The sequence below is a fragment of the Nicotiana attenuata genome, chromosome 9, assembly GCF_001879085.1.
Source record: "Nicotiana attenuata strain UT chromosome 9, NIATTr2, whole genome shotgun sequence".
Lineage (NCBI taxonomy): Eukaryota > Viridiplantae > Streptophyta > Magnoliopsida > Solanales > Solanaceae > Nicotiana > Nicotiana attenuata.
In genome coordinates, this window is record NC_031997.1 from 38807111 (window position 1) to 38951289 (window position 144179).

The 144179-nt window shown below is 41.8% G+C and overlaps 1 protein-coding gene across 1 annotated transcript in view; it reads left to right on the top strand.

The window, feature by feature from the left end:
* Positions 142622 to 144179, top strand: part of LOC109232279 (endoplasmin homolog) — a 5693-nt gene continuing 4135 nt past the window's right edge. Inside the window, exons 1-7 of the mRNA XM_019397986.1 lie at positions 142622 to 142759; positions 143061 to 143181; positions 143279 to 143432; positions 143515 to 143595; positions 143687 to 143798; positions 143877 to 144003; positions 144088 to 144179. The exon at positions 144088 to 144179 is cut by the window's right edge and continues 47 nt beyond it. Coding sequence (XP_019253531.1) covers positions 142693 to 142759; positions 143061 to 143181; positions 143279 to 143432; positions 143515 to 143595; positions 143687 to 143798; positions 143877 to 144003; positions 144088 to 144179 — 754 coding nt within the window. The 5' untranslated portion in view covers positions 142622 to 142692. The remainder of the gene's footprint in view (positions 142760 to 143060; positions 143182 to 143278; positions 143433 to 143514; positions 143596 to 143686; positions 143799 to 143876; positions 144004 to 144087) is intronic.

Genomic DNA, 144179 nt, shown 5'->3' on the forward strand with positions numbered 1-144179 from the left:
TCTCGAAGCTTTCTCTGATTTTTGACATGTTCTACTGTGTTTCCTTATGTCGTTCTTTTACTGGAGTTTGTATGTCAAAAGCCTTAATTTCTTTTGAAGTTTTTGAATTTATTTTTGTTAATATTTGTTTTATTTATTTGTTTTTCATCCCTAGACTCGATTGGTGTTGAAAAACTTAAGTTTGGGCTCATACGAGTTTCTGAGACTATTTGTTGTGTGATTTACTTGTTCGTCATCTTTGAGTTCGATTGGTTACAAAAACCCTAATTTCTTTGGGGACTATTCGAGCTTCCGGAGCTGCTTGTGCAACTCATCTTTTTGAAGTTGCTCGACTGGATTTGAAATCTTTTTGTTTCAGCATTTGTTTCTTTATGTGATTTTGACTTCCTGCTATTATTGAAACTCGACTATATTTTTTCAGAAGGGCCTTTTTACTTGACCCTTTGCATGCTTCTGATACTCTCTCTTTTCTCTATTACTAAGTTAATGAAGTTGACCTATGTGACTACCATGCTTTGATAGTTCACTATCTACAAACTATGTGATTGTTATTGCATGCTGCTTCTCTTTGCCATAGTTTGGCCTCGCATGCCTAATGTTTATGCACTCTATTTATATGCTGAATTCCCCTGTTAAATGACCTTCAATTTCGGACTGATTTCAAACAATCACTTGTGAAATTCTGATTGCACTCGTATGTTAAGTAATTGATTCTTTCCTTGTTTCGCCTTACTGATTTCCCTGTTTCTTGGTCTAATTTGAACACTTTCCTTTGAACCTTCGACCCCTACTTTTCTACTCAATTTGATTAATTCCCTTACCTTGGTTACATTGGTATTTGATTCTTACCGACATTTCCTTGATTAGAATATGATGAACCTAGTCTCTATTACATATTGTGTACTTGTACTATGCTGAAAATATTTCCTTATTTGTTATATTCAGCCTTATGTGATTTCTTTCCTTATTTAGTATTTGCATGTTACCGTTTAAATTTAACTCCTTATTTAGTATTTGCATGTTACCGTTTAATTTTACCTTTGAAACTTCGAATAAGCCTAATACCCCTCCCTTTTAGGATTAGTAGTCCTAAAATTGCTCCGGGACTGATAGGAATGGGACGGGTAATAGCATGCAATAAGTAATCGAGATCAATATGCGCTTTAATACCTTAACAGACATTGTGTGCGGTGATCCATATTTTTAATAAACCTAGGACCCCCCCTTTCCTTTACTCTTTATTCTTTTTCAGCATTGTAACTCCTTATTTAAAAAAAATCAGCTCTTTGATTGTTCTTTCAAATTTGTTTACTTTCAAACCATTATGTATTGAAATCCCCTCTTACTTGAGCCTTATCTGCTTACATGATAATTGTACCCCCAAATTCATAATAACTGTCTGGCCGGGAACCACACTAGTGGATCTTGAGGGGTGCCTAACACCTTCCCCTTAGGATAATTTCAAGCCCTTACCCAATCTCTGGTTATTCAAGCAAGCTTAGAGTTGAATCTCTATTGGTGTTCTAATGCACCTTAATCATTAGGTGGCGACTCTTCAAATGCAAACCCAGTTCCCAAAAGGAACGAGTTGTCCCTCCAAATGTCATTAACCTGATTTTGCGAGAAAAAGGGGGCACGACTGCATGGAGACTCCACTGGGCATTTTTAGGCTTTTACCATTTCAGACTGTTATTGTGAATTTATATATCTCTATGTGCAATGACTTGTTTAATTCCATTAAGCATTCAATCCCCTTTTCATGGCAAAACTAACTTGTCTCTTTTGTTTCCTTCCTTTATTACTGCTTTAAATTATGAAACTGTTTTATTTACTGCTTTCTTAACGTGCAAATACATGTCAACATGCTTTTTATTGCATAATCATGCTCAACATCATATTCCACTCGTGCCAAACAAATACCATAACAACGCTTATAATGAGTGGTTGCGCTCTTCCTATATTATTACCCCCTAAATTCGGAAAGGCATATTTGCGGTAAAACCAGTCGATCAACAGTGTAGTCGACGGTTCCGTGCCTTCCCCCTTGAGTTGTTCGCTTAAGGGTACCAGTCTAAAACCCCATAGAAACCTTATTGTGTTTAAACTATGCATGCATCATGGTCAAGCCTAACCGAGTAAGTTATGTTATCCGCATAATGGCTCTTTAAGATAGCCTTGTCCAAAGTCCACTGGGTTTCCCTAAACCCAAACGGACACCACCACATTCTGTGCGTTTACTTGGAGAACTAAATGCTTCATGCTAATTATGGTATTAAATAGCCGAGTCCCGTGGGGGTAAGGGCCTAACCTTATTTGTCTTGCAGAAATATGAGGCACGAAGTCCCTAGATTCGGCATGGTCACCAACATCCTCCCAAAACTGCTAAGCTGGTGGAAAGATCTTCACTCTAGTGATCAAATTCTTGTCCGGAAGTATTTGGGAAACCTACCTTCTCTCCTAGAAATCCAACCGAACAACAAGATCATAGAAGCTGCTACTTTGTTCTGGGATTGTGAGAGGGCTGTATTCCGCTTCGGAGACATTGAAATGACACCCTTGCAAGAGGAGATAGGAGGATTGGCCGGTATAGTGTGGTAAACTCTGGGTTTGTTGATGCCTGAGAACCGCAAGGGCAGGGGCTTCCTCAAAATGATGGGTCTGAAGAAGAATACAGAACTGACATGTCTGAAAGAATCCTATATCCCCTTTGACTATTTGTCTGAGAGGTACGGTCACAGCAAATCCTACCGTACGTATCCTAACGAGTTTTCCATCACATCATTAGGGCATATTCACCGAAGGGTCTTTGAATTCATGTTTTGTTTCCTGGGGTTGATCGTGTTTCCAATGAAGAAAGCAAGAACCCATACCAGACTGGCTATGGTAACCAAGACCTTAATGGAAGGAATTGGCAGGCAACCATTCAGCATTGTGCCCATGATCATTTCGGAAATATATCGAGTCCTAGAGAAGTGTCAACAGGGATCCAAACACTTCAAAGGCTGCAATTGTCTACTTCAACTTTGGCTCATGGAGCATCTCCAAAAAGGTGAATACCGACAAGAGATTTAGCGAAGGGACTGGGATGATCATATCGCTTTCCATCATCCGAAGTGAATGAATTACATGCCCAATATGTTCGCCCAACCAGAGAATGCTAAAGAATGGGTCGAACTCTTCGAAAATCTGACTGAGGACTAGGTACAATGGATGTTCGAGTGGTTTCCGATTGAGGAGTTCATCGCTCGATCCAGAGATGCACCTTTCATGATATTGATCGGCCTGAGAGGAACATACCCTTACGACCCTCTCCGGGTTATGAGGCAAGCTGGTAGGAAGCAGGTTGTACCCAGGGTCGACAAGATGAGTCACTTCTAGGCTAACTTCTAGGATGATGATAGCCCTTACAAGTGCCAAGCTCAGCATATGTGGCACTGCAAGATTGTCATGGGGAGGGATGCCATCGAGCCAGATAGATACCACGCTGGTTGTGATCCCTACTATTCAAGCTGGTTGGAGGATAATTATGATGGTCTAGGCTAGCCTAGGTTTGTTCGAGGTCACAGGATCATAGATGAAAAGGCTGAGGCACAGGTCAAATACAACCAACCGCGCAACAGGATTCGGGAGTGCGAAAGTGAGCACCGTGAGATACAAGAAGCCAATCAGAAGTTAATTGAGGAGTGGAAGGATATGGCTGTCAGTGCTAACAAGCGACTGGGATATTTGTAGTGAGGCATAGTGGAGTTGGAGAAGAAATTTCTCAAGAGGGTCGAAGACTGCCAAAATACTAAAGGAAACGAAGGCAGACACCTAGCCAGAGCCTACCTAATGTTGGGACTTCGCGAGTTGGTAAAGCTGTTCGATGGAGCCAGGGATGCAGAATCTGGGACCAAATAGATAGGAGTTTTCTTCTTTTTATGAAATGTAATAAGGCCAATGGCCACTAGCAACTTTTATTTTTTGTCATTTAGTGTCGATTTGGGATTCGTCTACTTTTTATCAATAAAATGAGGCATTTAGCATTCCAAGTTCTCCAAATCAATCTTGTCACTAGGCCCACCTCGGGCACAATGAGGTTCCCAAAATTAGGACACGCTTTATATTCCTGCACTATGTGTTTAAATATTGCAACATTTTTATATAATCCTCACTAACTTGTTACCTTTTTGTTTTTGACTTTTGTTTATTTCCCCTCCCCAAAGGTTAGTTCATGCACTCTGGCAACATTATCTTATTCCACGAGATCTAGGGGCCCTCCACCCACTCCTCCTCTTAGTCCTGTCAAAAACAAGAACAAAGGGGAAGATGGAAGATTTGAACAACGCCAGAAAGGAAAACTCAACTGAGCGGGTAGAGATCACTCATGGTCATGTTACTCAGGTTTCCAAAGAAAATGCATCCCAACTCGAACAAAAGCTGTTGAAATTCCAAGAAGAACTTGATCGGGTTCGAAATCTGGCAAATCTGTCATTTTCCCTCACTACTCCAGATATCAATTTCCCAAATGCTCAGAAACCTACACCTCCATAGAGCATCCCAAAGCAACCGAGCCATCCTGCTCCTCACCACCACTGCAACACCTGCCATACCTCGAACAACACCCCGCTGCTCATCCCAGAACTCCAGAACTCCACAAATGACCACTGCCACACCCACCATAATACCCCCATCTACGTGGAGATTATGCCACACTCCACCCAACCCATCTCAAGCACACCCGAGTCTAATGATAAAGACTTGCTCATCAAAAACCTGGCCGAAGAACTTAAGAAATTGACAAGCTGAATTCAAGGCGTTGAGGGAAGTAAGGGAATTGAAGGGCTGAACTACGAAGATCTTTGCATACAACCCAATGTCGAACTGCCCGAGGGGTACAAACCTCCAAAGTTCGAGATGTTTGATGGTACAGGGGATCCAAGGGTCCATTTGAGAACGTACTGTGACAAGCTGGTTGGAGTAGGAAAAGACGAGAAAATCCGCATGAAGCTTTTCGTGAGGAGCTTGAAAGGAGATGCTTTATCCTGGTAAATTAGCCAAGATCCGAAGAAGTGGTCGAACTGGGTAAGCATGGCGTCCGACTTTATGGACAGGTTCAGGTTCAACACGGCGCCTGACGTGTTCTACATTCAAAATCTTATGAAGAGGCCCACAGAAACATTTCGCGAGTATGCTACTCGCTGGAGGTCCGAAGCTTCTAAGGTCAGGCCTGCCTTAGAGGAAGAACAAATGACCAAATTCTTTGTCTGTGCTCAAGACCCACAGTATTATGAAAGGCTGATGATGATCAAGGGCCACAAATTTTCTAACATTATCAAGCTGGGAGAAAGGATAGAAGAGGTCATCAAAAGCGGTATGGTTACAAACTTCGAGGCCTTGCAAGCTACAAATAAGGCCTTGCAGTCAGGAGGTGTGTCCAAGAAAAGGGACGTAGGAGCCGTAATGGTGGCACAAAGAACCAAACCTCCCGTCAAATACCAAACCTACCCAATGCCTCCACTCACATATCAGCCAAACCCTCACCCTCTTACCAAACTCCACCTCCCACTTATCAATCACATCCACCTCCCACATATCAGCCTACTTCACCCAAATATTCCCAACCCGCACATGTTTAACAAGCCTACAATGCCCAACCCTCCACTATCAATCCCCTCCTACACGCCAAAACTTCCCTAGACCTCGACCAAACTTTGACCGAAGGCCTCCGAAACAATATACAGCTATTGCTAAACCTATTGACCAGTTGTACGAAAGACTCAAAGCTGCTGGTTATGTCACCCCTATCCCTGCTGCAACTCTCGAGAACCCTTCTCAGTGGGTTAATCCAAACAAATCCTGTGCATACCATTCTGGCATGAAAGGACACACCATTGACGAATGCCGTTCTCTGAAAGATAAGATCCAGAATTTAATTGATAACAAGATTATTGTGGCAAAGGAGCCTGCTCCAAATGTCCGCAATAACCCTCTACCGGACCACAAGGGTGGAGGCATTCACATAATCGAGATAGAGGATGATTGGGATCCCGAGGGATCGATCGGTTTGATCACAGAAGGTGACGACCCAATGAAAACAATAGTCACCCTTAATCCGATCGTAGTCCAGATTCAGCCCTCTAGGGACGCCGAGGTAAATATGTCTGTGCCACTTGAGTTTGAAGCAACATCCTCTGCAAAGACACCAGCGCCAATTGAGGTCAAATTCGTGTCTCCAGCGAATGCACCTACACCATTCGAAGTTGCAGTTTTACCGCCCAAGGTACATGCTCCTTTTGGAGTTAAGATAGCCACGTCGATCACAGTGGCGATGTCGACCATGACACCATTCCATACAAAGGCTATACAATGGGACTATATAGCTGAAGCAAGAAGGAAAGCCAAGGTTAGGTTCGGAGAGGCTATTGCGGCACAGGGTATGACGAGAACTGGTAGAGTTTATACCCCGGAACATCTGGCTGAGTCGAGCAAGCAGGCCTCTAACCAGCCGCCCATTACCGAGACCTGGCCGGATGATCTCTGGAGAAAGATACAGGCCAAGGAATACTTGGTCATCGACCAGCTGAACAAAACACCGGCAAAAATTTCCATCCTTGTTTTGCTACAAAATTCTGAGGCACACAAGAATGCCCTGTTGAGGGTGCTGAGCGAAGCATATGTGCCAAGCAACATCACCGGCGGAGAAATGGCTAACATGGTAGGACAGGTATTGGAAAGTCACAAGATCACTTTTCATGAAGATAAGCTGCCACTTGAAGGGTTGGATCACAACAAGGCATTGCACATCATCGTGCAATGCGAGGACTATTTCATCACCAGAATCCCGATTGATGGAGGGTCCAACCTCAATATTTGCCCGCTGGTAACACTCAGGATGTTGGGTAAGGGATTGCACGAGATAAAGGATGTAGCCATCAATGTGAAAGCTTTCGACGGCTCCCAAAGGTCCACCATTGGGGAGATTAGCCTGTGTTTGTAAATGGGGCCTACTTGGTTCGATGGTGATTTTCAAGTGATAGACGTGCCGACATCTTACAATCTGCTGTTGGGACGACCATGGATTCATGCTGCTGGGGCCGTAGAATCGACACTACGATCAGGAAGTGAAGTTTGAGTGGAATCACCAGGAGGTGATCATTCACGGCGACGGTAGCAATCCTATATACAGTCACCAGACCATTCCGACAATCGGAGGCAGAAGAAAGTTAGGTGGGGAGACCTATCACCACATCGAGCGAGTCAATGCTGTTAATAAAGACAAATGGTTGGACAACAACATCGAGAGTATATTGAACTGGAGTGGGTACGAACCTGGAAAGGGGCTTGGCAAGAGCCTCCAAGGAATCACTAAACCCATAAAGCTCAAGAAGCACGACACCACTTTCGGTCTAGGATATGAGTATACATGGGAAGAATTCAACAATTGGTCGCCACCATGGCGCGGTCCTTGCTACCCACTGGAGCAACCAATACCGCCTTTGGAGCAGACTTTCCAACAGGCTGACATTGTTTATGGGACAGACGAGGAGGAGGCACTTGCTGCAGTGAAGAAGTTGTTCTTAGAAGACGATGACATGGATTGTTGTGTTGTGTTCGATGAGGAGGGGGAGGAAGGTCCTTCCATACAAGCCGTAAGTAGAGGGGAATACCTCAACAACTGGACCATCAGAACAACCAGAGCCCGGCAAGCCTCGGGGTAGCAAGGCTGAACAAGCATCATGCACTATGTTTTATTTTTACTAGTTAATTTTTCCTTTCGCATTTTTGATTTCCGCAATAGGATCTTCAATGTCCAAAATAGTTATGGAATTTATCAAAGCTTTTCGATTTTTCTTATAAATCAACACTCTTATTATTTTCTCTCATTACTTTACTTATGCAGCATTGCTATTACTTATCTTGATGAACCAATGACTGTGACATGCAATGAGACAACGCAACAAACAGACATAGATTCAGAGGAAGATGGCATACCGGAGGAGATTATTAAGGAAGTTGAGAATTTTGAAAACAGACCGAAGTCCAACCTGGACGAGACTGAGGTTGTTAACCTGGGAGATGCAGAAAACGTCAAGGAAACACGAATCACCGTCCACTTATCCCATCAGAAAAGAAGGAATACACAGAATTTCTAAAGGAATATGAGGACATATTCGCTGGACGTACGACGACATGACTGGTCAGAGTACATCTATTGTGGCTCACAAACTGCCAACCGATCAAACATGTTCGCCGGTAAAGCAACAACTCAAAAAGTTCAAGCCTGATATGAGTTTGAAAATCAAGGATGAAGTCACCAAGCAGGTCAAAGCCAAGGTTCTCAGGGTAGTAGAATACCCGACATGGTTAGCCAACATTGTGCCAGTGCCAAAGAAGGAGGGGAAGGTCAGAGTCAGTGTCGAATACCGGAATCTCAACCGGGCCAGTCCGAAAGATGACTTTCCTTTACCGAACATACACATCCTGATCGACAATTGCGCCAAGCATGAGTTGCAATCGTTTGTGGACTGTTTCGCTGGTTATCACCAGATCTGGATGGATGAAGAAGATGCTGAGAAAACGGCTTTCATTATGCCGTGGGGAATGTACTGCTACAAGATGATGCCGTTTGGCCTTAAGAATGCAGGGGCCACCTTCATGAGGGCCATGACACCATTTTTCATGATATGATACACAAGGAGATTGAGGTGTACGTGGATGATGTTATCATCAAGTCTAAGAAGGCCACTAATCACATGGAAGACTTGAGGAAGTTTTTCAATAGATTGCGAAGGTACAACCTGAAATTGAATCCCGCGAAGTGTGCATTTGGGGTTCCTGCCGGAAAATTACTTGGGTTTATTGTGAGTCGCCGAGGAATAGAATTGGATCCATCAAAGGTCAAGGCCATTCAGGAACTTCCACCGCCAAAGAACAAGAAGGACGTGATGAGTTTCTTGGGAAGACTTAACTACATCAGCCGGTTTATAGCACAATCTACAGTTATCTGTGAGCCAATCTTTAAAATGTTAAAGAAGGACGCTGCCACCAAATGGACTGATGACTGCCAGAAAGCTTTCGACCAAATCAAGGAATACCTATCAACGCCACCAGTCTTGGTCCTGCCCGAGCCAGGTAGACCCCTACTACTCTACATCACAGTACTAGATGGTGCCTTTGGTTGCGTCTTGGGGCAGCATGACGAAACAGGGAAAAAGGAACATGCCATTTACTACCTCAGCAAAAAGTTCACTCTGTAAGAGGCCTGGTATTATCTGTTGGAGCGCACCTATTGTGCTTTGACTTGGGTAGCCCAGAAGCTGAGACATTACTTCTGTGCCTATACTACATATCTCATATAGAGGATGGATCCTTTGAAGTACATCTTTCAGAAGCCCATGCCCACTGACAAGCTGGCCAAGTGGCAAATCCTGTTGAGTGAATTCGACATTGTCTATGTAACTCAGGAGGCAATCAAGGGACAAGCACTAGTAGATCACCTTGTGGAAAATCCCGTAGATGGAGAATACTAACCCTTGAAAACGCACTTTCCTGACGAAGAGGTATCATTCATAGGAGAAGACATTGTGGAATCCTATGATGGTTGGAGAATGTTTTTCGATGGAGCAGTAAATTTCAAGGGAGTTGGCGTAGGAGCAGTTCTAGTGTTAGAACATGGCCGAGTATGAAGCCTGGATCCTAGGGCTCAAGATGGCCATTGACATGAACATACAAGAGTTGCAAGTATTTGGAGATTTAGACTTACTCATACATCAGGTCCGAGAAGAATGGGCAACCAAGAACTCTAAGATACTCCCGTATATGCACCATGTGTAGGAGTTGAGAAAGAGATTCACAAAGACAGAACGACATGTTCCCAGAATCCAGAATGAATTCGCCGATGCATTGGCTACCCTGTCATCCATGATATAGCATCCCAACAAAAACTTCATTGATCCCATTCCAGTAAAGATCCATGATCAACCAGCTTATTGTGCCCATGTTGAAGAAGAAACAGACAGAAAGCCTTGGTTTCATGATATTAGGGAATATTTGGCAAAAGGAGAATACCCAGGACTTGCAAATCCTACTCAAAAGCGCACACTTCGGAGGTTGTCCAACAATTTCTTTCACAGCGGAGGAATCCTGTATAGGAGGACTCCTGATTTGGGATTACTAAGGTGTGTCTACGCAAAGGAAGCTTCCAGACTACTAGAGGAGATTCACGCTGGGACCTGCGGTCCACATATGAACGGTTCTGTCTTAGTCAAGAAGATACTCCGAGCTGGTTACTTTTGGATGACTATGGAGACAGACTGCATCCAGTATGTTCGGAAATGCCACCGCTGCCAAATACATGCAGACATGATAAAGGTGCCACCAAATGAGCTTAATGCAACAAGCTCGCCATGGCCTTTCGCCGCCTGGGGAATGGATGTTATTGGGCCAATCAAACCTGCTGCTTCCAACGGGCACAGGTTTATCCTCGCAGCAATCGACTATTTCACCAAATGGGTCGAAGCAGCATCTTACAGAGCAGTGACTAAGAATGTTATTGCAGACTTCGTCCGCGACCGCATCGTTTGTCAATTCGGGATTCCAGAATCAATCATTACTGATAATGGCTCCAACCTCAACAGTGACTTGATGAAAGCTATGTGTGAAACTTTCAAGATCAGACACAAGAACTCTACAACCTACAGACCTCAGATGAATGGGGCCGTAGAAGCCGCCAATAAGAATATCAAGAAGATACTAAGGAAAATGATAGAGAAGCATAAGTAGTGGCACGAGAAGCTATCATTTGCTTTATTGGGATATCACACCACAGTCCGCACATCAATTGGGGAAACCCCCTACATGCTGGTTTATGGTACAGAAGCCGTCATTCCCGCCGAGGTGGAAATTCCTTCCCTAAGAATCATACATGAAGCAGAGCTTGACGATGCAGAATGGGTGAAGAGTCGCTACGGGCAGCTAGCTCTTATAGATGGAAAGAGGATGAATGCAGTTTGCCATGGTCAGCTTTATCAGAACAGAATGTCCACGGCCTTCAACGAAAGAGTCAAGCCGGGACAATTCACACCGGGACAGTTGGTGTTAAAGAAAGTTTTTCCGCATCAAGATGAAGCCAAGGGGAACCTCTCTCCCAACTGGCAAGGTCCGTACATGGTTCAACGGGTTCTGACAGGAGGAGCCCTCATACTTGCAGAAATGGACGGAGAAGTTTGGCCAAAACCAATTAATTCAGATGCAGTCAAGCGCTACTATGTGTAATCTTTATGTTTTCCTATATGATGTATATTGAATTACGGCTGACCTGATTCCCGTTTAAGAGGGGATACGTAGGCAGCCCTATGGGTTTGGTCACAATTCAATAAAGTTTCCATTTCCCCCCATAATTGGAAACTTGGGCAGAATTTTGAGGAGGACCCTCAAAATTCCGAAGTGGTTTCAGCCAGTCGTCGCAAGCAACGGTCAGAAGCATCAACACATTAAACTAGGGCAGAATTTTGAGGAGGACCCTCAAAATTCTGAAGCAAGAGAGGTCGCAATGTCTTGAGCCACGTCACAGTCGTCGGTTCATCTGAAAGATATTTTTAGTTATGTACTTATGTCATATTTTTCCTAAACCATGCATGATTATTGCTGAAAACTGCTTGTTTAGCAGTGCTACCCCAATGATACATACAGTATCACCAGAGCAAAGCCAAGCAGGTCAAGCAGAGCCAGCAGAGGTACGAACGAACCTCCCCCTTTACAAAACTCACGATTTTTCTTCGGATGCAGGCACTTGGATAGCGAAAACATCTGACATACTATACACTAACGAGACAAACATTATTCAAGAATACAACTCTCAGAACTGTTACACTTACCAACATTTGCTATCCACACGCAGCAGTGGTATTTCGTATGTCACGATGTCCCCACCAGTCACGATATCGCAATCTGCTATCAGCTAAGAAAACTCTATTACCATTTCCCCTTTTATTTCTTCTATAAGGCTACCATTCTGCCTTCCGAGACTAAAAGTTGTCTCCATCTGCATTTTTCATTGCATATGGCTACCATTCTGCCTTCCGAGACTAAACACTGTCTCCGTCTGCATTTTGCATTGCATAAGGCTACCATTCTGCCTTCCAAGACTAAACTCTATCTCCATCTGCATTTCGCAGTGCATAAGGCTACCATTCTGCCTTTCGAGGTTAAGCTCTACGTCCATCTACATTTGCATGGCTGAAAGACCGCCACCTAATCTACATTTGCATGGCTGAAAGATTGCCACCTTAGTTACATTTGCATGGCTGAAAGATCACCACCTTGGTTACATTTCCATGGCTGAATGATCGCAGCCTTACTTACATTTTCACGGCTGAAAGATCGCCGCCTTACTTACATTTGCATGACTGAAAGATCGCCGCCTTATCTATATTTGCACGGCTGAAAGATCGCCACCTTATTTACATTTGCATGGCTGAAAAGTCGCCACCTTATTTACATTTGCATGGCTGAAAGATCGCCACTTTATTTTACATTTGCATGGCTGGAAGATCACCACTTTATTTTACATTTGCATGGCTGAAAGATGACTACCTTATTTCCATTTGCATGGCTGAAAGATCGCCACTTTATTATACATTTGCATGGCTGAAAGATCGCAACCTTATTTATATTTGCATGGCTGAAAGATCGCCGCCTTATTTACATTTGCATGGCTGAAAGATCACCGCCTTATTTACATTTGCATGGCTGAAAGATCGCCGCCTTATTTACATTCTGCATGGCTGAAAGACTGCCATCTACTGCATCTCATGGGCTGAAAGATCGCCAAATTATCCAAAGGCATCATTGTTTGAAGGCATCATCTTCATAGCCCGAGAACACCATGTCATGGCCTGAGGATCCCTTTTAATCTTTTGCATATCATTATTCAAAGGCGTCATGGATCGGAGGCATCATCCTCATAGCCCGAGAGCATCATTTCATGGCCTGTGAATCCTTTATAATACGCTTCATGGCCCAGGACATCATGGTCTAAGGACGTCATTCTAACCGTCCAAAGACAACCTTCATGGTCCAACATGAGTTTGCAGCATGTTTAAATTTACGCACCATATATGCTTGTATTGCTTATTTGCAGGTAATCCGGTGAGCAACGACCATCTCGGCAAGAGCGATCCCGCTCCAGTTTACGCAGCCCTATCAAACCTTAACCATTCCCCCGTCCTGAATATTGCGTCCGTTCTTGAAAGTCTCTATCGGCATACTCCGCCGACGGATCCCGAAATACATACGGCCTGATTCCTGTACGACCAGGGATATGTAGGCAGCTCAGAAGCTAGGGCACGACCTAAGTCTCCTCGAACCATTTCGTTCGGTCAAAATTGGCCATCATATCTTTACCTGGCAACTCTTTCATCCTTCCCGGGTAAAGAGGGGCAGCTGTTGATACCCAATTTTTCCTATATATTTTTAATTTGCAAAAAACTTTCAAAATAGCATGTGCATGCGTATATAAGTATGTCCAAATGTTTTACTATTTTTCCTCAATTTTTAAAGATTCTTTTAATCAATTTATTGCCCTATTTTATCCAGAAAAACACAATAATTATTCCCAAAATTATCATTTTGGTAATTCATTTATTGGATTCTCATATTTATGCTAAAATATAGCTAAGATAATTTTTACAAATTTATTTAGTATTTTTAAAGCTAAATTGCATATAATTGCAATATTAGCCTCTTTTAGATTTATTTACGTTTATATCTATAAAAATTAAGTCCACTATTTTAAATTTGATAAATATGTACTATTAGTCATTTTAGTACCTTTAATTTATTTCCACAAATTATTTTACTATTTTAATAAATCAAATAGGGAAAAGTGGCTATTTAAATGTTATCCCATTTTAATTTCAATTTTAGCCTGATTTGGCACCCCAATTAAACCCAATCTGAGACCCAATTACCCTGACCCAATCCCCGTTTAATCCGACCCAAACCCGTCTTCATAACCCACCCACTCGCCCGCTTTAATCCAGGCCGTTGATCATTCAGATCAACGGCCAACAACAATCCTTACCTTTTTTAATTCAAACGACCCCTAACCCTAACCCCATTTCATACACTCCGCCGCCTCTGAATCCCCTTCTCTTTCAAACCCCTCTTAAACCCTAGCCGCCGCCCTCAACAACAACCCTAAAATCTCTCAAATCAATGGCTTCCAAGGTCATCGGAGGCATTTATCCACCTCCTATGGCTTCTACATGTCCGGTTATCATGGTTTCAAGGCTAGATCCTGGAAAAGTTTGGTCCAGACCTTGGTCGTTTTTAGTTTATGACTGTTCTCCGGTCGTCTCTAACCTTTCTCCGGCCAACCATGGCTATTCGAGTCTGACTCTTGACTCTCCTGCTTAGATCGATGGTTTTCAAAGCCTTTCTCACCATTTGGGGTTCTTCTGAAACCCTAACCTTTAAGGTTCTTCCGATTTCTTTTAGATCTGTGTTTGCTCTAAACTTCTAAACATTTTTCTCAAAGTTTCTTCTAAAACTCTACCTTCAAAACCCCTTATCTTTTTCGATTAGGGTTTTTGCTAAGTTATCTCGAAGCTTTCTCTGATTTTTGACATGTTCTACTGTGTTTCCTTATGTCGTTCTTCTACTTGAGTTTGCATGTTAAAAGACTTAATTTCTTTTGAGGTTTCTGAATCAATTTTTGTTAATATTTGTTTGATTTATTTGTTTTTCATCCCTAGACTCGATTGGTGTTGAAAACCCTAAGTTTGGGCTCATTCGAGTTGCTGAGACTATTTGTTGTGTGATTTACTTGTTCGTCATCTTTAAGTTTGATTGGTTTCAAGAACCCTAATTTCTTTGGGGCCTATTCGAGCTACTGAAGCTGCTTGGGCAACTCATCTGTTTGAAGTTGCTCGACTGGATTTGAAATCTTTTTGTTTCATCATTTGTTTCTTTATGTGATTTTGACTTCCTGCTATCACTGAAACTCGACTATACTTTTTCAAAAGGGCCTTTTTACTTGACCCTTTGCATGTTTCTGATACTCTCTCTTTTCACTATTAGTAAGTTAATGTAGTTGACCTATGTGACTACTATGTTTCGATAGTTCACTATCTATAGACTATGTGATTGTTATTGCATGCTGCTTCTCTTTGCCATAGTCTGGCCTCACATGCCTAATGTTTATGCACTCTATTTATATGCTGAATTCCCCTGTTAAATGACCTTCAATTTCGGACTGATTTCAAACCACCCTTGTGAAATTTCGATTGCACTCGTATGTTAAGTAATTGATTCTTTCCTTGTTTCGCCTTACTGATTTCCCTGTTTCTTGGTCTAATTCGAACACTTTCCTTTGAACCTTCGACCCCTACTTTTCTACTCATTTTGATTAATTCCCTTACCTTGGTTACATTGGTCTTTGATTCTTACCTACATTTCCTTGATTAAAATCTGATGAACCTAGTCTCTATTACATATTGTGTACTTGTACTATGCTGAAAATATTTCTTTATTTGTTATATTCAGCCTTGTGTGATTTCTTTCCTTATTTAGTATTTACATGTTACTGTTTGATTTAACTCCTTAATTAAAGGAACTACTTATACAGATTTGATTTTAATTAGCGCATAATTCCATAATTACTGCTAAACTATGATTCTTACCTTATTTTCTACCTATTTTTCAAACTATAATTACCTTGCTCTCTCATTAACACAAGGACACGAACACTCATAATTCTGAACTCACACTTACACTCAAACGCTCTCTCTTGCTTTACTACTTGTATTGTGGCCTGTATAGCTGGCCGAAATCCCAAGCTATATTTCAAGTCCTGCTACCTTTACTGCATTTTGCTTCTTTGAACTGGTATGTTCTAATTAAGTTTACAGCATCAACAACAACATGGTTACTTAATGTTCTTGCATTCTTGTCTGCCTACTGCTTCTATCTATTTCAGTACCTTTATGTAGCATCCTGTAATTTCTTTTCTCCTGTTCTGAATTAATTTTTTTGTGAACCTTAAATCTCTATCCCCAGTGTGTTTGGTATCTATGTTTGGTATGGGGCATGGAGGTATTGAACATTGTTGTCCATGACTCAAACTTGATCCCCCTAGGATCATAACCTCTATGTTTTCTCTAGTGTTGTGTGTTCTGGTGGGCAAATAGGCATGCCAGCATCTTCTATTGTTGTGCATGCCCAAAGCTGACCCTTGCCTAAGTACATAGTCTCTTTGCAATTCCCAACCCCTGAACCCCTTTTGTATGAAGTTATCAACTCTTTAAATGTTTCCCTACCACCCTTTACCCCCCCCCCCCTCCTTTATTCCCTCAACTCTTAGAACTCTGTCTCTTCACTTGCACTATCTTCTTAGACTTATGTTCTGCCCCCCTCGTGTGAGCCTTGCCTTGGGACCCATGAGCTCCCTCTGAACTTGGACATATGAGGGTTGGCACTTCCACACTGCACTTGTCCCTATTCTGGTTATGAAACTTGGGTGTGAGCACCGCCCGAGGTCCTATTGAGGCCCTTAGGGAACTCTGACACACTCAAGTCTGAGAAAGGCTTTGGATCAGTGGTCTTTGAGTTGGTTTATCTCATAACTCAGAGAGGAAGTCAAGAATCAGGCTTCCTCTGGTTGTAATGTTTCTTTGTACTTTTCTGATGTAATTTATTATTCCTGGTTTGTAATAATTTGTAATGAACATTTGGGGCTGGCTAGTGAAAAAGGGGTGGGTAATTATGCATGCAAGGATAGAGAAATATGTCTATAGGACTTCTTTTGATTCTGCACTTTCAAACTTCATTAGAAAATATGCCTATAGGACTTATTTTAATTCTGCACTTTCAAACTGCATTAGAAATATGCCTATAGGACTTCTTTTTAATTCTGCACTTTCAAACTGTATTAGAAAATATGCCTATAGGACTTCTTTTAATTCTGCACTTTCAAACTGTATTAGAAAATATGCCTATTGGACTTCTTTTAATTCTGCACTTTCAAACTACATTAGAAATGCGTCTCTAGGACTTTTACTAAATCCTGGTTGTTCAGTTTTACACCTAGATAACCTGCCTATAGGTCGTATTCGAATTTTGCATGCCACTTAGGTATCACGCTTTGGGTTCTAAACAGCTATAAATAAGTATCACATTTGTAATTTTAAAATAAGTAACATATAGAAATCATGCCTCCATGGATTCTTAAATAAAATCAGACTCGTTTCATTTCCATTCAATATTAGATATCCTGTTCATAGGGATTAAAAATCAGTAATAGTAGATACTATCACCTGCAGAACCTGTAACTATTCTAATTTCATTTTGTCCCTTCAGAACTTCTTTTCATAATCTAATCCCCTTACTTATCAAGGTTTAGCAAGCATGCCTATAGGATTTCAAATAACTCGTTCAAGTTCTACTGTCTTGCTACCTTCTGAACTAAGTAGACATCATGCCTATAGGACTCCGTCTAAGCACTCAGGCAAGCTTTAGGATAATAGTTGTATAACTAAATCCACTTTGTTAATTGCCACAACCAGCAGGCAGGCCTGATTCGGGCTTCTTATCTGAGCTATGTAATAAACAAAGCTGCCTCAACAATTAACTTCCCTCGTTTTTATGTGCTTTAAATCAGACCTAAAAAGTATGTGCAAGTCATGCTATTTATGTTCTTTGTTTGAGGAGGTATACTTGAGCCGTATATGCTTATATGTTTCCCCTTTTAATGTGCAGTCTTTATATGTTTTGCATGTCGCCTTAGAATTTTTACCTTTGAAACTTCGAATAAGCCTAATACCCCTCCCTTTTAGGATTAGTAGTCCTAAAATGCCTCCGGGACTGATAGGAATGGGACGAGTAATAGCATGTAATAAGTAATCGAGGCCAATACGCGCTTTAATACCTTAACGGGGTGGGAAGGGTAGATATGGATATGATGACCACGCGATAATGTCACGTGTAGCCCCTCATTGAGGAGTGATTACCGGACATTGTGTGGGGTGATCCATATTTTTAATAAACCTAGGACCCCCCCTTTCCTTTACTCTTTATTCTTTTTTCAGCATTGTAACTCCTTATTTAAAAAAAACCAGCTCTTTGATTGTTCTTTCACATTTGTTTACTTTCGAACCATTATGTATTGAAATCCTCTCTTACTTGAGGCTTATCTGCTTACATGATAATTATACCCCCAAATTTACAATAAATGTCTGGCCGGGAACCACACTAGTAGATCCTGAGAGGTGCCTAACACCTTCCCCTTAGAATAATTTCAAGCCCTTACCAAATCTCTTGTTATTCAAGCAAGCTTAGAGTTGAATCTCTATTTGTGTCCTAATGCACCTTAATCATTAGGTGGCGACTCTTCAAATGCAAACCCAGTTCCCAAAAGGAACGAGTTATCCCTCCAAATGTCATAAACCCGATTTCGCAAGAAAAAGGGGGCACGACAGTGGTCCCATATGAAGTTGATGACTTCCTTTTGTCTTATTTTTTCGAAGGCCTGCGCTTCCACCCATTTTGAGAAGTAGTCAGTCATAAATAAAATGAATCTACCTTTACGTGGTGCCGTCGGCAAAGGGCCAACGATATCCATTCCCCATTTCATGAATGGTCATGGTGATAAGACCGAATGTAGTTTCTCGCCGGGCTGGTGAATTATGGGAGCGAATCTCTAGCATTTATCGCACTTTCGCACGAATTCTTTGGTGTCTTTTTCCATGCTGTCCCAATAGTAGCATGCTCTGATCACCTTCCGAACTAAGGAGTCGGCGCCGGAATAATTTCCCCAAGTACCCTCATAAATTTCTCGGAGCACATAATCTATGTCACCCGGCCCTAGGCATACCGCCAAGAGCCGTTGAAAGTTCTCCTGTATAGAGTCTCATTTTCGTCGAGCGAAAATCGGGATGCTTTTGTTCACAGGGCCCTCGATCTTTTAGATCTGCGGGCAACTTCCCGTCCTTCAAATAATCATTATATTTGTTCCTCCAATCCCATGTTAGGCTGGTGGAATTAACCTCAGCGTGGCCTTCCTTGATCACTGATTTAGATTACTGAACAACGGCCCCGGGGAGTAGGTCTTCTTCTTCAATGGATGATCCCAGGTTTGAAAGGGCATCGGCCTCACTGTTATGTTCTTGAGGTACATGGACTAAGGTCCACTCTTTGAAGCGACGTAGCGTGACTTGGATTTTGTCCAAATATCTCTGCATCTTGTCTTCCCGGGCTTCGTAGCTCCCATTCACCTGGCTTACTACCAGGAGTGAGTCATATCTTGCCTCGATGGTGTCGGCTCCCAAACTTTTGGCCAGTTTTAAACCTACAATCATGACCTCGTACTCGGCCTCATTGTTATTCAATTTTGCAGTCTTTATAGATTGTCGGATTACACCGCCAACGGGTAGCTTTAGGACTATACCGAGCCCGGATCCTCTTATGTTCGTGGTGTCGTCTATGAATAGGGTCCATACCCCGGAAGATGTGCCTGATTTTAATAAAAGTTCCTTCTCCACTTTGGGTACGAGGGAGGGGGAGAAATCGACCACGAGGTCCGCCAGAATTTGGGACTTGATGGTCGTTCGAGGTTGATATTCGATATCATACCTCCCGAGTTCGATGGCCCATTTGGCAAATCGGCCCGATAGCTCGAGTTTGTGCAATATGCTCTGAAGGGGGTACGACGACAGAACGCAGATACGGTGACATTAAAAATAGGGTTTCAATTTTCGTGAGGCGCTGATTAGTGCGAGAGCCAATTTTTCTAGATGGAGATACCTGGTTTCGTCGTCCCCTAGAGTCCGACTTAATTAATAAATAGGAAATTGCGTACCTTGCTCTTCTCGAACCAGTACGCCGTTTACCGCTATTTTAGACACAGCCAAGTATAGATATAGTGTTTCACCCTCCTTTGGTGTATGGAGCAAAGGCGGACTGGTCAGATATCGTTTCAGCTCCTCTTAGGCATGTTTGCATTCCGGAGTCCATTCTAAGTTGTTCTTTCTTTTAAGTAAAGAGAAGAAATGATGGCTCTTATCTGACGACCTTGATATGAATCTGCCCAGGGCTGTTATCCGTCCTGTTAGCGGTTGCACGGCCTTTACATTGTTTACCACCGTGATTTCTTCGATGGCCTTAATCTTGTCGGGGTTAATCTCGATCCCCCTGTTCGATACCATGAAGCCCGAGAATTTACCCGAACCCACTCCGAAGGCACACTTCTCGGGGTTGAGCTTCATGTTGTAACTTCTGAGGATGTCGAAAGTTTCCTGCAAATGAGTTAAATGGTCCTCTGCGCGTAGGGACTTAACTAGCATATCATGAATATATACTTCCATCGATCTACCTACTTGATGTTTGAACATTTTATTAACTAGGCGCTGGTACGTTGCCCCTGTGTTTTGTAGCCCGAAGGGCATCACATTGTAGCAATAAGTACCATACTTTGTGATGAACAAAGTTTTCTCCCTGTCCTCGGGGTTCTTTTATTTGGATTTGATTATACCCTGAGTAGGCATCGAGAAAGGTGAGGGTTTCGTGGTCGGCCGTAGCGTCGATCAGACGATCGATGTTAGGAAATGGGAATGAATCTTTGGGGCACACCTTATTTAAGACTTTACAATCTACGCACATTCTTACTTTATTTCCCTTTTTAGGTACCACTACTACATTGGCCAGCCATTCGGGGTATTTTACCTCTCTAATGGATCCTATTTAAGAGGTTTCGCTACCTCTTCTTTGATGAAGGCATGTTTTACCTCGGACTGTGGTCTTCTCTTCTACTCTATGGGTTTAAACATGAAATCGACGCTCTGTTTGTGGGTAGTTATTTCTGGCGAAATTTCTATCATATCTAAGTGGGACCAAGCAAAACAGTCAATATTGTTAAGAAGGAATTGAAAGAATCCTTGCCTGAGTTCGGGGGTTAGCCTCGTTCCCCGGTATACCTTATGGTCCGGGAGGTGTTCGACCAAAACGGTCTTCTCCAGTTCATCGACTGTTGACTTAGTTGTGTCCGATTCTTCGGGGGCGACGAAGGAGGGAGGAGGAAATCTTCCTCGTCGTCCTTGTGGGTCTGACTGTTACTAGGTTCATCCGAGATCGAGTGCGTGGGGATCGTCACCTCATGGTGAACATCGAACATTTCTTTGGCCGCCCACTGTTCTCCATATATGGCCATTACACCGTCCTTTGTGGGGAATCTTATCACCTAGTGCAGGGTTGACGGTACCGCTCTCATGTTGTGTATCCAAGGCCTGCCGAGCAATGCATTGTACCTCATGTCTCCATTGATGACTTGGAACTTGATGTTCTGAATCGCACCGGACGTGTCGATCAAGAGGGTGATATCTCATTTCGTTACTTTGCCGGTCATGTTGAAGTCGTGGAGGAGTCGAGAGATGGGAGTGACTCAATCCAGCAGCCCCAGTTATCCTACCACCTCTGATCTGATTATGTTGGCTGAGCTGCCTGGATCCACGAGCACACATTTTATCCTAGTATTGTTTAAAAGAAACGAGATTACTAGTGCGTCGTTGTGCGGTTCTGTCATGGCCTCGGGCTCGGGCTCGAGCTACCGGGGAAGGGCAAACATTTAGGATAAAATTAAATGAGGCTCTTTATGGCCAATGACAAGAAATAAATGAAGAACAAGTATGAAATAAGTAAATAGGATCAATAGTATCGACATAATATGTTAGAGAGAAAAGACAGAGAGAGAGAGAGAGAGTTATTATTTCGGGTAGAATAGTTAGAGTGACAATAGGTGTTTTACAAAATGGTAAGAATCCCTATATATAGAAGGGGAATCTCGACGTAGTACAAAAAGCATTAATTACAAATGTAAAGGGATGGGACAGCTAGGTAGCATTAGGCTCTGTGAATATCAGCTGCGTGCCTTTGGAACTCCCCTCTTTCCTATCATGGCCGTTGGTATGCGCACCCCCCCCTTGGGGTCGTAGCCCGACGGCTCCCAATGGTGGGTGCTGATACCCAATTTTTCCCTAGTAATTTTATACTCAAAATACTTCCAAAATAGCATATATGTGCATATATAAGCACACCCAAGAGTTCTGGCATTTTTAATGATTTTTAAACCAATTCATTGCCTATTTTAATACAACAAAATCCAATAATTATTCCCAAAATTATCATTTTGGCGAATAAATCATTTTTATTCACACATTTGCACCAAAATATAATTAAGGTAATTTTTGCATATTTATACAAATTTATTTGGTATTTTTAATTCCAAACGACCCCTAAACCCTACCCCATTCTTTCAGAAGCGCCGCCTCTAACTCCTCTCTTCTCTCAAATGCTCTTGAGCTCTCTCGAAACCCTAATCGCTCTCTGCCACCTCCAACCCCAAATCCACTGGAATCTATGGCTGCTCTAACCATGGACGACCTATTCTCACCCCCTACTGCTCTCACGTGCTTGATACCTGAAGGTTCGAGGCCAGACCTTGAAGGTCCTCGCTCAGACCTTCACCGATTCGAAGTTTCCAGCCATCTCCGGCCTTGCTCCGCCGTGTCTTAGCCTCCTGAGCCTGATTCCGACCTTATCGACTCCGGATCTGATCTTGTCTCTTCCAAGCCTTTCTCGTTTCTAGGGTTCTCAGAAACCCTAGCCTATTCGAGGTTCTTTTTTGTTTATTTGTTCGGATCTGTGCTCGATCTGTGCTATATGTGATGTTTTAAACTTTTTTCCCCGATTTTCTGAGTCTGTTTGTTAATATTTTGTTCGATTCATTTGTTTATCATCTCTAAGTTTGACTGGTGTTGAAAACCTAATTTTTGGAGATTTGTTTGAGTTTCTGAGTCTATCTGTTTGATTTACTTTGTTTGCACCTGATTAGTGTCGAAAACCCTAATTTTAGGGGTTTATTCGAGCTTCCGAGACTGTTTGTTTTTTTACTTGTTTATCGCCTCTAAACTCGATTGATTTCGAAAAACCCTAATTTCTTCGGGGTTTACTTAAGTTCCTGAAGTTTACTTGTGCGATTCTCCTATTTGAAATTATTCTACTTTATTTGAAGGTTTCAGCATCTCTTTGTGTGATTCTTTTGATTCTGCTTTCTTACTATCTGTCAAACTCGATTATGTTTTCAGAAAGGTTTTCACCTAACCTTTTGCATGCTTCTGATCTTTTCTCTCTTACTAAGCCAACGAAATTTGACCTACATGACTATCATGCTATTACTGTATGCTACCTCTCCTTGCCATAGCTTGGCCTCACGTGTCTATTACTTGTGCACCTCATTTATATACTGAGTCCCTTTTGTGATTGATTTTCAAATTCGTGATTGATTTTCAGAACTTTTCCTTGGGCAGTTCTGATTTTTTACTCGCCCGTTAAGGGTTAATTGATTCTCCTTCTTTGTTTGGCCTTACCAGATCCTTTCCAAAATAAGTACACTCCTGTATTTAGACTTAATCCCCTACTATATGGTTTTATTGCTCCTTTTATGGCAACAATCATTCTGCTTACAAATTGATTTTCTTTCCTTATATTAATCCTGTTAAGTGCCCGTTGAGCAGTAATCGCTTGATTAAAGGAAAAACCTGTGTTAATTGATTTTGAATGTGATTATTTCCATGTTTGTGTTGAAACTATATTTGTTACCTTGTTTTCTACTCGTTTTCAATAAATACCTGTACTTCTTCCCTTTCAAGGGAGTGGGAACATGAACAAGTCATCACTTCTTCTCTCAAAATACACTCAGATTTTCTTTAAAAAATATTCTAGTTCTCTGTACTCCTAAGCTTAAGGTTCTTTTGATTGTGGCTTTTTTTGAAAGTATCATGCTTCTCGTTGCTTGCTTCTTCTGCAACTGGTATGTTACCATTGTTTAATTTATGCCACTCCCCTATGTGTTTATTCTCCAGTTCATTCTTTATTGGGTTTACTGCTTCGATAATGTAAATTTTGCAAGTTGGTTTGTCTCTTTGCTATGCTCCTACATGAATCCCTATCCCCCAATCCCTTTTGTATTTTGAGTTATGGTTCAGAAACATGACAACACTTGACATTGTTGTTCATGTATATGGACTAGACTCCCTGAGTCCTAAACTCTTTCAATTCCCATTCCCCTTTCCCCTTTATATGTATCTTGAGCTTAAGACCTTGGTCTGGCAGTGTCCTAATCACTGTCTAGACCATAGTCTGACCTTCAATAGGTATGTGCTCTTATTTGCTGGCTGAACAGGCTTGGTCAGGGGTGTGCCAGCCTACCTCATGGTTAGGTATGACCACCAGCCTGCCTTGGCATCCCCCCCCCCTCTATTGCACTTGCACTCATTCTTAGAATTTAAGTTCTGCCCCTCTCTTGTGAGCCTTGCTTTGGGACCCCTGAGCTCCCTCTGAACTTGGACACCTGAGGGTTGGCTCTTCCACACTGCACTATAACTCATTCTGATTAATATCTTGGGTGTAAGCACTGCCTGGGGTTCCCGAAACTCCTTGGATCTCTGAAACACCCTAGATAAGAGAAGACTTTGGAAATCTTGATCTCGGAAGTGGTTCAATCTCATATTATTAGACACTAAGTTTGAATTAGGCCCCTCGGATGCAGCTGATAATTTCTGATGTACTTTTAATTTCAGTCTTGTTCTACTGGTCTGTAATAAATTGTACAAACTCATGGGGATTTAGTGAAAAAGGGAGGGGTTACTTTTATGCACAAAGGGTAGAAAATATGCCTATAGGATTTTGTCTCTAATTTGTGCAATTTCATACGTAGAAAGCATATCTATAGGATTTAACTTCTGAATTTTGCAACTACGCATGTAGATACCATGCCTATAGGGGTTTGCATCTGTGCATATAATAGCATCATTAGGCAAACATATAGGTTTAATAATAAAATGGCATATGTAGATATCTTGGTTTACAAGGCTTCCATTAGTATTTAAAAAGGTATCACGTATAGAAACCCACCCTCTCATGAGCTGTTACAAATCTTGATCCTTAACTGTACTTATAGACTCAGATTCATTAGGCACCACACATTATCCCTTTGAACCTACTAGAGACCGTTGCTGAGAGCCTCCCGCTCTGACTTGGTCCCGTATATAATCAACTCCATGAACCTTCTAGCACATTAATACCCTCTAAACGAAGCATCTGGCAGAATTACTACCCTTCTGATAATTTGACTTGTGGTGTAGCATTTGAGAAATATGAAATAATTCATGGGATTTGAGACAGCATGGTCTCGTGGTTCAAGGTCCCTTGGGATAAGTGCAGATGGAGTAGGTTATGTGTTGGATGGAGGTGGTATTATCTCCAAGGCAATCAAGGATCAATTGGAAGAAGGTAGATTGATTAACCATAGTTAAATTGGAAGACTGGTGTCAGTGATCAGTTCCTTCAGCGTGATCAAGTTGCGCAAGTGATTTGTGATGGTACGTGTGAGGCTTATCGGCCGCCGTAATTGATATTATTCAGAAGCATTCTTCTATTATGGCATGTTATGTGTAAGAAGATCCCGGAAGGGATATGGTGGCTTGGACCACTACTCAGAGATTTGTATATTCTACAGTCATGAGAATTCGCCTGTGTGTTACTATGTTCCTCCTGAAGTGTGTTCAGTGAAAGCTTTTATCTGACGAAGTGTTAACCTATTAGTGGTTTCGAGTTATGATGAAGAGCGTGTTCTATCGTATATTGGCATGTCGGGTGCAGTGAGTAGTATGAAATTTGAAGTGAGAATCAAGGTCGCAGTTCGGTGTTGACAAGGATGTCACGGGCTCGGATGAGCAAGGAAAAGGTTTAATGATTAAGTGAATTGGTATTGTCTTCAGCGTACGCCTGAGATCGATGTTTTGTGAAGAGGGCTTTGCATCCTGGTAAGGATTCTTGATCACTTTTCGGTGTTAGTGCAGCCGGTGATTCAGGTGTGCGGACCCGTTGTTTATTTCGAGAGGTTGTGGGAGCATGTCCCATGGGAAGATTGCATGAGTATGACATGTAGTCACTCGATTGAGTAAAGATTTAAACCGAGTATGAGGATTGTGGTAATGTCACTAAATTTGAGAATTTTTTCTGGAGGGCACTTTGTTTATTGGGTTATGAACTGAGGAGGTTGCTCCGGTTACGATGGTTGTTCTTACGTGTTATGAGGCAAAGGGGAGTTACTATGGACCTTTGAAAGATTATTAGCCAAGCTGGTGCAATCATAAATCGGCTTGGGATCAGTGGATTGATTTATATGTAAACAGGGCTTTATATCATGCCAGTTGTGTATGTTTCAGCGAGCGTTCCTTATGGAGGGACAGTCGGGGTGTTATTTTGTCATCAGCTATCCCAGGTAATGATGTATGGCGCCGTATGAGTGGTGAGACGGCTTGGTAAATTCTTATGTGTTAAGGTTCCGCGTGGCGACAATGTTATGTGAGCGGAATGGCTCTCGAGATTTAGATCTTGTATCGCACCTCAGTTGTGCTTGCGTTTGGTAGCTTATGGCGCTATGTGTTCCCCAGCGAATGGTACTATACACTTAGAGTGCTTGAGACCGAGATTCGGTAATTCATTATAATGAGCAATTTAGCTCGATGTGTATCTCCTTATGTGACTTCTACGTTTGGATCGGGTGGACGCCGCCATGGTTATATTGTGAGGATCGGGTGGCACGCCACCATGGTTATGCTGTGTGGATCGGGTTGCACGCCGTAACATAGTGATATAAGTGTAGTTTCCTATATGCTATTTTTGTGTGTTTCTCTTCCTATTTTCTAAGGAAAGTCCGTAATAGTGCGGGAGTTAAGTTCCTCCCAGAGTTCGTTTTCCTTTTGCAATGCATTCGAATTGGTGGCCTATTGGCACATGGTAGCATCATATGAGATTTTAACAATTTTTGGGGTGGCTTATTACCTGAGCGGTTGTATCGGATGAGACGAGATCCCTTGATCTAGGATTCTGTGCAATCCAGCTATATAAGGTATGTTATGGAGATAAGACCATTATTGGGTTCAGAATGAGGTGAAGGCCTTGTTAGGAGTATAGACCTAATGTTTTGTTGACTCGGCAATTGATTATGAATGTTAGTACATCTCTTCCATCATGGCTGTATGGTAAAGGTTAGAGTAAGACCTGTATGTGTCATGGGGTGCAATGGGAGCATCAGATTAGTAGGATTTTGACTAAGTTGATAAAAAAAATGGGTTATTGTGGCCCTACGAGTGGGTAATGCAAAGTGTGAATTCAACAAAGTTATGAAATCGTGTTTAAGTACTGCGTGTGGTGATTGATATGGTGATCTTATGTTGGAAACAGGCCTGGCATAGGATTCCAGATTTTGGAATCGGGCTCTAAGGCTTAATTGCTTGAATAAAAGGGAATATCTTCAGAATTTATTGATCTAGCGTGCTCAGCTAAGTTGTGGTAGCACGGGAATGTGCATGAGGTGCTAAACAGTGATTTCAGACTACTTCAGTATGGTTCTCAGCACGTTCGAGGACGAACGTATGTTTAAGTGGGAGAGAATGTAACGACCCGACCGGTCGTTTCGAGTGCTAGCGCTCCGTTCAGCTGTCGGAGGCCATGAACAACTTCATTTCTGGTATTATGACTTGTACTTGTGGTCGGAATTGAATTTCGGGAAGTTCGGAGTTGATTTGGGAAGAGAATCCTCATTTTGGAAGCTTAAAGTTGAAAGAATGAACTAGGATTGGAATTTTGAGTAAACGACTTGGGAATCGGGATTTGAAGGTTCCAGCAGGTTCGTATGATGATTTCGAACTTGGGCGTATGCCCGTATCGAGTTTGATTTTAGCATTGTTTGATATGACTTGAAGCCTCGAGCAAGTCCGTAATGTGTTTTGGGACTGGTTGGTGTGATTGGTTGGGGTCCCGGGGGGCCTCGGGTGGATTCCGGGTGGTTAACGGATCGAAATGGATTTTGGAAACAGCTGAGTTGCTGGTTGCTGGTGTTTACGCTTCTGCGGAGATGGGACCGCAGAAGCGGCCCCGCAGAAGCGGGAAAGAAGCCACAGAAGCGGTCGAGCGTGAGGGCAGCCGGGACCGCAGAAGCGGCCCTTGATCCGCTGATGCGGAACCGCAGAAGTTGTAGGCTGACCGCAAGAGCGAAAATGGCTGGAGCCCCCTTGTCCGCAAAAGCGGAGTTTTGTCCGCAAAAGCGTGACCGCGGAAGCGGTAATAGTTCCGCAGAAGCGGAAATAGCTGGGGGTAGAAGCATTGTTTTTAAATCGGATGTTTGGCCATTTCTCTCATTTTCTTCACTTCATTGGGTGTTTCTTGGAGAGCTTCAAGAAGAGATTTCATCATCAATGTTAAGGTAGGCTACTCCTACCTATTTCCAAGTTAAATACAAGACTATACCATGGAATTAGACATGAAAATTAGTATAAAAATTGGGGGTTTTGGTGAAAAAACCTAGAAAATCATATTCTTGGAATTTAGCCACGATTTTGGGTATGGAATTTAGAGAAACATTATATATTTGAGTTCCTAAGGTCATGGGTAACCTTTATCTTCGAGAAATTTTGGATTCCGGGCACGTGGGCCCGAGGGCATTTTGGTCATTTCACTAAGAGGAGTTGGGAATTTGTATAATCTAAATTTTTTACAGGTATTTGAGCATGTTCTCATTAGTTTGTCGTTAATTGGCTAGTTTTGGTGCATTGTGCGTCGGTTCAAGCCTTCGGAAGAATGTAGAATACCGGCTATGAGTCTTCGGAGCGAGGTGAGTCTCCTTTCTAATCTTGTGAGGGGGAAGTTACCCCATAGGTGAGTTAGATTGGTTATGTGCTCCTATTTTTGGGGGCTACGTATGCACTAGGTGACGAGAGTCCGTGCGTAGCTACTATTATGCTATTGTCCGGGTAGTCTAGGACCCAAAAGCATGCTATACTTGGGATATTTGAAATCTTATTGACATTTGAATTGTTAAAAATCGAGTTGAACTAGTAAATGAACTTCAAAAGGATTAAACTTCATTTTCTTGAATTGTTAAAAGAGGATTTGGTTTTTATTTGATAAAGTAGCTCCGATAAATTCTTATTTGACTACTTGAGCATGTATTTTATATGCACCTGTGTCGCATGCATGATTCGCGAGCAGGGTATGTGTTTATTTATGGAACGGACCGAACGCCTCGGCAGATTAAATAGATGCTTCTATTGGTTCGGGCCGCTCGACCCTCGGCAGTGCACAGTTTACATTCCTGTTGGAGCGGGCCGTCGCCTCGGTGTGATTTGCGCATGTTTATCTGTTGCTTAAGAATTTTAAATGTGGGATTGGCCCTTCGTGGCTGGATATAAACTGATAAGATAATAAAGAATAAACCTTGGAAGCCCTTGATTTATTATTGAAGGTGTTTACCCGTTTCCTGGCCTCACAATTAGAAATTTCTATATATAAATCCATGATTATCCTCGCACTTATAGAATATTATTAATTGACCTCTAGTGAGTGTCGAAGTTGGCCATCTCGTCTCTACCCCTTCGGGATTAGGCGGGATACTCACTGAGTACACGTTGATTATGTACTCATACTACACTTCTGTGCATTTTTGTTGCACAGGTATATGTTACTTTAGCGGCCTACTGGGCATAGCAGCACGGACGATTCGGGGACTAGGTGAGTTGCAGTATGAAAGGCGGCCCGCAGCTTTTAAAGCCCCTTTCTAGTAAATTGTATTTCCTTTCTGTCCATTGTATTCCGGACGGATGTTGTATTGTATTTTATATCCTTATCAGTAGATGCTCATGCACTTGTGACACCGGGTTCTGGGGATAATTTTCGAAAGATGTGTACTAATTGTTATTATTTAAATTTGAATTCAAGTATTGATCTTTTATTTATGAAAAATGGGAGGAAAAACCTGAGATTTTCAAAAGTATTAAAAGAGGATTTAATTGATAATTTAGTTAGGCTGGCCTGACAGAGGTGTCCGGCGCCACCACGACCCTTAGTGGATTTTGGGTCGTGACAATATTCTTAAAGGAGTAGAATATATCCATTTGATATGACACTTATAAGATGATAAACATAAGCAAGGTAGATGATTTTTCTTCTTTATATTTGTCTATTATAAGACAACTTAATATCATTTTCACTAGATTACCTTAACATAAAAAAGTTTACTATTTTAAAGACTAATGGAAACAAAAATACAACATGGGCTTTTTCATCATTTCAAAAAATAAAATTTACAGAAACTTAAGAGAGTTACTTTCTTCGATCTTATATATATATCAACTGAGCAGATAAAATGCAAACAAATCGCTTACAACCAAGATTCTAGTTAATTTAAAATTATATATAATTTTTATATAGGTAAGTACTAACCAATATAAAACTAAATCTCATATAGTTAAAAGAGGACAAAAAGAATGAATACCATTTGATAAAAAATTATAGACAACCGGGAGAAAAATTGCAATCTTTACCTTCTCTGAAGAAAAGATGGATGAACATAGATATACCGCTGAGTAGAACTAGAACAATGACTAGAATAGTTCGTGCATCCAGCATAGTAGTATCAATAGAAATATTATAATTAGCGTTCTCCATAATAACGTTATTAGCTTGTTATTTATCAAGTAAAACTCTTTATGAGTTGTGATAAGGTTAACTCCTTAACCTGAAAATTTCACGATACAAGTTCACCCTCCGTGAACAGTCGTGACGGCACCTAGTCTCTACGACTAGGTAAGCCTAACAAATGCGGAAAAGAAATAATTGCAGAAAAGAAACTAATAAAAACCGATATAACAAAGTATAACAGTGTTTAAGATGCCGCCCGGCATATAACAATACAAGATTTCCATCTGAACAGTCCCAAAATCTGGTATCCCATGAATCACAAGCTAAGAGTACAAAAAAAGGCTCTAACTCCAGAATGTCTATCAATAAGGAAGATACGGAAGGACTACACTAGTACAAAGAATAGAAAAGGACTCCTCAGTCTGCGGACGCGGCAGATATACCTCGAAGTCTCTACAGAAGCGCCTCGCCTCAAGGATGATAAGACTGAGTAGAAGTACCTGGATCTGTACACGCAAAGACATGTGCATGAACGAGCATGAGTACACCACAACAGTACCCAGTAAGTGCCAAGCCTAACCTCGGTCGAGTAGTGACGAGGATGGTCATGGCCCTACCGGTCATATACAATAATATATAAGGAAGATGAGCAATAGTAAAGAAATACAGACAATGAGAGAAACAACAACTACAACCAAGGCAAATAATGAAGGTATACAACTCAGCTTAGAGATAACAACCGGGGGTCTACAAGGATCCCATCCTTTAGCCCCAAAATTAAATAATCAGTGGATCTCCCGGGTGCTATCCCGTATTCCATATCACTGTACAGGGGGGATCTACCGGAATACCACATCCGTAGTCCCAAAAGTAAATAATCAGTAGATCTCCCGGGTACCGTCCCGTAGTCCATATCACTGTGCAGGGAAATTTATCGGAATACCACATCCGTAGTCCCAAATAAACAGACAAGGGGGATCTACCGGGAACCACCCGTAGTCCCAATGTAAACACACAGCAACAACACAAGAATAATCAACTCAATTCAATTTCATATCAAAATAGACAGGTAATTCTAATCTAGCATGCTGCACAGAGTTCAGATAAGGAAGTTTGAGCAAGTAGGCAATTTAGTCATTTAGTCATGCTTTCCTAAGCTAACAGTAAGCTCAAAGTTCAAGTAGTGTAAACAGTGAAGTAAAATACGAAATATGGATACTTAAATGGAAAACAGGATTTTCAACAATCAGCACAAGTACGCGCTCGTCACCTCACATACAAGGCATTTCAGATATCACAGTACCAAATCCTAAGGGGAGTTCCCCCACACAAGGTTAGACAAACAACTTACCTCGAACCAGCTCAATCAATTCTATACCACGTTTTTGCCACAAGTATCCGACTCCAAATGGCCAAATCTATTCAAAGTAATTGCATAATGTAAATAACACTACAAGTAACTAATTTAACTAATAAATTCTGAGCTAATACGTGAAATTAGAAAAAATAACCAAAATGCCCCCGGGCCCACGTCTCGAAATCGGGTAAAATTTACATCAATGGAATCCTTATCCTCCCACGAGTTCATGCATATCAAATTTACCGAAATCCAACCACAAATGACCCCTCAAACCCCTAACTTTTGGTCTCCAATTACAAGCCCTAGCTCTTCAATTTCAACCACTAATTTTCCATCAATTACGAGCCTAATCCGTGAAATAAAACCATAGGAATCGAGTTTTATGTTCAAAAATCTTACCTCAATAAAGTTCCCTTGAATTGTCTCTTCAAAATCTCCCAAAAAGCTCCAAAGCCGTCTTAAAATGGTGAAATAACCAAAGATTCGCGAAGGAAACCTTTTATATTTTCTGACCCAGGGTTTTCGCACCTGAGCTCCCTACAATGCACCTGCGATACCGCATCTGCGGCCCAAGCACCGCATCTGCGGCCCAAGCACCGCATCTGTGGTTTTCACTTAAAACCAGAATTCCGTACTTGAACCTCACCTTCCGGACCTGCAGTTCCGCAGGTGCGACCAATCATCTGCACCTGCGCTTCAGCCTTTCACGCCAACTTCCGCATCTGTGGCTAGCCTTCCGCTTCGGCAGGCCCGCACCTGCGGTCCCCTAGCCGCAGGTGCGATTATGACAGCAACAAAACTCTTTCAGCTGCCAAACTCAACCCTAAATCACCCGTTAACCACCTGAAATCACCCCGAGGCCCCCAGGACCTCAACCAAACGTGCCAACCAATCCTAAAACATCATACGAACTTATTCCAACCTTCGAATCATATCAAAAAACGCTAAAACCACAAATTACTCTCCAATCCAAGCCTAAGGATTTCCATAACTTCAAATTTCTGCTTTCGATCAAAAAGTCTATCAAACCTAGCCCGAATGACCTGAAATTTTGCACACACGTCCCAAAAGACACAACGGACCTACTCCAACTTACGGAGTTCCATTCCGACCCCGATATCAAGATCTCACTATCGAACCGGAAACTTCAAAAATTCAACTTTTGGAATTTCAAGCCTAATTAAGCTGCGAACTTCCAAAACACAATCCGAACACGCCCCTAAGCCCGAAATCACCCAACTGAGCTACGAAATCGATGAAATTCCATTCCGAGGCCGTCTTCACACTGCTCCGACTACGGTCCAAATCCTAAAGCTTAAACTCTCATTTAGGGACTAAGTGTCCTAATACTCTCGGAAACTCCAAATAAATCCTCCCGGCAACTCACAATAGCAAAAACAAACACGGGGAAAGCAGTTAATAGGGGAACGGGGCGTTAATTCTTAAAATGACCGGCCGGGTCGTTACATCCTCACATACTTAATCATTCGTTCGTCCTCGAACGAGCATAGAGACATACCTGAAGTAGTCAAAAGATGAGGGTAACGGCTGTGCATATCCTGCTCGGTCTCCCAAGTCGCCTCCTCGACTGGTTGACCCCGCCACTGAACCTTCACTAATGAAATGTTCTTTGACCTCAGCTTTCGAACCTACCTGTCCAATATAGCCACTGGCTCCTCAACATAAGATAGATCCTTGTCCAACTGGATTGAACTGAAATCCAACATATGCGACGAATCACCGTGATACCTCCGGAGCATCGAAACATGAAACACCGAATGAAATCCTGCCAAGCTGGGAGGTAAGGCAAGCTCATAAGCAACCTCCCCAACACACCGCAATATCTCAAAAGGGCTAATAAACCTCGGACTCGATTTCACTTTCTTCCCAAATCTCACAACGCCCTTCATAGGAGAAACCCGCAGCAAAACCCGCTCTCCAACCATATAGGAAACATCACGAACCTTCCGGTCCGCATAACTCTTCTGTCTGGACTAGGCTGTACGGAGTCTATCCTGAATTACCTTGACTTTCTCCAAAGCATCCTGTACCAAGTTTGTGCCCAATAATCTAGCCTCGCCCGACTCGAAACAACCCACCGGGGATCTACACCGCCTACCATACAAGGCCTCATACGGTGCCATCTGAATGCTGGACTGATAGTTGTTGTTGTAAGTAAACTCCGCCAGTGGTAAGAAATGATCCCAAGAACTTCCAAACTCCATCACACACGCACTGAGCATATCCTTAAGAATCTGAATAGTGCGCTCGGACTGTCCATCCGTCTGGGGGTAAAATGTTGTGCTCAACTCCACCCGAGTGTCCAACTCATACTGTACGGCCCTCCAAAACCATGATGTGAACTGGATAGCTCTATCTAAAATAATAGAAACTGGAATACCATGCAGACGGACAATCTCCAGGAAATAAATCTCCGCCAACCGCTCCGAAGAATAGGTGGTACACACAGGAATGAAGTGCGCGGACTTGGTCAGCCGATCCGCAATCACCCAATGGCATCGAACTTCCTCGAAGTCCGTGGGAGCCCAACTATGAAGTCCATGGTGATCCGCTCCCACTTCCACTCTGGAATCTCTATCTGCTGAAGCAATCCACCTGGTCTCTAGTGCTCATACTTTACCTGCTGACAATTGAAGCATCGAGCTACAAACCCAACTATATCCTTCATCCGCCTCCACCAATAGTGCTTCCTCAAACCCTGATACATCTTCGCTGCACCCGGATGGATGGAGTTCCGTGCACTATGGGCCTCCTCTAGAATTAAGTCCCGAAGCCCATCAACATTGGGTACACAAACCCGACCCTGCATCCTCAATACCCCATCATCACCAATGGTCACCTCTCTGGCATCACCTCGCAGAACCTTGTCCTTGAGGAAAAGCAAATGAGGGTCATCAAACTGGCGCTCCCGGATACGATCAAACAAGGAAGACCGAGAAACCACACAAGCAAGGACCCGACTGGGCTCTGAAAGATCCAATCTCACAACCTGGCTGGCTAAGGCCTGAACATCCATCGCCATCGGCCTCTCCGCTGCTGGTAAATAAGCCAAACTCCCCAAACTCTCCGCCCGACGACTCAAGGCATCGGACACTACATTGGCCTTGCCCGGGTGATACAAAATAGTGATATCATAGTCCTTCAGCAGCTCTAACCACCTCCTTTGGCGCAAATTAAGGTCTTTTGCTTGAACAAATGCTGCAAACTCCGACGATCAGTATAAATCTCACAAGGCACACCGTACAAATAATGACGCCAGATCTTCAAGGCGTGAACAGTAGCAGCTAACCCAAGATCGTGGACAGGATAACTCTTCTCATGAACCTTCAACTGTCTAGACGCCTAGGCAATCACCCTACCGTCCTGCATCAATACCGCTCCAAGGCCAATCCTCGAGGCATTATAATAGCCAGTATAAGACCCCGAACTGGTAGGCAATATAAAAACTAGGGCTGTAGTCAAAGCTGTCTTGAGCTTCTGAAAGCTCTCCTCACACTCTTCCATCCACTGGAACAGAGCACCCTTCTGGGTCAGCCTGGTCATAGGTGCTTCAATAGATGAAAATCCCTGAACAAATCGACGATAATAACCCGCCAAGCCAAGAAAACTGCGGATCTCTGTAGCTGAGGATGGTCTGGGCCAACTCTTCACTACTTCCACTTTCTTCGTATCCACCTTTATTCCCTCATTAGATACCACGTGACCCAAGAATGCCACGGAATCCAACCAAAACTCACATTTCGAGAACTTGGCATATAACTTCTTTTCCCTCAAAGTCTGAAGCACGGTCCTCAGGTGCCACTAATGATCTTCCTAACTCCGGGTATATACCAGAATGTCATCAATAAAGACAATGACGAATGAGTCAAGATATGGCTGGAATACAATGTGCATCAAATGCATAAAGGCTGCTGGAGCATTGGTCAGCCCAAATGACATAACAAGGAACTCGTAACGACCATACCGAGTCCTGAAGGAAGTCTTTGGGACATCTGTCTCCTGAATCTTCAACTGATGATAGCCTGAACGCAAGTCAATCTTAGAAAACACACAAGAACCCTGTAACTGATCAAACAGGTCATCAATACGAGGCAAAGGATAATGGTTCTTCAGTGTAACCTTTTTCAACTAGCGATAATCAATACACATACGCATAGAACCTTCCTTCTTCTTCACAAATAAGATAGGAGCACCCCAAGGTGATACACTTGGCCGAATGAAAACCTTATCAAGCAATTCCTATAATTGCTCCTTCAACTCCTTCAAATGAGGAGGAGCCATACGGTACAGAGGAATAGAAATGGGCTGAGTGCCCGGCAACAGATCAATGCCAAAATAAATGTCTCTATTGGGTGGCATGCCCCGAAAATCAGCTGGAAACACATCAGAGAAATCTCGTACTACTGGAAATGAATCAACTGTAGGGGTATCAATATAGACATCTCTCACATAAGCTAGATACGCATCACACCCCTTCTCAACCATACGCTGAGCCTTAAGAAATGAAACAACTCTACCAGAAGTGTGATCTAAGGTACCCCTCCACTCTACTCGTGGCACACCTGGCATAGCCAGCATCACATTTTCGCGTGACAATCAAGAATAACATAATGGGGCGACAACCAGTCCATGCCCAGAATAATATCAAAGTCTACTATGCTGAGCAATAATAGATCGGCTCTGGTCTCAAAACCACTAAGAGAAATCAAACACGACCAATAAACGCGGTCCACAACAAGAGAATCTCCGACAGGAGTAGAAACATAAACAGGAGAACTCAAGGAATCCCGAGATACGCTCAAATGCTGGGCAAAATAAGTGGACACACAAGAATAAGTAGAGCCTGGATCGAATAAAATCGATGCATCTCTATGAAAAACCAGGATAATACCTGTGATGACAGAACAGAGGCGACAGCCTCAGTACGGGCAGGAAGGGCATAGTATCTGGCCTGGCCTCCTCCTCGAGGGCGACATCTACCTCCCCGACCTCCACCTCTAGCTGGCTCAGCAGGTGGGGTAGCAACTGGTGCTGTGATCATAGCCTGAGAACTCTATGGAGCGCGCTGTGGCTGAGAAGTCTGTGAAGGTGCACCCCTCCCGAGTCTAGGGCAATCCCTCACCCTATGGCGTGTGTCACCAATCTCAAAACAAGCTCTGGGAGGACATGGCGGCTGTGACTGGCTCAGGCCAGGTCTGCTGGACTGACCATTGGAAGCACCTCGTGCAGGAGGCACACTGGATACTGGAGGTGCATAATAAGGCTCTTGAGGTCTAGGAGGAGCTGGAATACCACTGGCTGCTGGAAGAGCTGAATGAACGAGGCGACTTATATAACCCTACCATGACGAGCTGAATCTGGGGCACGGGCACCAGAATAATGGCCCGAATCTCGAGACCTCTTGGCCTCCCTCTCCTTTTTATCCCGAGCATGCATACCCTCTACTCTCCTAGCAATGCTCACCACCTGCTGATAAAAAATATCCATCTCCAACTCCCGAGCCATACTAGACCTGATGCTGGGAATGAGCCCCTCAATAAACCGGTGAACCTTCTCGCGAACAGTAGAAACCAAAGCTGGCGCACGTCTAGCAAAATCAGTGAAACAAACAGCATACTCCAAGACATAGTATCCTGGCGCAAATGCTCAAACTCTGCGCGCCACACGTCCCTGAGGCTCTGAGGAACATACTCCCTCAGGAACATATCTGAAAACTAAGTCCAAGTCAGGGAGGCTACCTCATCCGGACTGTCTAACTCATAAGCACGCCACCGCTGATAGGCGGTCCTCGAAGCTGGAAGGTAGTGAAGGAAACCCTGCTCGATCCTGATATACCCATGGTACAGAGGATACGGTAGCACTCCTCTAGAAATCCCAGAGCATCATCTGATGCTAGTCCACTGAATATAGGAGGCTAATACTTCTTGAACCTCTCAAGCCTCTTCTTCTCCTCCTCTGAAGCTACTGTCCTCTCCTCGGGTTGAGCTGGGGCTTAGGATGTGCCGGTATAATCTCTGGGACCTACTCAATATGCACTCGCTGCTCAGGAGTGCGGGCGGCGGGAGTCTGTGCTCCTCCCCTGGCCTGCGATGTGGCTGCAACAAGGGAAAGCAACCCTGCCTGAGCTAGAGTGGTGTACATACTCATATACTGAGTAAGAGTCTCCTGTAGTGCTGGAGTAGTAGTAGTTGTGGGCGTATCGGGCGCCAAGGCTCCAGCTGGAACTGCTGGTGGCTCCTCAGTAGCAGCTCGCGCGGGTGCTCTGGCAGCACCGCGTACATGTCCTCGACCCCTACCCCGGCCCCGACCTCTGACGGCTCTTGCAGGGGGCGCGGTTGTCTGGTCACCTCCAGTAGCACGTGTCCTCACCATCTGTGAGAGAATAGAAGATAGAAGTTTAGAATTTTGATACCAAAATCTCGCACGACAAGGAATTTAAATGAAGTGAAACTTTCTTAACAGTTACATAGCCTTTCGTGGATAAGTACAGACGTCTCCGTATCGATCCGCAAGATTCTAATAAATCTGCCTGTGATTCATGACTCCTATGAACCTAGAGCTCTGAAACCAACTTTTCACGACCCAAGTTCGCCCTCCGTGAACAGTCGTGACGGCACCTAGTCTCTACGACTAGGTAAGCCAAACAAATGCGGAAAAGAAATAATTGCAGAAAAGAAACTAATAAAAACCGAGATAACAAAGTATAACAGTGTTTAAGATGCCGCCCGACATATAACAATACAAGATGTCCAACTGAACACTCCCAAAATCCGGAATCCCATGAATCACAAGCTAAGAGTACAAAAAAAGGCTCTAAACTCCAGAATGTCTATCAACAAGGAAGATACGGAAGGACTACACTAGCACACAGAATAGAAAGGGACTCCTCGGTCTGCAAACGCGGCAGATATACCTCGAAGTCTCTACAGAAGCGCCTCGCCTCAATGATGATAAGACTAAGTAGAAGTACCTGGATTTGCACACACAAAAACATGTGCAGGAAAAGGCATGAGTACACCACAGCGGTACCCAGTAAGTGCCAAGCCTATCCTTGGTCGAGTAGTGACGAGGAAGGTCAGGCCCTACCGGTCATATACAATAGTATATAAGGAAAATGAGCAGTAGTAAAGAAATACATATAATGAGAGAAATAACAACTACAACCAAGGCAAATAATCACAGAAGGTATACAACTCAACTTAGAGATAACAACCGGGGGTCTACCAGGATCCCGTCCTGTAGCCCCAAAAGTAAATAATCAGTGGATCTCCCGGGTGCTGTCCCATAGTCCATATCCCTGTACAAGGGGATCTACCGAAATACCACATCCATAGTCCCAAAAGTAAATAATCAGTGGATCTCCCAGGTGCTGTCCCATAGTCCATATCACTGTGCAGGGGGATCTACCGGAATACCACATCGTCCCAAATAAACAGACAAGGGGGTTCTACCGGGAACCGACTGTAGTCCCAATGGAAACACGTAGCAACAACACAAGAATAATCAACTCAATTCAATTTCATATCAAAATAGACAGGTAATTCTAACCTAGCATGCCGCAAAGAGTTCAGATAAGGTAGTTTGAGCAAGTAGGCAATTTAGTCATTTAGGCATGCTTTCCTAAGCTAATAGTAAGCTCAAAGTTCAAGTAGTGTAAACAATGAAGCAAAATACGAAATATAGATACTTAAATGGAAAACAGGATTTTCAACAATCAACACAAGTACACGCTCGTCACCTCACGTACAAGGCATTTTAGATATCACAGTACCAAATCCTAAGAGGAGTTCCCCTACATAAGGTTAGACAAACCACTTACCTCGAACCAGCTCAATCAATTCTATACCACGTTCTTGCCACGAGTATCCGACTCCAAATGGCCCAAATCTATTCAAAGTAATTGCTTAATGTAAATAACACTTCAAGTAACTAATTCAACTAATATATTCTAAGCTAATACGCGAAATTAGGAAAAATGACCAAAACGCCCCCCAGGCCCACGTCTCGGAATCGGGTAAAATTTATATCAACGGAATCCTTATCCTCCCACGATTTCGTGCATATCAAATTTACCGAATTCCAACCATAAATGACCCCTCAAACCCCTAATTTTTTGTCTCCAATTACAAACCCTAGTTCTTCAATTTCAACCACTAATTTTCCATTAATTACGAGCCTAATACGTGAAATAACACCATAGGAATCGAGTTTTATGTTCAGAAATCTTACCTCAATGAAGTTCCCTTGAATTCTCTCTTCAAAATCTCCCAAAAAGCTCCAAAGCCGTCTTAATAATGGTGAAATAACCAAAGATTTGCGAAGGAAACCTTTTATATTTTCTGACCTAGGCTTTTCGCACCTGCGGTCCCTACAACGTACCTGCGATTCCGCATCTGCGGCCCAAGCACCGCATCTGTGGTTTTCACATAAAACCGGAATTCCGCACTTGCGCCTCACCTTCCGCGCCTGCGGTTTTGCAGGTGCGACCAATCATCCGCACTTGCGCTTCAGCCCTTCATGCCAACTTCCGCATCTGCGGCTAGCCTTCCGCTTCGGTAGGCCCGCACTTGCGGTCCCCTAGCCGCAGGTGCGATTATGAGAACAACAGAACTCCTTCAACTCCCAAACTCAACTCAATATCACTCGTTAACGCCCGAAATCACCCCGAGGCCCCCGGGACCCCCAACCAAACCTGCCAACCAATCCTAAAACATCACACGAACGTATTCCAACCTTCGAATCACATCAAGTAACGCTAAAACCACAAATCACTCTCCAATCCAAGCCTAAGGATTTCCAAAACCTCAAATTTCCGCTTTCGATCAAAAAGTCTATCAAACCTAGCCCGAATGACCTAAAATTTTGCACACACGTCTCAAAAGACACAACGGACCTACTCCAACTTCCGCAGTTCCATTCCGACCCCGATAGCAAAATCTCACTATCGAACCGGAAACTTCAAAAATTTAACTTTCGGCATTTCAAGCCTAATTAAGCTACGAACCTCCAAAACACAATCCGAACATGCCCCTAAGCCCGCAATCACCCAACGGAGCCAACGAAACCGACAAAATTCCATTCCGAGGCCATCTTCACATTGCTCCGACTACGGTCCAAATCCTAAAGCTTAAACTCTCATTTAGGGACTAAGTGTCCCAAAACTCTCCGAAACTCCAAATAAATCCTCCCGACAACTCACAATAGCAAAAACAAACATGGGGAAAGCAGTTATAGGGGAACGGGGCATTAATTCTTAAAACGACCGGCCGGGTCGTTATAGAAAATTTTCGAAAATGTGGGGGATAGTGGTGTCGAGCGTTATATAGCCTGATCCTAAGAAGGAAAAAGGTGAGAAAACTTATTTATTAATGTTATAATAATGCCTTTCTTGAGATTTTTTGTGGCAAAAATTTATATTGGAAGATCAAAATATATGTTGTATTTCTGGATCTAAAAAATTATTTTGCTTTGGGTCTTTTAGTCGTTTGGATGAAAAAATTATTGAATTATGACTCATTTCCTACTAATTTGAGATATTTTTATAGAAGTTAAAATTGCTTCTATATTTAGAAAATTTTACTTTGGTACTTAACTATGGAAGATTCAGAAAGATAATAAATTCTTATGTGTTGAAAGATGTTTCAAAAGGCACTTGTACAGAAGTCAAGTTCCATTTCATTTGAGATGATTTTATGTCTTACTTGAGAAATACTATGAGTTAGTATTCTATGTGTGGATTTTTTACTGTATTAGAAGAATACAGTGATGATATTGAATCTTCGATTCAAATGTGAAAAACTCACTAGTGATAGTGTGATCACCTTTTGATGGGGTGTTATGATATTGGAATTGTCTGGCGATGATGTTGATTAAGCAACCTCTTGGTGAATATTCCACTAGGAATTAAACCAACAATATTTGTGTCGATGAATTGTGATTGCCAAGGCGCAATAACCATTGTAAGAAAATAAATCTTTCAATGGGAAGAGTTTACACATTCTCTTCAGACATAATGTGATAAAGCAATTGCTTAGAGAGAAATTTATATACATATTATGTGTAGTCAAAAGAGGATTTGGCCGATCATTTGATTTATAAGTGAAACATCGAGGGGAATGGTACTATTGCCAATTTGAGTTATATCAACAATGATAGTAACCCAACCTATGTGATTGGAGATCCCATGAAGTAGGTTCATATGGGTAATAACAAGTCATTAGTTGATCAAATATGCACTATTAAATTATGTCCCTTCCTATGGTGTGTGTGTGTGTGTATGGTGCAAGACTGCAAGGAATGTGAGGTTGAGTTATTAAACTCTTAATCCAATAATCCATTGCCTTTTGTAGGTGGTGTATTGCACTGCAGAATACACTTGATGGATGGACCTATATGAGTGTGGAGTGGGGCCGCTCCTATGAAATTTATGGCAAAAATTTCTAGAGCACTCATGAAAACCAGGCGCGCGCATGACCTATTAGCGCAAAACCGCGATAAACAACAAAGTGTGTGGGGGTATAATGTGATAGATAAGACACTAAACTTACAAAAGAATTCTTGGTTCATAGAAGTTTTGAACTTCACCAATTGTTCTGTAAGTTTATTCTTATTTTATCTAGGTCTGGTTCATAGTCCAAGAAACACCAGATTCGACGCATTATGATCATTCGTGAAACCCAGCGATTTTTTTTATTTTATTATAATATTATTTTTGAGTTTTGTGGGGGGAATTGTTAGCAATATAATTTTAATAAATCAACAAGAAATATTCAAATTGATGTCTAGGTTTATTCATATAATATTATTTTAATGAGTGTTTATTATACCAATAAATTAAATATATTTTAATGTCTATAACTGAATGTTAGAATAACTTTGAATATAATATTTTATTAACATTGAATGGGTGTCAAAATCAGTTAGTTTTTATAACTCTGAATTTGACCAAAGTTGGTCTTGTATGACCGTTTACTTAACATTAAATTTAATAACCATTTGCTTAACTTTTGTAACTAACGTTTCTATTGGTCTTAAATGATTTAACGTTTTGACATTTGAAGCCTTAATGGATTTTAATGATTTTTATTACCTATCAGATGTCCATATCCCTTTTGGACTAAATATAAATATGTCTTTTGTGTTCATTTGGAGTAGAGGGAAAAGAGTGAAAAACTTTTATTCTAATTTTCTTCTATTATGCTGGGTTATCTTTGTCAATCTTTGTTATTTCTGCTCTTAGTTTATACTAGAAGAGCTTGTTGAATCCTGGGGTATACGCCTAATTTTATTTATCACGGTGTAGGCGAAATATCCTTAAGGACAGTGTCCTTGACACGCCTCAAGCTAAATCTTATTCTCCATAATCCAATATTTTTCCAACAGAGACTAACTCCGACGATGCTAAGACAAGACACATACTATAAACTTGTGCAATTATATATCAAAAGTAAAAAAATAGCAAGTAAAGAATTAAAAGTAACAATGGAACACGGACATATGAATGGAGCAACCATTGGGAACATAAAGTAAGTATCATGGAATAACCCTCTTTCAAAAGTAATAAACGGAACCACAAAGCCAAGTACACATTCCAAATATAAAATAAAACTAATGAAATTAACAAATTGCACGTCATCACGGTGCTTTTAGTCTCATCCTCACAATATAATATAAAAGCTAGTGCACGATATCACCCTTCGTGCTTTGACTCTAATCCTCACATAATAATAATAAAGCAAGTGTACGACATCACCCTTCGTGCTTTTACTCTCATCCTCAAAAATAAAATAAGAAAACAAATACACGATATCACCCTTCGTACTTTATCCTCAAGTTCACTCAAGCATAATATCAATATATAAATAAGGCACGGCAACACCCTTCGTACTTTACACTCTTCCTCACCAAGCAATCACAACAATACAATACCAAGCAAGGCGAGAAGTAAATTCTACTTCAACAATAGTATTTGAACATAGCTCATCACATAAGAATCTTTCAACAATTAGTTCCAATAACCAATCAACAAATTTCACGATCTCAACATCTAATATCAACAATCTCAACATATGAAATAGCATGAAAGCGAGTAATCAAAGAATTAACAATCTATCTAAAGCACTGAAGACATAATGCAGATAATAACATAGTACAAGTAAGGCTAATCCGACCCGCATGCTTATCCCAAGGACAACGCATATACACTCGTCACCTTGCATATATGCCTCCCCTAACACATAATTCACATAGCAAATAAACTCGATTCTGCCTTATTTCCCTCAAATCAAGGTTAACCAAGACAGTACTTACCTTTTTTCGGAACACCATAAACAATCTAACACGGCTTTTCCTCTAGAACAATGTGACGACCTGACCCGTCGTCTCATGAGTTACCGCTCAATTTACCCCATTTTATGCTTCTTCATGTTTCGTTATCGGTATTTGGTGTGTTAGAGTAGATTTGGATTAGTTTTGATAAGAAATGAGATACTTTGTCTCTTTAAGGAAGGCTTAAGTTGGAAAAAGTCAACCAGACGTTGACTTATGAGTTAGAGGGATCGGAGGTGATTTCCGGTGATNCTCTCCCATCTATCTTTATCCTTTTATTCGCATTTTCTTTCCTAGACAGATTTGTGATTAGGTGAATATTCTGCTTCTAGAGGCTCATGTTCGTGACACCAGATTGTGTGGGCTGACTAGTATTTTAGAACTGTACTAAATTTGATAGTTTATCAATTGGTTGAGGGTAAACTGAAACAAGAAACCTGCAAAAAAGTAAACAAAGTTACTGGAAATTTTGGCATTTCTGCCCCTGTTTCCATTGCTTCTGTTTCTTTGTGATTTCTGATTGGTTGCCTTCAAGGTGTTGTTGTTGCTAATTTCAGGCTTTTCGATTGACATGAAGCGGTGGTTAATTTAAAAGGGGGCAGAACAGTCTGCTGTTTACTGAGACATTGTCTGATGCTGACTGATTTTTTGGACAAATTTGTAGGGCTCCCTTTCTGAATCTATATTAGCCATAACCATGGGAATAGGTATTAGGAGAATGGGAATGGTTTTGGAGTTGGTTTGTCAGTGTGACGACCCGACCCGTCGTCTCATGAGTTACCGCTCTGTTTCCCCCATTTTATGCTTCTTCATGTTTCGTTATCGGTATTTGGTGTGTTAGAGTTGATTTGGGTTGGTTTTGATAAGAAATGAGACACTTAGTCTCTTTAAGGAAGGCTTAAGTTGGAAAAAGTCAACCGGACGTTGACTTATGAGTTAGAGGGATCGGAGGTGATTTCCGGTGATTCGGTTAGCTTCGGGAGGTGACTTGTGACATAGGAGTGTGATCGAAATTGATTTTGGAGGTCCGGTGTAGAATTGGGCTTGAATTGGCGAAGTTAGTATTTTGGTGAATTCCGGTTGATAGGTGAGATTTTGATCCGAGGGTCGGAATGGAACTCCGAGAGTTACTGTAGCTTCGTTATGTCATTTTGGACTTGTCTGCAAAATTTCATGTCATTCGGACGTGGTTTGGTTGGGTTTTTTATCAAAAATGGAATTTGGAAGTTCTTGAAATTGTTAGGCTTGAATCCAATGCAATTTTGGTGTTTTAATGATTTTTTGAGCATTCCGAAGGTTGGAACAAGTTTGAATAATGATATGGGATATGTTGGCGTGTTTGGTTGAGGTCCCGAGGGCCTCGGGTGTGTTTCGGGGTGGTTTCGGATCATTTTGGGCTGTTTTGCAATGGCTGAAGCTGGTATCTAGTATTGCTCTTCATGTTCGCGAGGGTCCCCTCGCGTTTGCGAAGAAGGATTTGGCTTCTGGGGTTTTGTTCTTCGCGTTTACGAAGAGAGCCTCGCGTTCGCGAAGAAGAGGCAATTCTGTTGCGCAGGTCTTACTGTGGAGGCTCGTATCTCTCAATCTACAATGAATTTGGAGATGATTCAAAAACGAAAGTTGTAGCTCTTTTAATCTAGTTTCCAGAAACATATTATAATAGTCATTTGGAGTTGTGTGTAAAACGTTATGACCATTACACTAGAGGCTGTCCGAGCAGAGTTTGGAAAATGAATTTTTGGAACTTTGTTCTTCGCGAACGCGAGAGGAGGACCGCGAACGCGAAGAACAAATCCCTGGGCAGCAGAATAAAGTCCAAAACTTCGTCCCATTTGCCATTTTTGACGATTTGGAGCTCGGATAAGGGGATTTTTCGGGAGATTTTTGGAGAGAACAACGGGGTAAGTATTCTTAACTCAATTTTGGTTGTATAACTTGAATCTATCACTAGTTTTGGTGTTTAATCCGCGAATTTTGTTGGAAAGTATAGGAAACCCTCTTGGATAGAATCATGGATTTGAGGGTCGAAATGTTATGGGAATTGGATAATTTTTGTATGGTTAGACTCGTGGCGAGATAAGGAATCCGATGATGTGAATTTTGTAATTTTTCGAGAAGTGGGCCCGGGGCTCGGGTTTTGCTAGTTTCGAGATCTTTGCTATTTTTCGATTGTTTTCGAATGGGTATTGTTCCCTTAGCATATTGAGATGTATTCGCTCTGATTTTGGTTAGATTCGACGCGCGTGGAGGTCGATTTGAGCGGCAAAGGCGTCGCGAGCTAGAGATTTCACCGAAGGTGAGTAATGATTGTAAATGATATCCTGAGGGTTTGAAACCCCGGATTTGCACATCATAGTGCTGCATTGAGGTGACTTGCACGCCGGATAGCGAGCGTGAGGTAGAGCACCATTGGGGATTATGACTTGGTCCGTCCCGATTGATGAAATCACTACGTATTTGACTGAAACTACTTGTTATCATCATAATTTGGGTTGATTGCCATGTTTTGGCTTCGTGCCAACTATGTGAATCCTTCAGGGATTGATATCACTGTTTTCGCATTACTTTGCATATTATTTGATCTCGGTCCAAGGTTTTAATACTCTTTTGCAAACTCAGCCGTTTTTCTAAGATTTGAAAACTGAAACAATATTTTATTGACGTTTTGAGCTGAAAACTACCATGTTGTATGGCCCAAGTGGCTTATGGGCATTTCTGGACTGAGCATGGATCGGGCTGCGCACCGCAGCAGTGTTACATGTGCATTTCTGGACTATGGATGGCTCGGGCTGCACGCCGCAGCGGTGTTACATTGATTTTGAGGCCGAGGGCCTGGTTGATGCCACGAGATGGCTTGATATTGCGCTTGGGCTGTAGGAGCCCCTCCGGAGTCTGTACACACCCCGAGTGAGCGCCGTCGACGTTAAATATGGATGGCTCGGGCTGCACGCCGCAGCGGTCATATGCATTGCATTGCACTCATGCATTGGTTCCTATTTGTATTACGTGTCATGACATTCAGCACTCGCATTTCATTGGCTTCTATGCTACTTCTTGCATTGCTTACCTGATACCCTGGTGTTATTTGTTGATGGAGTGCTGTGCCCGATGGGCTGACTTATGTGCTGACTTGCACTATCTGTTTCGCATTCATTTGCTTAACTGTTGAAAAAGACATTTTCAAAAGAGGTTTTAACTGAGCCCAGATAGATTTTCTAAAGGATTTCACGGTTTTACTGTTTTCTCAAAGGGTAGCACTGTTCTATATAGCATGATGGAGTGCCTTTCGTGATTTCTTGTTGCTCAGTTATTATTTACCTTTATTACTCACTGAGTTGGAGTACTCACTTTACTCCCTGCACCTCGTGTGCAGATGCAGGTATTGGTTACCCGGTAGCGGGTTTGAGCTGGTTGAGGATTTGCTATCGTAGCTGAGCAAGGTGACCGCCGGCGTTCGCGGCACCGGACTTCGTCTTTTGATTCTAAACTTTATTCTGTATATTATTGACCCTGTGGTCGTGTTCAGACTTCCTTAGATGCTCGTGACTTGTGACACCCCGGTCGGGCTGTGTTGGGTCGTATATATATCGATTGTTATTGTCATTAAGTTGTATTTATCTAATCATTTATGTTTAAAAATTTTTGAAAGAGGCGTTGTTGTTCTTTTGGCTGGCCTTGTCTTCACGAGAGGCGCCATCACGACCGGGTTGGGAATTGGGTCGTGACAAACAAGCCTCTAAACAAATCGAATCTAGTGAAATATCGTTCAAACAATTCAAAACAAGCTTTAGGAACTACCCATGAACAAAAAAGGTTCAATATTGAACTAAATTGAAAAGTCAACAAAAAGTTAACCCGGACCCACGTGGTCAAAATCTGAGATTAAGATCAAATGCCAATTACCCATTCACCCTCGAGTCCGGATATGTCATTTGTTTCGAAATTCGACCTCAATTCGAGGTCTAAATCTCAATTTTATAAATTTACTAAATCCTATCCAAAACCCCCAAGTTCTACTTTGAAACCCATAGATTTGATAATGCAATTCATGAAAAAGTAACTGAAATTAATTGAAAAAAGTTAAAGTTACTAACAAATGAATTTGGGAAGAAAATGCTCTCCAAAAATAGCCTCTATGGAATTTATGGTTCAAAAATGGTTTGAAATGAACTAAATCCCAAAATTTCCAACCTATACCCAACTGCAGATGTCGCAATTACGAACTACAGTTTGCAATTGCGACGTTCGCAAAAGAGAACAACTTCTCAGCCTTGTAGTTTTCGCATTTGTGACACATACTTTGAATTTAGGAAGAGCCCACCAATCGCAAAAGCGACACTACCTTCATATTTGCGAAGGCTGCCCATCCAAGTCCCCTGTCCCCAACCATAATTGTGGCAGTGCCATCGCAAAGAGATGCCCTCCAGCTCGCAAATGCGACAGCCTCTTCGCAAAAGCAAAGATCATAGTCCCCTTCCCAGTCATCGCATTGCGAGACCTGCAGGCTTCTCAGCACCACATTTGCATCAGCCTTCAAAACATTCCAAAATGCATCTGAAACTCACCTGAGCCTCTCACGCTCCAATCCGAACATTCAAACAAGTTTAGTAACATCATGCAAACTCGCTCGCTTCTCAAATCATTAAAATAACATCAAATAGCAAGAATCGATCATCAAAACTCAAGATTTTTAAGTTAGAAACTCAATTTTCAAAATTTTCACCTAATATGCTGAAACGGCCTCAGGTTACCCGGGACCCCAACCAAACATGCGTACAAGTCCAAAAATATAATACAAACCTACCAGAATCGACAATATACCGATTTAAGAGTGTTTACTAAAAACGTTGACAGTGGTCAACTAGTCGTTTTTAAAGACAAAAGTCATATTTTCTTTAAATTTTCTTATATGATCTTTCCAAAAAATGACACGGCCACACACAAGAATCATAAATCATCAAAGAAAGGTATGAGAGGTCTCGAAACACAGAAAATGAAGCTAGTACTCAAAACAACCTAGCAGGACGTCATATTCTCCATCTCTAAAAGAATCGTTCGTCCTCGAATGGGCAGAAAAATATATCTGGACTGGTGAAGAGGTGCGGTTATCTACTCCTCATATCGGACTCGGACTCCCAAGTAGCCTCTTCAGTTGGCTGACCTTTCCAATACACTTTTACACAAGAAAAACTTTTAGATCTCAACTTCCGAACCTGCCAGTCTGAAATACCCACCGACTCTTCCTCTTTGGTCAAATTCTCATCACGCTATACCATGCTAAAGTCTAAAACATGTGACCTATGTTCATGGTTCTACTAAAGCATAGAAACATGAAATACCGAATTTACCCTTCTAGGCTAAGAGGAAATGCAAGCCAATAAGCAACCTCCCCAACTATCACCAAAATCTCACACGAGCTTATAAACCTCGGGCTCAACTTGCCTTTCTTCCCAAATCGCATCACGCCCTTTATAGGCGACACTTATAGTAGAGCCTTCTCCTCTTTCGTGTATGCCATATCTCGAACCTTTCGGTCTGCATAACTCTTTTGCCTAGACTGAGATGTATGAAGCCGTTCCTAAATTATCCTAACCTTTTCCAAAGCATCGTGAACCAAATCGGTACCCAACAATCTAGCCTCACTGAGCTCCAAATCAACCCACTAGAGAACCACATTGCCTCCCATACATGACCTTGTACAAAGCAATCTGGATGTTTGACTGATAATTGTTGTTGTAGGCAAATTCCAATAGAGGTAGAAACTGGTGCTACTAACCCCTAAAATCCATAGAGCATGCCCGCAACATGTCCTCCAAAATCTGAATAGTACGCTCGAACTCTCCGTCCTTCTGAGTATGAAACGTGGTGTTTAACTCAACCCCCGTGCTCAACTCACGCTGAACAACTCTCCAAAATTTTGAAGTGAACTACACGGCTTGGTCAGAAATGATAAAAATAGGCACGCCGTGCAGGTATATAATCTTCCGTATGTAAATCTGAGCCAACCTCTCTAAAGAATAAGAAGTCATTACCGGAATGCAGTGTGCAGACTTAGCCAACCAGTCCACAATAACCCATACAACGTCATATTTCCTCAAAGCCCGTGGTAAGCCTACCATAAAGTCTATAATGATGCGCTCCTATTTCCATACATGTATCTCCAATCTCTGAATCAACCCACCCGATTTCTGATGTTCATACTTCACTAGTTGACAATTCAAACAACAATAGACATGTCGAACAATGTCTTTCTTCATCTTTCGCCACCAATAGTGTTGCTTCAAGTCACTCTACATCTTCGTGACACCCGGGTGAATGGAATACCATGAACAGTGAGCCTTCTTAAGGATCAACTCTCTCAACCCATCAACATTGGGAACACAAATCCGTCCCGGAAGCCTCATAACACCATCATCCCCAATCAGAACCTCCTTGGCACCACTACGCTGCACCGCGCCTTTTAACACCTATATGTGAGGACCATCAAATTGGTGAGCCTTGATATGCTCCAACAACAATGGCTGTGTCACAACACAAGAGAGAACTCTACCAGGCTCTGAAACATCTAACCTCATGAACCGGTTGGCCAAAGCCTGTACTTCCATGGCTAATGGTCTTTCTACTACTGGTAACAATGCCAAACTGCCCATGCACTCCTCCTTCCTACTCAAGACATCGGCCACCATATTGGCCTTCCCTAGATGATATATTATGGTGATATCATAGGTTTTAAATAACTCCAACCATCTCCACTATTGCAATTAAGATCCTTCTACTTGAATAGGTGCTGGAGACTCTGATGGTCAGTATAGACCTCACATAGAACGTCGTATAGATAGTGCCTCCAAATCTTGAGCGTGTGAAAGCTCGCCCCTCACTCGTCAGACTATCTGAAAAGAGCACCCTTCTAGGTCAACTTGGTCAGTGGGGCTGAGATAGATCAAACCCTACCACGAGCCGATGATAATAACCCGCCAAATCCAAGAAGCTCCGAATCTCTATAGCCGATGTAGGTCTAGGCTAGTTCTGAACTAACTCAATCTTCTTAGGACCCACCATGATACCTTTGGAGCACACCACATGACCTAAAAAGGCAACCGAGTCTAACCTGAACTCACACTTCGAAATCTTGGCATAATTGACAATCCTTCAAAGTATGAATTACAATCCATAGGTGATGTTCATGCTCCTCTCAACCGCGGGAGTAAACCAGAATATCATTAATGAAGACAATCACGAAGGAATCCAATAAGGCTTGAACACTCGGTTCATCAAATCCACAAAGGGCGTTGGGCATTAGTCAAGCCAAATGACATCACCAAGAGCTCGTAATGACCATATCGAATCCTAAAAGTTGTCTTAAGGACATCTGTTTCCCTAATCTTCTCCTGATGGTAGCCAGATCTCAAATCAATCTTTGAAAACACATTAGTACCCAGAAGATAGTCAAATAAATCATCAATCCTAGGAAACAGATACTTGTTCTTGATAGTGAACTTGTTCAATTGCCGATAATCTATGCACATCCTCATCGATCCATATTTTTCTTAGCAAATAACACGATGCATCCCGAGGTGAAACACTAGGTCTAATGAATGCATTGTCAAGAAAATCTTGCAACCGATCCTTCAATTCTTTCAACTCAGCTGGAGCCACACGCTACGATGGAATAGAAATAGGATGAAAGTTCGCAACCAAGTCAATGCAAAATTCAATATCCTTGCCAGGTGGCACATCCGGCAAATCTATAGGAAATACCTCAAGAAAGTCACTCAAAACTGGTATCGGTTCCACACAAGGGACCTCAGCACTAGAATCACTAATATAAGCCAAATTTGCCAAAAACCCTTCTCGGCCGTATGTCGAGCCTTCAGATATGAAACCACTCTGCTAGTGGAGTGACCGAGAGTTCTCTTGAATCTAATACAGGCAACCCCGACATGGCTAAAGTCATAGTCTTGGCATGACAATCCAAGATAGTGTGATACCAGGACAACCAATCCATACCAAGAATGACTTCAAACTCCACCATATCTAACAACAAAAGATCAACTACATTATCAAATCCATTAATAGTGAAAACACAAGACCGGTACACGCGATCAGCTACTATAGAATCTCCAACCAGTGTAGACACAGAAATAAGAACATCAAGAGAACCACGAGGCATACTCAAATACAAAGAAAAATATGAAGACACGTAAGAGTATGTAGAACCCGGATCAAACGACATGAAAGTATCTCTATGACAGACTGAGATAATATATGTAATAACTACATCGGACGACTCCGCCCCTGGTCTAGCCGGGAATGCATAACAATAGGGCTGAGCCCCACCAGCCTGACCTCTAACTCTCGGATGGCCTCTCACTGATTAGACTCTACCTATAACTATCTGACCACCACCTCGAGCTACCTGATCCCCGCCTCTAGTTGGCTATGAGGGTGGTGGAGCCATCGGTGCTAGAACCATCGCACAAGTACCCTGTTGTGGCATGCTGCTCTGTGACCTCGGGAAAATTTTTGCAACGTGCCACAGATCCCCACATGTATAACAAACCCTCAGTTGACATGACTACTAACCCTGAAAAGTTCCTTGTCGACTTGAATAATAGCCCTGATAACTCTCTATTGGAGTTACACTAAATAGAGCTAAAGGTGCATTGTAGGCTAGTTGCTCGGGAGGAGATCCATAAGCATTGTGACTACGTGAAGCACTATGGCTCACCTGTAGAGTTAACTAAGCCTACCTGATAGGATGGCCTCTACCAAAGGAATCCTTTCCTCCAAATGAAGCACCATTGAATCCTCTAAAATGATGGGGTCTCTTGTCTGAAGTTGCCTCCCTAGCCTGGCCTCTGATGTGCTCGATCTTCCTAGCGAATTCCACTAGCTGAGTAAAAGAAATCTCATCATCGGTCTCTCTGGCCATCTGAAGTCTGATGCCATATATGAACCTCTGCACCTTCTCCCTTTCAGCAGGGATCATGATAGCTTCGTGGCATGATAGACCCACAAATATGAGCTCATACTGAGTAACGGTCATGCTACCTTGCTTAAGGTGCTCGAACTGACTGGAGAACTCCTCTATATGAGTGAAAGGAATAAACTTCTCTAAGAACAACTAAGAGTACTGAGCCAATGTGAGAGGAGGTGAACCTGCAAGCATACCCTGTACATACACTTGCCACCACCTCTTGGCAAAAACATAAATCTAAAACACTATTAAATCAACTATGTTGGAACCCACTATACCCTTGTTACGCAATATCTCATGGTAACGGTCCAAGAAATCTTGGGGGTCCTAAGAAGTTGCACCACTAAAGTCAGGGAAAATAACTTGGTGAACTTTTCCAACCCCTTCATCCCCTTATCTGACATAGCAGGTCTCTCCCCGGGCCGTGCAGTAACACTAGGCTGAACATCCCTAATTGGTAGAACTGCTGGGGGCTGGTACCGTGAGCCATCTACTCTAGAGTGTTGGTAGCGGAAGTTGTGGCTCCTCCCCGGCTTGAGAAACAGTTGGTGCGACAAGAAACATACTGACCTGAGCCACACTCTGCATCAAGCCATCTATGCGGACTAGGGTGTCCTAGAGCACTGGGGTAGCAATGAACCCCTCTATGACCTGAGCTGGTCCTACTGGCTCGGTCGAAACAGGGATCTTATCATCCTGCTCTATATGAGGCTCAATAATAGGTGCCATTGTACATGCTCTAGGTTGAGCTCTGCCTCTATCTCTGGTTCTACCTCGACCCCGACCCCGACCCCTAACCCTGGTAGTGGCTGCAAATTAGGCTCCGACTCCTGATCAGCCGCAGATGGTGTACGTGTCCTCACCATTTGTGAGTGAATACAAGAAGAATGACTCAAACTCAACGATAGAATAAAGTCACACGATAATGAAAGAAAGAAAGTGAAATTTCTTAAATCCTTATAGCCTCTACTGATCCTCAAGTCTCTACTAAGTTTTTTCATGACTCGTGAGACCTATGCAACCTAGTGCTATAATACCAACTTGTCACAACTTAAAATCCCAACCAATCGGGTTCGTGATGGCACCTAACATCGCTTGCTAGAAAAGCGAACACACAATAGATAAATAGGAAGAACTGCTATAAAAGATCGACAAAAAAATAATAACATAATGTAAAGGCAATTCTAAGATAAACATAATTAGACTAAATCCAACAACTACACAAACCATTCTAAGACGTGGAGTCAAAAGTACATGAGCTTCTAGAGTTTTCTACATACATTGTTCTGAAAGAAATACAACATTATCCGAAACAAGATGGAAACAGTACGATGTAAATAGGAAAGTGAATCTAAGGCCTTCGGACGGAATGTAGCTCTACCTTGAATCACAATATGGTATCCACTAAGTACCTCTTGGGACTCTGCTGGTACGAATATTCGAATCTGCATAAGAAGTGTAGAAGTATAGTATGAGTACAACTGATCGAATTTACTCAGTAAGCATCGACTCTAACCTCAATGAGGTAGGGACGAGGCTAAAAAAAGACACCTACTATAAACTTGTGTAGTTATATATCAAAAGTAACGAAATAGAAAGTAAAGAATCAAAAGTAACAACGGGATAGGGACATATGAATGGGGAAACAATTGGAAAGATAAAGTAAGTATCACGGAGTAACCCTCTTTCAAATGTAATTAACAAAACCACAAAGCCAAGTTCACATTCCAAATATCAAGTAAAAGCATTGAAAGTAACAAATTGTATGGCATCACCCTTCGTTATTTTACTCTCATCCTCACAATATAATACAAAAGCAAGTGCACGGCATCACCCTTCGTGCTTTTACTCATCCTCGCATAATAATAATAAAGCAAGTGCACGACATCACCTTTCGTGCGTTTACTCTCATCCTTATGTATAAAATATGAAAGAAATTGCAGGGCATCACCCTTCGCGCTTCATCCTCATGTTCACTCAAGCAATGATATCAATATGAAAACAAGGCACGACAACACCATTTGTATTTTTCACTTTTCCTCACCAAGAAATTACAACAACACAATACCAAGCAAGATGGGAAGCAAATTCAACTTCAACAATAGTATTTTAACACAACACATCATATGGGAATCTTTCAACACTTAGTGCCAAAAACCGATCAACAATTTCCACGATCTCAACCCCAAATATCACAATATATAACATGGAACCAATTAATCAAAGATTTAACAATCTATCTAAAGTATTGAAGACATAATACACAAAATAACATGGTTCAAGTAAGACTAATACCACCCGCATGATTATTCCATGGCCAACGCATATACACTCGTCACCTTCCATATAGCCCGTCCCCAACACATAATTCACATAGCAAATAAACTTGATTCTACCTTATTTCTCTCAAATCAAGGTTAACTAAGACTCTTAGCTCCTTTTGAAACACAATCAACAATCTAATATAAGCCTGAAAACAAATCGAATCTAGTAAAAAATCATTCAAAAAATTCAAATAAGCTTTAGAAACTACCCATGAAAGAAAAAGGTTCAATCTTTAACTAAATTAAAATAGCCAACAAAAAGTCAACTCGGGCTCACATGGTTGAAATCCAAGATAAAGACCAAATCCGATTGTCCCTTCACCCTCTAGCCGGGATATGTCATTTGTTTCAAAATCCGACCTCAATTCGAGGTCAAAATCTCAATTTTATAAAATTCCTAAATTCTACCTAAAATCCCCAATTTCTACATTGAAATTCATAGATTTGGTGATGAAATTCATGGAAAAGTAATTGAAATTGATTGAAAATAAGTTAATTACTAATCAATGAATTTGGGAAGAAAGCGCTCTCAAGAAAATTGCTATTATGGAGTTTAGGGTTCAAAATTGTGTAAAATGAGCTAAGTACCGAAATTTCCAACTTTTACCCAGCTGCAGATGTTGTAATTGGGAACTCTAGTTCGCAATTGCTAAGTTCGTAAAAGTGAACCACTGCTAACTAAACTGAACAACTTCTCAACCTTGTTGTCATCGCATTTGCAACACATACTTCACATTTACGAAAATCGCACCAATCGCAAAAGTGACACTACCTTCGCATTGGCGAAGGCTGCCCAGCATAGTCCCCAGTTGCAATTGTGACAGCGCCATCGCAAAAGTGATGTCCTCCAGCTCGAAAATGTGATAGCCTCTTTGCAAAAGTGAAGATCACAGTTCCCTTTCCAATTATCGCATTTTCTTTCCTGGCTTCGCAAAAGTGGGGCTCGCAATTGCGAACAGGTCATTGCAATTGCGAGACCTGCAGGCTTCCCGGCACTAGATTTGCATCAGCTATTCAAAACCTTACAAAATGCATCCAAAATTCACCCGAGCCCCTCGGGCTTCAATTCGAACATTCACACAAGTGTAATAACATCATAAAAACTTGCTCGCTATCTCAAACAATTAGAATAACATCAAATATCAAGAATCGATCATTAAAACTCAAGATTTTCAAGTTTAAAACTTAATTTTCCAATTTTTTACGTATGCCGAAACGGCCATGGGTCACCCGGGACCCCTACCAAACATGTGTACCAGTCCAAAAATATCATACAAACCTACCAGAATCGTGAAAATATTGATTCAAAATTGTTTACTAAAAACATTGACCGTGGTCAACTCTTGTAGTTTTTAAAGCCAAAAATCACATTTTCTTTAAATTTTCATATAGGAACTTTTCGAGAAATGACACAGACCATGCATGCAACTCGTAAATTATCAAATAAAGATATTAGAGGTCTCAGAACATAGAAAAGGAAGATAGTACTCAAAACGACCTATTAGGTTGTCACACATGAAATATAGAATTCTAGGCTATGTGCAAGGTTAATTACTAGGTTATCACATTAATCAGGGACAATACTTGAAATAATCACGCTAACATCACTATGGATTCTAGTGAGCCAAGATACATCACTCACCACCTTTCTTAAGCCTAAATTCTGCTTCTGCAGAAGAAAGGAAAATAGTAGGTTGCTTTTTACTCTTTCAAGAGATTGGGCAACAACCAAGTGTAATATAAAAACCTGTAATAAATTTTCTGGGCAATGTATATACAACCTAGTCAGAGTCAGATGAAGCAACAAGAGATACATCAGATGAACCATATAACAAGATTCTTTGGACGGGGTAACTATGAGATATCTTAAAATATGAAGTGCAACTAGCATGTGAGGAACTTTGGGGGACTGTAGGAATTGGCTAAGGTGTTGTATCAATAAGGATATATCTAGTCTAGTGTGTTGAAGAAAATTTAATCCCCAATCAGTCTTCTACAGGAACATGGATCGGGAAGAGGATCTCCCATGTCAAGTTAATTTAGTTGAAGGGTCCAAAAGAGATGTAACATATGTGAAATAAGAGCAATCAATATTTCTAATAGATCCAAAGTGTATTTGTATTGGTACATGATATAACCTTCAAGATGAGTATAAGTCTCCAAACCAAGAAATAATAAACCAACCCCAAATCATTAATTATGTACTGCTCATCCAGAACACACTTTAGAGTGTTTATTTCAGCAATGTCATTCCCAGCCAGTATAATATCATCAACATACATAACTAAAACAGTCAAGAACCACCTGATGACTTAGTAAACAAGAGTAGTCATTCTTGCTAGAAATATAGCTTTTGGAAAGCAAAGCTTCAAACAACTTTCAAACTCACTATATGTATGCTTGCTTACGGTCATATCAGGACTTTTTGAGTTTGGAAACCAATAGAGGAGTGGAAGAAGAAGAGGTAGGGGAGAATGCTTGAAAACCAGAAAGGAATTTCATATAGATTTCCTCATGGAACTCAACATGGAGAAAAACATTATTAATATACAGTTGAAATGTAAGCCAATTCCTCTTAACAACACAATAATTAAAGGTACTTAACCGTGGTGAATTTAACAACTGGAGAGAATGTTTCAATATAATATATCCATCCCTTTTGGGAATCTTTCCAACTGACAAGAGTTTACTTATATCCTTTAATGGCACCATCAGATCTCTTTTTAATCTTGAATACCCACTTATAAGGGATAACTTTCTTGTGAGAAGAAACGGGACATTGTCCTAAGTATAGTTTTCCTCAAGAGATTCACACATTTTTTCCAAGTTAGTGAGAAGCTTCCTGCTGGTAAAATAGAGATTCACACATTTAATTTAGCTATAGATACATTAGAATTCACATAAACCAAAGAAGAAGAAGGAAAAACATAAGAACAAACATAGTTTGTAAGATAAGAAAGTTGATGCACAACTCCAGTTGACCTTCTAAGGGTTAGCACTGAGGGGGTAAAGCTAGTTATAGTGGATTGGAAGAAGTAGAGGTAGGTAAGAGTGTAGGAACATAGAGAACTTTGAGAAAGACACTGGAGTAAAGAAGAAAGAAGGAAAAAGGAGAATGATGATTAGGGAAAAGATGTTAATGAAAAACTATATATGTAGAGAAAAATACAGAATGAAAGGATAAATTCAACGGAAAGGGCCTAAAAATGCTACTCAACTAACATAATTGGCCTATCTATGCCATCCGTTAAAATGTCGCCCTATTCATGCCACTAACGTTATACTTTTGGCCTATTTTTGTCACTAACGTTATACTTTTGGCCTATTTATGCCATTGTCGACTAAAAGTTCCATTTTCTGATTTTTGCATAATAAGAATTAATTTTTTGACCCCACCTTTGCCACGTGTCTTTATTTTACTTTTTCTTCTTTACTTGACCCTACATTTGTTTTAACCTTGATTATGTATAATTAACCATGCCACACCCGATAAAATCCAACCATCTTTTAACCCAACCCCTAATTCCTTGTTACGACCCGATAAGGTCAGTGTTCAGTGATTTGTATTTATTTAAAACCGATATTGTATTTATTTCAATTCAGTTTGTAAATATCTAAATCTTAGAAGTTCATGATCTGGACTAGTAGTCCTTAGAAAAGTATTAAGGTTCAGTTATTTTGTCATTTATTTGTCTAAAAAAATCTCATTTAATTGGATAGTTGTTAATTGGCTTACCTAGTGGGTTGAGTTAGGTGCCATCACGACTAGTTGGATTTTTGATCGTGACAAGGAATTAGGGGTTGGGTTAAAAGATGGTTGGATTTTATCGGGTTTAGCATAGCTAATTATACGCGATCAGGGTTAAAAAGAAATGTAGAGTCAAGTAAAGAAGAACCAGTAATATAAACACCCGTGGTAAAGGTGGGTTGAAAAATTAGTTCTTATTATTTATAAATCAGAAAATGGAACTATTAGTAGATAATGGCATAAATAGATCAAAAGTATAACGTTAGTAGCATGAATAGGGCGGCCTTTTAACGGATGGAATAAATAGGCCATTTATGTTAGTTGAGTGACATTTTTAGGCCTTTTCTGTAAATTCAATAACTTGTGATCCTTCTTCCACAGGGGTTACCCCAAGAAAATACTAAAAATAATTTTAGATTAGAACATGTCTTTACTAGGTGTGGGAGTGACTGTATAGCACAAACCTCATATTCATGTAATTTTTGAAAAGGAAATATATTGTTTAAACTAGTTGTGATGACCCGATAGGTCATCTTCTGAACTAAATCAAATTCTATATTTTGAGGCCTTTAAAACCTCATTTCATCCCTCCTCAATTTGCGTGCGCAGTCCGGGCGTATTTTCGGAAAGATTTTGTGTTGAAAGTTGATAAAAATAGGGATTTTTGATTAAAAAATTCATTCGAGTTGACTTCGATCAACATTTTTTGTAAGCGTACCCGAATTCATGTTTTTACAGTCCCGGTGGGTCTGTATCAAAATATAGGACTTGAGCGTATGCCCGGAATCGGATTCGGAGGTCCCTAGCCCGAGTTATGAATTTTTGTTAAAAATTGTAAGTCTGAAAATCTAATGATTTAAAAGAAATTGTTGATGTTTGATCTAGTTGGTATCGGGTCCGTAATATGGTTCTAGAGCTCGGTACATGTTTAATATAATATTTCAAGACTTGTCTGTGAAATTTGATGAAAAACGGAATTGGTTTGACGTGATTCGGACGTCCGGTTGAGAAAATAGAAATTTCAAAGTGTTCTTGAGAATTTCATTTGATTTGGTGCTAAATTCGTAGTTCTAAGTGTTATTTTGGCCAATTGATCGCGCGAACAAGTTCATATGATGTTTTTAGACTTGTGTGCATGTTTGGTTTAGATCCCCGAGGGCTCGGGTGAGTTTCGGATAGGCTACGGAGTGAAATTGGACTTAAACATTGCTGATATCTGCAATTTTGGGAATTAGCCTCTGATATCGCAAATGCGAGATCAGATTTGGCATTTACGAGCATGACACCTTCGCATTTGTGAGCTACTCATCGCACATGCGAAGAGTAGCTGGGCCAAGCAATCCTCGCATCTGCGAGCAAATCTCAACATTTGCGAAGTTGGTCTAGGGAAGAGGTTCTTCGCATTTGCGAGCTTCGCAATTGCGAAGCTCAGGTCGCAAATGCGACATCTGCAACTGTGTAAAAGTGAATTTAGATGAGATTTTTGATTCATTCTTCAAATTTTCAAAACCTTAAACACAAGAGGCGATTTTCCAAAGACTTCTTCTTTCCCAAATCACGGGTAAGTGATTCTTAACTATTTTCCTTCAATCTTTCACTTTATTTTACAAGATTTCAACCTAGAATCTAAGTTTTTCATGGTGGAATTGGGGATTTTTGGGTAGAATTAGGGATTTGATAAATTGGGGATTTGGACCTCAAATTGAGATCAAATTCCAAAACAAATTATATATCGGGGCTCGGGGTGAATGGATAGTCGAGGTTTGGTCCAAATTTAGGGTTTGGACCAAGCGAGCCCCGATGTTGACTTTTGTTGACTTTTTCAATAATGGTCTAAACTGAATTCTTAATTATTATGGGTAATTCCTAAGGTTTGTTTTGAAATGTTTGGTTCAGAGGTGTGTTAGAAAGGCAAAGTTGTGGTTGAGCTTTGAGTGGCCTTTGGAGCGAGGTAAGTATTGTGTCTAACCTTGACTTGAGGGAATTAGGGACCCTCGGAGTTTGTGTTATGTAAATTCCATGTCAGCGGCGTATATGCAAGGTGAAGAGTGCTTATACGCTGCTGAATTATCTGTTTTTCCCTGATTTACTGCTTTACCTTAACTGTTTCCTTCCATGCTTAACTGCTACGTGCTAATCAATACCTTTTTCTGTTAACCATGTTAGCTCACTTCATAGTTCCCCCAATCCCCGCTATTTGCTTTATTTGACTTGTTTGTACCTTTTAACTGTAAATTGCATGTTTAGTCTCGCTGTGTAGTATTATTTGTGTAGATTCTACATCGAACAAGGGTCATTTTCTTGGTTCAGTTTGGTATTTAATTATCATAAAGGCCCTTGTGATTTAGCCTATTGATTTGACTGTGTACATTGACTGTTTGGTACTGATATGGTGGAATAGGACTGCATGCCGCAACATATGTAATAAGGGATGATTTATATGGTAGAATAAGGCTGAATATGTATATACGGTGGGATCGGGTTGCACGCCGCGACAGGTGGAATAAGAGTAGATTGATATGGTGAAATAAGGGTGAATTATGACATTGATATTGATATATAGTGGGATCAGGTTGCGCGCTGCAATATTTAATTATTTTTGTTGTTGATATTGTGTTGGTGGAATAAGGGTATGTGATGTCTGGTGGGATTGGGTTGCACAACGCAACAATCTATATGTTTTACTTTCTTGAGCTGCGTTGTTTTTTGGTATTTTTATTTGAGCTGGTAGAGATTGGTAATTTTGGATGACACTGGTTTATTTTCGAGAATGTGGTTGTCATTTCCTATTGAGTATTTAGTTCTGTGCCATATTTCAATTATTCTGTCAATATTAAAGACTATGTACAGGTTTTATCGTAGGTGACCCGCCTTAGCCTCGTCACTACTTCGTCGAGGTTAGGATCAGCACAAACCAGTACATAGGATAGGTTGTACTGATACTGCACTCTGCACACTATGCAGATTTTGGAGACGGTCCGAGCAGCGGTTATTAGCGAGCTCAGATCATATATTCGCGGAGACTTGAGGTACGGCTGTTCAGCGCCCGCAGCTCATGGAGTCCCCATCCTTTGTCTATTTAGTTGTGTACTTCCATTCGAACATCTTTTTATTTACTTCAGACCCTTATGTGTATTACTCTAGTAGTTCGTGCACTCGTGATACCAGGTTCAAGAAATTGTAATAGATATTTGGCTAGTTTAACTTCCACATTGTTACTTTAAATTTATTCAGTTATCCTAATTCTTCTTTAATATCTGATTTAAACTGTTGATAGGAGTAGATTGTTCTAACCTTGGTTTGCCTAGGTAGTGAAATGTTAGGCGCCATCATGGTCCCGATGGTGGGAATTCCGGGCCGTGACAAGTTGGTATCAGAGTACTAGGTTACATAGGTCTCACGAGTCATGAGCAAACTTAGTAGAGTTTGGCGGATCGGCACGGAGACGTCTGTACTTATCTTGCGGAGGCTATGAAGTTAGGAACAATTTTACTTCTATTCTTCTCTATCGTGTGATTTTATTCTATCATTGCTAATTGAACTCTTCTATTCTGTTCTCTTGCAGATGGAGAGAACGCGTATCACATCTTCAGCTAAGCAGCAGTTAGAGCCCCCAAAAGCAGCTCCTACGAGGGGGCAGGGGTTGAGGCCGAGGTCGTGCTAGAAGCCGAGGCAAGGGCAGAGATCAGCTCCGATCTCGAGCAGCAGCACCAGTAGCGGAGCCTCAGGTAGAGTTTGAGGATGAGTTCCAGCACAGAATGTGCCTGTTGGACCAGCTCAGGTCTCTGAGGGGTTCATCGCCACCCCAATGCTTCAGGATGCTTTGGCCGTCTAGTGGTCCTTATGGAGAGTGTTGCTCAGATCGACACATTTACTCTGGCACCAGCCATCTCTAAGGCTAGGGAGGAGTCCAGAGAGCCGCTACTCACACTCCGGAGAAGATGGCTCCCATGTTTCAGACTCCAGCAGCTCAGCTAGTGGGGGCAGTTTCGCTGGGTGTCGCAGCACAAACCGGTGATGATCATCTATGTCTTCTAAGACTTTGTGGAGGTTGGATAGGTTTACCAAGCTTTTGCCAGTTCACTTTAGCGGTGCATATTTAGAGGATCCCCAGGACTGTTTGGACAGGTGTCATGAGGTGTTACATAACATGGGGATATTGGAGACCAATGGGGTCGACTTTGCTGCATTTCATTTGTCGGGTTCCGCCAAGAAATGGTGGAGGGGTTATATGTTGACCAGACCAGCTGGGTCGCCTGCTCTTACTTGGGACCAGTTCACTCAGTTATTTCTTGAGAAGTTTCCTACCACTCAGAGAAAGGACAATCAGAGGTAGTTCGAGCGTCTTCAGTAGGGTTCTATGACTGTCACTCAATATGAGACTCGATTTGTGGATTTGGCCCGTCATGCTATTCTTCTGCTTTCTATCGAGAGAGAGAGGGTGATGAGGTTTATTGAGGGACTTGCTCAGCCTATCACATTGCAGATGGCTAAGGAGACTGGGAGCGAGATTTTTTTAGGCGGCAGCCAATGTTGCCAGATGAGTTGAGATGGTACTAGCTCAGGGGAGTGGTCAGGGATCTAACAAGAGACCTCGTCATTCAAGCGGTTTTAGTGGTGCCTTGTTTGGAGGCAGGGGTACCATTGGTAGGGGCCATCCATCCATGCCATATCATTCAGCTCTTCAGACATCTCGCAGTGCTTCAGGAATCGTGGTCATTATGTGCCTCATTCTGGGCAGCCAACCTACAGTACACCACTAGCTCCTATTAGTGCACCTCCTATTTAGAGTTATTACCGTGGTCAACCAGCCCGTTCGGGTCAGTCTCCATTTCAGCAGCCACAGTACCAGGATGGATGTTTTGAATGTGGTGGTTATGGGCATATTAGGAGAACTTGTCCGAGATTATTGGGTGGCATGGCATAGTAGAGATCTCGTGTCATGATTCTGCCACCGGTTGCATCACTGCCCGCTCGGCCAGACAGAGGTAGGGGTCAGGGAGCCAGAGGTAGAGGTTAGGCCGCTAGAGGTAGAGTTCAAGCTGCTAGATGTGGAGGTCAGGCCGTTAGAGGTGGAGGCCAGGCCGCTAGAGGTGGAGGCCCGCCAGTAGGAGGCCATCCTAGAAATATGGTTTAGAGTGGTGGGCTCAGCCCCGATGTTATGCTTTTCCAGCTAGGCCGGAGGCTGAGTCATCCGATGCGGTAATCACATGTATGGTTTCAGTCTGTAGTAGAGATGCCTTAGTTCTATTTGATCAGGGTTCTACATATTCATACGTGTCATCCTATTTTGCTTCATACTTGGTTGTGCCTCGTGATTCTTTAAGTGCTCCTGTATATATGTGTCCACCCATGTGGGAGATTTTATTGTAGTAAATCATTTCTATCTTTTGTGTGTGGTTACTATTGGATGAATTTAGACTAGTGTAGATATTCTGCTTCTCGATATGGTTGATTTTGATGTCATTTTGGTTATGGATTGGTTGTCACCTAATCATGCTATATTGGATTGTCATGCCAAGACGGTGTTCTTAGCTTTGCCGGGGTTTCCTCAATCAGAGTGGAGGGGGACTCCTGGCCATTCTACCAGCAGGATTATCTCTTATATGAAGGCTCGAGTTGAAAGAATTGAAGGAGCAGTTGCAAGACCTGCTTGATAAGGGCTTTATTAGACCTAGTGTCTCACCCTAGGGTGTGCCTGTGTTGTTTATGAAGAAGAAGGATGGATCGATGAGGATATGCATAGATTATCAGCAGTTGAACAAAGTCACCATCAAGAACAATTATCTATTACCAAGGATTGAGGGCTTATTTGATCAGCTTCAGGGTGCCAAGGTGTTTTCAAATATCGATTGGAGGTTTGGCTACCATCAGTTGAGGATTAGGGCATCCGATGTCTCTAAGACAGCTTTTCGACTCGGTATAGGCATTATGAGTTTTAGTGATGTCATTTGGGCTGACAAATGCCCTAGCAGCATTCATGGATTTGATGAACCGGGTGTTCAAGCCCTATCTGGATTCCTTTGAGATTGTTTTTATTGATGATGTCTTGATCTACTCCCGCAGTCGAGAGGAGCATGAGCAACATCTTCGGATCGTTCTTTAGACTCTGAGAGAAAGCCTGTTATATGCTAAGTTTTCAAAATGCGAGTTTTGGTTGAGTTCAGTTGCTTTCTTGGGTCACGTTGTATCAGCAGAGGGTATTCAGGTGGATCCTAAGAAGATTGATGCAGTCAAAAACTGGCCTGGACCCACATCAGCGACGGAGATCCGGAGTTTCTTGGGATTGGCGGGCTATTACGGTGGGTTTGGGGAGGGGTTTTCATCTATAGCGGCCCGGTTGACTTGGTTGACCCAGAAGGGTGCCTCGTTCAGAAGGTCGGACGAGTGTGACTCGAGCTTTCAGAAGCTCAAGACTGCTTTGACTATGACGCCAGTGTTGGTGTTGCCTACAGGATCAAGGCCTTATACAGTATATTGCGATGCATCTCGTATTAGACTTGGTGCGGTATTGATGCATGGTGGCATGGTTATTGCATATGCTTTACGACAGCAAAAAGTTCACGAGAAGAATTGCCCTATTCACAACTTAGAGTTGGCAACCATTGTTCATGCACTGAAGATTTGGAGGAACTATCTTTATGGCTTCTCGTGTGAGGTGTTCATGGATCATCGGAGTTTGCAGTATTTGTTCAAGCAAAAAGAGCTCAATTTGAGGCAGAGGAGGAGGTTAGAGCTATTGAAAGACTATGATATCACCATCTCGTATCATCCCGGGAAGGCCAATGTGGTGGCCGATGCTTTGAGTAGGAAGTCAGCTACTATGGGCAGCCTTGCGTACATTCCAGTCCATAAGGGACCGCTTGCATTAGATTTTCATGTGTTGGCCAATTAGTTTGTGAGGTTGGATGTCTCTGAGCCCAGTTGTGTTCTAGCTTGTACAGTCGCTCGGTCTTCATTGTTTGATCGCATCAGGGAGTGGCAATATGATGACTCTCACTTGGTTGTCCTTAGGGACACAATGCGGCACAGAGATGCCAAGCAGGTTACGGTTGGAGATGATAGAGTTTTGAGGATGCATGGTCGTGTTTGTGTGCCTAATATGGATGGACTTCGTGAGGAGGACCACAGTTCCCGGTATTCTATTTATCCGGGCACCGCCAAGATGTACCAGGACTTGCGGCAGCATTATTGGTGGAGGAGAATGAAGGAAGATATAGTGGCATATGTGGCTCGGTGTCTAAATTTTCAGCAAGTAAAGTACGAGCATCAGAGACCTGGTGGTTTTCTTCAGAAGATAGAGATTCCTGAGTGGAAGTGGGATCGTATCACTATGGATTTCATTGTTGGACTCCCACGGACTCAGAGGAAGTTCGACGCAGTTTGGGTTGTTGTGGATAGACTTACCAAGTTAGGGCATTTCATTCTTGTGGCAATATCCTATTCTTCAAAGCGGTTGGCAGAGATTTATATCCGCGAGATCATTCGTCTTCATGGTGCGCCCGTGTCTATTATTTTTGATCGCGGTATGCAGTTCATCACGCATTTCTGGAGGGTAGTACAGTGTGAGTTTGGTACGCAGGTTGAGTGGGGCACAACATTTAATCCTCAGACGGATGGACAGTCCGAGCGCACTATTAAGATATTGGAGGATATGCTCCGCGTTTGCGTTATTGACTTCAGAAGCTCTTGGGATCAGTTCATGCCACTAGCAGAGTTTGCCTACAACAACAGCTACCAGTCGAGCATTCAGATGGCCCCCTATGAGGCATTATATGGTAGACGATGTCGATCATTGGTTAGATGGTTTGAGCCGGGAGAGGCTCGGTTATTGGGTACAGATTTGGTACATGATGCCTTGGATAAGGTTAAGATAATTCAGGATAGACTTCGCGCAACTTAGTCCAGGCAGAAGAGTTATGCCGATCGTAAGGTTCGTGATGTTGCATTCATGGTCGAAGAGAGAGTGTTGCCTGTGTGTCACCCATGAAGGGTATAATGAGGTTTGGAAAGAAGGGCAAGTTGAGCCCTAGATACATCGGGCCTTTTGAGTTTCTTGATCAAGCGGGAGAGGTGTCTTACAGACATGCGTTGACACCTAGTTTATCAGCGGTCCATCCAGTATTCCGTGTGTCCATCTTCAGAAGTATCACGTCGATCCATCTCACGTGTTAGACTTCAGCACTGTCCACTTGGACAAGGATTTGACCTACAAGGAGGAACCGATAGCTATTCTAAACTGACGGGTTCGTTAGTTGAGATCGAAGAGTTATCCTTCAATTCGAGTGCAGTGGAGAGTTCAGCCTGTTGAGGCAGCTACCTGGGAGTCCGAGTCTGATATGCAGAGTAGATATCCTCTCCTTTTTCCTAGCTCAGGTGCTTTTTTATGTCCATTCGAGGACGAACGGTTGTCATAGGGGTGGAGAATGTGATGACCCGATAGGTCATCTTTAAGAAGCCGACAACTCCATCTCCAATATCGAGGCAATACTCGACCTCGAGGACCTCCATTGAAGAAAAGTTAGGCTTTAAGAAGCCGACAACTCCATCTCCAGTCCCGAGGCAGTACTCGACCTCGAGGACCTCCATCGAAGAGAAGTTAGGCTTTAGGAAGCCAACAACTCCATCTCCAGTCTCGAGGTGATGCCCAACCTAGGGGACCTCGAGCTCCTCCCATAGAGGCTCGACCTCAGGACACCGCCTAAATCCGGGTAACTCATCATCTAGGATCTATCTACAATGACTTAAAAGGTTATCCACGCCAAGTTCAAAGCAAATCTCCAGGTATCCGAAGCCAACCCTCACTCAGACACTGCTCTCAAAAAACTTCAAGTCTCAAAGTGCTATCTCCATGTGATTCGAGGGTCCCGACGGCCCGAGTCTATCGGACCACTTCAAGCTTGGTCCGAGGAACAACGATGGGCTCAGAAAGGATCCATTTCTATCATACAAAGCCGAGAAAAATACTCGCGTTCGAACTAGATGTCGATATTTGTCAGCAAAAGCATACATTCAGGATCCCCGCAAAATTAAAAGGAATATGGCAAACATCAAAGGCAGAAGTCAAAAAATATCTTTACATTTATGGGAATTTTCTTACAACGGCCCTCGAGGGGTCCTTACATATGATTACAAAAGCATACAAAGGGTTCCTACTCAGAGATAAGGAAACAAAAGGGAAAATACGAAGCGTAAACCTAGTCTACCCTCGCAGGTTCATCTCCGGTAGCAGTATCCCCGAAGCGCCGCCTCCTCGAGCTTGCATCCTCAAAGATGATACCTTCGACCGCCACCTCCTCTAGGTTCCCAGCTCAATCCCTCGGAATAACATATCCGAGGGAAAAGACGAAGAAGAGGGGAGAGGGAGGACGTAGAAGAGGCAGAAAAAAGAGACATAGCCCGCCGAAGCCAAAGGTTGAAGATCCGGCGGGCCCCAATCTCGACAGCCTCCTTGGGAAAAAACCCAAGGAATGAAGTGCCACACCAGGCCAGGGTAGGAGAGTGAGCAGCGGTTTAGAATCCAAATGCCTGTCCATACCGGAAGAAATCGACCCCCCATGTATCATCAGCTCGAGTCAATAACAGCAGCAATAGCAGTCGTGATAACAACAGCAGCAGCGTCGAGGCAGTGTAATCTCGTTCCATATGAAGAAGCTCGGGTAGGAGGCCACTACACAGCTGATAAGAATGATGCCATACAACTTTAGGGCCGTGAACCCCAAACATGGCAGTTAACAATAGGAGAAGATGGTGAAAATATAGTAAAGAGGAATGGATGGATGAAGGAAAGAAGACACTTAACTGAGGATATAGCATCAAAATGCGCCAATTTATAGGGAGCAATCACAGGGTCTCCGATGCCTTTGGAAGACGGATCGGCAAGCGCAATCAATGCGTTCTTGAAAACCAAATCGACGATGGTATTGCCACTTTGAAGAACGAGAATCGGCAGTGCATTGAATGTCGTCGAAAAGACAAGTCCAAGGGATTTCCCGGTTGTCACAAAGGCTCACGTCATAGGTTGCGTCACCGATATGACATCAGCGCAGGGAACTCAAAGAGTTGGTCGTCAAATTCATTTCCTATCGCTTCGAGCTAGGAAACGCGGAGACTATCTGTATACGGCAAAATCGGAGGGCCCGATTTCCTGTCATTAAAGCATTTTGGAAGATCACCTCGAAGCCTCGAGACCGCAAATACGCGCTCGAGTCTTCTCCCTCGGAGCCCGTCGACACCCGGCCTCAAGAGGATGTCGGTCGGGGCTAAAGTAAAAATGGGAGTTCCCAAGACGCGGCTGAGTATGTCGCAGCTAAGTTTGACAAAGCCTAGCCAGGCTAGTCTAAGCCCTACTCGGGGCATCATTTCCAGCCGTCCCATCTCCATACCTTTACATTTAATATGTGCCTTACCATATAAACTTCCCCCCTTCTATATCAAGGGGGTTTTGATTATTTTGTAAAAAATGGATGTTGCTCCAAAGACTCTACATGAAATATATGATAAATTTTCTCTCTTTTCTCTCTAGCGCATTCTCTTGATATTGTTGCTCCATTTTATTATCTTCATATTTGCTCCACGTTTATTGCTTATTTATTGCTTATAATTTGCCATAAAGAGCATCCTTTAATATTATTGCATCTGTTAGCCCTTCCCCGATTCCCCCTGGTAGCTCGAGCACGAGCTCGAGACCCGACCTCGAGGCCCCAAATCGACCAGCTCGAGGCCCCGAAAGGCTATCTCCCAGTTCGATTACTGCTTTATTTTAGCTCGCGTCTCACGCCTAAACTTTACACACTTAGCATCAACTGCTCCATAACTAGCATAAAAATAGATCACGTATTTTTAGAGTCCCATCAACAAATTTAATTGTCATTACCATTTTCACGGTAAACATGCTTAGCATGAGTGTTGTGAGCCCGAGAGACTAAAGAGATTGATGACTGAGTGAGGTCGAGGGCCTATTTGTGAGTGATATTATTTTATCGGGCTGGACGCCATATCATTCTTTATTGATTCATTCCATGATCTGCCTATTATAGTCTTGTACAGTGCTGAGTGATTGAGTGTGATGAGTGAGAATTGAGACAGTCAGGTTGCGTACTCTGAGAATGTGAGTACGCGAGGCTTCCATTGTATTGCATCACATACGATGTTCATATTGACATGTAGATTTAGAGATGTCATATTCCTCATATTATTCAGACTTGATATATTTTATCTGTTTGAATTTCATTATTAAACCTGGAAGCATGTCTACATTCCTGTACTGGTACCTGCAATTTATGAGTTTCTCTAAGATATCATTGTCATATGTCCTGTAAATTTCCGTACTGTTTAATTATGTATTTGGACCGTATTGTTTGGACTCTTCACTGCTCTCAGTCCAAAGATTAGACTTGTTACTTATTGAGTTGGTTGTACTCACGCTACACCCTGCACTTCGTGTGCAGATCCAGGTGTTTTCGAGCATGGTGGTTGTTGATCTTGGAGTTTCAGCCGTTCGGAGATTATCGAGGTAGCAGCATTTACGTCCGCAGACCTTAACTCTCCTCCCCTATCTCTCAGTTTTACTTCTTCTGTTCTATTTTCTTAGACAGTGTATCTGACTATGTTATTGTATTGATGCTCGTGTACTCAGTGACACTCGGATTTTGGAAAATTTTATATTGAGTTGTAATGGTTTCATGCAGTTTTATGAGACTTAGTTACTTAAGATTATTTCCGTACATTTTTAAATTTCAAGATGTTGGTATATGTGAGTTGTCGGCTTGCCTAGTATCATGATAGGCGCCATCACGACACTTGGGATTTCGGGTCGGGACATTCGACTACTCACTGTGATGTGACCGGAAAGATTTTCTTCTATATACTATTGTCATTGCCTCACTAAAAACCTAGCAAGAAAAATCCAATCGGGACAAAAATCGAGCCATGAAAAAAAGAGTGTTGAACTTAGGAATTCAGATCACAACTCCACCAACGATCGGTTGGTGCTGAAAAAGTTCCACTACCACAGAAAGCTTGATCTCGGGTTTTTAGTATTTACCTGGATTTTAATCTTTAACTTTTTACTCATAGATTATTAGTTGTTCCCAAAACCTTTCTTGAGTTTTGATTCTTGGGGTTTTAGTTGTACCGAAAACCTTTCGTTGAGTTTTGTCTCTTGGTTTTTAGTTGAACCCAAAAACTTTTCTTTGAGTTTGATTAAAATCCGGGAATTTAATGCATCCGATTAACTTTACGCCAGGGAAATACATCATCCGACCTTTAGCCATTTGATTGGATGGCTTTATAAGAGAGGACCCTTATCTTTACGGTGCTTATGAAGAGGACGTCTCTTGTTCATCCCGGCATAACTATTCGGATTAGTAATCCTTATTTACTTTTAAGTGTGGGAAAATGTTAAGAATGATTTTGTTCATTCAGACATATACGAGAATATTCCAGAAGGTGCAAGTTTTTCTTCATTCCATTCCTTGAATACACATAAGTCTTTATAACTTTGCATGTACGACAGTTTACAAAAAATGAACAAGAATACCTTGAAAGAGAATTGCGACCGGGCTGACTTTTATTGGGTCTAGCCGGTTCTTGATTCTGATTCCTTCTATTTCTTTTCTCCCTGAGCTAATACGGCAGTCCCTAGTCCTTTTCTTATTTCGGAGCAAGTTCGGGCTATCTACAATATCCTGCACAGACTGTTCTGGAGCAATCTTCATATGCTTCTGGTACTTATTGTTGTGATTTATGCTGCTATGATGCAACAGCCCCTAGCATTCGTAGACATTACTAGCTATTTCTGTACGATTCGTTGTGGTAACGTTCCTGCCTCGTGTTAGTCCGTGATCCTAATCGATATGGTTCAAACTAGTATCTGGAGGGCCTTCGATCAAAGTTCATTTGACCTCGATTCCGGGCTGTAGAAGATGTCGATATAACTATCTGATCATCTTCTACACGAATCTTTGACTCGTACATATTATGAGCATCTGCCCACGTTGTTGCTTGAAATTCCAACAAACTCTCCTTCAACATCTTTGAGGCATAAAAGCTTGAGAGATTCAGACCTTTGGTAAATGCTTTTGCCGCCCATTCATCCGTTATTAGCGACAATAGTATTCTCTCCCTTTGGAATTAGATTTCGAACTCTCGTAGCAACTCTGAGTCGCCTTGAGCGATCATGAAAATATCTGCTTTTCTAGATTGAACTTCCCTTGCTCTATCATGAGCTTTAATGAGGGAAACTACAAGAATTTCAAAAGAATCAGTTGAGTGTTCAGGTAAAAGTGAATACCATGTTAAATCCCCTTTTGTAAGGATTTCGCCAAATTTCATTAACAAGACTGATTCGATCTCATGTGGAGCCAAATTTTTCCTTCACATAGTGTAAGTTGTAATGTGTTCCTGTGGACTCGATGTTCCATCGTATTTTGGAATCCAGTATCTTGAACTTTTTTAGAATCAACTCCGGGGCCGAAATTGATTTGAACGGCAACAGCATATTCTTCTGAGCATCTAGCCCCTTCAATACCGGTGGTGCTCCTGGGATTTGATCTACGGGGCATAAAATTCCTTAGCATTCTGATCCATTCGAGAATTTATTTCTCTCATACACCTCATGAGTTCGACTTTGAAAAGATCATCTACGTTTTTCTCATTTCCAAATCCATTGTATGTTCCACCCGTTTGGTTGTAACTTGATCTAAACTCTCTTCTTAAAGCAAAGTTTTCATTTTCCCGAGATCGTTTGACTTATTAGCATGCCAGGAGAGACTCGAACTCCACCATTTGCTTTATTTGAAGCCCTCGATAATGCTTGTTGAAGCTCAGTCATTTTTTGGTCATGTCTTCAGATATAATTCATGAGTTTCCTTTGATGTGCTCTAAAAAGTTTTACCGTCTCGACTACGGGTTCATCATCCATATTATTAGGAGTAGGATTCCTCGTACGCCAAGTATTTCTTTCTAACTAGTTAGGAGTTGAATCATTCCAATCGAGACAGGTTTCATTGATTGAACCATCCTGTTGATTCCCATCATGGAGATTGTTCATAAGCTCATCGCTATTTTTTGTTTCAAATCGAGCGAGTTGTTGATATCAATGGGTGTTATAGCTGTAGTATGCTTAAAATAGAAAAACCTTTAAAGCAAGTTAGTATAAGATGAACATATCAAATGATACCACAATTGTCTTTGCCGCACAATGGGTGGCTAACTACTTACCGTAAAACGGTACAGTTAAATTTATAACGTGGTTTATAGACACGTGGATTAAATTAATCTGATAAAGTAAAATAATAAAGTGCAATATAAGTAAATAAGGATAATTGAAAAGACAGTGGGCACTGATGCTATTTATATCGATATGGCTAGTTTATATTCTGTTTTGGTTATACTTTTATAGGTTACAAGTTTCTACAGTTCTTAGTTCAAATTGCAAGACTAATTTTGGCTATCACTCGCTCAAAGTTGGTAATAGAGGATATGTAATCACCAACGTTTGATTCATTTATTTTGTAAGACCACCTGACTTTTTATTTTTATTTATATATATATAAAATATCCCTAGGCATACTGCCTAGTGCACTGCTAAAAAAAGGATAATTGAAGAAGAGACAAGCCTGAGCTTTAGAATATTCCCGTCGGAATCAATAATAATTGAAAAATCTGGAACACACTTGTATAAAGCATAAAAGAATGAGAGAAAGAATATTTGTCTTTTTCTAATAGCATTTCTTGATGTGTTACAATAGAATAAAATCCTCTATTTATACTAGATCTATGGGGTGCATGATTATAAATTATGCCCCCTTCATTTCCAATAGTAATTCTATCATAATAGGTAGTTAAAATTTAATAAAGATTATAATGTAATAAGGCCTAATAAAGACTGGAGGAATCTTGGGGGTCTTCTGTAACGTTTCTATAACGGTCATATCTTGAATTGCTTCTTATTTGGCCATATGTTTGTATCCGGTGTCACCTTGGTTGAGTCATTGTTGACTGATCATCCTTGGTGCGTGTTCACTTCCTAATTCTCCAAATTCTAGACACCGGTTTTTACTATATACAGCCTCCCAATTCACCTCCAGGAATTCTTTTTAACAAAAACAAAAGGTGAACAAATTCGATATTAAAGAATAGAATTTAAAATGAATAGTGATGCTCATGGGCGGAGCTATAGCTTCGGTGCCGAATTCGGTCAAACCCAGTAACTTTAGTACAAATCGTATATGTAACGACCCGACCAATCGTTTTGAGCAATTGCACATCGCTCGGTTGTTTGAGGGCATGAGTAGCTCCGTATGATGTATTATGACTTGTGTGAATCATCAGTTTGGTTTTCAGGTTATTCGGAATTGATTTGGAAGAATGATACTCAGCTAGAAGCTTTAAATTTGAAAGTTTTGAACAAGTTTTGATTTTTTTAGTATTTGACCTCGGATTAAATTTCTAATGGTTCTGTTAGCTCCGTTGGGTGATTTTGGACTTAGGAGCGCGTCCGGATTTTGATTTCGAGGTCCATAGTAGAATTTGGCTTGAAATGGCGAAAGTTGAAATTTTAGAAAGTTTGACTGGGAGTGGACTTTTTGATATCGGGGTCGGATTTTGATTTCGGAAGTTGGAGCAGGTCCGTAATGTCAAATGTGACTTGTGTGAAAAGTTTGAGGTCAATCAGACGTGATTTGATAGGTTTCGGCATCGGTTGTGGAAGTTGAAGTTTCAAAGTTCAATGATTTCGAATTGAGGTGTGATTTCCTTGTTTCGATGTTATTAAGTGTGTTTTGAGGCCTCAAGTAGGTCCGAATTATGTTATTGGACTTGTTGGTATGTTTGGTCGGGGTCCCAGGAGGCTCGGGTGTGTTTTGGATCGATTTCGGACTATTTTCCTTCACTGTTGCATGGCTGGTCTGCAGAATTTTGGGGCTTATGGCTTCCTTAATTGTGATCGCGGAGTATAGATCGTGATCGCGTAGGGTTGTTGGATAGTTGAGTAGGATTGCTCTTCGCGTTCACGAGTCCAGAGCTGCATTCGATGAGGTTGAGGCATTTGTTCATTGCGTTCGCGAGCCTGGTGATGCGTTCGCATAGTAGGAAGGAAGGCTTGAGGGTGTCTGGCGTTTGTTCTATGCGATCACGAGATGTGGTGTGCGATCGCGAAGCTGCAGGGGTTTTGTTCACCGCATTCACGTCTATGGTGATATGTTCGTGTAGGAGGAATTTCTGCTGGTGAGCAATTGTTCTTTGCGAACGCGTGGAATTGTCTGCGTTCGCGAAGTGTAAAGCCTCGGCAGATTATAAAGTACTCTATTTCGAGGTTTCGGCCATTTTTGCATTTTTTGGAGCTATGGAGCTCGGATTGAGGCGATTCTTTAAGCAATTTTCACCATATGAATTGGGGTAAATGTTCTCACTCGGTTTTTGTTATATTCCATGAATCTATCTTTGATTTTAGCTTTTGGTTGATGAATTTTTAAGAGGGAATTAGGGGTTCTGGCCTAAAGTTTTATAATATGAATTTTTGAGTTTGAACACCGATTTGGAGTTGGATTTGAGTGAAACTATTATGGTTGGACTCGTAATCGAATGGGTTGTCAGATTTTCTGAGTTTGGTCGAGCTTCGGGGTGTGGGCCCGGGTGTGATTTTTGGCCAGATTTGGGATTTGACTTAGGATTCGATTTGTATCATTCGTAATTGCTTCCTTGGGCTTTATCTGATGTATTTAAGTTGCTTTTGGCTAGTGTTGAGCCATTCGGAGGTCGCTACACGCGTGATGGCATTCTTGGAGCACCGTTTGGCTTGTTCGGTGTTGGAATTGGCTTGTTTAAGATAAGTAGCTCTTTTAAACTTAGTGCTGAGGGTATAAACCCTGAATTATGTGCAATGTGATTGATGTTGAGGTGACACACATGCTAGGTGACGGGCGTGTGGGCGTGCACCCTGTGAATTGTGACTCTATTGTTCCCAGGGCACTGAATAATGGCCCTATTTTTGTTGATATCTGTGTTCTCACCATGTGATAAAGTAATGAGCTGTACAGCCTGCTAGATATCATGTTTAGGCTTTATGATGATATTGTTAGGACCCATAGTGGTCGTTTCTTGCTGTCACCTTATTGATTTCATTGATATTTTATACTCAGTCGCATTCATGCATTCATATCATATCTCAGTCTCAGTTGTTACTTATTGATACACCATATCATTGTTCCGAGTCAGTTTTCATGACATTGTGAGCCCGTGGGTGAGACTAGAGAGTGATGACTGAGTGAGGCCGAGAGCCTGGTTATGAGTGACAGTTATGGGATCGGGCTGCACGCCGCAGCGATTATATTGATGATTATGATAGCGTTTGGGTTGTAGGAGCCCCTCCGGAGTCTGTAACACACCCCTAGTGAGCACGGATGATATTGTTGAGGGATGGATTTCCCTAGACATGGATTTGTCCGAAGTATTGATATATGGAGTGTTGATACCCAATTTTTCCCTATATATTTTTAATATGCAAAATACTTCCAAAATAGCATATGTATGCATATATAAGTATGTCCAAATATTTTATTATTTTTTCTTAATTTTTAAAATATTTTTAAATCAATTTATTGTCCTATTTTATCCAGAAAAGCCCAATAACTATTCCCAAAACTATCATTTTAGTGATTCATTTATTGGACTCTCATATTTACACTAAAACATAGCTAAGATGATTTTTTCATATTTTTACAAATTTATTTAGTATATTTAAGGCTAAATTGCACATAATTGCAATATCAGCCTCTTTTAGATCTAATTACGTTTATGTCTATAAAAATTAGGTCCGATATTTTTTAGTTTGATATTATGTAATATTAATCATTTTAGTACCTTTAATTTATTTCCAGAAATTACTTTACTATTTTTATAAAATAAATAAGGGAAATGTGGCTATTTAAAATATAGCCCAATTGTGTTTCAATTGTGGCCTGCATGGAACCCCAATTTTAAACACAATTACCCTGACCCAATCCCCGTCTGAACCGACCCAAACCCAACCCCGTTAAACCGCTCCACGTACCCGATCAATCCAGGCCGTTGATCGAAATGATCAACGGCCATCAAACCTCATTTCCATAATTAATCCCAAACAACCCCTAAACCCTATCATTTCTGTCATTCAGCCGCCTCCGAATCCCAATTCTCTCTCAAACTCTCTCTCAAACCCTAGCCGCCACCCTCAACCACCACCTAAAATCGCCTAAATCAATGGCTTCCAAAGCCATTGGAGGCCTGTATCTACCTCATTTGGTTTCATATGACCGATTATCACGGTTTCAAGGCTGAATCCTGGGAAAGTGTTGCCCAGACCTTGGTTGTTTTCAGTTCTATGGCTGTCTCCGGTCACCTTTGACTTTGCTCCGGCCAGCCATGGCTATTCAAGCCTGATTCTTGACTTCTCCTGCTTAGATCGATGATTTTCCAAGCCTTTCTCACCATCTGGGTTTCGTCTGAAACCCTAACCTTTGAGGTTCTTCCGATTTCTTTTAGATCCGCTTAGATTAGTGTTTGCTCTAAGACTTCTAAACGTTTTCTCAAGGTTTCTTCCAAAACTTTGCCTTCAAAACCCCTTTATCTTTTTCGATTTCTCTGATTTTTGACATGTCCTACTGTGTTTCCTTATGTCGTTCTTTTACTGGAGTTTGCATGTCAAGAGTCTTAGTTTCTTTTGAGGTTTCTGAATATATTTTCGTGTTAGTATTTGTTCGATTATTTGATTTTCATCTCTAGACTCGATTGATGGTGAAAACCCTAAAACTTTGGGTTCATTCGAGTTATGAGACTATGTGCCGTGTGATTTGCTTGTTCATCATCCCTGAATTTGACTGGTTTCAAAACCCTAATTTCTTTAAACCTATTCGAGCCTCTGAAGCTGTTTCATCTATTTGAAGTTGCTCGACTGGATTCAAAGTCCTTTTTGTTTCAACTTCTGTTTCTCTATATGATTTGATTTCCTGCTATCACTAAAACTAGACTATATTTTTTCCGAAAGGTCTTTTTACTTGACCCTTTTGCATGCTTCTGATTCCCTCTTTTCCCTATTACTAAATTGACCTATGTGATTACCATATTTCACTGTCTACTCGACTTTTCAATTATTATTGCATGGTGCTTTTCTTTGCCATAGTTTAACCTCGCATGCCTAATGTTTATGTACTCTTTTATATGCTAAATTTCCCTCTAAAATGACCTTCAATTTTGGACTGATTTCAAACCTCCTTGTGAAATTCTGATTGCACTCGTGTAATTGATTCCTTCCTTGTTTTACTGATTTCCCTGTTTCTGGGATTGATTTGAAAACTTCCCTTTAGACTTTTGATTCTCTTGTATTTAACTTGGTTTATTTGTTTGTTCATGGGAACCCATGTTATTCTCCCCAAATCAGTAATCTCGAATCCCTGACTCCTTGATTTACTGTGTGCTGATTGTCTCCATATTCTGCAAATTTATTGTTTTTCTTACCTTATTTGGTTAACCGGGTATTTTAAAGATTCTTCCCTTAATTAAACCCCTATGTACTTACCCCTAATTGTCTATTCTGCACATGATGCTCTACTTGATTTCTTTCCTTAAATGTTTTCTGCCCATTTCCGTTTGATTTTAACTCCTTAATTAAAGGAAGTCCTTAGTACTGATTTGATTTTAATTAGTACATAGTTCCATAATTGTTGTTGAACTATGACTCTTGCCTTATTTTCCACCTGTTTTCAAACTATAAATACCCTGCTCTTTCATTAACACAAACACACACGAACACTCTTAGTTTCTAAACTCACACTCATACTCAAAATATTCTCTCTTGCTACTTGTATTGTGGCCTGTCTTCAAAGTCCGGCTACCTACTTTTACTGCATTTTTGTTTCTTTGAACTGGTATGTCTTGATTAAGATTTCAGCATCACAACAATATGTTTACTTAATACTCTTGTTTTCTTGTCTGCCTACTGCTTGTGTTTAATTCAGTGCTTTTTTCTAAGCATGTTGTAATTCCCTTCCGCCTGTTCTGAATCTATTATGCATCCTAAACCCTTACCACAAGGTGTTTGATACTAATGGCTTGTTTGAGGCATGATAGTATTAAGTATTCCTGTCTATGACTCAAACTTGATTCCCCTAGGATCATAACCTCTATGTTACCATTATATGATGTGTATTCTGGTTGATTTTGTAAGCATAACAGCACTCCCTATTGCTGTGCATGCCCAGAATTAACTAATGCCAAGTACATAGGCTCTTTGCAGTTCCCAATCCCTGAACCCCTTTGTGTGAAATCCTTCACTCTGTAACTGTTTCTTAGCACCTCTTTCCCTCTTCATTACTTCCCTAGTTCTTAAAGCTCTATTTCTTCACTTGCACTCTCTCTTAGACTTAAGTTTTGCACCCCTCTTGTGAGCCTTGCCTTGAGACCCATTGAGCTCCCACTGAACTTGGACACTTGAGGGCTGGCATTTCCACTGCACTTGTCCCTATTCTGGTGATACAATTTGGGTGTGAGCACTGCCCAGTGTCCCATTGAGGCTCTTAGGGAACTCTGACACACTCAAATTGGAGAAAGGCTTTGGATCAATGGACTTTGAGTTGGTCTATCTCATAACTCTGATAGGAAGTCAAGAATCATGCTTCCTCTGGTTGTACTTTGCTTCCTACTTTTCTGATGTAATTTATTATTCTGGTTTGTAATAAGTAGTAATAAACATTTGGGGCTGGCCAGTGAAAAAGGATGGGGAACTATGCATGCAGGGTAGAAATCATGCCTATAGGTTTTTTTTAACTTCTGCATATTCAAACTTCACCTAGAAATCATACCTATAGGGTGTTTTTAACTTCTGCATATTCAAACTTCACTTAGAAACCATGCCTACAGGAATATTTTGCATAATTCAAGCTGTATTTAGATACTATGTCTCTATGGTTTCTGCAATTAGATACCACGTCTAAAAATCAGTAATGCATAGAAATCGTGCCTATAGGGATCCTCGAGCAGTTCTAATTCGTTTTCATTCACAGTCATGTTAGATATAAATCAGTAATAGTAGATGCCATCACCCGCAAAACCTGTAACCAATTTTTAATTCTTGTACATTCTGCATCTCTTTTGATAATCTAAGTCCCTCGCTCGACGAGCTTAACAAGTATGCATATAGGATTTCAAACAATTCATTTCGAGCCTTACTATCTCATCACCTTCTAATATCAGTAGATATCATGCCTATAAAATTTCGTCTAAATACTTAGGCAAGCCTTAGATTAATAACTGTGAACTTAATCTGTTTCTATTAATCATTACAACCAGCAGGCAGGCCTGATTCGGACTTCTTATCTGAGTTATGTAATGAACCAATCTGCCTCAATATTTTAAACTCCCTCGTCTTCGGTATTTTTAATCAAGACCTAAAAAGTATGTGCGAGTCATGCTACTTATATGCTTTATTTGTTTAAGGAGGTATATATGAGCCTTTGTTTGTTTATATGCTCTCCCCAAAATATGCATTATGTGTTTCGTCTGTCGCCTTAGAGTTTTTACCTTTGGAACTTCAAATAAGCCTAATATCCCTCCCTTTTTAGGATTAGTAGTCCTAAGTGCCTCTGGGACTGATATGAGTGGGAAGGGTAATAGCATGCAATAAGTAACCGAGACCAATCCGCGCTTTAAATACCTTAACGGGGTAGGAAGGGTAGATATGGATACGATGACCATGCGATAATGTCACGTGTAGCCCCTCATTGAGGAGTGATTACCGGACATTGTGTGGGGTGATCCATATTTTTAATAAACCTAGGACCCCCTCCCTTTATTCTTTATTTTTTTTCTTTAGCATTTTAACTCTCTATTTAAATTTAGCCTTTCTAATTGTTCTTTCAAACTTTGCTTACTTTCAAACCATTATGTGTTCAAATCCCCTCTTATTTGAGCCTTATCTGCCTATATGCTAATTGCACCTCAATTCACAATAATTGTCTAGCCGGAAACCACACTAGTGGATTCTGAGGGGTGCCTAACACCTTCCCCTTAGAATAATTTCAAGCCCTTACCCTATCTCTGGTTACTCAAATCGAACTCTTTTAATGTCCTAATGCACCCCAATCATTAGGTGGCGACTCTTCAAATGCAAAACCCAGTTCCCAAAAGGAATGAGTTTTCCCTCCAAATGCCGTAAACCCGATTTCACGAGAAAAAGGGGGCGCGACAGCATGGCGACTCTACCGGGGATAATGTAGGCTTTTACCATTTCAGATATTATAGTGAATCTATGCTTCTTTACGTGCAATTATTTGTTTATTTCTTTTAAGCATTCAATTTCCTTTTCGATTGCAAAACTGACTTGTCTTTTTATTTATTTCCTTTACTGCTTTCCTTCATTGCCGCTTTAAATTATGAAATTGTTGTATTTACTGCTTTCTTGAACGTGCAAATACGTGACAACATGCCTTTAATCGTTGCATAATCATGATCAACATCATATTCCACTTGTGCCAAACAAATACCATAGCAACACTTATAATGAGTGGTTGCGCTTTTTCGATATTATCACCCCCTAAATCCGGAAAAGGCGTATTTGCGGTAAAACCAGTCGATCAACGGTGTAGTCGACGGTTCCGTGCCTTTCCCCCTTGAGTTGTCCGCTCACTGGGTTTCCCTAAACCCAAACAGACACTACCACGTTCTGTGCATTCATTTGGAGAACTAAATGCTTTTATGCCAATTGTTGATATTAAATAGTCGAGTCTAGTGGGGTAAGGGCCTAACCCTTTTGTCTTGCAGAAACTTGAGGCACGAAGTCCCTAGATTCGGCATGGTCACCAACATCCACCCAAATTGCTAAGCTGGTGGGAGGATCTTCACTCCAGTGATCATACTTTTGTCCAGAAATATCTGGGAAATCTACCTTCCCTCTTGGAAATCCAACCCAACAACAAGATCATAGAAGCTGCTACTCTATTCTGGGATTGTGAGAGGTCTGTATTCCGCTTCGGGGAAATTGAGATGACACCCTTGCTAGAAGAAATAGGAGGATTTGCCGTTATACTGTGGGAAAATCCGGGTTTGTTAATGCTTGAGAACCGCAAGGGCAGGGATTTCCTTAAAATGATGGATCTAAAGAAAAATCCAGAACTGATATGTTTCAAGGATTCCTACATCCCTTTTGATTATTTGTACGAGAGGTACGGTCACAGCAAATCCTACTGTACCTATCCTGACGAGTTTTCCATCACATCATTGCGGCATATTCACCGAAGGGTCTTCGTCTTCATGTTTTGTTTCCTGGGGATGATAGTGTTTCCAACGAAGAAAGCAAGGATCCATACCAGGCTGGCTATGGTAACTAAAGCTATAATGGAGGGAATTGGTGGGCAACCATTTAGTATTGTGCACATGATCATTGCGGAAATATACCGAGCCTTGGAGAAGTGCCAACAAGGAGCCAAACACTTCGAAGGCTGCAATTTGGTACTTCAACTTTGGCTCATGGAGCATCTCCAAAAGGGTGAATATCGACAAGAGATTCAGCGAAGGGACTGGGATGATCATATAGCCTTCCATCATCCAAGGCGAATGAATTACATGCCCAACATGTTCGCTCAACCAGAGAATGCTAGAGAATGGGTCGAGCTCTTCGACAATCTGACTGAGGACCAGGTACAATGGATGTTCGAGTGGTTTCCGACCGAGGAGTTCATCGCCCGATCCAGGGATGCACCTTTTCTGATATTGATCGGTCTGAGAGGAACATACCCTTATGTCCCTCTCCGGGTTATGAGGCAAGCTGGTAGGAAGCAGGTTGTACCCAGGGTCGACAAGATGAGTCACTTCCGGGCTGACTTCCAGGATGATGATAGTCCTTACAAGTGCCAAGCTCAGCATATGTGGCACTGCAAGATTATCATGGGGAGAGATACCATCGAGCCAGACAGATACCACGCTGGCTGTACTCCCTACTATTCAGGCTGGTTGGAGGATAATCATAATGGTCTGGGCCAGCCTGGGTTTGTTCGAGGTCACAGGATCATAGATGAAAAGGCCGAGGCACAGGTCAAATACAATCAACTGCGCAAGAGGATCCGGGAATGCGAAAGCGAGCACCGTGAGATACAAGAAGCCAATCAAAAGCTAATTGAGGAATGGAAGGATATGGCTGTCAGTGCCAACAAGCGACTGGGATATTTGGAACGGGGCATAGTGGAGTTGGAGAAGAAATTTCTCAAGAGGGTCGAAGACTGCCAAAATGCTGAGGGAAACGAGGGCGGACATCTAGCTAGAGCCTACCTATTGCTGGGACTTCGCGAGTTAGGAAAGCTGTTCGACGGAGCCAAAGATGCCGAGTCCGGGGAAGGTCCTTCTGGGACCAAGTAGGATAGGAGTTTTTCTTTTCGCTCTATCAAATGTAATAAGGCCGATGGCCATTAGTGATTTCCATTTCCTGTTTATTTAGTGTCAATTTGGGATTCGTCTATTTTTTATCAATAAAATGAGGCATTTAGCATCCTAAGTTCTCCAAATCAACTTGTCGCTAGGCCTACCTCGGGCACAAAGAGGTCCCCAAATTAGGACGCGATTTACATTCTCGCACTATGTGTTTAAATATTGCAACGCTTTTTATAAACCTCACTAACTTGTTACCTTTTTGTTTTTACTTTTTGTTTTATTATTCCCTTCCCCGAAGGTTAGTTCGTGCACTCTGGCAACATCATCCTATTCCACGAGATCCAGGGGCCCTCCACCCACTCCTCCTCTTAGTCCTGTCAAAAACAAGAACAAAGGGAAGATGGAAGATTTGAACAACGCCAGAAAGGAGAACTCAACTGAACGGGTAGAGGTCACTCACGGTCATGGTACTTTGGTTCCCAAGGAAAATGCATCCCAACTGGAACAAAAGCTGCTGAAATTCCAGGAAGAACTTGATCAGGTTCGGAATCTGGCAAATCTGTCATTTTCCCTCACTACTCCAGATATCAATTTCCCAAATGCTCAGAACCCTACACCTCCACAGAACATCCCAAAGCAACAGAACCATCCCGCTCCTCACCACCACTGCAACACCTGCCATACTTCCAACAATACCCCGCTGCTCATCCCAGAACCACAAAACTCCACAAATGACCACTGCCACACCCACCATAACACCCCCATCTACGTGGAGACTATGCCACACTCCACCCAACCCATCTCAAACACACCCGAGTCTGATGATAAAGACTTGCTCATCAGAAACCTGGCCGAAGAACTTAAGAAATTGACTAGCCGAATTCAAGGCGTTGAAGGAAGTAAGGGAATTGAAGGGCTGAACTACGAAGATCTTTGCATACAGCCCGATGTCGAACTGCCCGAGGGGTACAAACCTCCTAAGTTCGAGATGTTTGATGGTACAGGGGATCCAAGGGTCCATTTGAGAACGTACTGTGACAAGCTGGTTGGAGTAGGAAAAGACGAGAAAATCCGCATGAAGCTTTTCATGAGGAGCTTGAAGGGAGATGCTTTATCTTGGTACATTAGCCAAGATCCAAAGAAGTGGTCGAACTGGGTAAGCATGGCGTCCGACTTTATGGACAGGTTCAGGTTCAACACGGAGAATGCGCCGGATGTGTTCTATATTCAAAATCTAAAGAAGAAGCCCACAGAAACATTCCGCGAGTATGCTACTCGCTGGAGGTCCGAAGCTGCTAAGGTTAGACCTGCCTTAGAAGAAGAACAAATGAACAAATTCTTCGTCCGGGCTCAAGACCCACAGTATTATGAAAGGCTGATGATGATCGAAGGCCACAAATTTTCTGACATTATCAAGCTGGGAGAAAGGATCGAAGAGGGCATCAAAAGCGGTATGGTTACGAACTTCGAGGCCTTGCAAGCTACAAATAAGGCCTTACAGTCAGGAGGTGTGTCCAAGAAAAGGGACGTAGGAGCCGTAATGGTTGCACAAAGAACCAAATCTCCCATCAAATACCAAACCTACCCAATGCCTCCACTCACATATCAGCCTACTCCAAACTACCAAGCACCCTCACCCTCTTACCAAACTCCACCACCCACTTATCAATCACCTCCACCTCCCACATATCAGCCTACTTCACCCAAATATTCCCAACCCGCACATGTTTACCAAGCCTACAATGCTCAACCATCCCACTATCAATCCCCTCCCGCACGCCAAAACTTCCCTAGACCTCGACCAAACTTTGACCGAAGGCCTCCGAAACAATACACAGCTATTGCTGAACCTATTGACCAGTTGTATGAAAGACTCAAAGCTGCTGGTTATGTCACCCCTATCCCTGCTGCAACTCCTGAGAACCCTTCTCAGTGGGTTAATCCAAATAAATCCTGTGCATACCATTCTGGCATGAAAGGACACACCATTGATGAATGTCGTTCCCTAAAAGATAAGATCCAGACTTTAATTGATAACAAGATTATTGTGGCAAAGGAACCTGCTCCAAATATCCGCAATAACCCGTCTGCCAGACCACAAGGGTGAGGCGTTCACATGATTGAAATAGAGGATGATTGGGACCCCAAGGGATCGATCGGTTTGATCATAGAAGGTGACGATCCAAAGAAGCCAATAGTCACCCTTAATCCGATTGTAGTCCAGATTCAGCCCTCTGGGGACGCCGAGATAAATATGTCCATGCCACTTAAGTTTGATGAATCATCATCTGCAAAGACGCCAGCACCAATTGAGGTCGAATTCGTGTCTCCAGCAAAGGCAACTACACCATTCGAAGTTGCAGTTTTACCGCCCAAAGTACAGGCTCCATTCGGGGTAAAGATAGCCACGCCAATTCCAGTGGCGATATTAGCCATAACATCGTTCCATACAAAGGCTATACCATGGGACTACACAGCCGAGGCAGGGAGGAAAGGCAAAGTTATGTTCGGGGAAGCTGTTGTGGCATAGGGTATGACGAGAACCGGTAAGATTTATACCCCGGAACATCTGGCTGAGTCAAGCAAGCAGGCCTCTAGTCGGCCAACCATCACCGAGACCGGGCCCGACGATCTCTGGAGAAAGATACAGGCCAAGGAATACTCAGTCATTGATCAGCTGAACAAAACACCGGCGCAAATTTCTATCCTTGCTTTGCTACAGAACTCCGATGCGCACAAAAATGCCTTGTTAAGGGTGCTGAGTGAAGCATATGTGCCAAGCAACATCACCGGCGGAGAGATGGCTAACATGGTGGGACAGGTATTGGAAAGTCACAAGATCACTTTTCGTGAAGATGAGCTTCCACCAGAAGGGTTGAGTCACAACAAGGCATTGCACATCACCGTGCAATGCGAAGATTATTTTATCACCAGAGTCCTGATTGATGGGGGATCCAGCCTCAACGTTTGTCCGTTGGTAACAATCAGGACGTTGGGTAAGGGACTGCATGAGATCAAGTACGAGGCCATCAATGTAAAAGCTTTCGACGGTTCCCAAAGGTCCACTATTGGGGAAATTAGTCTGTGTTTGCAAATGGGGCCTACTTGGTTCGATGTTGATTTTCAAGTGATAGATGTGCAAGCATCTTACAATCTGCTGTTGGGACGACCTTGGATTCATGCTGCTGGGGCCGTAGCGTCAACAATACATCAGGCAGTGAAGTTTAAGTGGAACCACCAAGAGGTGATCATTCACGGCGACGGTAGCAATCCCATATACAGTCGCCAAACCGTCCCAGCAATCGGAGGCAGAAGAAAGATAGGCAGGGAGACTTATCACCACATCGAGCAGGTCAACGCCGTTGATAAAGACAAATGGTGGGACAACAAAATTAAAAGCATATTGAACTGGAGCGGATACGAACCTGGCAAGGGACTTGGCAAGAACCTCCAAGGAATCGCTAAGCCTATAAAACTCAAGAAACATGGCACCACCTTCAGTCTGGGATATGAGTATACCTGGGAAGAGTTCAACAACTGGTCGCCACCATGGCGCGGTCCTTACTATCCATTGGAGCAGCCAATACCACACTTGGAACAGACTTTCCAACCGACCAAAGTTATCTATGGGTCAGAAGAAGAGGAAGCACTGGCAGCAGTGAGGAATTTGTTCCTGGAAGACGATGATATGGATTGTTGTGTCATTTTCGAGGAGGAGGGGGAGGAAGGCCCTTCCATACAGGTTGTAAGCAGAGGAACATGCCTCAATAACTGGACCACCAGAACCACCAGATCCCGGCGAGCCTCGGGGTAGCAAGGCTGAACAAGCATCATGCACTATCTTTTATTTTTACTAGTTGACTTTCCTTTCGCATTTTTAATTTCGCAATAAGATCTTCAATGTCCAAAATAGTTATGGAATTTATCAAAGCATTTCGATTTTTTCTTATAAATCAATACTCTTATTATTTTCTCTCATTACTTTACTTATACAGCATTACTTTTACTTGTCTTGATGAACCAATGACTGTGATATGCAATGAGACAAGGCGACAAACGGATATAGATTCAGAGGAAGATGACATACCGGAAGAGATTGTCAAGGAAGTTGAGAATTTTGAAAACAGACCAAAGTCCAACCTGGACGAGACTGAGATTGTTAACTTGGGAGACAAAGAGAATGTCAAAGAAACACGAATCAGCGTTCACTTATCGCCGTCAGAAAAGAAAGAATACACAAAATTTCTAAGAGAATATGAGGACATATTCGCCTAGTCGTATGATGACATGACCGGTCTGAGTACATCTATTGTGTCACACAAACTGCCAACTGATCCGACATGTCCGCCGGTAAAACAGAAGCTCAGAAAGTTCAAGCCAGATATGAGTCTGAAAATCAAGGAAGAAATTCACCAAGCACGTCAAAGCCAAAGTCCTCAGGGTAGTGGAATACCCAACATGGTTAGCTAATATTGTGCCAGTGCAAAGAAGGACGGGAAGGTTAGAGTCTGTGTCGACTACCGGGATCTCAACCGGGCCAGTCCGAAAGACGACTTCCCTTTACCAAACATACACATCCTGATCAACAATTGCGCCAAGCATGAGCTGCAGTCATTTGTGGATTGTTTTGCCGGTTACCACCAGATTTGGATGGATGAAGAAGATGCTGAGGAAATGGCTTTCATTACGCCGTGGGGGATGTACTGCTACAAGATGATGCCATTTGGGTTAAAGAATGCAGGGGCCACCTACATGAGGGCTATGACTACTATTTTTCATGATATGATACACAAGGAGATCGAGGTGTATGTAGATGACGTTATCATCAAGTCCAAGAAGGCCACTGATCACACGGAAGATTTGAGGAAGTTCTTCAACAGATTGCGAAGATACAACCTAAAGCTGAATCCCGCAAAGTGTGCATTTGGGGTTCCTGCCGGAAAATTGCTTGGGTTTATGTGAGTCGCCAGGGAATAGAACTGGATCCGATCAAAGATCAAAGCCATTCAAGATGCCACGCAAAGACAAGAGACGTGATGAGTTCTTGGGGAGACTCAACTACANTGGTATGAGTTTGAGAATCAAGGAAGAAGTCACTAAGCAGGTCAAAGCTAAGGTTCTCAGGGTAGTAGAATATCCGACATGGTTAGCCAACATTGTGCCAGTACCAAAGAAGGACGGGAAGGTTAGAGTCTGTGTCGACTACCGGGATCTCAACCGGGCCAGTCTGAAAGACGCCTTCCCTTTACCAAACATACACATCCTGATCAACAATTGCGCCAAGCACGAATTGTAATCGTTCGTGGATTGTTTCGCTGGTTGCCATCAGATTTGGATGGATGAAGAAGATGCTGAGAAACCGGCTTTTATTACGCCATGGGGAATGTACTGCTACAAGATGATGCCATTTGGGTTAAAGAATGCAGGGGCCACCTACCTGAGGGCTATGACTACCATTTTTCATTATATGTTACACAAGGAGATCGAGGTGTACGTAGATGACGTTATCATCAAGTCCAAGAAGGCCACCGACCACATGGAAAATTTGAGGAAGTTTTTCAACAGATTGTGAAGGTGCAACCTGAAACTGAATCTCGCAAAGTGTGCATTTGGGGTTCCCGCTAGAAAATTACTTGGGTTTATTATGAGTCACCGAGGAATAGAACTGGATCCATCAAAGGTCAAAGCTATTCAAGAATTGCCACCGCCAAAGAATAAGAAGGACGTGATGAGTTTCTTGGGGGGACTCAGCTATATCAGCCGGTTCATAGAACAGTCTACAGTTATATGTGAGCCAATCTTAAAGATGCTAAAGAAAGATACCGCTACCAAATGGACTGATGACTGCCAAAAAGCTTTCAATAGAATCAAGGAATACCTGTTAACACCACCAGTTTTGGTCCTGCCCGAGCCGGGTAGACCTCTGTTACTCTACCTTGCAGTATTAGATAGAGCTTTCGGCTGCGTACTGGGGCAGCATGACGAAACAGGGAGAAAGGAACATCCCATTTACTAACTCAGAAAAAAATTCACTCCATACGAGGCCCGGTATTCTCTGTTGGAGCGCACCTGTTGTGCTTTGACTTGGGTAGCCTAGAAGCTGAGACATTACTTCTGTGCCTACACTACATATCTCATATCAAGGATGGATCCTTTGAAGTACATCTTTCAGAAGCCCATGCCCACTGGCAAGCTGGCCAAGTGGCAAATCCTGTTGAGTGAATTCGACATCGTCTATGTAACTCAGAAGGTAGTCAAGGGACAGGCACTAGCAGATCACCTAGCTGAAAACCCCGTGGATGGAGAATACGAACCCCTGAAGACGTATTTTCCTGACGAAGAGGTATCACTCATAGGAGAAGACATTGCAGAATCCTATGATGGCTGGAGAATGTTTTTCGATGGAGCAGCAAATTTCAAAGGAGTTGGCATAGGAGCAGTCCTAGTATCAGAAACCAGTCAGCATTATCCGGTGTCTGCGAAACTCAGGTTCCCGTGCACCAACAATATGGCCGAGTATGAAGATTGCATCCTAGGGATCAAGATGGCCCTTGACAGAACATTCAAGAGTTGCTAGTGATTGGAGATTCAGACTTACTCATACATCAGGTCCGAGAAGAATGGGCAACCAAGAACTCCACGATACTCCCGTATCTGCATCACGTACAGGAGTTGAGGAAGAGGTTCACAAAGACAGAATTCCAACATGTTTCAGAATCCAGGATGAATTTGCCGATGCATTGGCTACCCTGTCATCCATGATACAACATCCAGACAAAAACTTCAATGATCCCATTCCAGTAAAGATCCATGATCAGCCAACTTATTATGCCCATGTTGAAGAAGAAACAGACGGAAAGCCTTGGTTTAATGATATCAGGGAATATTTGGCAAAAGGCAAATACCCAGAACTTGCAAATCCTACTCAGAAACGCACACTTCAGAGGTTGTCCAGCAATTTCTTTCACAGTGGAGGAATCCTGTATAGGAGGACTCCTGATTTGGGATTATGAAGGTGTGTCGACGCAAAGGAAGCAGCCAGGCTGCTAGAGGAAATTCATGCTGGGATTTGAGGTCCACATATGAATGGTTTTGTTTTAGCAAAAAAGATACTCCGGACCGGTTACTTTTAGATGACTATGGAGACAGATTGCATCCAGTATGTCCGGAAATGCCATCGTTGTCAGATTCATGCCGACATGATAAAGGTACAGCCGAATGAGCTCAATGCAATAAGCTCGCCTTGTCCATTCGCCGCCTGGGGAATGGACGTTATTGGTCCAATTAAGCCCATTTCTTCAAACGGACACAGGTTTATCCTAGTAGCCATCGATTATTTCACCAAATGGGTCGAAGCAGCATCTTACGGAGCAGTGACTAAGAAAGTCGTGGCGAACTTTGTCCGTGATTGTATTGTTTGTCGATTCGGGATTCCAGAATCAATCATCACTGATAACGGGTCCAACCTCAACAGCGACTTGATTCTACACAAGAATTCTACAGCATACAGGCCTCAAATGAACGGAGCTGTAGAAGCCGCTAACAAGAACATCAAGAAGATACTGAGGAAAATGATAGAGAGGCATAAGCAATGGCACGAAAAGTTATCATTTGCTCTGTTGGGATATCACACCACAGTCCGCACATCAACTGGGGCAACCCCCTATATGCTGGTTTATGGTACGGAAGCCGTCATTCCCGCCGAAGTACAAATTCCTTCCTTAAGAATCATACAGGAATCTGAGCTCGACGATGCAGAACGGGTAAAGAGTCATTACGAGCAGCTGGCTCTTATAGATGGAAAAAGAATGAATGCAGTTTGCCATGATCAATTTTATCAGAACAAAATGTCCAGAGCCTTCAACAAAAGTGTCAAGCCGAGACAGTTCACGCCAGGGCAGCTGGTGTTAATGAAAATTTTCCCGCATCAAGATCAAGCCAAAGGGACGTTTTCCCCCAACTGGCAGGGTCCATACATGGTTCACCGGGTTCTGACAGGAGGAGCACTTATACTTGCCGAAATGGACGGGGAAGTTTGGCCAAAACCAATCAACTCAGATGTAGTCAAGCGTTACTACGTGTAATCTTTATGCTTTCCTATATGATGTATTTTGAACTATGTCTGACCTTATTCCCATTTAAGAGGGGATACGTAGGCAGCCCTATGGGTTCGGTCACAATTCCCTAAAAGGTTCATTTCCCCCCCGCAATTGGAAACTGGGGCAGAATTTTTAGGAGGGCCCTCAAAATTCCGAAGTAATTTCAGCCGATCATCACCAGCAACAGCCGGAAGCATCAACCCAGTAAACTGGGGCAGAATTTTGAGGAGGACCCTCAAAATTCCGTAGCGAGAGAGGTCGCAATGTCTTGAGCCACGTCACAGTCGTCGGTTCATCTAAAAGTTGTTTCTTAATTGTATACTTATGTCATATCTTTTTCTACAAATTCATGCATATTTATTGCTAAAATTGCTTCGTTTAGCAACGCTACATCAATAATACGCACAGTATCACCAGATCAAAGCCGAGCAGGTCAAGCATAGCCAGCGGGGATGCGAACTAACCTCCCCTTCTACAAAACTCACAATTTTTCTTTGGATGCAGACACTTGGATTGCGAAAGCATCTGACATACTATACACTCACAAGACAAACATTGTTCAGGAACACAACTCTCAGAATTGTTGCACTTACCCGCGCTTGCTACCCACGCATGCCGGTGATATTCCCTATATCATAATGTCCCCTGCAGTCACAATGTCACAACCTGCTATCAGCTAAGAAAACTCTATTACCATTTGCCATTTTATTTCATTTCTGCACTGCATAAGGCTACCATTCTGCCTTCTGCGACTAAACACTGTCTCCATCTGCATTTTTTTTGCATTACATAAGGCTACCATTCTGCCTTCCGAGACTAAACACTGTCTCCATCTACATTTTTCTGTATTGCATAAGGCTACCATTCTGCCTTCCGAGACAAAACACTGTCTCCATCTGTATTTTTCTGCATTGCATAAGGCTACCATTCTGCCTTCCGAGACTAAACACTGTCTCTATCTGCATCTGTATGGCTGAAAGATCGCCACCTTATTTACACTTGCATGGCTGAAAGATCGCCACCTGCATTTTTTCTGCATTACATAAGGCTACCATTCTACATTTGCATGGCTGAAAGATCGCCACCTCACTTACATTTGCATGGCTGAAAGATCGCCACCTTATTTACACTTGCATGGCTGAAAGATCGCCACCTTATTTACACTTGCATGGCTGAAAGATCGCCACCTTATTTACACTTGCATGGCTGAAAGATTGCCACCTTATTTACACTTGCATGGCTGAAAGATCGCCACCTTATTTACACTTGCATGGCTGAAAGATCGCTACCTTATTTACATTTGCATGGCTGAAAGACCGCCACCTTATTTACATTTGCATGGCTGAAAGATCGCCACCTTATTTACACTTGCATGGCTGAAAGATCGCCACCTCATTTTGTTTGCATAGCCGAAAGATCGCCAAATACTGCATCTCATGGGCTGAAAGATCGCCAAATTATCCGAGGGCGTCATTATTCAGAGGCACCACTTGCATAGCCCGAGATCTCCATGCCATGGCCTAAGGATCCCTTTAATCTTTTGCATATCATTATTCAAAGGCATCATGGTTCGGAGGCATCATTCTCATAGCCCGAGAGCATCATTTCATGGCATGCAAATCCTTTATTATTATACGCTTCATGGCCCAGGACATCATGGTTTAAGGACGTCATCCTAACCGTCCAAAGACAACATTCACGGTCCGACGGGAATTTGCATCACGTTTAAATTTACGCTGTAAACCGGCGAGCAACGGCCATCTCGGCATGAGAAATGCCGCTCCAGTTCCCGCAGCCCTATCAGACCTTAACCATTCACCCCGTCCTAAATATCGCGCCCGTTCTTGAGAAGTCTCCATCGGCATATTCCGCCGACGGATCCTGAACTACATATGGCCGGATTCCTGCAAGACCAGGGATATGTAGGCAGCTCAGAAGCCAGAGCACGTCCTAACCTCTTCAAACTATTTCACCAGGTCAAAATTGGCCATCATATCCTTACCCGACAACTCTTTCATCCTTCCCGGGTAAAGAGGGGCAGCTGTTGATACCCAATTTTTCCCTATATATTTTTAATATGCAAAATACTTCCAAAATAGCATATGTATGCATATATAAGTAATTCCAAAAAAAAATTTGCATATATAAGTATGTCCAAACGTTTTATTATTTTTCCTTAATTTTAAAAAAAGATTTTTTAAATCAATTTGTTGCCCTATTTTATCCAGAAAAGCCCAATAATTATTCCCAAAATTATCATTTTTAGTGATTCATTTATTGGACTCTCATATTTATACTAAAATATAGCTAAGATAATTTTTGCATAATTTTACAAATTTATTTAGTATTTTTAAGGCTAAATTGCATATAATTGCAATATTAGCCTCTTTTAGATTTAATTACGTTTATGTCTATAAAAATTAGGTCCAATATTTTTAGTTTGATAATTATGTATTATTAATCATTTTAGTACCTTTAATTTATTTCCAGAAATTACTTTACTATTTTTACAAAATAAATAAGGGAAATGTGGCTATTTAAAATATAGCCCAATTGTGTTTCAATTGTGGCCTGCATGGAACCCCAATTTTAAACCCAATTACCCTGACCCAATCCCCGTCTGAACCGACCCAAACCCAACCCCGTTAAAGCGCTCCACGTACCTGATCAATCCAGGCCGTTGATCAAAATGATCAACGGCCACCAAACCCCCTTTCCATAATTAATCCCAAACAACCCCTAAACCCTATCATTTCTCTCATTCAGCCGCCTCCGAATCCCAATTCTCTCTCAAACTCTCTCTCAAACCCTAGCCGCCACCCTCAACCACCACCTAAAATCGCCCAAATCAATGGCTTCCAAAGCCATTGGAGGCCTGTATCTACCTCCTTTGGCTTCTATATGCCCGATTATCACGGTTTCAAGGCTGAATCCTAGGAAAGTTTTGTCCATACCTTGGTTGTTTTCAGTTCTATGGCTGTCTCCGGTCACCTTTGACTTTGCTCCGGCCAGCCATGGCTATTCAAGCCTGATTCTTGACTTCTCCTGCTTAGATTGATGATTTTCCAAGCCTTTCTCACCATCTGGGTTTCATCTGAAACCCTAACCTTTGAGGTTCTTCCGATTTCTTTTAGATCCGTTTAGATCTGTGTTTGCTCTAAGACTTCTAAATATTTTTCTCAAGGTTTCTTCCAAAACTTTGCCTTCAAAACCCTTTTATCTTTTCCGATTTAGGTTTTGTTAAGTTATTTCTAAGCTTTCTCTGATTTTTGACATGTCCTACTGTGTTTCCTTATGTCGTTCTTTCATTGGAGTTTGCATGTCAAGAGTCTTAGTTTCTTTTGACGTTTCTGAATATATTTTCGTGTTAGTATTTGTTCGATTATTTGTTTTTCATCTCTAGACTCGATTGATGGTGAAAACCCTAAAACTTTGGGTTCATTCGAGTTCCGAGACTATGTGCTGTGTGATTTTCTTGTTCATCATCCCTGAATTTGACTGGTTTCAAAACCCTAATTTCTTTGGACCCATTCGAGCCTTTGAAGCTGCTTCATCTATTTGAAGTTGCTCGAGTGGATTCTCAGTCCTTTTTGTTTCAACTTCTGTTTCTCTATATGATATGGTTTCCTGCAATCACTGAAACGAGACTATATTTTTTCAGAAAGGTCTTTTTACTTGACCCTTTTTGCATGCTTCTGATGCCCTCTTTTCCCTATTACTAAATTGACCTATGTGATTACCATGTTTCACTATCTACTGGACTTTGTAATTATTATTGCATGTTGCTTCTCTTTGACATAGTTTAACCTCGCATGGCTAATGTTTATGTACTCTTTTATATGCTAAATTTCCCTCTAAAATGACCTTCAATTTTTGGACTGATTTCAAACCTCCTTGTGAAATTCTGATTGCACTCGTGTAATTGATTCTTTCCTTGTTTTACTGATTTCCCTGTTTCTTGGATTGATTTGAGAACTTCCCTTTAGACTTTTGATTCTCTTGTCTTTAACTTGGTTTATTTGTTTATTCATGGGAACCCATGCTATTCTCCCCAAATCAGTAATCTCGAATCCCTGACTCCTTGATTTAATGTGTGCTGATTGTCTCCATATTCTGCAAATTTATTGTGTTTCTTACCTTATTTGGTTAACCGGGTATTTCAAAGATTCTTCCCTTAATTAAACCCCTATTTACTTACCTCTAATTGTCTATTCTTCACATGCTGCTCTACTTGATTTCTTTCCTTAAATGTTTTCTGCCCATTACCATTTGATTTTTAACTCCTTAATTAAAGGAAGTCCTTAGTACTGATTTGATTTTAATTAGTACATAGTTCCATAATAGCTGCTGAACTATGACTCTTGCCTTATTTTCCACCCGTTTTCAAACTATAAATACCCTGCTCTTTTATTAACACAAAGACACACGAACACTCTTAGTTTCTGAACTCACATTCATACTCAAAATATTCTCTCTTGCTACTGGTACTGTGGCCTGCCTTCAAAGTCCGGCTACCTGCTTTTACTGCATTTTTGCTTCTTTGAACTGGTATGTCTTGATTAAGATTTCAGCATCACAACAATATGTTTACTTAATACTTTTGTTTTCTTGTCTGCCTACTGCTTGTGCTTGATTCAGTACTTTATTCTAAGCATGTTGTAATTCCCTACTACCTGTTCTGTATCTATTAGGCATCCTAAACCCCTACCCCAAGGTGTTTGATACTAATGGCTTGTTTGAGGCATGACAGTATTAAGTGTTGTTGTCTATGACTCAAACATGATTCCCCTAGGATCAAAACCTCTATGTTACCATTATATGTTGTGTATTCTGGTTGATTTTGTAAGCATAACAGCACTCCTTATAGCTGTGCATGCCCAGAATTAACTAATGCCTAAGTACATAGGCTCTTTGCAGTTCCCAATCCCTGAACCCCCTTTGTGTGAAATGCTTCACTCTGTAACTGTTTCCCAACACCTCTTTCCCTCTTCTATACTTCTTTAGTTCTTAAAGCTCTGTTCTTCACTTGCACTCTCTCTTAGACTTAAGTTCTACCCCCCTCTTGTGAACCTTGCCTTGGGACCCATTGAGCTCCCTCTAAACTTGGACACTTGAGGGCTGGCATTTCCACACTGCACTTGTCCCTATTCTGGTGATACAATTTGGGTGTGAGCACTGCTCGGAGCCCCATTGAGGCTCTTAGGGAACTATGACACACTCAAATTGGAGAAAGGCTTTGGATCAATGGACTTTGAGTTGGTCTATCTCATAACTCAGAGAGGAAGTCAAGAATCAGGCTTCCTCTGGTTGTACTTTGCTTTCTACTTTTTCTGTTGTAATTTATTATTCTAGTTTGTAATAAGTTGTAATAAACATTTGGGGCTGGCTAGTGAAAAAGGGTGAGGAACTATGCATGCAAGGGTAGAATTCATGCCTATAGGGTGTTTTTAACTTCTACATATTCAAACTTCACCTAGAAGTCATGCCTATAGGGTGTTTTTAACTTCTGCATATTCAAACTTCACTTAGAAACCATGCCTATAGGAATATTTTGCATAATTCAAGCTGCGTTTAGATACCATGTCTATAAGGTTTAACACAAGTTTCTGCATTTAGATACCATGTCGACAAGGTTTCTGCAGTTAGATACCACGTCTAAAAATCAGTAATGCATAGAAATCATGCCTATAGGGATCCTCGAGCAATTCTAATTCGTTTTCATTCACAGTCATGTTAGATATAAAATCAATAATAGTAGATGCCATCACCCGTAGAACCTGTAACCAATTTTCTAATTCTTGTACATTCTGCATCTCTTTTGATAATCTAAGTCCCTCACTTAACGAGCTTAACAAGTATGCATATAGGACTTCAAACAATTCATTTCGAGCCTTAGTATCTCATCACCTTCTAAAATCAGTAGATATCATGCCTATAAGATTCCGTCTAAACACTTAGGCAAACCTTAGAGTAATAACTCTGAACTTAATATGTTTCTATTAATCATTACAACCAGCAGGCAAGCCTGATTCAGACTTCTTATCTGAGTTATGTAATGGACCAATCTTCCTCAATATTTTAAACTCCCTCGTCTTTGGTATTTTTAATCAAGACCTAAAAAGTATGTGCAAGTCATGCTAATTATATGCTTTATTTGTTTAAGGAGGTATATATGAGCCTTTGTTTGTTTATATGCTTTCCCCCAAAATATGAAAATGTGTTTTGTATGTCGCCTTAGAGTTTTTACCTTTGAAACTTCAAATAAGCCTAATATTCCTCCCCTTTTAGGATTAGTAGTCCTAAGTGCCTCCGGGACTGATGGGAGTGGGACAGGTAATAGCATGCAATAAGTAACCGAGACCAATTCGCGCTTTAAATACCTTAACGGGGTGGGAAGGGTAGATATGGATATCATGAACACGCGATAATATCACGTGTAGCCCCTCATTGAGGAGTGATTACCGGACATTGTGTGTGGTGATCCATATTTTTAATAAACCTATGACCCCTCCCTTTATTCTTTATTTCTTTTCTTTAGCAACTTAACTCTTTATTTAAAACTAGCCTTTCTAATTGTTCTTTCAAACTTTGTTTACTTTCAAACCATTATGTGTTGAAATCCCCTCTTATTTGAGCCTTATCTGCCTATATGTTAATTGCACCTCAATTCACAATAATAGTCTGGCCGGGAACTACACTAGTGGATTCTGAGGGGTGCCTAACACCTTTCCCTTAGAATAATTTCAAGCCCTTACCCTATCTCTGGTTATTCGAATCGAACTCTTTTGGTGTCTTAATGCACCCCAATCATTAGGTGGCGACTCTTCAAATGCAAAACCCAGTTCCCAAAAGGAATGAGTTGTCCCTCCAAATGCCGTAAATGCGATTTCGCGAGAAAAAGGGGGCGCGGCAGTAATTACTCCTTAGAAAGGGGCTACGCGTGGCATTAGCGCACAGGTCATCATATCCATGTCTACCCTTCCCATCCACTTATTGGTCATGCAAAGCGAGTGTATGGTCACTGATACCTATTGCGTGCTGCTACCCGTCCCTTCTTAACGGTCCAGAGGAAGTCAGGACCTTAACCTATAGGTGGTTCTAGACGTACCCCTAAGGTTTTAAAGGCAAAAATCTAAGCCGACAGTCAAATAGCATTTAGGACCTTCACATAATGGGAGAAATTAAGAGGCTCATAATTTCCTCCTCAAACAAACATACAAGCAGCACGACTCAAACACAGTTAAGGTCTTTATTAATCAAAGTCCTAAAGCAGGATTTCTAAGTGCTTGTGCAGAAATAGACCACTATCAGATTCAGAAATTATAACCTAGTAGTTGCCTTGATACTCCTTTTTAACAGCTTATTAGAATCAGAAACGTTGAGCGATGGAAACAACTTCAGGGAAATGCAAGTTTTGAAAATGCCCTAAGGCTTGCCTATATGCAGTACTGTGTCTATATTAATGCAGAGTCAAAAAGTTTTCGAAATAGACCCTTATAACACTTGTAGGCATGATATCTAATGAGGTTAAAGCAATTTTAGAAGAACTAGTTTCAGGAAATGTCATCGCTTAATAAGACCATTTTTAAGAAGTAAATTAGGCGAAATGAAATTGACTTATTAAGCTAACTATATTACCCGACATAATTGCAAAAATGAAAATCCCTATAGGCATGGTATCTAGGCGCACGACAGGTTTTAGTCAATTTATAGTAACATATGAAAGACTTATTAGAACTGAATCGGAGTTAGGCCCTATAGATATGGTATCTATATTTGAAGGGATTTAAGACGCGACTGTTTGAAAACCTATGAACTTGATTTCTAACATGATGAAAATGCAGGACCTTAAGAACATGATTTCTACTCGATGCAAATAACATTGGAAGTGAAAACCTATAGTCATGATTCCTATTATGCAAACGAGATTAGGAGTGAAATCCTATAGGCATGATCTCAATTGTGCAAAAAGAAAAAAAAAGCAATCAGATTCAACAAGAATAAAACCCTATGAACATGTTTTCTATCGAGTAAAGCAGGCAGATTTGAAAGTAAAGCCCTAGGAGCAGGATTTCTACCCATATTACCCCACAAAGTATACATCTACCCACCCTTTTTACTAAATACTCCGAATATCTGTTTACAAATTATTATAGGCCAATAAATGAATTACACAAGTAAAAATAGAAAATCAAGAAGCTATTCTATAGAGAGCCTGCAATTAGGCCCAAGTTTCCCAAAGCCTCCAATGGTCTTACAAGCATCATTTCCATAGACAAATAGGAGTCTAGGTGCATCAAAGTTTCCTAAGGGTCTCAAGGACCCTGGGCAATGCTTACACCTAGACTTAGTAGCCAAGCATTGAACCAGTGCAGTGTGGAAAGGCCAGCCTTAGTATGCTAGAGTTCAGAGGGTTCTCAAGAGGATCCCAAGGCAGTACACATACTAAAGGGGGCAGAACTTATTAACTAAGAGTAAAGTGGAAGTGCAGGACACAGGTTGAAGGAAGTTTAAAAAAGACTGGACTTAAAAGTCTGTTTTGAAAGCAATTAGTAAAGCAATAGAGGTTGTTGGAAAGAGGTTGGAGTGTTAAACAGAATCAAACACTTCAGGATAGGATCACCCATAGAATCCAAATGAATTCAGTGGTCATACAGTGGTTGATCACTTCTCCCAAGCTTGGTCCTTCATGCGGGTACCTCACACTTAGTTCCAGCCATTTGGTTTGCTGTTGCATCCTTCCAATACCTTTGCTTTCCATTCTCCTAAAAAAATAAAAAAAATTGACACTACAAAAATAATACAATTAAAAAAACAACAAAAAATAAATAAAAGAAAGCAATAAAGCTGGGTTGCCTCCCAACAAGCGCTTGATTTAACGTCGCGGCACGACGCGAATCACTTTTTGCCTCCACCTCGAGCTTCTGAATGGAACCCCAAGTTTTGCTTCAAGCTTATGATTATGCTCTTGGGGCGGTACAAATTCTTGCGAGCCAAAAATTAGATAAAATCTTATGCACTTGTTGGCTCTCGACCGAGGAGTGTCACCTTGCCTAGACGGCCTTGAGAAATCCAAAATATAAGGCTCATCTACCTCTTCCTTGGACTCCTTTTTATGCTCATAAGGGTGAATTTCCATTTCACCGTCTGAACATAATGTAGAGAAGTGTTTGGAATGAGGCGCAACGCGCTCAAATACATGAACTTCAAGATTTTTAACCTCCTCAACACCAATCACACTAGAGTCAACTAAATTTGTATCTTCAACGTCCTTGGTTGACTCTAGTATTACTTCTTCAACATTGACATCCTCAAATTCTAGTTGGCTAGGTTGTTGATGTTCTACTCTGACCTCCCCAATTAACACCTCAAATTCATGCTCTTCTTGGCTCATATCCTCAATATTGGCTTGTTGAGCATTAAAAGCTCCAACCACTTGACTCAATTGAGCCTCCAACTTGCGAATAGTTGCCTCTTACCTTTCTATGTGCAATTGTTTCTCATTGTTTTGTTCCATAAGGCACTTTAGCATATCCTTGATCTCCTTCAGGTCCGCATTCCCAGGTTCTTTGTTCCTATTAACTTCACAAGAAAAGGTAGAACCATCATAGTAAGGGGTTGGGGGAAAATAAGAAATATAAGCACAACCATGAAGGTGACCATTTTTACCACCACACACATCACACACATTCCACAAATAAGATTGAGTTGGTGCACATAACTCGCTCTTAGGAACGTTTTGAAAATTTTGCCACGGGTGGTTTCCTTCACAATATGTATGGAGATCAATAGTAGAATTATCTACACCTAAATTCCCATAATTCCAAGATGCCATGTTTCTCAAATCGGTAGTTATATAAAAAAAATACAAAAAAAAAACAAAACAAAAGAAGATAAAATAACTAAAATTTCAAACTTGAACCCTAGCAATATATACAGCTACAACTACACCGTTAATTCCCCGGCAACGACGCCAAAATTTGATCACGCCCAACTCTAGTCCTAAAAAGGATAAGTGGTCGCTGCAAATATAATCCGGTCTAAAAGTCCGGAGTCGAATCCCACAGAGAACTAAGGCTTAGCTGTATCTGTTTAATATCACCAAGAAGACAAGATGGAAAATAAATAAACAGCTGAAAACTAACTATGCTTGAATTGTAAACAATTAGAATAAAGGTCTAAGGTAATGGTTTCCCCCGTTGTTGATTTCCTTGGTTGTATGTTTCTTATAGCGTTGACTTATTTACCTCTATCAATCATGAACTCTCCAGCTATCATAAATCTCTCTCAAGCAATTATGATAATTTACTAGACGCGCTCTCTCAAGCTACGCTAGCTAGATTCGCATTACAGTTCACTTAGATCACACCCGAGGTATCGTTATCTCTAATCCAACCTCTAAACCCTCGGTTATGACTCTCGCCTATACTCCGGGAGTGATGTTGTTCAAACAACTACCTAAGTATGCACTCTCTCTCAAGCAGATACATAATAAATAGGAACGACTAATTGAGGATCCTTTCAATTAACCACAATCAGAACATAGTTGAACAAATAGAGATTAAACTAATTCAAATCTATATTACTATAACAACCAATTCATCCCCAATGGGTTTCACCAAAACCTTAGATTAGAAAAGTTAGCCACTCATGAAAATAACAAAAATCACAAAAGAATTCATATTCAAAGGTAAAAGAACAAAGAAGAAGATTAAAGATTGATGCCCAATGATCCTCCTTGCTTCTTGCCCTTCCTTCTAATGTTTTTCACTTCCAAAAATCATTCTCCTTCGCTCTTGGCCGGCCTCCCTCGTTTAATATAGGGTTTAGGGCTTAAAATCCCGTGTTTTGCACTTTAGTCCCTGAAATTCACGCGTCCTGCTGCGGTCCCACCACGGTTACGCCAGGACCGCGGCCAGAATGGTCCTCTGAATCTTTGGTAATGTTCTGCCGCGGTCCTGCCGCGGTCCTACCGTAACCGCGGTTGTTCACCCTGTTCCGTTTGGAATTTGGAAAAATGTAAAACATAAAAGTTGTAGCCCTTTGAGTTAGCTTTCCAACCATATATTGTGGAACCCAAATGGAATTCGGAGCAAAAGGTTATGTCTATTTTACTAGACAGTGCGCAATATGCCTCCTCGAGTCTTCGTTTTGTTGTTTTATCATCCGTTGATTCCCGAATACGATCCCAGCTTAATTCCTTGAGCTTTTGCTCAGACTTCAAAGCTTCAAATCACTTAAATTCATTCCATAACATCTATATAGCTCGGAATCACTCCTACAAGGCATAAAACACACAATTAGTGCAAAACACTAGCGATTAAAGCGCAAACTCAACTAAAGTGCAGTAAATTAGAGTGTAATGATCGACTAAAATACGCAATTATAGCCTATCATCAACACCCCACACTTAAACCATTGCTCGTCCTCGAGCAATCAAACTATAGTCTTTTTTATAGACACGACCTTTTTAAACAATTCTCCTAACTCTTCACACCAAGAGTATTTAAAGTAGACTAAGCACAAAAGTGCAATATCTTCACCTCAAGATTTCACTCACGAGTACTACGCATTATTCACAACTCACCTACTTACTCTAACATAGAGGTCACTTACATTACCTTTCCTTCATGAATCAAGTGCCCTCACACAACACAAGAGAGTAGTTTCACACAATAAAATTTAAGAATACTTAGAAACTCAAGATAGAAAGAATTCACTCACTCTCAAAAATAACATTCATATGCCACAAAAGATGCACCATAAGCTTGCCCATAGTGTACTACTCCACTAATCGAGATCATTCAATCTAGGATCAATTAGGACTTTATTTGGTTGTAATGTAGGCTACGGGACGGGTAGGATATATTTAGATATAAGAGTGACTACACCTCCCTAAGCACTTTAATACATATACTTTAACATTAAAACCCATACTTATGTCAAACCAAACTCCACCTTCACATCATTGTATATTACCTCATACTTCTTTAAGCACAATTACGGCAAGAGTCACCACTTATTAAAGAAATACTTCTTCTTTTTTTTCACAGCAATACAACTATATTTTTTTTTCAATTCAAGTGGCTCTTACTTGTTCAAAACAGTGCACCTTTCTCCTGATTTCATTAGTTCCACTCAAAACCCAAACCAACCACCCCACACTTTAACTTTTACATAAATCATCACTATTCAAGTGCTTATGAGAGGTTAAAAGGTTCAAATAGATCGTCCATTCAAACAAATGGGTAAGGCTTGTAATGTGGTTGCCAAAGAAACAGGATTACAGGCTCAAAGGGGTTAGCTATGATACATAACAATTAGGCGGGTAAAATATACATATCTCGCTCAACAAAGAAATGCCTATATCACTTCCAAGACTGAACAACACTACTATTTCGCTTTGCAAATACACGGGGCAAGTTCTAGGCATCAAATGCAATGCACAGAATAACACCAAACCTCACACACACATGGCACATAACTCACTCAAGATTGGATTCATCAAGACACTCTAGTCAAAGCAGTTAAGCAAATTTAAAATCATACAATTTAAGGTACTTATACAAGAGTAAAAAACTGAGCCTAAGCGTCACAACCAAAGTACTCTCTATTCTCAAGGCATAACAAAGTCAAGAAATATTGCTTCAATTCAAAACACAACACAATGGCTCCTACTCCCAAAAAAAAACTAACTACACCCGGTTCAAATAAAACCCTTGGAAAAGAACTGTGGCACAAAGAAAAACCAAGGGGGAATTATTACACTACCTACAAAAAAATCTTTTGTTTTTATTTAGACTTAAATCCCTCAAAAAAATTGTCTAATAGATCCATCATTGGGAAAAGTCCAATCTTTTAAAAATAAATACTATTTAATTAAACTAATAATGCTAAAGTAGCATGAAAAGTCACCCAGACAATCTCATCACCCCACACTAAAAATTGTGCATTATCCCCAATGCACATCATAACCATAAGAGGGTAAGAGAAACTCCCTGGTAGGCCAAAGGCCGAAGCACTAACAACTCATGGGGTACTCAGACTTCTCCCAAGCTTGGTCCTTCGTGCGGGTACCTCACACTTAGTTCCAGCCATTTGGTTTGCTGTTGAATCCTTCCAATACCTTTGCTTTCCATTCTCCTAAAAAAATAAAAAAATTTGACACTACAAGAATAATACAATTAAAAAAACAATAAAAAATAAATAAAAGAAAGCAATAAAGCTGGGTTGCCTCCCAACAAGCGCTTGATTTAACGTCGCGGCACGACGCAAATCACTTTTTGCCTCCACCTCGAGCTTATGAATTGAACCCCAAGTTTTGCTTCAAGCTTATGATTATGCTCTTGGGGCGGTACGAATTCTTGCGAGCCAAAAATTAGATAAAATCTTATGCACTTGTTGGCTCTCGACCGAGGAGTGTCACCTTGCCTAGACGGCCTTGAGAAATCCAAAATATAAGGCTCATCTACCTCTTCCTTGGACTCCTTTTTATGCTCATAAGGGTGAATTTCCATTTCACCGTCTGAACATAATGTAGAGAAGTGTTTGGAATGAGGCCCAACGCGCTCAAATACATGAACTTCAAGATTTTTAACCTCCTCAACACCAATCACACTAGAGTCAACTAAATTTGTATCTTCAACGTCCTTGGTTGACTCTAGTATTACTTCTTCAACATTGACATCCTCAAATTCTAGTTGGCTAGGTTGTTGATGTTCTACTCTGACCTCCCCAATTAACACCTCAAATTCATGCTCTTCTTGGCTACTATCCTCAATATTGGCTTGTTGAGCATTAAAAGCTCCAACCACTTGACTCAATTGAGCCTCCAACTTGCGAATAGTTGCCTCTTGCCTTTCTATGTGCAATTGTTTCTCATTGTTTTGTTTCATGAGGCACTTTAGCATATCCTTGATCTCCTTCAGGTCCGCATTCCCAGGTTCTTTCTTTCTATTAACTTCACAAGAAAAGGTAGAACCATCATAGTAAGGGGTTGGGGGAAAATAAGAAATATAAGCACAACCATGAAGGTGACCATTTTTACCACCACACACATCACACACATTACACAAATAAGATTGAGTTGGTGCACATAACTCGCTCTTAGGAACGTTTTGAAAATTTTGCCACGGGTGGTTTCCTTCACAATATGTATGGAGATCAATAGTAGAATTATCTACACCTAAATTCCCATAATTCCAAGATGCCATGTTTCTCAAATCGGTAGTTATATAAAAAAAACACAAAAAAAAAAACAAAACAAAAGAAAATAAAATAACTAAAAGTTCAAACTTGAACCCTAGCAATATATACAGCTACAACTACACTGTTAATTCCCCGGCAACGGTGCCAAAATTTGATCACGCCCAACTCTACTCCTAAAAAGGATAAGTGGTCGCTGCAAATATAATCCGGTCTAAAAGTCCGGAGTCGAATCCCACAGAGAACTAAGGCTTAGCTGTATCTGTTTAATATCACCAAGAAGACAAGATTGAAAATAAATAAACAGCTGAAAACTAACTATGCTTGAATTATAAGCAATTAGAATAAAGGTCTAAGGTAATGGTTTTCCCCGTTGTTGATTTCCTTGGTTGTATGTTTCTTATAGCGTTGACTTACTTACCTCTATCAATCATGAGCTCTCCAGCTATCATAAATCTCTCTCAAGAAATTATGATAATTTACTAGACGCACTCTCTCAAGCTACACTAGCTAGATTCGCATTACAGTTCACTTAGATCGCACCCGAGGTATCGTTATCTCTAATCCAACCTCTAAACCCTCGGTTATGACTCTCGCGTATACTCCGGGAGTGATGTTGTTCAAACAACTACCTAAATATGCACTCTCTCTCAAGCAGATACATAATAAATAGGAACGGCTAATTGAGGATCCTTTCAATTAACCATAATCAAAACATAGTTGAACAAATAGAGATTAAACTAATTCAAATCTATATTACTATAACAACCAATTCATCCCCAACGGGTTTCACCAAAACCTTATATTAGAAAAGTTAGCTACTCATAAAAATAACAAAAATCACAAAAGAATTCATATTCAAAGGTAAAAGAACAAAGAAGAAGATTAAAGATTGATGCCCAATGATCCTCCTTGCTTCTTGCCCTTCCTTCTGATGTTTTTCACTTCCAAAAATCATTCTCCTTCGCTCTTGGCCGTCCTCCCTCGTTTAATATAGTGTTTAGGGCTTAAAATCCCGTGTTTTGCACTTTAGTCCCTGAAATTCACGCGTCCTGCTGCGGTCCCACCGCGGTTACGCCAGGACCGCGGCCAGAATGGTCCTCTGAATCTTTGGTAATGTTCTGCCGCGGTCCTACCACGGTCCTACCGTAACCGCAGTTTTTCACCCTGGTCCGTTTGGAATTTGGAAAAACATAAAACATGAAAGTTGTAGCCCTTTGAGTTAGCTTTCCAACCATATATTATGGATCCCAAATGGAGTTCGGAGCAAAAGGTTATGTCTGTTTTACTAGACAGTGCGCAATATGCCTCCTCGAGTCTTCGTTTTGTTGTTTTATCATCCGCTGATCCCCGAATACGATCCCGGATTAATTCCTTGAGCTTTTACTCAGACTTTAAAGTTTCAAATCACTTAAATTCATTCCATAACATCTATATATCTCGGAATCAGTCCTACAAGGCATAAAACACACAATTAGGGCAAAACACTAGCGATTAAAGCGCAAACTCAACTAAAGTGCAGTAAATTAGAGTGTAATAATCGTCTAAAATACGCAATTATAGCCTATCATCAGGGGTCAAAGGGTTTGGGGATACACAGGCATTTGACTGCAAACACATAACCCCAGCAAGGGTATTTGGACTGGTTTGGACATGCTCAGAAATAGTTGAAACTGGCATAATCACAAACCAATCAGGGAGAACATAAACACATACAGGGGGATAGGGATTTGGGATTCATAAGAATGGTAAGCACACAGTAGGTAGAAAACAATTGTCCAGGCATGCTTGAATCACACAAGGGCATATATGAATTTAAAGGGAGGGGAGTCATACTAGCATGCTGATAATATAACCTAACTTCAAACTTCACAACAGAACCACAAGTAAAAGCAGGCTAGAAATAAAAGAAACTGAAACAAGAAGAGAAACATGTTGTTGTTGAGGCTTTAAATTAAACTAGGACATACCCGTGAAGATAAAAGTAAGCAGAATGAAAGAACCAAAGAGCACAGATGATTAGCCTTGGCTTGCATCCGGCTAATAGTAGCAAAATAACACAAGGAGGAAGGTAGAACAGATTTTTAATAAGAGAGGAGTGTTTTTTTTTTTTGAAAGCCAAGTCCGTCTTGTTTGTGAAAGACTTAGAGTATTTATAGTTGAAAGTAGGTAGTGGAATAAGGTAAAAAATTATAGTAGTACACTAATTTAAGAACTCAGAATCAATCAATTAGAGAATCAAGGAAGTACTTCCTTAAGTTAAGGGAATCAAGATCAAACGGAAAGATTCAGTACCATATAAGGCAGGAAAAAAATCAGTGCATGATTAAATAAGGAAGGATTCAAGGTTCAGTAGGCATAGAATAGTCAATTAGGACCAAATTTAGAGAAACTCAATTAAGGAAAGAATCAGTAAAACAAAGTACCATGGTAGATAAGGTAATGAAATCAGTTAATTTAAACAGACGAGGTAAAGCTTCTAGGGCTTTTAAAAGAAGATCTTTCAATCACCATCAATTAAGAAAAATCAGAATCAATCATGGGGAGTCATGATTCTGTATTTTCAACATATAAATAGAGACGAATGAACAGGAGTAGCAAACAAACAAGGTCGGCTATATAGACAGAAAGAAACAAAAGGTGAGCAAACACAATCATATAGAGGTGATATAAGTAGGATAAAGATTTAGCAGAACATATTCGGAGCATGGTGACCACGAGAGATTAACAAGAATCACGTAAACAGGCTAACACACAGAACTAGGGCAAAGGAAATCATGCTAACACACAGAAACAAAGTAAAGAGAATCATGCTAACACACAGAAACAAAGTAAAGAGAATCATGCTAACACACAGAAACAAAGTACAGAAAATCTTTAAAAATTAGGGCTTTTAACATAGTCAAGTTAAAAAGCAGTAGGAACATGAAATCAGTCAAAATAAACAAGGAGAAAAGGTTTAATCATGAAGAAATTGGTTAAAACAGGAGTAGAAAGAACTCCGAGAAAACCCTAGTTTTCAAAGAAAGTGAAAACAGTTTAAAAGTAGAGGATCTTTCAGAAGAAAGCTCGAGAATAAGCAAATCATAGAAGGAAACAGGCTTAAAGCATGAAAATGATATAGATCTGACAGATTCAGAAGAGAGTTAGGGTTTCAAAAGAAAACCCAATTAGAAATCGAAAGAAGCTGTTATAACTTCACAAATCGTAACACATATGGTGTGATTTTGCCCAAAATCACACCAGAGAAACCTCGAACAACAGAATCAGAAACCCTAGGTCCAAATCGACATGGCCCAGGACCCTTGAAGGCCTTAGAGATGTGAGAAAAGTGATGAGAGACCCATTGGAGGCTTGGGGTTTGAGAGTAGTTGCCGGAGATGACCGGAGAAGGAGGCGGAGTTTGAAAAGTGATTAGGGTTAGGTTGAGAGAGAAGAGGGAGATGAGGGCATCTGAAGGCGGCGGATTGGAAAAGTAATTATGGTTGGGGGTTGATTAGAACTAAAATAGGAAGGGGTTTATTTGGAATATTGATCTGGGAGATTAACGGTCAGGATTCAACCGGGTAGGTGGGTTCCGGGTTCGGGTAAGGGTTAATAGGGTATGGGTCGAGTTTTTAATTATAAAATTGTGCTGGGATTGGGGTCTGATTTGGCTATCAGTGAAAGCCAAATTTGGCTGTTATTTAAATAGCCAGTTTTTCCCTATTTTTAATTTTAATAAATAACAAGTAATATCTGGAAAATAATTTAAGATAACAAAATGATTTAAAACACATAATTAACATTTTAAAAATATAGGGACCAATTTTACGCATATAAAATATAATTATATCTTAAAAAGGGCTAATATTGCAATTATATGAAATTTAGCTTAATAAATACTAAATGTAATTGTAAAAAATACATAAGAAAATTACATTAGCCATATTTTGGCATAAATACAGAAATCAAATAAATGAATTATCAAAACAATAGTTTTGGAAATAATTATTGGGGGATTCTATGGATAAAAGGGGAGAAAATAAATCAACTTAAACCCTTAAAATTATGGAAAAAAATAATAAAAGCCTTGTGCATGCTTATATATCCATATATATGCTATTTTGAAGGTATTTATGCATATATAAAATATATAGGGAAAAATTGGATATCAACAACCGCGTCCGCGAACTTGTAAGCAATTTAGCCTCACAAAAGCATGAAAGCGGACATCGTAATTTGGACCGCTGTCCGCGAAAATAAACTAATGAAATCTTAGACCTAGTGTTTCACTTAGTGCAAAAATCTAAGCAATTAATAGGCATAGTGAACAACCCTATCCCCTATTAGGCATGCAAAACAAGTACCTATATGAATTTTTAGCGTCACTTAAGCATGATTTTGATTTTGGCATGTATTAACCCTAACTAAATAGAAAAAGTAAAACTAAATAAAAGAAAAGAAAGAAATAAAATTAATACAAAAATTTGAACATACCAGTTGTGTGATTTGTGGTAGAAACTAACCCTTGCGTAATTCTACCGCGGTCCGCGTTCTTTTACCTGATGAAGAGCCTTTTCAGAAACATGTCCGCTGAGAGCGGAAAAACAGGTGCGATCGCGTAAGATCAATGAGGACCGCAAAATAACGACCCGGACGCGAATACAACTTCAGAGAGCTGATATTATGGACTTTTCAAGTCCGTGTCCCACTGACAAATTGTGCCCCCGCGAAAAGCTGTCGCTGACCGCGAAATTTTGAGCGCGGTCCGCGAAATTCCCCACACTTAGGCAAATTTTTCCAGAAACAGTCCCGCACTGCACAAATAATTCCTACACAAACTTCAAAACCAGTTAGTCCGAAACAAAGCCTAAACTAAGAAGAAAAAAAAAAGAAAAGAAAAGAAAAACACATGGGTTGCCTCCCAAGAAGCGCCTGATTTAACGTCGCGGCACGACGCATGTTACCATCATTTACTTGAAATGGATCAATGCCACCACGTGGCTATCATCAAACTTTCCAAGATTATAGTGCTTCACTCGGTGCCCATTAACTCTGAAGATTTCACCATTATTGTTTTTCAAGTCAAGAGCACCAAACGGAGTTACATGCACCACTTCAAAAGGGCCACTCCATTTTGACTTGAGCTTTCCCGTAAACAGTCGTAACCGAGAGTTGAATAGAAGAACCAAGTCACCCTCCTTGAATTCCTTGCTCCGGGCATATTTGTCATGTAATCACTTCATCTTGTCCTTATACAAGGACGAGCTGGAATAAGCATGAAACCGGAACTCATCAAGTTCATTTACTTGCTCTACTCGGAGATTTGTAGCTACATCCCATTCAAGGTTTAACTTCTTCAGCGCCTACATGGATTTATGCTCTAATTCCACCGGGAGATGGCATGATTTCCCAAATACCAACCGGTACGGAGACATACCAATTGGAGTCTTGTAAGCAGTCCTGTAAGCCCACAAAGCATCATCAAGTTTCTTTGACCAATCAGTCTGGTTTGCATTGACAGTTTTTAACAATATGCTCTTTATCTCCCTGTTGGAGACCTCAACTTGTCCACTAGCCTGGGGATGATAAGGGGTTGACACCTTATGATTGACACCATACTTCGAGAGTAAAGTATCGAAGGCGTTTCAAAAATGAGACTCCCCATCACTGATGATCGCCCTTGGAGTGCCAAACCTTGTGAAAATATTTTTCTTCAAGAAAGCTACCAGACTCCGTGGCTCATTGTTGGGCAAACCCACAGATTCAACCCACTTGGAAACATAATCAACAGCAACCAGAACGTAAGTGTTACTACATGAACTCACAAATGGCCCCATGAAGTCGATGCCCCACACATCAAAAATATCAATCTCAAGAATAATGGTGAGAGACATTTCATCCTTCTTGGAAATTCCACCAGCTCTCTGACACTCATCACATCTCTTAACAAGCTCACTAGCACCTTTATACAGGGTAGCCCAATAAAATCCACAGCTGAGAACCTTTGAAGCAGTTCTCGCCCCACCATGATGACCACCGTAGGGTGAGGAATGTCAAGCATCATGAATACTCATTTGCTCCTCCTCCAAAACACATCTCCGGATCACACCATCATTACAAATCTTGAAAAGATAGGGCTCGTCCCAGTAATAATCCAAGCTGTCCCGTTTAAGCTTCTTCCTTTGGTTAGAAGAGAGCTCACTCGGGACAATGCCAGTCACAAGAAAATTAGCCACATCGGCGAACCAAGGCATACTATTCAAAGACACGGAGAGGAGTTGTTCATCCGGAAACGAATCATTAATTTCGAGGCCATCTTGGGGCCCCCCTCCTCTTCCAAGCGGGACAAGTGGTCCGCCACTTGATTTTCACACCCTTTTCGATCAATAATTTCAAGGTCAAACTCTTGAAGCAGTAGAACCCATCTCATCAACCTAGCCTTAGAGTCCTTTTTTGTCATCAAGTAACGGAGTTCCGTGTGATCGGTGTGCACAATCACTTTGGTATCCACGAGATATGGCATGAACTTTTCCATGGCAAAGACAATGGCTAGTAACTCTTTCTCAGTCACAGTATATTTGACTTGGGCATCATTCATAGTTTTGCATGCATAATAGACCGGATGAAATATCTTGTTGAACCTTTGCCCCGAAGCCGCTCCTACCGCAACATCACTAGCATCGCACATGATCTCAAATGGCAAGCTCTAATTGGGTGTGGTGATGATGGGAGTGGTAGTCAATCTATACTTGAGAAGCTCAAAAGCTTTCATGCAATCATCATTAAACACAAACTTTGCATCCTTTTCCAACAGCTTGCACAAGGAATTCACCACTTTTGAGAAGTCCTTGATGAACCTTCGGTAGAACCCCGCATGCCCAAGAAAGCTCCTAACTCCCTTGACGGAAGTAGGAGGAGGATGTTTTGAAATCACTCACTTCAATCTTCGCTTTGTCCACTTCAATACCGTTCTTTGATATCTTATGGCCGAGGACAATGCCCTCCTCAACCATAAAGTGGCACTTCTTCCAATTAAGTACTAAGTTGGTCTCTTTACATCGGGCCAACGCATTGTCAAGATTACCCAAGCATTCTTCAAAGGAGTCCCCCACAACACAAAAATCATCCATGACCACTTCAAGGAAGTCCTCCACCATATCCATAAATATAGCCATCATACACTGCTGAAAGGTAGCCGGTGCATTACACAAACCAAATGGCATCCGTGAGAATGCAAAGGTCCCATACAGACATGTGAAGGTGGTTTTCTCTTGGTCCTCCGGTGCAATCAAAATATGGTTGTAACCTGAGTACCCATCTAAAAATCAATAGTAGGCACGCCCGGCAAGTCTATGCTTCTTCAGCACACATTGTACCGGCGAAGTCCATGAACTATCCGAAATGGGGTACACAACCCCTGCATCTAGCCACTTGATAATTTCCTTCTTGACGACTTCTTGCATGGCCTCATTCAACCTCTTTTGATGTTCCACGAAGAGTTTGGCATCATCCTCAAGTATAATTTTGTTCATGCAAAAGGCGAGGTTTATCCCCCGAATGTCAGCTAGAGTCCATCCAATTGCCTTCTTCCTTCATTGGAGCACCGCAAAGGTGGCATCTACATGCACGTTAGTTAAGCATGAAGAAAGAATAACAGGTAAAGTTGAACAAGGGCCCAAGAATTCATACCTGAGGTGTGAAGGCAAAGGCTTCAACTCCAATACGGGAGGCTCCTCGATTGAGGGCTTTGTTGGTGGAGTCTTTCGGTTCTCAAGATCCAAGGAAAGTTTTTGGGGATCATATGTGTATGAACCCATTCCTTGCAAAGCATTGACATATTCCACCAAGCCTTCATCCTCAGTCACATCATGGTTCAACAACACAGCTTCCAAAGGGTCCTCCACATTAAGCACAACACTGGTGTCTTCAACAATCACCTCGGTCACCAGATCCACAAATGAACATACTTCGTTGTTGTTGGGCTGCCTCATTGATTTGCACACATGGAACACAACTTTTTCATCACCCACCCGGAGGGTGTGCTCCCCTGCTTCCACATCAACTAATGCCTTCCCTGTAGCTAGGAAAGGTCTCCTCAATATGATCGGCACCTCATAGTCAACCTCGCAGTCAAAAATCACAAAACCTGCGGGAAGTATGAACTTGTCGACCCGCACTAGCACATCATCTATAATCCTCAATGGCCTCTTCATTGTCCTATCTTCCATCTGCAACCTCATGGATGTGGGACTTGGTTTCCCAATCCCCAATGTCTTGAACACAGAATATGGCATCAAGTTAATGCTTGCCCCCAAGTCGCACAAAGCTTTGGCGAAATCGGCACTACCGATAGCGCACGGGATTGTAAAAGCACCGGGGTCTTCTAGCTTTGGGGCCATGGAATGTACAATGGCACTCATTTGATGCTTCTTCTTGATAGTTTCACAATTCATGGATCTCTTCTTTGCTACCAAATCTTTCATGAACTTGGCATATCCTGGCATTTGTTCTAGAGCTTCCACTAAAGGCACATTTATTGGCAAACTCTTCATCATATCAATAAATTTCTTGAACTGGTTCTCATTGTTCTGTTTTTCCAGCCTTTGAGGGTATGGTGGAGGAGGCCTTGGCAAAGGAGCCTTGGCTTTGGCCACTACCGTTTCCAGTATGCCTATCGCGTGTTCCCTAGACGGGTTCACATCATTTTGTGTCTCCTCCACGTTGTCATCAATGTAAATTCTCACTTCTTCATTCATATTCTCATCACTCACTTGCACATCATTGCTTTGCTCATCATCATCTTGCACCAACACATCCTTACTCACAACCTTTCTTGCATTAGAGGTACTATCAATACCACCTCTACCACTCCTTGTAGTCACCGCCATAGCGTGGCCCGTTCCCTCCCTTTGGGTTTACTACCGTGTCACTAGGTAGTGCCCCCTTAGGGAGAGTATTCAAATCTTGAGAAATTTGGCCAAGTTGGACCTCCAAGTTGCGGATAGAAGTATTGTGGGACGCCAATTGAGCATCGGAGTCAGCATTTTTCTTCATCATTTGCTCAAACATGGATTCAATCCGTCCCATCTCATTGTTGGATGAGCTAGGGCCTTAAGACGGAAATGTGGGCGGGTTGTTTGGTTGTTGATACATCGGAGGCCTTTGAAAGCCCGGCCCCTGATTTCCTTGATTATTATTATTCCATCTCCTTTGGTTGTTGTTGCCTCCCCAATTGCTATTATTATTGCCACCCCAGTTGCCCTGGTTACCTTGGTTGCCCCAATTTTGATTGTTGTTCCCCCAGTTGCTTTGGTTGTAGTTGTTCCCACTGTTCCAATTTCCTTGTTGGTTTTTATTTCCCCAATTTTCTTGGGATCTCCACTGTTGTTGTTGATTCGGAGCATTGCCCCGTTGTCCTTGGTAGTTATTCACATACTGAACCTCTTCACTTTGATCATTATACACATCATCTTGGTTGTAACCACTACCAACTTGCTCATATTGATCCGGATTTCCTTGACTTTATTGACCTCTTTGCCTCCTCTTATTGACCATCATATTTACCCCTTCCATGGCATTCACTTATTTTGGCCCTTGAACTTGTTGCAATTGAGCTTTGGCCAACTGGTTCATGGTTGTAGTTAACTCGCTATTGCTTAGCCATAGTCATGGAGCTCTTTGTGTAGGTGAATGACATTGGGATCACCTTGTGTCACATTAGCTCGACTTTGCCACGTCGAGGAAGTATCCCCATCTCATCAAGTATATCACACGCCTTAGCATAAGGTATGTTCATAAAGTTTCCCCCGGCGAGTTGGTTAACTACACACTGGTTGGTAGTGTTGATGCCACGGTAGAATGTTTGCTGGATCATGGCTTCGGTCATGTCATTGTTCGGATATTCTTTAACCATCGTACGGTACCTTTCCCAAATCTCATGAAGCGGTTCATTTGGATCTTGTTTGAAGGCAAGGATCTCATCTCTCAGCGTCGCCATATGCCCCAGCGAGAAGAACTTTGCTATGATTTTCCCGGACAACTTATCTCAAGTGGTGATAGAATGGTTGGGCAACCTCTCAAACCAATCCAAAGCCTTTCCCCTTAGAGAGAATGGGAAAAGCCTTAATCTCAACACGTCCTCAGAAATGTTAGTTTGCTTGCTCCCCCAGCATGTATCAGCAAAACACTTGAGATGCTTGTAGGCATTTTGGTGTGGAGCTCCAGTGAAGAAACCCCTCTGGTCCAAGAGTGTAAGCATAACGTTTGTTATTTGGAAGTTGCCCACCCTAATCTGGGGCGGGACTATTGCATTTGCGTATCCTTCGTTGGGCAACGTCCGGTGTGCTGCCCTTGCTGGAGGTGGGGGAGGGTTTGGAATATTATCATGAGGCGGTCAGCCTTTCCTTTGTGCTTGTAGTTCAGGTTAAATCTCATCCACATTATCATCATCTACGTCCTCCCCCAATGGCAAATTTCCGGGGGCATCATTGTTAAGAGCCATTTTGTACCTAAAAGAAATTTCACAAACAAATTAGATAATCGGAAGGAAAGAAAAACAAAACACACAAATAGTTAGACTAAAGCCGTCTAACTCCCCAGCAACGGCACCAAAAATTGATTGGTTCCAAGCCTGTACCACTATCGAGTGGGAAGGATGGTCAATGCAGTTTTACCCAACAAAGGTCGGGATCGATTTCCATAGGGAGTTAATTGATTTGGAGTTAGGTATCTAACTAATCTAGATGTGCGTGTTGTTCCAAATTGCACCTCCAAACATGGTCATGATTGATTATACTTCTAATTCTATATTATAATATGCTAGAATAGGTTAAGTACACTATTTTTTTGGTGGGAGTTTTCAAGTGTTAAAAAGGCACTAGGGTAGTGACTTTTGCCTAGGTGGGTATCTAAAGGGTATCGAGAATTCAAGGCAAGCTTGTTATGATTGGAGTCGTGATATAAACCATCACATATAAGTGCTCACTCTATACCTCTCGATAGTTTGAGTGACTTTACCCAATTTGGCTTTCTTAAGTCCAAATGGGTGTTCATGCATAACAAATGATATTGACTCAAGTCGGGTATTACTCTCTCTAGGTTTAACCCTTTAATTGGGGCTATTAATCTCTTGAATTCACCCCAATTCCTTGTTAACCTAATTTTCCTAGACTTAGACCCTCTTTCTCAAGAAGAGTCTAAGTCATCAAGGCACGAATCAGTATTTGCAACCAACAATTCTACAATTAAAGCATGAATCAGACTAAATATCACTAACCCATAAATAATTAAGCCCTAAAATTCAAGACCCATTAAATACCCACACTAGGGTTGGGTCATAGCCCTAGCTATGGGGTTTAACTACTCATAATAACAGTAGAAATAAAAAATGAAGATGAAATATAAGCCATAATATTCAAATACAAGATGAAAATCTAAAGATTGAAGATAAATCTACTCTAAAATTACTCAAAAAGGTAAAAACCAGCCGTTCACGTGTTCTCTCTAACAAAACTTCACCTAAAAATGTCAAAAGGTCTATTTATACTAAGCTGAACTTTTCGGACAAAAATGCCCCTGCGAAGACTTTGCGAACGCGTAATTCTGACCGTGTCCGTGCTTGATCTATTGTGGCCGCGGAATAATGAGCGCGGTCTGCGCTTCTTCATAACTGGGCTTGGGTAAAGCTTTAATTCACAGCACATTTTCAATCGCGTCCGCGTGAGAAACAGACGCGGCCGCGTAATTTGGACGCGGACCGCGTTCTTCACTTAAGCCAAAAATGTAGAGTCTCTGATCCTTGATTCAAGCTCTCAGCGAAAATCCATCCGTGATCGTGTCACAGATTTCGCGGCCGCGCTTTTCCATCGCAGTTAGCGTTGGGTCTTGAGTTCAAAAACAGCCTCCCTGAACCTCACTTTCTCGGACCGCGTAATAGTGGTCGCCTCAGCGGTGGTCCTTACGCGACCGCTCTTTTCTGCCGCTGTCATTGCTCCAGTCCCAGCCTTGGATTTGTGCAATCTTGACTCCTTCATGAGTTGATTATGGCTTCTTTGCCTCATTTTGACCAAACCCTGCAAGCAAGCACATTAAGTCAGTTTTCGGGAATACAATTACGCATTTTCGACCGTAAACTTAAGCAAAAGAGAGTAAATAATATGTTAAAATCCCTAGTTATCACATACCAACGCTTAGTTAACGGAATGTTCGAGGAACAAATAGGTAAATCAATGGAAGTTTACATTGACGATATGTTGGTTAAGTACCTGCACGCGGAGGACAATTTAACTCATTTGCAGGAAACATTCAAAATCTTGAGGAAGTACAAAATGAAGCTTAACCCAGAAAAATGTGCCTTCGGGGTCGGTTCGGGCAAGTTCCTCGGATTCATGGTATCAAATCGAGGAATCGAAATTAATTCCGACAAGATCAAGGCCATCGAAGATATCACTATCGTAGATAGTATGTAAGCTGTACAAAGGTTAACAAGACGAATAGCCGCCTTGGGTCGATTTATTTTGAGGTCATCGGATCGAAGCCACATGATCTTTTCCTTGCTCAAAAAGAAAAAGGATTTCACATGGACCCCGGAATGCCAGCAAGCATTGGAGGAATTAAAGCGGTATTTATTGAGCCCACCTCTGTTTCACACTCCGAAGGTAGATGAAAAGCTTTACTTATATTTGGCGGTGTCCGAGATAGCAATAAGTGGAGTACTAGTTCGAGAAGAACAAGGTACGCAATTCCCTGTTTATTATGTAAGTCGGACTTTAGGAGATGTTGAAACTAGATACCCACACTTAGAAAAATTAGCACTAGCATTAATAAGCGCATCTGGAAAGCTAAAGCCATATTTCCAGTGTCACCCAATATGTGTGTTAACCACTTATCTTCTCCAAAATGTTTTACATAAGCCCGAGCTATCAGGCCGATTGGCCAAATGGGTAGTCGAACTTGGCGGGTACGATATCGAATATCAACCCCAAACGGCCATCAAGTCTAAAATTTTAGTTGACTTCGTAGCCGATTTTACACCAACCCTCATGCCTGAAGTGGAAAAAGAACTTATGCTAAAATCGGGTACATCATCGGGGGTATGGACCCTCTTCACGGACGGTGCCTCGAATGTGAAAGGGTCCGGGCTTGGCATCGTTTTGAAGCCACCTACAGGTAACACTATTAGACAATCTATTAAAACTTCTAGGTTGACTAACAATGAGGCCAAAAATAAGGCCATGATTGCTGGTCTCTAGCTAGCTAAAACCTTGGGGGTAGAAGTCATTGAAGCCAAGTCCGATTCTCTGTGGGTAGTGAACCAAGTAAACAAAAGTTTCGAAGTTCGAGAGGATAGGATGCAAAGATACTTGGATAAGATACAGGTAACCTTGCACCGCTTCAAGGAGTGGACTCTAGATCATGTGCCTTGAGAACAAAACAGTAAGGCCGATGCACTTGCTAAATTGGGTTCATCAGTAGAAGAAGATGATATATTCCCGGGGATTGTCGTCCAATTATCGAGATCTGTGGTCGAAGAGGGTCATGCCGAGATAAATTCTACGAGTTTTACTTGGGACTGGAGGAATAAGTATATCGAATATTTGAAAAACAAAAAGCTTCCATCAGATCATAAAGAGTCAAGGGCTCTACGAACCAAGGCTGCTAGGTTCACATTGGATGAATGTGGAGGACGTTCGATGGACCATTGGCGGTATGTTTAGGGTTGGGGGATACCGATTATGTTCTATGAGAAATCCATGAAGGCACTTGTGGGAATCACTCCGGCGCCGAGTCTTTGATTCGCAATATTATTTGAGCAGGGTATTTCTGGGATAGCATGGAAAAAGACACTAAGGAGTTTGTTAAAAAGTGTGATAAATGTCAAAGGTTTGCACCGATGATTCATTAGCACGGAGAGCAACTTCACTCAGTCCTGTCCCTGTGGCCTTTCATGAAATGGGGAATGGACATAGTCGGACCTTACCAACATCCCCAGGTAAAGCTAAATTCATTTTATTTATGACTGATTACTTTTCTAAATGGGTGGAAGCACAGACCATTGAGAAGGTCAGAGAAAGGGAAGTTATTGACTTCATCTGGGATCATATCGTGTGTCGATTCGGGATACCTGTCGAAATCGTATGTGACAGCGTAAAGCAATTCATCGGCAATAAGGTAACGGAGTTCCTCGAAGCACACAAAATAAAGAGGATCTTATCAACACCGTACCACCCAAGCGGGAACGGACAGGCCGAGTCAACAAACAAACTATCATTCAAAACCTAAAGAAGAGGTTGGACGATGCAAAAGGAAAATGGAGAGAAGTTCTACCCGAGGTTCTTTGGGAGTATCGAATGACATTGAAGTCCAGCACGGGGGCGACCCCGTTCTTATTAGTATACGGCTTTGAGGCCTTGATTCCGGTCGAGGTCAGGGAACCCAGCGCCAGATTTTGACATCGGAGGAATCAAATCACGAGGCTATGAATACTAGCCTCGAGCTATTAGATGAAAAACGAGAAGCTACACTTGTTCTAATGGCCGCACAGAAACAAAGAATCAAGAGATATTATAATAGAAGGACCAACCTTCGATACTTCGGAATCGGGGACTTAGTTCTATAAAAAGTCACCCTCAATACTCGAGACCCGAATGAAGGGAAACTAGGCCCGAATTGGGAAGGACCGTACCGAGTCATCGGAGTTGTCAGTAAGGATCTTACAAACTTGGCACGATGGAAGGCGAACAACTGCCGAACAATTGGAATGTATCACTACTCAAATGATATTACTGCTAAGGTATGACCTTCTCCTTTTTTTCCATTTGAATTTAAAACTAACTCATTGCGGGCATTCGATCTTAGGCGTCGAGGGCACCTTTCTACACAAAGACCTTAGGTTTTAAAGCACGTGTTGCACTCTTTTTACCTTAGATCGGATTTTGTCCCAAATGGGTTTTCCGGCGAGGTTTTTAACGAGGCAACAACTATGTGCTACCTAAGGAGAATTCAAAAGTATCCAAGGCTTCTTTTCAATCAACCTCGAATACTAGGGGCATCACCCTCGGAGGTTATATTTTCGAGAAAAATACTTCATGCCAAAGAGGGCCTCGATAGGAAAACTTTATAATAGGACAAACGGTCGGATGAACCGTGACCATATAGAATAGTCGAGCCCCGACGGCAAAACATGTACGCATGTATCAATTATTCAAAGAATCATTCTTTCTATATCAAAGCACTTTGTGTCTCAAAGAAATTTGCTACTATACGAACTTCATACTTGTGATTTTGCGAGAAACGGCTCAAGGGCCAAAATGCGAATACACCTCGAATACTCGGTGACTGTCATCGACAGTCAACACATTCGAGTATCTAAACTCGAATTTATAAGACCTCAAAGAGGCATCCCTCGATGCAAAGGCCAAGGCCATCATACTTGGGGACTAACCTTTCGGATAAGTCTAAAAGGTTATCGGGAAATAAGTCCAAGAGACACACGCGAAGGCTACGGACATATTAAAGACTACGGTCATATAAAAAGGCTATGGCCGAAATAAAACGGCTCGGACACGTCCGACTTCCGCCATAAGTTAAAGGCCTTCAAATATTTTGAAAAAACGGTTAAATAAGGCTACCCTCGGCAAAGCAAACAAAAAAGGGGCTTCGATGAAATCAGTCCTCAAATAATTTAAAGGCTTCGATAATATTGGCCTTCGAAAAGCCTCAAGAGGTATTAAATTGTCTTAACACAAACGGGTTAAGAAAAAAATTGGGTTCTGATCGATTGAACCCTCGAAAATCCTACGGGTACAAAAACACATGCTAAGGCATAAAGAAATTTTCACCAAGTCTTTTAGCCGGAAAGAGGAAAAAATTATAGCCGCTATAGAGGCCGAATTGGACCAACCTAAAGAGCCTAAGGGCCAACCTAAAAAGAGCCTAAGGGCCGATAAAAAGAGCCTAAGGGCCGATTTAGTGAGCCTAAAAGGTCGATATACTTAGAGTTTGAGACTTTGTTCTCACTCAACTCGGATCTAAGGGTCCCATCATCCCGAGCTCACATCAAATCGACTTAAGCACATCTCGAGGATTCGTCAAAAACCTTAAGAGGCATCCCATTATAAGTTCAAAGATTACCCATTTATTATTAAAAAAAACCTAAGGGTTTGTTCTACTCTGAGGCCAAGTCAGTGCTCGCTCGATCATTGAAGTTATAACATCAAAACTTTTCACAAAGCGAAGACGAAGCAGAGTTAAAAACAAATCGAAGATGAAAAGAAAAAGAATTCCTTATATTCATAAGAGATATCTACAGTGCCCACAAGGGGACTTGCACAAAAACAAAAAACAAAAGAGCCTCATCTACTTTAGGAGCCACATCCTTGGGAGTTGCATCTTCAAGAGCCACATTTTTGAGAGCCGCATCTTCGGGAACGTTCACCCTCAAAGCCACTAGCGAAATCCTCATCATCATAGGAGAGTAGATCGGCAGCCTCATCCTCCAAAATTTTTGCCTTTTCAATATCAGCTGAGAGGTCAAAGCCACAAGCGTGCACCTCCTCGAGAGTTTCTCTCCGGGATTGTCGCCTGGCATGGTTAAGAGCACATGACAATTTAACTTCAGTGGAAGTGGAGATTTCCTGTGCCCGAATGTTAGCAGCTTCGGTGTCGGCTCGATACGAGGACCCAAATGCCTCAGCCTTAGATTTGGCCTTCGCAAGTTTAGCGGCTGATTCAGCTTCGAGCTCATCGATCTTGCGGCTACGGGCCAAGCTTTCCTCATTTGCATTTTGTAGTTGGCGTTCGATCGAAGTCAGCTGGTCCCGAAGTGTATCCTTCTCCGAGGAGAGGCGATCCATGTGTTGCTTCCACCCCAGGGTCTCGGCCTCTTTCACCTTGAGCTCTTCTCGGAGCTGCTCCACCAGCTCGCCCTTCTGCTGTGCCTGCAAAGTTGAAGTGTTAATCGATAAATCAAATGAATACATAACAGAACCTCAAAGGCTACATTACCTTTTCAATGAGCTCAGTCTGTTCTTGGCGAGCCTTCGTCAATTCAACTCGTAGATCCCTGACCTCCTCATCTTTCTGTACATAGAGGCGTTTAAGGCTGTCCCTCTCTTCCACCAGCTTCTTGAGTTTGTCTTCGCATCAGGAAAGCTTGGCTCGGGATTTGGAAAATGCTTGTTGATGAAGCGCCACGGCCTTCACATAAAGAAAAGTAGTCAGACTTAAGAAAACAAGAATAAAACCTGAGCGTAAGTATGAAGACAAAAACTTACTTGTTTGAGAAGCCTCTGAGCTTCATCAAAGATGAATGATGCATCAGGGTCGGGACCATCTTCGACCCCTGCAAGACACTCCCGGAAAATATCACTCCCTTCATGTGTCGTTCCCACATCAGGAGTCCTCATGGCCTGGGCATCTCGGAATTGCCCTTCGGAGAACACGGGGCCCGGCGACGATTCATCTATATTAATTATCCCAAGTGATTCACTAGGGACATTGTCTTCTCTTTGGAAGGCCTCGGAACTAGGCTCCTCGGGCTCTCCCGCCAAATGTCCTCCGGGACGGGATGCACTTTTGCTGCCAGATGGCTCGAGGGCTTTGCTCAAGTTCCCCTCCGATATTTCTTCAGTTCGAGAATGAACCGCATCAGCATCACCGGTTCGGCAAATCTCAAAGCCTCAGTGCTTCCTCTTTTCCGAGCTACCAACAGGCAGTCGTCATATTCTCCCTCTTCCTCATCATCCCGAAGGTGCTAGATCGCTTATGTAGAGAGGGTCGCGGGATCGACCCTAGGCTTTCGAGCCTTACTTTTTTTGGACTCCGAGGAACTCGCAGGCGAAGCCCTTTTCCTTTTCTTCTCCTTGGTTGGCTTTGGGATTTCTTCTTCACCGGGCGGAGGTGGCCGCATAGCAACAACGTCCTCGAGGCCTGCGTAAGAGTAAGTTAGTATTTCACTGAGAAACACCTATATATGGACAATGGAAATCACCATGGTTTTTATCTGCCCACCTACCCTTGGCCAAATCACGCCAATTGCGTTCCGCGTCTGAAGAGGTAGAGGCCAGTTGTCGGACCCAACCTGCGAGGTCCGAAATCGCACCGGGGAACCAGGGGCAACTACATCATCAAAAGGGAGTTAAATCGAGGAAGAATAGAGAAAGTAGAATATTGATCGTCATCGATAAGCTTGTACTTACGTTTCATGTTCCACTCCTCGGGAAATGGCATCCTCTCGGTAGGGATCACATCGGAAGTCCTGATTCGGACAAATCGACTCATCCACCCTCGGTCTTTGTCCTCATCGATGCTAGAAAATAGCGACTTCGAGGATCGACGCTGGAGCTTTATCAAACCGCCTTGATAGAGGCGAGGGCTATATAGCCTAATCAAATGGTCAAGTGTAAAAGGCAACCCCCCTTCGACCTTGCCTGAGAAGAACCTGAGTAATTTGGCGATACGCTAGAAAGAAGGGTAGATTTGGCCGAGAGTAACCTAGTACTGGTGACAAAAATCGAGGATAACTGGATCCACAGGACTCGTTACCAGATCTGCGGGACCTAATGTGAAAGGATAAGTATACACACTTAGGTATCCTTTCACGTGAGTAGTGATATCCTCCTCTAGGGAAGAAATCACCACCTCCTTGTTCTCCCAACCACAGTCCTTTTTTACATGCTCGGGTTGGTCTTCAGTTATCAAGCAGAGGTATCGAGACATGGGCTCACATCGACCTGGGATCGATGAAGGCTTATCGACCTTGTAATCGGAAGACAACTCGCATGGCCCGGGAATGCACTCCTCAATACGAGGTGGCACCACCGTTCTGCCACAAGCTGGACGTGATGAGGAGGCTTTTTCTTTCTTAGGAACGGTTTTATATGTTTTAGGCGTTGTTATTGTTGGGAAATCCGAAAAAAGAGAAGGAGATGATGTTGTAGCAAGAACAAATTCAGGAAAGGGTAAGCTCAGAGAAGATGAAGAAGCTAGTGAGGTTTTGAGAAAGATTAGAGAAGTAAAGATTATAAATGATGCGAAAGTGACCTATTTATAGCGGTAACCTTAACGGTTTGGGGAAGATAACGGCCGACCATCAGTCGTCTTCAATTAATGGCCTTGGGAACTATGCAGAAGCGACCTTTCAATCACTTCAGTCGCTGACATCACGGGATTGACACCATGATCGGGGTATCAGAGCATCGAGGATCAAATCGTTTCTTATCATTTTACTCTAAGAAACGCGGGGACTATCTATGTACGGTCAAAATCAGGTATGCCCGATTTTACGGGCTCGAAGGGTCGATAACGCGGGGACTATCTGTGTACGGTCAAAATCAGGTATGCCCGATTTTACGGGCTCGAAGGGTCGCTTCGAGCCCGAGTTTAGGATGGGTCGAGTTCGAGCCCGATAAAAAAATGCAAAGCTCAAGGATCGAAGTACGCGATGGGCACCGAAGCCGAGTATGACCAACCTCGAGATGATACCGTTATGGGTTTGTAACAAAATGAACAAGATTCCTGCCACGTCCCCAAGATCATGGCGTAAATTCTGGAATGGATTTGTACGAGTTAGTACTAATCCGTACTAGGCGGTTAGACAGCTGTCCCAATAAGAATCCTTACTGTAAATAGAAATGTACCTTATTTAGGGTTCCCCTATTATATAAAGGGGAACCCAATTATTTGTAACCATCATCAATCATTTGAAAGAATATACTCTTTTACTTTCTTGCTCATTATTCACCAGAATTGTCCTTTAACTTTTGTTCTTACTTTATTGTTCTTGACCTATCTCGAGGCCACATTAGCTCGAGGTCGAGACTGGCTTGCACATTGGTTTGATTTTACTTACTTCTTTCATTTATACGTTAGATTTCTTGGTTATTAATTAATATTGAACTAAATCACGTATCTTTAAAACCATAAATCAAGTTTAATTGTTACTCATATTTTCGAGGTAAACACACACGTTTATGAAATTTAGGTTATATATTTATTTCAACTACGATTTCCTAGGCAGAAATCATATCAATTGTAAATCTTTCTTCTCTATATTTATTATAGAAAGAAAGCAAACATTTTCACTTCACATAATTTTTTAAAAACTTGTATATAGCCTATTAGGTGTAACAAAAAAATGCCCCCCTCCCCCTACAAATGTGGGCCCTAAACCAATTACTTTACTTGCTTTAGCGAAGGGCCGCCCCTGCTTCCTGACAAGAGAGGGTTGCTCACCCACACCCTCCACTAGGGGTGGGTATTGGCTAGTTTAATTCGATTTTGATTGTTATTGGTTTAATATATTGGTTATCAGTTTATAAATATGCCAAATCGATAATTGAACCAATAAATCAGTTATCGGGCATCCACTACTGTCTGTTACCCGTTATGACCAGGTAATGCCTGATGATTAATGAGTCTTTTATAATTTGCTCAGGAGCTTCGTGAGTTTAGCAAATGAAACGTGATTAATGCCTTAATCGAACCAAATGTTGTTAGCAGTAGAAACAATAATAGGCAAAATTTATTGCTTCTCGTCTAGATTATTGCTACCACAAAGAACTTATGTAATTGTAAACTCTCATTTACACCATAGAAATTTAGAAGAATGTGTCTTGTCTTTATCACGTTCTATTAATATTCTCGATTATCATGCAACCAAGATAACCAGATCATAAGTACGCTACGCGATTCTACATTTCTTCCATCTTTTTGATTGAATTCATACAAAAGAAAGAATAATAAATGACTCTAATCTTTAATTATGAAAAATCAATAGACGGATCAGTATCATTGTTTGACCAAAAAGTTTTAAGCCCTTTTTGTTAAACCAATTTAATAAATAGACAAATGGTGAATCCAAGTTAAAAGTAATAAATTCTAGATCTAAAGTTCAACAACTTGGAGGGTACGGAACCGTGCTCAGGTCAACAAATGCCAAGTTAATGCTCGATGACTGTCAATAAATATAAGGATACAAACATGCAATAAATGTGGCAAATGGCACTAAATGTAATAAGAAAGAATTTGTCACTCAAATGTTAAATGGGATGGATGATTCCCTCTTCTGACTATAACGTGTGACAACAGGCTATGGAAGTAAACAACGTGTTCTTGGATCTTGTGAATAAAAGAGGAATGTTTTTAATGGAATCAAACAGAGGAGACAAGACAAGCTTTGTGTATATTCTTGATAGTCAACTATTTACAAGATGCTCTTTCATAAAAGTTCGAATCCCCTTTTTATTTCCTCCATCTTCTTATTTATAAGGGATATCCCTAGAAAACCCTAAAAAAGTACAATATGGGGGAATATTCCTATTCATAATCCTAGGAATATTCTAACAGTTGCAATCGTTTGTTCTCTACTCGACCTCGGCACTGGTCTCTCGCTCTGAGCAACTCCTCGCTGTGAGCACGTGATTTTTGCCCTAAGCAAATTAATTCCAAAAGCTTCAAATAATTGATTTCTTTATTATTTTACAATTTTTGTTAATTTTTTGTTAAATTTTTGTGTTAATTGGTTGCATTTTTATTCATATGAAAATACAAAATATGCACTTGCATTTAGGGATTTAATTTCACAATTTTAGTATTAATTAGGTATTAATTAGTTTTAGAACAAAATTTAAAGAAAATTGCAAAAAATAGTTTCTTTGCACTTTTAATTGTTAATTGTTGCATTTATCTTTAAATAGAGTTTTAAATAATTTTAGGAGTTAAATAGTTTAATTAGGTCTTTGTTGTGTTTTAGCATTTTATAAAATCAGAAAATATAAAATACAAAATGAAAGCAAAACAAAAATGAAAAAGGAACAATTAAAATAAAAGAAATGGGGCTTGATAAGAAGACCAAAATTGGGCCAAAATTGGCCTAGCCCAAATCAAACCCCCCCCCCCCCAGATCCGCCTGTTAGCCCAAAACCCACACCATTAACCCGATCCAGGTCCGCCCCCCCCTAAACGACGTCGTTTAGTAACTTTCAATCAGGACCGTCGAGGTTTTTTAATCTAACGGTCCTGAAGCCTAGGTTACTAAGTATATATATGTCCAAACCCCACCCCACCCCCCTATCCGGTCATCTCTCTCACCCCCCCTGTATACACCACCACTCCACCTCCGTTCTCCGCCGTCTGCCGCCGGCCGGAAATCGTCTCCGCCGACGGCGATTATCCAATCAACCCCATTTTACACCTTAGACTCCCCTTCACCTCCTCTTTCCAAATATCCAATTAATTTTCTTCGAATCCTCGCCAAACCTCTCGAATCTGGAATCAAAGAGAGGCGGTCAAAACCCTAACTTACCCAAAAATCCCAAAATTTACACCCTAAATTCCCCAGCCTCCTCTCATTCCAAATACCAACCCTTTTTCTCTCAAACCTTAGCCAAATCTTCTGAATACCAAATCGGAATCCAAACCCTAATTTTTCTTAAAAATCAAGATNTTAGAACAAATTTAAAGAAAATTGCTAAAAAATAGTTTCTTTGCACTTTTAATTGTTAATTGTTGCATTTATCTTTAAATAGAGTTTTAAATATTTTAGGAGTTAAATAGTTTAATTAGGTCTTTGTTGTGTTTTAGCATTTTATAAAATCAGAAAATATAAAATACAAAATGAAAGCAAAACAAAAATGAAAAAGGAACAATTAAAATAAAGAAAGTGGGGCTTGATAAGAAGACCAAAATTGGGCCAAAATTGGCCCTAGCCCCAAATCAAAACCCCCCCCCCCCCAGATCCGCCTGTTAGCCCAAAACCCACACCATTAACCCGATCCAGGTCCGCCCCCCTCCTAAACGACGTCGTTTAGTAACTTTCAATCAGGACCGTCGAGGTTTTTTAATCTAACGGTCCTGAAGCTAGGGTGTCTAAGTATAAGAATGTCCAAACGTGCCCCCCTACCCCCCTCTCGCCTCCTGTCTCTCACCCCCAAACCCTAGAGAAACCATAGCCGCCATCGATTCCCTCACCGTCTCCGTCGTCTGCCGCCGCCGGAAACCGCCCACGGCGGCGGCGATTCTCCAATCTCTCTCAAATTTACACCGCATACTCCCCGTAACCTCCTCTTTCCAAACCCCAAACTCCCATGTCTCAAATCCCCTCCCTTCTCCTCGAATCTTTGAATCTGTGGACGCCGCCTCCGCCGCCCCCAAATCCTCCCAAATCGATACCCCTTTAACCACCAGACCTCCCTCATCCTATATCTGTCTTCCTTCCCTTTTGAATATCGACCAAGCTTCCCAAATTTTGAATCTAAGAATTGAATTGAGGATTGATCCGGAACTCAAGCATGCAAGGCCCTTCTCCAGTTTCCTTAGTCCTAAGTCTGTCCCAGGCTAACGTTTTTATCCATGCCTGGACAAAGAAAGGGTGATTGACATTGTAGCAGGGGTTAAATTAGAAGTTCAACCTTGAATCCGAGTCGGTGGGTGAGCTCTTATTTTATTTCATCTTCTTTTTCTCTCTTCTTTGTATTTGTTTCCTGTTCATATACTTGGCCTTTTGCTTCATCTCTTCGTTTTGTTTGTATAATCGAACTGCTATTCGAACAGGGTTTCAGATTAAATTGAGTGTTGTCACTCTGCTGTTTTGGTTGTTCGTAGTTTGCGTTCAAATCCTGATTTCCTTACCTTTTTAATTACCTTCATGATTAAATGATTTAGAGTGTTAGGTTTTGATTAACTTTTGTTAATACTGTCCTGTCTTGATCTTTTCTAGTTTGATTTTATGTTGATTCATGAGCACTTTTGATAATCTGATTTAGTTTCAATTGCCTAATTACCGGTTCACTGATTCTTAAGTTTAATTGCATGATTGTTTAACTAGTTTAATTTTTAGGATCTTCTGGTTATAGCTGAATGGGATAGGATCTTGTTTAACCACGGTTAGTTCTTGACCAGTTACTAGGGTAATAGGGGGAATGGTCTGGTTTAGCTCAGTAATTCTCAGAATAAGTCAAGGGTAATTGGGGCAATTCAAAGAGAGGAATCTTGCATTTAACTGATTTGGAAACCCCTAGAACATTCTAGATGGGGTTCCAATCAGAATTTTAGGACCTTAATGTAGTACCTTGAGACACAAGTCAATAAGTAGGGGACTAAATGAGTAAATAAAGAGGGACTAAAAGGCAACTGCAAATCTGAAATATTCCTCAAACTCTGCCTAATAAAGGCAGTGTATTCTGCCTTGAAGAACAGGTTTTCAGCTCCAAAATTTCTTCCCAAAAGGTGCTCTCTAAGTTTCAGATCTGATTTTGAAATTCAACATTCAAAAACCCAAAAACAATAGAAAACCTCTAGAAAACCAAAAAAATTCAGAAATACTGTTCCATTGAAAATTTCTAGTTAATTTTGAATCTTAACTTCTGAATTGCATCATTTCACCTAATAGTCTGTTTGCTGATACATTCTGATGGTGCCTGGGTGTATCTCGAGTGGGTTTGGGTCCAATTGAGGCTATTTTAGGGTGGTTTTGTAGCTGTTGGTTTCAGAAGTTGTCCTGAGATTAGTTCTGAGTCTGTTTGGGTGTCTGCAAGTGTATTTTGGCTTACTATTGGTGCTACTCTTCTCTGAAAACAATTCTGGGCTGTTCATTCTGTTTTCTGAGCTGTTGTTGATCATCAATCTGCTACTACTGACTCTCATTCTTCTTGTTCTATTTCAAATCCAGGTACACGCGTTGAATTCACACTGATGTAATCACAATTTGGAATAAAATGAAGTATTAGTTCAGATCTATGCTCATGTGAATGCCTGTAGTTATAGTTAGTCCAACAATGTGTAATTGTCTAGTTTTAGTTTGTTTGAATTGTATCGAATTAGGAACTGTTCACTTAGAACTATTTCTACTGATTTGAACTATTTGGAGTTGTACTGGACTGTTGTGGACTATTTGAACTCGTGATTATCCAGCGTAGCTTTAGTATAGCTAGTATTTGCCTTAGTTTAACATTGTTTTATTTTAAAAATCAGAAATAACTTGGATATGTAATTGATTTCGAGTTCAGCATCTTTAAGCTCATGGTTTCAATGTAAGTGTTGACAATTTGGGTAGTTAACATCAGTGGTGTACTCAGATCAAATACGCATCTTCAATTTGACTGATTTGAATTAATTAGCTGTCTGATAGTTAAGTGTGGATAAAGTGCGAATCTAGGCTAGCAACCTGTTCATGTTAATGCAATCAAGTCGTTTAGTGTAGTAGATTCACGTTCATGAACTATTTGTTTTGTTTTGTTGTTAAATCTCATTCATGTTTCCCATTTGTTTTCACCCTTAGCGACATTTAGGAAGTCACCAGTAGATACGTAAGCAAAGAAATCGAACTGTAAAATTAAATATAAATTCAGCCTGAAATTTGGGCTCGAGTTGGCCCATTTGCATGAAGCATTATCAGAATGGTACGTGACCCATTCCTGGTCACCAAACTGCCTCAAGTTAGAAGCTGGTGCCTGTTTGGGCTGGAAGCCCAATCTATGTGTTTTCTTGTGAATTGGACTAAAACCCAAATGTAGTAGCTCTTAAATTATGATAATTAATTAGGACTCTTTCTTTTATTAGAGACAAATAAAAATAGAAAATCATAGTTGCTTTAGGATTGGCCTTTAAATAAAAAATGGGATGAGCCTCGCTAAACAAAACACATAAATTGCGGGGCCCTCGATAAATGTTTATAAAAGTACTTAGACGTCGGGATGGGCCGTTTAGCGAATTTCACGGTTTTCCCCAAAGATAATAAAAGCGTAGTTGCTTTAAGCGCGTATTTTAATAATATTACCTTCCTGAATGCAGGTGCACATTTATGTGACCCAAATCTAAATCTCAACGAAGTCGAAATGCGTCAAAAGCCACGGGTGCACTGGTGTGACGTGGTTCGAGATACATTTTCACGACGTTGCAAGTCTTATTAAAAGACATAAAATAAAATCGGTTAAAATAAAAAGCACATAGGTTAGAATATGTTTTGAAATCAGGTAAAATCAAATACAACAGTTGAGCGACCGTGCTAGAACCACGGAACCCGGGAATGCCTAACACCTTCTCCCGGGTTAACAAAATTCCTTACTCGGAGTTCTGGTTCGCGGACTGTTAACAGAGTCATAATTTCCTCGGATCGGGATTCAACCGGTGACTTGGGACACCATTAATCTCCCAAGTGGCGACTCTGAATATTAATAATAAATCTCGTTCCGACTGTCCTTTAATTGGAAAAACTCCTTTACACCCTCACAGGTGTAGGAAAAAGGAGGTGTGACACTCGCCACTAGGCCGTGCTTGGTTTCGACCTCGGCCTCAGCTCGTCCATCTGTATTCGCTAAGCTAGGCTTAATTTTGACCCATGCAGTTAGTCCCTCCGCTTATTGAGCTCGTCCTATTAGGAGTCCTCGATGAGCGGATTTTATCTATTTCTAATAACAAGACATTCCATCGTGTCGAACGATCTGATTTGGTGGACGTCGCATTGATGGAGGATCGGATCAAAGGTTGTGGTTGGTGTGGATAACATAGGATGACATCATGGCCACGCGCGTCATCATTACGCATTTTCCCGATGCAATGCGTCGTTTCCAATGCCTCGGTTGCTTCAATTTTAGTGTACATGGCAGTTTCTTGCATCGATCTGAGCGCCTCAATATCTTATAAATAGGGGAAGGGAGATTCAAAAATGAAACTTTTCGCACTTCTTCTCTAACCCTTGCTTCTGATTTCCTTCTGCTTTTCAGCTCTGGCTTACGGTTTTTTTCCCGTTGATACTCTCCTTCCAGCTCTACTGTATACACATTACTGTAGAAATGACAAACTCCCCTCACAATTCTGATATAGTCTCCGATGCCACCCCTTTGTCGGTGGCCATGCCTTCCAGTAGTGGTGATCCCACGGTTGCGGAAGACGAAGGTTTTCCCATCGTGGAGGAGATAGTTTCTTGGAACCCGTAGGTCAGAAATGACTTCCCAAAAGAACCTGCCCCTGCTCCTGAGCAGGTAGTATTAGTCTTCGGGTCGAAAAAAATATCTGACCTGCGGTCTAAATTTCGTATTCCTGCTCACATCGATATTGTTCCGGCGGGGAACGATGCAATACAAGTTCACCGACCTGGGTGTTGCACTTTCTATGCTTACCTATTTTTGGTGGGTTACTCTCTTCCTCTTCCCCTAATAGCTGAGGAGTTCTGCCGCTTTTATGGCGTCTGCCCTGCACAGTTTTCCCCTTAACTATACAAAGTCTTTTTGATGCTGGCAAAGTTTGCAGAGTTGCCCGGCTGCAAAGTCTTCATCCGTCATCTGCTGCATCTTTTCTCGCCTAGTTTCTACTGAGGCACGCTGATTCATCTCTGCCACCGTGGGACCAAAGGATTGGTGATGGGGATGGATGACAAGGCGAATTGCCAATTCTAGTGCAATTACTTCTTCATCAAGATCGAACACGTAGTGGCGGACCCAGCTGGATTCCCCGAGCAGTGGAACTTCAACCGTAAGGGTCTTTTACCGTCTCATATATTTTGTTTATCCCCCCTATTTTTGTTTCTGACTTGCTCATGTCTTTCTACTTTCAGCTGGTAGGCGTCCACCTTCCTTGGTACTTGATATCGAAGACTGGGTAACTCGCGTCTTACCTCATACTATGGAAATTCGTGACTGGACACCCTTTAACAAGCGGTTCGGGCCCAAGCCTTCGACTAGTGAGTCTGATTCTTATTTCCCCGACCCTTTCATTTTCGTTATAGCTTACCACCGTCTTGTCATCATTTTTTGTTAAACGTGATTTTCTTTTTGCGCCAGGTCGGCGAGCTTCCAAGAAGGCAAAGGCTCCGGTGCCTGCATTCCGTCAGGCGGTTGCTTTGGCTGGAATGCAATTCGTACTGGCTGAGTCTGTATGAGAGGGTCAAACTCTAGCTCCATTGTTGGGTGATTCCGCCCCACAGACAGCCATTACGTCGGCTAAGACCTCCGATCACCACGTCCTGCACCTAATTGACGAGTCATCTTATGACGAGGCGAGGCGGTACCGAGGAAAAGGCGGAGGGTGGAGATTGGAAGGGTTGGTGCTGCTGATACCGAGTCGGAAAGGCCCATTGTTTTGGATGCGGAGGCGGCGCCCTTATTGGGCATTGAAGTTGCTCTCACGCCAGCTATCGTCACGGAGGAAAGGCCGTCATAAGTTGAAGGGACCTTCGATAGAGAGGAACCTGCACGAATAGCCGAGGTCGGCTCATCATCAGCGGACGGAAGGGAATAAACCATCCTCGTAGAAGATGATGGATCGGGCTCCAATATCGACCCTGAGGAGGTGCGGGCTTTTGAGGAGAGGTTCACCAGAGTGGAGATAAGGACAGAGAGGCCTGATCAGCACATATCCATCCCCGTAGATTATGACCACTTGCCCAATTCGGAACGGGCGGTGCCGGCCTTCGCTCCTCTGTGTGCGGATTCTGAGAATAGGACGCTATAGACGCTGAAGAATGACTGCTGTGGTGGAGGCGGCAGCCCTAGGGGGTGCCCTCCGTATTTGCAGGTCTGAGCGAGCTACTGAGGCGGAAACTTCGGCGCTCAAGGAGGCAAGGTTTGAGGAGCAGATTGGGGGTTTGGAGGCGGAGCTATCTAAGCTGAATGAGCAGGTTATCGATCTAAGAGCTGAGAAGGTGCAACAGCAGGCCCAACCGTCTACTTCTCATACTTTTGCCTCTCCCGGTGTGTCACGGGAGTTGTATGAATTGTGGGTTCATGATGAGGCCCAACTTGACATATACAGGTCTCTAAAGACGGTTGGGAAGATTTCCGAGGCAGAATTTAAGGATTTTCGTGTCAAGGCACGTGCAGCTCGTGACGCCTGTGGTTATGATCCTGGTACGCCCGGAGGGGATGATGATAAAGACGCATTAGATGAGCTTGCTTCCGACCCTTGGTACGACGATGAGTACGTCGGCGACGTTGGTAATGGGGGGGATTATGCGGCGTGAAGTCTTTGTACTTGGTTTTTGCTTTTGTGTTTTGCTGTTTTTTGTGGGGGCGTCTTTCCAGTCCTTTGTAAAAATGTATTGCAATGGAATGATTGAAATGGCTGCTATGTATTTCTAGCTCCTTTATTTTTTCTTTCCCTTGAGTGTTCTTTTGTGAGAAAGTCCCTAACTTTCGGTCGGTTAAATGTAAGTTGATTCGAACGAGATCGAATGTAGATCAATTAGAACGAGGTCGAATGTAAGTTAATTCGAGCGAGGTCGAATGTAGATCGATTCGAACGAGGTCGAATGCATATCGATTCGAATGAGGTCGAATGTAGATCGATTCAAACGAGGTTGAATGTATATCAATTCGAACGAGGTCGAATGTAGATCGATTCGAATGAGGTCGAATGTATATCGATTCGAACGATGTCAAAAGTAAGTTAATTCGAGTGAGGTCGAATGTAGATCGATTCGAACTAGGTCGAATGTATATCAATTCGAATGAGGTCAAATATAGATCAATCCGAACGAGGTCGAATGTAAGTTAATTCGAACGAGGTCGAATGTAGATCGATTCGAACGAGCTCGAATGTATATCGATTCGAGCGAGGTCGAATGTACATTTCCTTTGCGTTGGCGTGATGTGTAAACTTGGTGGAGTTGTGTACGAATGTCATACACTGCTTTGTTTATTCATTGGAGAATATTACATATTTCTGTTCGGTCCGTACATACATTCGAGGAGTCCCAGTCTATCTAGTCCCTTCATCGCTCGGCCTAGAGGAGTAGTCGATAGGCGGGGTGATGAACTGAATACCTAAACTTCGAGACGCCCCCTTCGTCGCCTCATTAAAAACCTCTCCGAGAAAACACAATTGGGATAAAACTCGGGTGAGGGAAAAAGAGTACGACTTAGAGGACGTCCATCTTTAGAATTGAAGCATTTGAGGTGGGTGACGTTCCAGTTGTTTGGTAGTAGTTTTCCCTCCATTGTTTCTAGTTGGAATGACCCTTTGTTTACTGTTGCCGTGATTTTGTATAGTCCGTCCCAATTGGTTCCCAGTTTGCTTTCCCGTGGGTCTTTGCTCGCTTGTGTTTTGGGTTTGAGTACATAGTCCCCAACTTTGAGTGGACTGACTTTGGCTTTTTTGTTGTAGTACCGTTCTGCTTGCTATTTTTTAGCTATCATTCTTACGTAGGCCATGTCTCTTCGCTCATCTGTTTTGTCGAGGTCTTGCTTTCTGCTTTAATTGTTACTTGGTCATCTCTCGTTGGAGTATCTCAAACTTGGTTCCCCGACTTCGACTGGTATTACTGCGTCAGTTCTATAGACTAGTGAATATGGCATTTCTCTTGTGCTTGTTTTTGGCGTGGTGCGATATGCCCACAGCACTTCCGGTAGCAGTTTCGGCCACAGTCCCTTGGCATTCTCAAACTTCTTCTTCATGATGTTTAGTATTTTTTTTGTTGGAGGACTCCGCCTAACCGTTGCCTGCGGGATGATATGGCGTGAAGAGTATTCGCTTGATGTGCCATTTCTCGAAGAATTTGACGGTCTTTTTTCCGGTGAATTGGGGTCCGTTGTCACAACTGATTTCTTTGGGGATGCCGAAGTGGCATATGATGTTCCTCCATATGAATGTGATAACTTCCTGTTCGCGTATTTGGGCGAATTCACCTACTTCTACCCATTTGGAAAAATAGTCAGTTTAAACCAAAAGAAATCATACATTACCTTGTCTTGCTGGAAGGGTTCCGACGATGTCCATCCCCCATTTGATGAATGGCCAAGGCGATGTGATTGAGTGGAGATGCTCGCCCGCCTGGTGGATCATTGGGGCGTATTTTTCGCATTGCTCACACTTTCTAACGAAGTCGGCGGCTTCCTTTTTCATGGTGGACTAGTAATAGCCTGCCCGTATGAGGCATCTAACCAAGGCTCGATTACAGGTATGGGCTCCACAGTGGCCTTCATGTACTTCTTCAAGGACGCGCCTAGTTTGGTTTGGTCCTAGGAACTTCGCCAAGGGACCGCCAAACGTTCTTTTGTACAGATCATGGTTGATGATGTTATATCTGGCCGCATGCATTCGAAGCTTCTTGACTTCTTTTTTGTCGGGTGGGAGCACTCCGTCCTACAAATATGACATAATACGGTTGTGCCAGTCCTAAGTCAGGTTTATAGTGCATACCTCAATTTGGTCTATCGACGAACGGAGGAGGGTGACCACGTTTTCTTTTCCGCTTATGTTCTTGGTAGCCGCTGCTAATTTGGCAAGGCCGTCTGCTTCGATGTTTTGTGCTCGGGGTATCGGTCGAGTTGGTACTCGTCGAACTCAGGCAGTAGCTTATGAATTTTTGCCTAATATTTCTGTAGCCTTTGTTCTTTGATTTGGAAAGTCCCTGTGACTTGGTTGAAGACGAGTTGTGAGTAACATCGGAGGATGACTCGTCATGCTCCATACTTGAGAGCTAGTTTCAGTCCTAAAATTATAGCCTCATACTCAGCCTTATTGTTAGTCATGTCAGGATACCGTATGGACTGGCGGATGACTTCGCATGTTGGGACCTCGAGCACGAGTCCCAATCCAGATCCTGACGCATTGGAGGCACCATCAGTGTACAGGACTCATAGGTCGGATAACTTGGGGGAGGTACGGGTGGCTTCCTGCTCGGCCGCAGGCAGTATTTTGGCGCTGTAGTCGGTGAGTACTTGTGGCTTTATAGGTATTCGTGACTGATATGTTATATCGTGTTCGCTTAATTCGATGGCCCACTTGGCCAATCTACCCGACATCTCAGGTTTATGTAGGATGCTTCTTAGGGGGAAAGTCATGACCACCGAGATGGGGTGGCACTGAAAATAGGGTCTCGGCTTTCGTGAAGCTACGACTAATGCCAGGGCTAGTTTTTCGAGGTGGGGATACCTCGTTTCGGCATCTATCGGGGGTTTGCTAATGTAATAGATTGGAGATTGCATACCTTTGTTTTCACAGACCAAGATTGCGCTTACTGCGACGTCGGATACGACTATGTAGATTAAGAGACGTTCGCATAGTTTTGCCTTGGCGAGTAGTTGGGGTGAGGACAAGTATGCTTTAATTCTCTTAGGCATTGATGCATTCGGAATTCCACTGGAGTCCGTTGTCCTTTTGAGTACATTGAAGAATTTGTGGCATCTGTCAGTGGATCGTGAGATGAACCTTGACAGGGTGGCTATACGGCCGGTCAGCTTCTGCACCTATTTCTTGTTGGTCAAAATTTCAGGTATTCCCTCTATGGCCTTAATTTGGTCGGGGTTGACCTCGATGCCTCTCAGCAACACCAAAAAGTCAAGGAACTTTCCCGAGGTCACGCTGAAAGCGCACTTTTTGGGATTTAGCTTCATGTCGTATCGCCTAAGTATGTCGAAGGCTTCCCTCAGGTGGTCGATGTGGTCATCTTTTCTTTTTGATTTGACTAACATGTCGACTATATAGACTTCCATCGTTTTGCCGAGTTGCTCTTTGAACATCTTAGTGACCAGCCTCTGATAGGTTGCCCCCGCATTTTTCAACTCAAAAGGCATGACTCTGTAGCAGTACGTCCCTTGGTGGGTAATGAAGGCAGTCTTTTCCTGGTCCTCCTCCTCCTCCATGAGGATTTGGTTGTAGCCTGAGTAGGCGTCTAAGAAGCTTAATAACTCGTGCCCAGCTGTAGCATTGATGAGCTGATTGATGTGAGGCAACGGGAAAGAGTCCTTTGGGATGGCTTTGTTTAGGTTCGTGAAGTCTACGCACATGCGCCATTTCCCGTTTTTCTTTTTTACCATGACCACGTTGGCGACCCATTGGGGGTACTTTGACTCTCGAATGGAACCGTTGGCGGGTAATTTTTCTACCTCTTTGTAGATGGCCTTGTTGATTGCAGCATTGAACTTTCTTTTGATTTGTCGTACTGGCGGGTAGAGTGTATCGACATTCAGCTTGTGTGTTGCAATGTCTTTCGGGATACCTGGCATGTCTGTATGGGAGAAAGCAAACAGATCGGCGTTGTCAGTTAAAAATTTATGGAATTTACATGGTTCTGTGAGTTTGTGGCCTATGTAGGCTTTTTTGTTGTGGTCGCTTTTGTCCAGCTGGACGGGATCGAGATCTTCCACTATTGACCCTGTGGCTTCCACGACGCCGGGGTCTTTGACAACGTCTGTTTGTTCGTCGGAATCAGGCCCCGATTTCGGTAATTGCTATGCTCCTAAGTCTTCCCCCCCTTAATTTTTGAGTGTATGTGCAGTCTTGGGCGATGCGGTAGAATTCTTGAGTTGTGCGCTGTTCACCGCGGATGCTGAATATTCCCCATGGGGTAGGGAACTTGATGACCTGATATAAATTGTACGGGATGGCCCTTATGGCGTGTATCCAGGGTTGCCCTATAATGGCGTTGTAGGTTGTGTGTTGGTTCATGACATGGTGGAGCATGGTGGAGCATGTTCACTACTTCTTGTCGTAGGGCTATGCAATCCTCGGTCTTGTGGCCCTGTTGCCGATGGAACTCGTAGAGGGCATTCGACTTTCTGGAATTTGGGTCCGACTTCATCTTTTGTGGCCATTTCACCTTGGGACCGAGCTTCTCTAGGGCGTAAACTATTTCTGAAGGAGAAACACAAAAATTGTGAGTAGATAAAAGTGGGGGCATACCTCTTCGTTTCGGTGAGTCCCCGTCTGTGGTCTAGACGTTCCTTCGGCTTGGCGGGAAGTTAGCAAGGTGGCCGTTTTGATGTACGGTTGGTGACTTTCTCGATTGAGGCGTGGACCTGCGTGATCTCTTCGGTTGTCATTTCGTCGATCTTTCCTTGATTCCATTTGGACTATCATTAACCGTTGGGTTGGACCATTGAGGTCGTCTTCGTCTGCTCTCACCTCGGCGCAGTAAGCATTGTGAATTTCTTCCTAGGTGGTGGGGGGGGGGGGGTATTTCATGAGTCTACTTAGTAATTTTCTGGTCGCCCTCGACCCTTTCCTGTTTAACCAGTTTTGAAAGGCCGCTACCGCCATCCTTTCTGACACGTTTGGTAGGCTCATTCTTACTCCGTTGAATTGCGCGAGGAAGTCCCTGAGTCCTTCGCCAGGCGATTGTTTGACGGCGAATATGTCATTCACTCTGGCTTTTGCTTTCATGGCCCCGGCATGGGCGGTGACGAACTTGTCGGCCATTTCCTCGAACGTCATTATGGAGTGTGCTGGTAATTGCGAGTACCATGTTAAGGCTCTTCCTGTTAGGGTTTCACCGAACTTCTTCAACAGCACCAACGGTAACTGCTCTTTCGAGAGGTCGTTGCCTTTTACCACCGTGACGTAATGAATGATATGGTCTTCAGGGTCCATTGTGTCGTCGTATATTTTTAGATATTGTGTCATTTTGAAGGTTTTGGGTATGGCATGTGGGGCTGCCTCCTCGCTATATGGCTGTTCTACGAATCGGCCGACATCCCGTTTCAGCAGGAGTTTCGGGGTGCCTGGTATCTTATCAAATCTTTCTTGGTGCTCCCTCATTTGGTCGCGGAGCGCTTTATCTCATTCTCCATTTCTTCCATTTTCTTCAGAACAGCTACGAGGGCGTCGTTACCTGCATCAACAACGGTGTGATTGTTACCTGTTGGTGGAGGAGCGTGTTGCTCGTTAATGGTAATTGGGGTGTCAACTCGTGCGGTGTTCTTACTCGCCCTTGAGCGGGTTTGTCGAGTATACTGCTTAGGATACTTGTCAGCCATGCCTCCAATAACGTTTTTACTGCGGGCGCGCTTCTTCCGTTGTGGACGTGGAGGCTCCCTTCTCATGTGAAGCGGTTACACTCCCATGAGGAGGAGGTGAATCACTTCGCCTAGGTGAGGCGCTCGACGTCACATTCTCCTCGTCTTCCCTGTCCACCTCGTTGATGGCGCCTAGGAGATTAGTAGTGACACCCATCACTGCTTTCAGTCTTTCTTCTCCTTTTCCTGCCATTGTTAGCTTGTGCAAACAAGAAAAAATGGAGCTTTTGTTGTATTTTTTTTAGATCTATAAGAAACTAAACTTTCTAACTAGAACCTCCCTATAGACGACTCCAAATTGTTTGACCAAAAGGTTTTAAGCCCTTTTTGTTAAACCAATTTAATAAATAGACAAAGGGTGAATCCAAGTTAAAAGTAATAAATCCAGATCTAAAGTTCAACAACTTGGAGGGTACAGAACCGTGCTCAAGTCAACAAATGCCAAGTTAATGCTCGATGACTGTCAATAAATATAAGGATAAAAACATGCAATAAATGTGACAAAAGACATTAAATATAATAAGAAGGAATTTGTCACCCAAATGTTGAATGGGATGGATGATTCCTTCTTCTGACTATAGCGTGTAACAACAGGCTATGGAAGTAAATAACGTGTTCTTGGATCTTGTGAATAAAAGAGGAAAGTTTTTTAATGGAATCAAAAAGAGGAGACAAGACAAGCTTTTTGTATATTCTTGATAGTCAACTCTTTACAAGATGCTCTTTCATAAAAGTTCCGAATCCCCTTTTTATTTCCTCACTCTTCCTATTTATAAGGGATATCCCTAGAAAACCCTAAAAAAGTACAATATGAGGGAATATTCAATGGAATATTCCTATTCATAATCCTAAGAATTATCTAACAGCTGCAATTGTTTGTTCTCTACTCGACCTCGGCACTGGTCTCTCTCTCTCTCTGTGCGACTCCTCGCCACTAGGCCGTGCTTGGTTTCGACCTCGGCCTCAGCTCGTCTGTCTGTATTCGCTAAACTAGGCTTAATTTTGATCCATACAATCATGATAAGTAGAATATTTAAAAGGATCTAAGTTAACTTGATAGTATAAATATTTCTTACTTTAACCTACTATAGCAAGTTAGTTATCATGTTTATCGAGATATTAATTAATACTCCATCCGTTTCAATTTAGATGAGGTAGTTTGACTCGGCACGAAATTTAAGAAAAGAAATTAAAAGTTTTGAAACTTGTGGTCTTAAAAGCTTAAGGGGTAAAATTTTTGTGGGACCGTGACATTTGTATGATTATAAAAGCTTCTCATTAAGGGTAGAATAGGTAAAATGAAGAGTTTAAAGTTGAATTAATTCCAAATTTAGAAACGTGTCATTTATTTTGAAACATACTAAAAAGAAAGTATCTCATCTAATTTGAATTAGTGGGAGTACTTATAACAAATAATTATTTTGTAAGTCCTTCTATAAATAGTTTTAGACAATTATGCATTGACCTTAACTCTAGTTAAAAAATATTATCAAAACCTATGGTTTAACACAAGGAATGCTCGAAGTTAAAAAATCGCAAATTATTAACGTTAGTTCATAATTACGAATATTGACCTGAGTTCGCTGCATAATGTATGGTCACCACTCACCTTACACCTTTTGTACTTGCCAATGAAAGAAGACCACGTTGTTCTCAGACGTAGCTGCTACGGTAAGTAATTCCAAGTGATCTATTCCATGGACCTCAGCGCAGAAGATAGAAACCAGGTCGTCGTTCGCGTCGACTTATAGAACAAAGGTTTTCTCCACGTCTCAAGAGGAGATAGAAACCAATAAAACCACGCCACGTATAACATCACACATCATAACCGTTCGATCGTCCACGCTGGCAAAAAAATAGGAAAATGAATCTCCTAGTCCTGGCGTATCGAACTCGTGACACATACGGCACGAGCTCACTATATATAGTCGGTCACTGGAAATGGCGCTACTTAGAAGCCAAATTTCAAAAGCCGCTGAGGTCTGAGAGTGAAATCCAATACAAATGAGGAAGTGGACGATCCCTTCCGTCCTGTTTCTGTTATGTCTTCTTTTCCTTTTTCCAGATCAAGGTAAACAATTTGTTTTGAGATCTCATGGAATTTTCTTGTTATATGTGTGTAAGACTGCAAACTTATTTTTTTTTAAAAATAGTTTAGTTAGATGATGAACTTATACTGTGGATCGAGCATTGGGCAGTAAATATGCCTTAGGTTTGAAGTTTGTGAGGCATTTTCGGTCTGGTGTTGCCTTGAAAATTTGCTGCCGTAATTATTTAAGTAATTACGTAGTTGATTGATCGATCGATTGAATTGCTTAGTGGAGTACGGACATTACTGCTTTATCCTGAAGTATGATTTTTCTACTCAATAGGTCGGAGGATTCAAGCAAATGCGGAAGCTGAATCTGATGCCCCTGTTGATCCGCCAAAGGTTGAGGAAAAGTTTGGTGCTGTTCCACATGGTTTATCCACTGATTCTGATGTCGTTAAAAGGTTTCCCAAAATGTTGATTCATTTAGTTTGTTTCGCCCTGATTCCATGCCTTCAACTTCTTTGTATCTTCATTGTACTGAGCACTATATCGTTATAGGGAATCGGAGTCTATGTCAAGGAAAACTCTCCGAGCTGATGCAGAGAAATTTGAGTTCCAAGCTGAGGTCTCTCGGCTTATGGACATCATTATCAACTCCCTTTACAGTAACAAAGACATCTTCTTGAGGGAGCTGATCTCGAATGCATCGGATGTAAGCACACTTTTAAGTCTCTGGTGATGTTCGATATTATCTGCAAATGATTTCTTCTAAGTTAATATGCTGTTAACTTCAGGCGCTGGACAAGATTAGGTTCCTGTCACTTACTGACAAGGAAGTACTAGGGGAAGGTGATAACACTAAGCTTGAGATCCAGGTTGGTGATTTGTGTCCGTTGTTTGTGTAGACTCTGTTGGTTGCTAGTACGACTCTAAAAGTTGTTCTGATGATTGTATTGTTTATTGCAGATTAAACTGGATAAAGAAAAGAAAATTCTTTCCATTCGTGACAGAGGTATAGGAATGACCAAGGAGGATTTAATAAAGAACTTGGGAACTATAGCTAAATCTGGAACTTCAGGTAATCTATCTGGTGGATATGAGATTGGGTGTTCTTGGAGTTCTCTTTACTGTTCACTAACTTGTTATTGCTCAACAGCCTTTGTTGAGAAGATGCAGACAAGTGGAGACCTTAATCTGATTGGACAATTTGGTGTTGGGTTTTACTCGGTCTATCTTGTAGCTGACTATGTTGAGGTCATCAGCAAGCATAACGATGACAAACAGTACGTTCTTGTGTGAATGTGTTGATTAATGACTATTCATGTAATGGGAATGTCATTAGTGATTTAACAAATGTTTGCATTCAGATATGTCTGGGAGTCGAAGGCTGATGGGGCATTTGCCATTTCTGAAGATGTATGGAATGAACCTCTTGGCCGTGGAACTGAAATTAGATTGC